Here is a 144179-nt window from a genome sequence, read left to right on the forward strand (position 1 = left end):
TACATTTCTTATTACTTACCTGTATTATTCTCAATTTCATTCCTCAAGAATGTATTTAAATAACATTAACACAGTCTATGTACCACATATTTATTTTATGTTAGCTCTACAACCCTCCTTGGGTAAAAAAGGAGGCGGTTAGGCAGTGAACTGTGAAACTAACTTGCACAAATAGGTGACCTATATTTGCCAGAAAATTTTCATTGCACTTCTTTCTCTACAGATAATTTTAACATGTTCTGTACTTTCCACCTATGTGACTTCCATGAGCACTGTGCAGGAAACAGTCCTACACAGTATCACAAGATATTATACTTGCTGTCTCAGATATGAGAAAAGATGTGTATCATATTACTTAATGGAATGTGCATAAATCAAAGGGTGCATGATTATACGTACTGACAACAGGATGTACTTTTCTTGATATCTTCTTATGTAAACATACGTCCTTCCGTATACTGATGCAAAGGATTTTCCAATGGAACCTTTTTCCCTGTCGCCAAAGGCAGCTCTGAGGAGGAGCTCTGTAAACCCCAAACTTCTGCACATGAACTCAGCATGGCTTGAGCTACCTGAAGTCATCTCAGCACAGCTGACAAGTGAGCACAGTGTCTGGCACACCTGATGAGTCTGCCCAGCAGCAGCCCCCAAGCAAGCCACGAGCTGGTGGTCAAGCAGTTTTGCAGCGAGATGGGAGGCACAGCGCACTTTATCTTCAGCCATGTCAAACCACTCTTTCTGCAGAATGTAGAACACAGAAGAACTTCACGTTGATATAGGTGAACATATAAATATGTAATTCTATAATTATGGAACTTCACCTTGAAGTTCTGTATCTCAGCTCTTCAGAGTTTCAACACACTTTGTAAAAGTCCCTAGGTACTTCCCAAAGTTCTCAGAATTCTTCCAAGCCTCCTAACTCCTGTGATTTATAGCTGTACGTTTGCCCATTCTTTCTCTAAGCATCTGAACTCCAAATGCATGACCAACAAATCTTTTTTTTTTTTAAACTGTGTGCTTTATTAGTTTGAATAAACAGTTAAACTGCATTAAGTAACACGTAATTTTTGAAGTCTCATAGTATTGCCAAATAGAAATGAATGTTCCCTTTAACGAGAAAATACATTCACTAAGACTATTTCACACCATGTTTTACTTTGCAATTTGGGCATCTTAACTGCATCTATACAGTCTGACATGCTCTTTAACTTTTAGTTTTCAAAAGCTGCAAGTTAGTTACAGTCAAAATCATTATATTTATGATTGTGTATCTATGTCCACTTGTTGGCCTTTCAGCCATTCATAAAGTCAGAACATTACTGATGTTACTGAATAGTGAAATTGAAACTTTCCATTTATTTATCATTCAGGCAAAATGTATGCACACATTAACTTAAGCCATTGCCTCTTTTTTGCAGTAGTATGTCAGAAATCAAGTTGAAGCCCTTATCCATTATTGTCTTCTATCTATCAGATGTACAATTATCAGAAGACACAAATTATGTGTGTCAGTGGGAAAGCACGTTATTTTCTGTAGAAATAGCTGTAAGTGGGTGGATGGCTTTAGCCATGGCTGAACAAACTAATTTGTAGTATGGTGCAGCAATGAGCAATCACAGAGCAAATTTGGGAAGCCTCCAATTGTTTGTGTTAAAACTGCGTGGGCTGCCTCAGACTGGGGAGAGCTACAGTCTTGAATTCATAAAAATTTGCTTTCTCTTTTCTCTATTTGCCTACTTCTTTCAGATTTCAGATGGACCTGGCGGTTACCAGGCCTAACATAAAACCATTTTAGAAATAGCATGTGCTGGAAAGGACTGGTGATAATCACAGTGGGAATAAGCCACGACCAGACAGAGGCTTCATTTCAGCCCTTCCAACCATCACGTTTTAAAAGTGTTATCCATACCATAACAGGCATTTGCAGGACGCTCGCACTTCATCGTGGTGCTTAGGTAAAGCATCTGAACTCCAATCACAAAAAAATCAGGAAAAAAAATCCCCATGAAAATCAATGACCGCTAAGTACAGTTGTATCAAAGTATTCTGAGAATCTCTGAATGCTCCTGAGGGACCCCCGCGGGCCGTGGGTGTACAGGAACAAGAACCAAGCAGAGCTGCGTGTTTTTCCACACAGACCAAGTGAAGAACCCGCCATCCTGAGAGTCATTCGGGAAGGATGAACGGCGACCTCGCACACTGCTTTGAGAAACACGGCAGCTTTTAGCACCGCTTGGCGAAGCAGGCGCCCGCCCGGGAGGCGGCTGACACCGAGGGCCGGGCCGCGCCCGCCCGCCCGCCGCCCTCCAACGGCCCCGCGGACTCACGGCGCATGCGCGACGGGCGCCACGCAGCCGCCGGCCGGCGGGCAGGGCCGCGGCGGGAAGATGGAGGTCGCTCCCGCCTCGTCCCGGCGGGTCTGCGGCCCTGGGTAGGGCTGGCTCCGCGGCCGGGCAAGGGGTGGCTGCGTTTCTGGCTGGCTGTTGTGCTGGGAGAGCGCGGAGGTCGGCAGCGGGCCGACGGGCCCGCCCTGCTCCCCTCCCCTCGGGGAGGTGGACGCCCCTCTGTGAACCCTTTCTTGGAGAGGGCTGCGTTGGAAAAGGACACAGGGAGCAAACGCCACTGAGAACCTGACGCTTACAAGAAAAGGCTTATTTAAAATGGTATAGGAATTGCATTTTCTGCAGTGAAACCATGAACACAAGTGGGATTTTATGATACCGTGCTTGCCCTGTGTAATCAAGCCTCACAAAGGTCAGTGCGGCATCTCCAGAGAGGCCCTTCGGAAGGTCGTTCTTCATTTTACTGCAGGTGATGTGAAATGACCTCTCCCTAGCGTGTGGGCTGGCAATGTTTGTTAGGGACATAACTCCCGCGTAGAAGCTTTTCCATCATCCCGAGTCAGCCCGTAAGGAAGATATGCAGGAGAGAGAACTAAGGTTTTGCTGTGGTGCTAGAAAATTTAAAGTTGTATTTTAAGTCTGGCTGAGAACTATAATATTCACAAGCATCTTATGAATATAAGCATCTTGAAGATAAGGACTGAAACCCTAACATGTGGCTTCATAAAGGAAGGCAGCATCGGGAATAGAGAAAAATTACTTTTGCTCAGTAGTCACTGCTATGGATGCGTGTTTTAGATTAGGCTGTTTCCTAAATTCAGGTACAATGCAATGCTGCAGTCCTGTGGGGACATGATAAGATTGTTTTCTAGATGAAGTCAGTTCTGTAACCCTGGATGCAATAATTTCTTCTACAGAGAATATACAATGTTGTTCATGTGTGACATGCGCAAAGAGCTCACTCTGGCTAAAAACTTACTCCATTTGCTTCCTTTTGTCCTCCTGATGGCAGTTGTACAGCTGTTCGTTGTTACGGTAGGTGGACCCAAGGGTTACCTCCATATCTGTCTACTTGTTCACATAAAGATGATATAAAAGTAGACACTGAACAGAACTGGAGCAAAGATTGATCTTTCTGGGACTCTCCCAGGTAGTCTTTACTGTGAAATGCCAACTGTATTCTGCTCCTGTCTCCAAAGTCTTAGCGGACTACATATTAATACATAACCCATCTAAAATGGGCATAAAATTTCCTAAAATAATTCCTTCTATTGTCAGTCAAGGAAAGAAATAATTCATTCACCATGGCCCAACAATGTTCACTGAGACAGAGCAAAGAGAGCCCCAGGTTACTGAAGTGACCTAGTTTCATCCTATATATTCACCACAGAGCAGCATTAAAAACTGACAAGTCAAAGAAAGACTGAAATTTGAAAGTGGTAAACAGGAAGTTTTACAGGAGGAAGAGGCAGGCCAATAACATGGTTACTTTTAAAAAATATTGTAATATTACTTTGAAAAAAACTGAGTAGTTTTTATCACTGCAAGTGTTTGCAGTGGCCAGTTCATTCTTAAACAACAGTTCCTTCACATCCGTAAATGAATGAATTCTTGCTTGTATGGGAATCAGGAATGCGAGGCTGGCATGGTGCCTCAACCAACGTTATCAGAGAGATCCCAGCTCCTTTGTGTCCATTTTTCTATTGTGAATATCCTCTGACAAAACCATACCAAGAAAATGGAAAAAGTTTATGTCAAGCTGTAACCATTTTTGTAGTGTATCAATACAGTATTTAATATGTTAGGATATCATTTGGGGCAACCTGAAAAATATTTTTTGCTTTGGATTTTGTCTGTAATGGTAACACCAGTATCCTCCCAGCCTTGTGAGCAGCTGAGACATGTTCTTAGTGTAACCCTGAGCGTAGCTGACTTGCTTCATGGCTGTACACAGGTGAAGTTGTAGAGAGGAGCCCTCTTTTAGTTTTGTCCTGCACTTTTCTGTTGCCAAGACAGAGCGGAGCAGGTGCCTCTACCAGTACCTCTGCTGTGAAGGACTGTTTAAGACATTAGTTTCATGATGAGAAAGGTTGTATTTGGAAACCTTAAAGGCTTGGTTTAATCTTGTAGATTCTGCGCTGTCTAGCAAATATTATAAAGGGCTATGAAGCAAGATCTCTACAGAAAGTGGTATCTTTCATCTTATATAATGATTTTATATGAAAGCATTTCTGCTGTCCTGGACAGGCTTCACTTTGGTATCATCCTCCACATCTGGAAGGGAAGCAGTTCTTTTTGTTATATAAAATTCTTTTGTGTTATACATACAGAAAGAAATCTGTCTGAGAAAGAACTCTTCACATCATCTTTCCACCTCCCACACAGACGGACTTAAAGGAAAAAAGCTTTCCATAAAACTTAATTTAATTGAAAAAAATCCATCTTTACGTATTTGCTCTCCTCCTTTTCTTGTTCCTCAAACCCTGGCAATAGAATTACCTCAATTCTTAAATTAAGAGAAGCAAAGGCACAGAAAAGTATCAATATCCATAAATAGCTGTGTTTTGTTAAATTATTATTTTAAGAATATCATCTGTTGTTTCGGATATTGTCCTTTGCTAGGAAAAGGGAATGTTTATCACTTAGGAGCATGAGTCAGGTAGTACGAGATGCGTTAAAGGTGGCAGGATAAATACTATCTATACTGCTGGTTCACCTAATAGCCACTTGCCAAAAGTGAGGTTCAGCTGGTCCTAACAAAAGCAAGGAACCAGAGGGAGGAACACATCAGGTTACCCTTTAATAAAACCAAAATAAAAGCCATAAATTATGCAAGCAAGTGCCTGTTGCTAATGCTTTCTTTTGAAGCTAGGCGGAATGGATTTGCAAATGCGTTGTTGGAGTGTGTTCCGCCTGGAGAAGAGAAGGCTTAGGGTGGATCTAAGAGCAACGTGCCAATACCTACAAGGGTGTTATCAAGAAGATGGAGCCTCATAGTGATGCATGGCAGAAGGATTTACGACAGTGGCCTAAACTGAAACAAGAGAGGTTCAAACTGGATATAAGGAAAAACTTCTTCCATGAGGGCAGTCAGGCAGCATAGCGGCAGGCTGCCTGGAGAAGTTGTGCTGCCTCCATCATTGGAAGTTTTCTAGCCCTGACCAGGCAAAGCCTGGCCTCACAGCTGAGCCTGTTTGGGGCAGCAGGTTGGACTAGAAACCCCCTGAGGCCCCTCCTAACCTGAATTCTTCTAGGAATGCTTAGAATTACAAACCTGTCTGGGTATGATTACTTTGTGTCATAACTAAGCAGAAACATACATGAAGTCAATTTTCTTTTGGTTTAATAAAGGGATCTTTAGCTGACGTGATCTATTGACTTCATGTCTAGCGTTAAGATTCCACAAGAGCTATTCCACATACTAAGAGCTATTCCACATACTAAGAGCTATTAGAAAGTGGAATTGTCATCAGCCAAAAAGGGGTTTGCTCTGACACCTGGCCTTCCGTGTGAAACCCTGGCTTTTCCTTGCAAGTGGCATGGGAAAATAAAATCCATGAAATGAGTTTTGAATATAATAATGCATGAAATTGCTTTCATTCTTAGACACGTTTATTGCCTTAAAAAAGAACTACGGAAGAGTAAGTTATACTAAAAAGGATTAACTTAGACAGATATCAGTTATTTCTGAGTGATGTGTAATCCTGCTTTTTAGCAGTCATTTTACCAGAAAATATTACAAGTATAATTTCTAAAGTGATTTGGAATATAACTTTGGGTGAACTTCTTCACAGCTGGTCCATGAATTTTAAGTTTAAATTTTTAGTATTTGTGTGAAATATGTTAGTTTTCAAGTGGAGACAGTGGCGCTACAGTAGAAATGTTGCAGAGTAGAAAAATAACTACAAAGAAAATAATAAAGAAAGCAATATTTTAGAAGAAAATGGTGGAAGACTCGTTCATTACCACTGTGAATTTTTTTTTAATATACGTGTGCAAGACTGAAAAGGGACGAGTGACATTCTGCAGTACAGAGGCACTGCTGTGCAGAGGTGCAGAAGCACCACTCATACCTGAAGCGTTTGGGAAGTACAGAAAATAGAGAGAATGAAAGGATCCAAGAAAAGAGAGAAATCTTTGCTTCATTATATAATAGTGAGGTAGCAATACTTGGTGAACAAGTAATGTAAAGTTATTATAGGGATTTCTCACTTGTTAAGATGTCAAATCTTGCTTAAATTAGTATTATGTAATTAGTCTCCTAGATCTGTTCTTCTTCTGTACACTTGTCTTGGGATCATAACACGAAACTAATATCAGAAAGAACTTCTAACAGCATTGTAAAAATAGTTTTCTCTAGGTGATACAGATTGAACAGAAGATCTGAAACTGCCTTTGAAAGAGAAGGATGTTCAGTCTCACTAGCTACTCTGGTATCCTGCCAAACAAAAAATAACCATCTTGCCCATACTTTAAATTAGCTCTACACTATTAGAACTGCTGATTCTTTGAAGTGCTAGCTGTCGGCTAAAGAGGTTTGTCAGTGGTATTCTGTATCAGCTCAGTATCAAAAACAATGCTGATAGTTAATTTGTTCCTCCTCTAGGAAGAAATGATGTTTGGCTGAGTTTGGATCCTCTAGTCCAGGACTAGTATCTGGTGAAGCCAGCTTCACCATTGTGCTCACTGAGGAGGAATAAAATGCAGAAGCTGCAGGAATTCAAACAGAGGTTAATACTCTTCTCTTCAGCCATGTCAAACCCATTCCATTTTTCATACTTAGTTTCTCAAATATGGAAATAATTGGAGCTGCAGAAATAATCATCTCTCCTGAGTAAACATGCATCTTTTTTGCATACGGCTTTCTCCTCTCTCTTTCATTTTTATAAAAATGGTGTGACAGAAGAACATGTTTTCAACAGCACATTACATAAAATATTTAAAGTAGTTTTTTATAAATGGATTTTAAAATTACTTGGTGTTTGGTATAACGTTCGTTTCTTTAGCATGGATCTCCTACCTGATACTGAGAAAGACAGCAATGTGCTACATAGCACATGGTAGAAATAGAAGTGAATTTGTATTTATACATATGTACAAATGTATAATCAGCTGTAAACCTTATTATTAAAAAAGAAATAAATTTAATTCAGCTCATAATTGAAGGTATTGGTAGCCCATTGATGGCATAATACTTTTTTTAAAAAAGATTTTTTTCCAGCCGACATACTTTAGTAAGAGAAATAGTTGAAAATAATCATCTTAATACTCTTTTTAGTATAAGATCATTATTTTTTTTCCTAAATACTTGATCTGACAAGGCTAAGCAAGTTCTCTCAGCTGCAATTTGGAATCAGATTTTTCTTTCTCCAAGGGGAAGTTTAGCGTGGAACTAAATACCATGATTATTCCCATTGAAATGGATTTTTCTTTTTCCACCACCGAGCGGATGTACCTGCACGCTAATCTGGACTCTCTTAGCTGTTGCGTAACTCTTTGAATGACACCAAAATATTTACAACCAACCAACAAGAAATATCCAATTTAACTAAATATTTATGGACTAACTAAAATAATTGAGGACTAGGATCAAAAGTAGGCAGTAGTATAGTTTGCTTCATTCTTCATAGTTGAAAATAAATGGAAGGTAATTTACAAAGCAAACACAATGAGAAGCACATGATAATCCTGTAAAGCTGACTGATAATTCTGAAAGAGCTGTTTTGTGATGAAAATTGAGTTTGAGTAGTGGGCACTATTTCCAAATCAGACACCTTTATCCCTGAGTGATGTTAGATGAGAGTTGAGCAGCTGAATTATGTATTATTATCAAATAAATATTAATTTCTTGCATGAAGAATTAAAATACTCTTTTAATTAAAAAACAGCTGTGTATAGATCTTCCAGTAGTTTTCATACTTTGCGTATCTACCAGATAACAAACTATATTCTTTCCCTAAATATAAAGTACATCTTTTACTACACTTAAATGTTCCAGATTTCTCAAAAATAGAGTAAGGATTGTGCCACAGTCTTTTTACTATAAGAATTTTATTTCAGAGTACGAGTATCGTATTCCTGTGCATGTTAAGTAGGTTATAATGTAAACTGGAAATCTGCATTTACCTGTGTATTTACATAGTGTAGTTACGAGCAATAATATAATGTTTTATTGAAGTGGCCTTCCACCTAGGCAAGCACAAATTAGTATTCTTCCCCCATACATATATGGGTTACACGTGGCCCTGAAGGTCTTCTGTAACACTAGGATATTACAGAGATTTACCTTTTAGAATCAAGGCTTTTTCCACTATTTCTACAGGAGATGATCTGAGCCTATTTTTATTACAATTCCTGCTCTGGCAAATTTGACGTCTCTCCAGAGTACACACTGTATGACAGCTACATGGAGTAGAATCAGTCCCTTACTTCTCAATATCTACTTGGCCTTGCTCTCTGTGCTGGGCGGATGCCAAATTGAGAGCTACTTGCTTCTATGATGGACCCATTTATGCTGCAGCAGCAGCTCTGGCTCAGAAAAAAGGCTTCTGAAAGGCAAATGGTTTTGCCCTGAATTAAATCAAGTGTTAGAGCTTTATGATGTCTTTATGAGGGTTGATATGATTTATAATATAAATGTGTGAAGCTGCCATACAACCTTTTTCCCCAGGTAATTTCCCAAGATCCTCTCTAGGTAGTCATAAGGTAAGGAAGTGCAGTCTGGCATCAAAAAGCTTCTGTGGCAAATAGCGCAGAAGCCAGCTGCACGGCGTATGGGCAGATAGAGCTTTCCATAGACATGGAGTTTATTCATTATAGGAGATCTTTAAAACACTGATCTGGTTTTAGTGAATTAAAGGTTATTCTCAGTTACTATTCCATATGCACTATACTTACAGATTTAAAATCTTATAAGCAGAAACCTGGCACTTGAAATTACACAGATATACTTCCGAAAGTACTTTAAAAGAAGTGAGGGCATTTTAAAGACAAACTGCACTGTCATAAACATTAGAATTACTGGATTTTTGTCAAAGTTGAGTTTGAATGTTAAGTTTCAAAAGCCAAAAGATTTTATATTCCACAAGATTAAGGTGTAATTATTCCTAGTAACTGGTTCTCATAAGCTTGGCAAGAAAAAAAAAAACCACAAACCAAACACCTTTAAACTAAGATCAAGCCCTGTGAATGTCATACCTGAATGTTAGAGAGCGCCACGGATACCTTAACTGTGGAGAAGTAATACCCCTAATTAAAACAAAATCAAAAACCTTTTATCCTTCTGTAAAAGGCTGATAAATGGGATCTCCTCTGTTTAACTAGATCATCTGGGAAGAGGGCTTCTTGTTACTACAAGAATGAATTCTTTTTTATTTCTCTGATGGATTTCCATTCTAAAATTCTCTGAAAGTTATAGTAGGCTTGAAAAAAATAGATAGCAAAAAATAGCTAGTAGAAGTATATTTCTGCATTTGGCTGGTAGAGTGTGTGGCAAGCTTTTATCAGGTGAAAGCTGATCTCAAAGAGATTACTTGAATACTCAAAGCTAACTATACACCTGCTGGACTGAGGCTCTGATCACCACGCTTACTCTAACTGGATGAAGACTTGGAGTGAATTCTTTTTCTTGCCCTTCGGGTTTCCTACTTCAGAAACGCCACGTCACTTCATCACAATCTTTGACTTTAAGAAACTCTTCGTGGAGTAAATCTTGACATTCGAATGCTGGGTTTTATTAGTTTCCTTGCTAAGTGTTGTAAATGTTTTATTTAGTATTATCTAGTTCTAATCTTACAGATCAGGAAACTCTTAATGTTCAAAACATGGATTTACATGAAAGTTGAAAACTGTTTTGAGTAACTAGCTCAGCATACAAAGAGCAGTAATAATGATTTCAAAATTATTCTCTTAATATCTAACACAATATGCTTACAAGCAAGTGAACTAAATTTTATTATAGTAATTAGGGGCACTTGTAACTAAGAAGTAAAGTAAAAATGAACAATGATGTAAAAAATTACTCTCAGTGATATGTAATCTCTACAATTTTGCCCTAGTGTTCATAAATTTCAAAAGATGCTCAAGAGCGTTTTATATGCTATGTGTGGAAAAACATAGCTCTTATTCACTATGTCTGAAGTGCCTGTTCTTAAACTTCATCAGAAATAATTTGTAAATTTAAGGACTATTCTGGTCATAGAAATCATCTGTATCTTTTCTGTCACTCTCAAGACCATTTTTCAATAAATTATTTACAACCTTTTTCCATAATAATTAAAAATACTCACATTTCTGTGCTTATAAACTAGCTTGATTATGCACGAAACACAATACTACACCCTTTTTGAAATTTATATGCCTGATATGCTGATTTGGGGAAGAATGTATTTTAGCTTTCAAAAGTAGTCCATTCTCAAAGCAAATCTCTTACCTTGGTCCAGAACCAGGCCTGTGCAACACTAATCCTGATCCCTTCCAAATTTTTAAATATTGTTGAAGGAGCTGGGTTCCTGTCAAGAACTGGGAACCCAACGTTCTGCTGAATGCAAGCTGCGTTGCGTTGATTTGAGTTGGAGCACAGTGGGACATTTCAGTGACTGATACACTTTAATCCAGATAGTTGATGATCCTGTAGTCCTCGCTATTCAAGTCAAATCGGATCTCTGGCAAGCAGGTCTCAAAACATCACCTCTGTGAATTGTAACAGTACAGTCACCAGATAATAAGCACAGTCACCAGAACTTACAGTTACAGCAGGTTATCTTATTCAGGGCAGATGAACTTTGCTCTTTTCCCCCTACCCCTTATGGTTTTAGTTACTGTATGTGTTTCAATAGACTACACTACAATCACGAGGTGTGCCTCTTGATTTTGACAGGTTAATTGAAGATCAGTAATAAACTCAAAGTGCTCTTCTTTATCCCCCCCTTAACCACAATTTTTATGGAACACATTTATAAAATGGAACTTTCAGTCAGCAACCTGCATATGCAAATTCATCTTAAAATATGGCAGTTTTCAACACATTTAATTTCAGAAGAAGCCTTCAACTATTTGAAGGTAATAAAAACCATACAAAAGCCATTTTTATTTGAATATTGACACTTGTGAAAGCTTTTGGGGCTTCGACACAATTTTAGCAAAACCATAAATCCACCACTGTTAATTTTCTGGAAAGATGCCAGTCTTATCTTTCTGCCTTCTTGAAGCATAACCAAAATCCTCTCTAGTCTTCAAATCCCCCAAAATACATACTGGCAAGATGCAGCGATTTGAATTTGTATGTGTCAGGGAATTACCGGCGATAACTATGTGGACCAGAAAATCCTGAACCAATGCTGGAGATTAATTAGCCACATTCAAAGTAAAACCCTTCAAGCAACCAATCTCTCCATTTCCAATACCGTCATAGTGAGAAATACAGATCACAAATGTTGCCTGTGTTGCTCTGCAGAATGACCCTGAGGGCAGGATCAGAGCTGCACCAGCCATCGGTTTGCACTTTCCTACTGGAGCATTTCTGTGGCTGCTTCCAAGTGATCCCGTTGGTACTGAGGGAGAAGGCAAACCTGAGCGGTCCTGGTGCTTTTGGTGCCTTTACCTGCACTGTAGATAAGACGTGCCACTCAGTGCAGCTTTCAGCTGTCCCATCCAACCTTCCACTGATGACCTCAAGAAGAAAATAAATCTGCATTTCATCCATTATGCCTGTTGCAAGACTGCATGAATTTTATAGGCATCTTGAAGTCTGAATGAGTACATACGGGGGACAATATGAACGCCAGCACAGAAAGCAGTGAACTAAATCCTCGCCCAGCTTAACTCTGTACCAGTGCTCCTATAATGAACAGGTATGCGATGTTAGATCAAGCTGCTGAGAGCGGTGACACTTAACGTGGGGGCTGTCACTATAGCTGCTTTTTCCTACTGATGTTTTTTTTCCCTGTAGATGAATAATATTTTTATCTGTCAGAATTATTTTTATATTTTAGCCTATAAATCTGCTTTTGCTCCAAAAAGAAAACAAGTGCATTACATTTCTGTACAAGTCCAGCATATTTAAATAATGTCAGGATTGAACTAAGCAAGTCATACGAATATACCAAAATAGTCTTTACTGGTTGCTACTGAAAGGCCATGGCCGATCTCCTTGTATTTGTCTCCTTTTTGAGTTCAGTGTAACATTTGCGTTAAAACAACCCAGCCCCGCTCACAGCACTCCCTTGCATTTCATTCTGTCCTTAGAGGAACATTGCAGAAGTTAGCAAGGTTACTTAACGCATCCCTGGAAGAAGCTCTGATAATATACCAAAGGTCACTGCTCCTTTCAATAGGAATGCTTTCATCCTAATGAAGATAAATATGAATGTATTAATTGAATTAACTGAAATGTATTCATTTTTTACTCTGAACAGTCTCCTTAATGAGTTATTGTCAGAGGAGCATAAGAATGTAAAAGATCAACAGCCTATGATAAAGACCCTCAAATTCATCTGCTACTTAATACATCAGTTTTCGTCCTATCTGCTGTTTTGTCCATAAGCAAAACCAAAACCACTTTCTAACATACTTGGACAGAAGTGTCCTAGGCAGCTGATTAAATTTACATTCCAGTGTAGAAAGCAAGACCGGATCCCTCCTCTGCAGTAGAGAAGTCAGCATAATAAGCATTATGCTACATTTAGCATATATTGATAAAATTGTGTTTTCATGTGCAGAAATGTGCCTACAACTTGAGTTTGAACAGAAAAATTAAATGAAGCTTTCTTTGCATCCCTAAATTTATTTGTAGCAAAAATCTAGAAAGATTGATTTGAAACATTGAGATCAGGATTTGATCTGCCGTATTCCAGGGAGTGGAAAACAAGGTTGACTTAGACAGTTGTGCAGGAAGGGATGGCAGTTCTTTTAATGTCTGCCAAATTCCCCATTAGGGTCCTGCTTAGCAGACCTGGTTGGAAAAGCAAGTTCCTTGGCCTCCTATTCCTTGCCATAAAGGCCAGCCCTGCCCCAGAGGGCCCCAGCTCACACGACGAGACCTCGTTGTTCCCTTCCTCCTGTCCATTCACCATTCCTCTCAAGTACTTGCTCCCAGCAGAGCTGCCAACTTCCCTGGTTTAGATTTAATTCTTTCTACCTGAAAAAACATGCACAATTTAAAAAAGGCGAACAACATAAAATGAGAAAAGTTGTTAAGAAGAAGCTTGAAGTGGTAGCTAATACGTTAAACCGTTGCGGGTGACGTGAAAGGCTATAGGGACTATTATATCCTGTTTCAGGAATTTATTGGCAACTTAGAGCAAATGCATACCATTTATAATAAAAAAAATCCTTGAGAAAAGGCAAAATGAAACATTATTTAAAGTAAGAAGGCTTACTTCAGAAAATATATTTTGTCGGCCAAAATGCCTCTGGAAATGAAGTGACTGATTACTAAAAGCCTGTATCTGAGGGATTCCATAGGGTTACATGCTACACCTTGATGCAGATGGCTGGCCCAAAATATACTGTAAGGCTACTATTAACACTTACATGAATGTTCAGCATGAGCTCTGGCTTTGGAATGACCAGTTGTCTTTATGAATTTCTGTCCAGTGGCTAGCACTGATAGGTTTAGTTCTCTGTTTTGACAGGAAAAGCACAAGAGTTGTTTTTTCATGTGTCTAGGTACTTTCTTGATGTTAGTAAATGCCTTCCTGTCCCGGTAAATTAACAAGGGACTAGACTGTAATAGGACTTTATGAAGAAAAAGTTATGAATTAGAAACACTAAGATTCATACTTAACTGAGGATTCATCCAGTTTTCCCCATCTGTGCCGCTAAAGAGAACAGATAATCTTTTCTAAAACAAGAGAAAAAAATATTTTATACTAGGTAGACTCTTAAAGCATCTTTTACCCAGCGGTATTTCAGCAACTTCCAGAAAAGCAGTAAGTGATATGACTAACACGTACTTTGTGTGACTCCTATCCCTAAAGGACAGTCATGTGTAAGCAGTGGGATGTTTTGCCAAGGCATTAGTTTTCCTTTGTTCCCACTTCTCCTGCTGCTTTTTTTCTTTGTCTGTAAAACAGATCTGTGTTTTCCCTGTAATTCGTGTTTATTTTCTTTAAAATATAGCTTCTCTGCATAAAAAAAAAAAGTGGATCAAGCTTAAAAACCAAAGTTAAATTATAAGACAACAGAAGTAATAAAAATGAGAGCTGTGTCAGAAGAAAGATGGAGCCTTACACTTTTCATATTGGTCTTTTTCCTTTACACTGGATTTTTCCATCCGTAACTACTCTTTTGTGCTTGAAATTAAAGTAATACAAAAATCTTTATTGAATGAAAACAATTGACATAAAAGAGTAGGCTATTGTTAATTTTTCTAATAAAAAGCCACATGCCCCCAACCGTATATTTCCATGTAAGGATAAAAATGCCATGCAAGAGAATATACAAGTGGATTTAAAGAAAGATATGAGAGAGAGAGAGAGAGAGAGAGAGAGAGAGGAAGAGGGAGGGAGAGAGAGATTATCTGGAGATAATTGCTCATTGGAATTTTTCTGTGTGCCTGTGCACATCTCTACAGAATCTGGAAAATTCATTTCCAAAGAATCATCAAAAAACCCCAACCATTCAAATATGCTTGTTCACAAGTTGCAGCCAAAACACTCTCTCTCCCATCATATTGTGACAGTAATTCCAGTTTGGACACATGCATGAGGTGGCATTCCTTTTAGGTATTGGTGACCTAAATTATTTTCCACACACTAACAGTTTACTAGATGGGCAACTAGACATAATAAAGGGCACGACAGCTTCATCTGTATCAGATGTGTGATCACCATTCCCTGCTTACTTACTTGAAATACTCAACTTATGCCAAGTTTCTTGTACACATTAGTTCAAGACTTGCAGGGGTTGAGTCTTTCAATCTTTGAAGGCCAAGGCAGTGTACAGCCGCAAAATTATAAAACCCAAAAGATGTACAGACCAAAGATCTACCAGACACAGTCCTAAACCTGTATTTGTCACCCTATACCGCTGACTCATCATTGACCGAAAGCTTACTTGCATACATAGAGGCAAGAGGATAATTGATTGAATTACTCAGATGAGTATCCTGAACTGTTGACCCGATTGTCTACCTTACATAAATCACAGTCTTGCTAACCCACAAATTAAAAGGTCGTGAGATTATTTCAAAGTTATTAGGACATTTAGTTTTTATTTTTGTTTGGTTCTTCACCTCCCCCCTGTATATCCTTCATGCTTATCTATGCAACAATAGCAAGGCAATTTTGGCTACTCTTTTGTCCTTTATAGACCTGAAAACGTACCCCTCTTGATATCATTATCTACAGCTAGCAGGAGAAGCCCTTGTTACTTGTACACTTTCAAAACAAAATTGTTTTATATGATTTCTTACACAGAAATCTCAGCATCATAGATTAACCTCAGTCTCAGCAATGAGGTCTTTATGTTAAAGTAGGACATCATGGGCTTATTCAGTTATTAAATTCCATCAGGTTTGTTTGGACCAGAAAATTAAAGCAGGAATGACAGATATATTTAAGCTGTGTTGTTGAGTATTTTATAGTATTGTTTTAAATGATTAATTATTACTTTATGAAAATAATTAAACCTGTATATAAACTTAAGGTATGTACATAATAAATGGTTAGTTTACCATTTCAATAGAAATAAATAGCCTTTTTCTTAAGTCTCCATATTTTAAGTATTTAGTTACTAAGTACTTGCATAATTCAACCATTCAATGAAAATGAAAATGAGAATTGTGATATAAACACCTTTGTTTATAGATATTCGCAAAATTTTGAAAACTCACTGTTCAGAGTCGTAGCTGCAAGCTTACAAATTAAACAGCAGAAACCTGCAAATACCAGTAGGTCAAATTTCTTGTTAACTGTCCTTTCAGTGAAAGTTGCCTACTTTCTGACATCTTCAGAGTTGTCAAAAGGCATTATCACAAAGCAAGCTTGGCCCTTGTAATACTTTCTGTCCATAAAGAATCAGAGAGGGAGTTCTGTGCCTATGGCTTGACAAGAAGGCATACAGTGATTGCACACATTTATCTTAGTCAAAGCTGTGATGAGCTAAATAAAGGAGGTTTTGTACACATGGAAATCTGTAATCCATAATATTTCCAGCAGACTGAATGTAAATGAAATTCTTTCCTGATTTTGCAAACCTAAGTAATGATATTTCTTAATTTTAGAAAAGATACACACATACCAGAACATGTGAACATCAAATATGCAGATCGATAGATAGGCAGAACACAAAAAAGCATGGGTAGATTTCCACGTGGGCAGTGTTGTTGACTTTACATCTGAAAAAGCAAAACTATAAAGTCATTGTATGTCTTGCATATATGCTGCTATATATGCATAGCAGATACATAAAAATGCAATCTTGAAGCATATATTCACTAACGATATTTTCAAATCCATAAAAAAATCTTCCATATACATATACCAAGAGCACTCCTACACAGTGCCTATACTCACATGGAGACACCGGACAGGTATAAATTGTATGTCACTCATGTAAGCCCGTGTTAATAGAGACGCTAAAGGTTTCACTGTATGACTTTCACAACAACGATATGCATCAACAGCCCTGCCTCCTTCCATTGCCTTTTGCACCCTTCAGCAAACCCACAGCACTGCCTCGTCATTTGCCTCTGGGTGGCCTCAGCCCAAGCCCTGGGAGACCTTTGCACCTACAGATCCTGCTACGCTGACAAGACATGAAATCCCACCAAGGAAAAAAAGCACGACGGCCCTGACTCTTCTGCTGCATAAAGCCTCTCTTCAGCAGCAACCTTGAAGAAAACAGGCTCTATGCTACACACGCAGACCTGAATGGAAAAGAGGTTCTTGGCAGTCACCACCTGAGCTCTAAAAGCATAAAATGTGCAAAGAGAAGCTTGAGAACAATTTAAATATGAAAACTACTACTAAAAGGCACATGAAATATTGACAAGGAATATTTAATCACTTTTTCGATTTAAAAGCACCTAGACAAAACTTGGTATTTAGCAACTCAGTACAAGGAGGAGACAAAAATTAAACATATTTGACTGTTTTGTCCCAGCAGATATAAGTCACTTCAAAATGCTTCAAAACAATGATTTGGGGCCAATATGAACCACAACAAATATGCATACTCCTCAGAAGAAACTGAAAAAATAAAACAGCGAGGCTTTTTGTCTCAGAAAAAAAGCTGATAAATCCAAACCGCTCTAATTTATTTGAAAAATAAGTCTATCCAAAATATTTAAAATGTGTAGATTAAAACGAAAATACTACTTTCTGTAACTTTTGACATTTCTAGGAGCAATAATAAATTGAGCCAGCCACTCCTTAATATCAGAGGCATTACTAGGTACGCTAAAGGAAGTGCCCTTTTGCACAAGAATTAAGAAGCTTGCTTAAGGTCACACAATCAGCCAGACACAACCATTAACTGTAACCAAGTCTTCACAATCAGTCTACTGCTTTAATTAGTAGCTTGACCTTCCTAGACATGAAAATTCACAGTCTCCTCTGCCACTGAATTATTTTTTAATTTGATCAAACCGAATTAAGTTTGTGCTATTCATGGACGTCATCTATGGACACAGATTTGATACAGATGCTCCCAATATTCTTTCTTCCCCTTGTATTTCATCTGTATGACTCACTGCCTGGGTAGGCACCATCTGTCCTTTGTTCTCTGTTGCCAGAATGGACCACTTCAGAAGGGGGGGGAGCGGCTGAGGTGGGGGGGGGGAAATGAGCATCAGAATTTCCTGAGCAATGCAAATTCTGAGCTTAAGGCAACACAGCTACTTAAAGACTGGGATTAAATCACCGTTTAGACTCCTTGCTATTCAAAACAATTTGGGTTTATTACTTCTTTCAATATAAGACTCTCTTTCCAGAACCTCAGTAGTTCTTCTGGCCCATTTCTGAACACCTTGCAAGCGTGCCGACACACGGAAATTACAGACCCCAGACCTTGATGCAAGTGTTTCTGTTGTACTCTCACAAACACTCGGTGCAAAAGTAGCAACATCTAATTGTACCTTCTGGTTAATGTCCCATCTATACATCAAAGAATTCCATTTGCCCCACGACCTCGGGCTTGCACTGGCAGCTCATGTTGAGTTGGCTGTTTACTGTACTATATGAGCATGAATCTCTACAAGCAAGACACACTGCTCTGTAAGATGGATCTCCTCCTATAATTTACTATTCCATCTATTTCTATAATTTGCAAATTCTAAGTAATACTTTTCTCCATGCCCTTGCTGAGAACAAGAGATTTAGCCGTGTATTTTTGTAGTTTACCTCTTTGATATTTCTGCCTACAAAGAATGCAAGAAAAGATTTTTTTAGAGCAGAAAAAAAAAAAAGGCAGTAAAAAGAGAAACTACTCAACAGAGAGTACCAAGGACTCTGTAAAAGATGAGTGCAGAGGCTGTTAATCAGGAAATCAAATGTGTCCAACCACATTAATACATATATGTTCTCACAAGGCCAGAGCCTAGCAAAGAGACATGAAGTTGTTAAAGAGGGTGGCTATTCTCAGGAGCTGCACAGGGTGGAAGCAGGAGCAGAGCGCAAGCTGAGGGACGCACTAAGTGCAGCTGCGAACTCCTCCTGGCAGGGACCTCGGCCCCGGCTCAGCCCACGGGCCCGCAGCCGCGGCTGCAGAGCCGGTGCCTGCAGCACCGGGCGAGCCCGGCCAGCCCAAGCGACCGCCTCCCCCCTCACCGGCCGGGTCACCCCGCCGTCTGTGGGCGCCCTGTTGCTTCTTCCCCCAAAACCCGAACTAACTGTGCCGTCAAGTGCTTATCTGATTTACTGCCTACTTCAATTTTAAGATGCTACTTGCCCCTGCCACCCAGCGCCGTGAGAAAACGGCCCTTACTCCGCCGCAGCCCGGTGCGCACCCAGGGGCCAGCGCCACCTCGCCCGCGCTCCTCGCGGCACGGCACGGCACGGCACCGCACGGCACGGCCCCCCCGCGGCCTGGAGCAGCCCTGGCGCCCTTCCCCGGGGGGCTCTGCCCTAGCCCCCGCCCCCGCCCCGGCACCCACTGCATTTTCAGGGCCCGCCGTGAGGAGAAGGTTCAGGCGGTTGCCGTAGGTGCCCCACAGAGGGGCGACCCTGCCCAAAACCTGTGCCCCGTGCCCCCCTCCCTCCCTGCCCAAGCCGGCGGCGGCCGCGGCGCCCGCGCTGGGGAAGGGGCTCTCTCCGCCCCCGCCGGCAGGAGCGGCCCGCAGCCCGCTAACGCCTCCCGGCGCCGCCGCCAACGTAAGGGGGGAGGCGAGGCCCCGCGGGCCGGCGCGGCCGCGCTGCTCGGGAGGCGGGGAGGCTGCGGGCGGGCGCGCGGGAGGGCGGGGCTGGCGAGTGACGCGGGGCTGCGCGGCGTAAACAGCCCAGCGGCAGCCCGGCAACCGGGCACGGCCGCCACGCCGCCACCGCCGCTCCCCCCGGCCTCCGGCCGCCCGAGGGCCGGACCGACCGGAGCGGGGAGCGGAGAGGCTGGCGCCGCTTCGGGCAGCGGCCCTGAGGGGCTGACGCCGCAGCCCGGCGCGGCTGGTGCGGACGGCGGCAGTAGGAAGCGCCCGAGGCCGGTCCCGGGGCGGGAGGAGCCGCCTCGGGCAGCGCTTCGCGGCCGAGGCGCCCTCGGCGCGGCTCCCCGGTAAGGCCGGTGCCGGCGGAGCCCGAGCGGCGGCGGCGGGGGCCGGGGCCGGGCGGTGAAGATGGCGACCCCGGGGATGGGCTGGCAGCAGCCGCAGCACAGCTACGGCGGCGGCTCCGCGCCCGGCGCGGGAAAACTCGGCTCCGGCTCAGGCCAGGGAGGGCCGGGCGCCGAGCACAGCCCGGACCTGCACTTCAAAATGAGCAAGAAGATTGCCCAGCTCACGAAGGTGAGGGAGCGACCTCCCCGCCGGGCAGCGGGAGGCGCGCCGGGTCCTCCGCCGCCTTTCACTTCTCCCGCTTTTGTTTCGTTCCCTTCGCTTCCCGCCGTCACCTCGGCAGAGACGGGGCCGGAGAGAGGCCGGCTCTCGGGGGGGATGTTAAATCCGGGTGAGATGCGGCCGGGGCCGGAGGCCGGGGCCGGGGCCGGAGCGGCCGCCTTGCCCCGGGAGCAGCCTCGGTCCCGGGGGGCCGGGGGCGCTGCGGGGAGCGCCGCGGCGGGCCGCGAGCCTGGGGCCGGCAGCAGCGGGCCCGGGAGCCGAACCCTCCGGGCAGGGCGCCGCGGTACCGCTCCCCGGTCAGGTGTGCCCGCGTCCCGCTGAGCGCAGGCGGGTGTGGGGCTGCGTGGGAGGTGAGCCCTGGCTGCTAGGCTGGCATTTGCTGTGTAGTCTGGGCAAATTGTCGCTTCTCTTCTAGCTCTTTTGTAAGCCGTTCTCTGCGCCTTTTGAAATAGAGACGTTAAAGCGATGCTTGCTCTCCTTTTGCTGAAGAGAACTACTGTTATTTAAGGTGTCTGGTAATATCTTAAATGCCTGAGACGGTGAGGGCGAAGTGTGAGAATATCTCTGGTCTTGTATTGCTGATTGAACAGTTTTCATTCTATCATCGCCCCTATAGAAAATACACGCTATCTTTGTTAAAGGCTGCGGTCAAACTACAAGGTGTTTTAAAAGCATATCATTAAGGCTGGTAGGCCCCGTGTTTCAGATGTGATTGTAGCTGTGATTTACCTAGAATAACTTAAAAAAATGCTTTGGTGCTGTAATCTCTCCTGTATGACGCTCAAGCCATAGGTGAATAGCAACGTTTAGGAAATGAAAGGCAGATTATCTTTGTTAAAGTGAAAGCAGAATAAATAATTTCTGTCAAGAATTACATAGCTAAAACATTTAAAGGTAATTCAAAAGCACTGTGGGAACTGCTAGTATTCTTCAAATATATGCTAAAATGGACGAAGGTGACATTTCATTGGAACTAAGAATGAAGAGAATGAAGACTGCTGGCAGTGTCACAGTGGAGGCAGTTCATATTTATGCACAGCTGATGCACCGTCCACAAGTTAAAAATCATATTTATTGTGGCACACGTACACCTTAATGTATTGGAAAACTAATGACTGAAGGGTATTTTGTCTTGTCTTTGAATTCAGACTCCAGTTTCTTTATATGTTAACATTGGTGGAACTAAAATTGTAATTTCATAAGGAGAAAAGTAGAATTAAAGTAAGCTGAAGAATCACTTTAGTTTTACTCCATGTGCATGCAAGTTATGGATTCATACTCAGTGACTTTTTTGCCTCAGTCTTCACTGGCAAGTGCTCAAGCCGCACTGCCCAAGTTGCAGAAGGCAAAGGCAGGGACTGGGAGAATGAAGAACCGCCCAGTGTAGGAGAAGATCAGGTTCAAGACCACCTAAGGAACCTGAAGGTGCACAAGTCCATGGGACCTGATGAGATGGCATCCGCAGGTCCTGAGGGAACTGGTGGATGAAGTTGCTAAGCTACTATCCATCTCATTTGAGAAGTCATGGCAGTCCAGTGAAGTTCCCGCTGACTGGAAAAGGGGAAACAACCCCCATTTTTAAAAGGGGAAAAAAGGAAGACCCAGGGAACTACAAGCCAGTCAGTCTCACCTCTGTGCCCGGCAAGATCATGGAGCAGATTCTCTTGGAAGCTATTCTAAGGCATATGGAAAATAAGGATGTGATTGGTGACAGCCAACATGGCTTCACTAAGGGCAAATCTTGCCTGGCAAATTTGGTGGCCCTCTACAATGGGGTTACAGCATTGGTGGATAAGGGAAGAGCAACTGACGTTGTCTGCCTGGACTTGTGCAAAGCATTTGACGCTGTCCCGCGCGGCATCTTTGTCTCTAAATTGGAGAGACATGGATTTGACGGATGGACCACTGGTAGATAAGGAATTGGCTGGATGGTCGCACTCATAGAATCATAGAATCGTTGAGGTTGGAAAAGACCCTTAAGATCATCGAGTCCAACCATTAACCTATCACTGCCAATTCCACCACTAAACCATGTCCTTGAGCACCACTCAAAGAGTTGTGGTCAATGACTCGATGTCCAAGTGGAGATCAGTGACAAGTAGCATTCCTCAGGGGTTGGTGTTGGGACCAATGCTGTTTAACATCTTTGTTGGTGGACAGTGGGATTGAGTGCACCCTCAACAAGTTTGCTGATGACACCAAGCTGTGTGGTGCGGTGGACACGCTGGAGGGAAAGCATGCCATCCAGAGGGACCTTGACAGGCTGGAGAAGTTCAACAACGCCAAGTGCAAGGTCCTGCACATGAGTCGGGGCAGTCCCAGGCACAAATACAGGCTGGGCAGAGAATGGATTGAGAGCAGCCCTGAGGAGAAGGATTTGAGGGTGTTGGTTGATGAGAAGCTCAACACAACCCAACAATATGCGCTTGCAGCCCAGAAAGCCGACCGTGTCCTGGGCTGCATAAAAAGAAGTGTGGCCAACAGGTTGAGGGAGGTGATTCTGCCCCTCTACTTTGCTCTGGTGAGACCCCACCTGGAGTACTGAGTTCAGCTCTGGAGTCCCCAACATAAGAAGGATGTGGACTTGTTGGAGCAGGTCCAGAGGAGGGCCACAAAGATGATCAGAGGGGTGGAGCACCTCTCTTATGAAGACAGGCTGAGAGAGTTGGAGTTGTTCAGCCTGGAGAAGAGAAGGCTGTGGGGAGACCTTATAGCAGCCTTCCAGTACCTGAAGGGGGCCTACAAGAAAGCTGGAGAGGGACTTTCCACAAGGGTCCATAGTGGTAGGACAAGGGGTAATGGCTCCAAACTGAAAGAGGGTAGATTTACATTAGATATAAGGAAGCAGTTCTTTACTATGAGGGTGGTGAGGCAGTGGAACAGGTCGCCCAGAGAAGCTGTGGATGCCCCATCCCTGGAAGTGTTCAAGGCCAGGCTGGGTGGGGCTTTGGGCAACGTGGTCAAGGGGAAGGTGTCCCTGCCCATGGCAGGGGGGTTGGAACCAGATGATCTTTAAGGTTCCTTCCAACCCAAACCATCCTATGATTCAATGATTATAAAGATATTGGTACAGACTTGTGTTCCCTGAAAGGTGCAAAAAGCACCTGGAGACCATAAATGTACTTTGGAATTACCTTAAGGCACAGTGCCTATGCAAAGTAATGCTTTCAAAGAATAATTTTTATTTGTATGTGTGTGTGTACTTTGATATATTTCCTTTTCTTTCTCTAGGAATTTGCCTAGCAGTTTATAGTTGATTTCAGAAACAGTGTTCCACTTGTTGTGAAGTCATTTGTGTATACCCACGAGTTCCACATCACTGGGCATGTGCCCTGTGCTCTCTGAGTTATTACGTGTTGGATGTCTTGAGGTGGATGTGAGTTAAATATGGATTTAAATGTGTGGTGCTGGAATATTTTGAACTTCTGTATTGGAGAACAGAGAGAGTGAAAGTAAATACTGTGGTTTTTCATAAGTTTTTTTTAAGATCCATGGGAGAGTTCTTCTAAAATTCTAGAAGTTGTGGGCATGTCTGTCCTGCCAAAGGCTTCAGAGTAGTGCAAATAAAAGCCATGAGTTGTCTTCTGCTTGTGTATTTAAAAAATCCTGTAAACTATGTGCTCCTACAAGAAATTTACATGTGAATTGGACTGTTGGAGGACTGGATTCTTGTATTTGTTTCTCAGTGACTTGCAGATTCTGGTGATAGTTTAGTTTGTGTGTTTGTGTTCTGTTTTCAAGTTTTAGGGATAAAACTTGGAAAATCAGTTGATTTTTGTACTGACAGAAGGTTTGGAGTGAAGAACAGCATTTTTAGGTGTAAAACAGGATGAGTAATAAAAATACTTCTATTGCAGCTATTGCAACAATAAAGAAAGTATTCTATAGCATTAATTTCACTGAGGTAGAGATGCAAATTTTGGCAGTTTTCTAATTAGAGAGCTTGGGTCCTACACTTCTGTTTGTTACTTGACCTTTCAGAAAGGGAGGCTTAAAAGAACTGTAGAAACTTCTGGGTAAAGGATAATCTAAACTGTCTAACCTGCTCTAGAATCTGAAGCCTGATTTGATCGATGGCTGAAGAAATTAATCCTTGAGAAAGTACTCCAGCTATAGCGTAAAAATATAAACACGATACTTAATATCTGTAAGCAAGAGTTGACTGTCAGAGAAGAATTAACTTCACTTTGCAGAAGATTTCTGGAAATAAGCTGATGTGAAAGATATTGGGATATTTCTATTCAGGTATTTGGACCAAATTCCGCTGTTCTGGCTTTGTCAAATGCTTACTGACTTGTGTGTGTAGAATTCCTCCTCAGTAATCTAGGAGCTTCTTATTAAGAATACCACTTCTTAATTGTGCTTCTCAAATTGTTTAATGTCTTTATATATAAAGACACTTCTCACACACCTTCCAACTGTTTTCCCCATTTATTTGTCTTCCAACTCTTCTCTGAGACTGCCTTGAAGATACATTAAGTCTCTCAGTGGATTTAGAGCTGAAGTCAGGTGCTTTACCAGGTCGAAACAAACCCACCAATATGGTGTAGTAAAAGGAAATCTAAATATGCATGGGGCACTGCCAAAGGGATACACATAGTTAAGTTATCCAGTTATTTTGTTATTTAAGTTATTTTGTCTTCTGACAAAAGGAATGTGACTCAATACTTTATTTTTGCCTATCCTTGTACAGTTTGTATTATAAGCTGTGAGTAGCAGCAGAAGAAAATGCTTCCTCCACAGAAGATGCAGGTCACTCATGAAGTAAATGTAAAATTCCAAAATTAGGATTCCTCTGTTATGTTTTCACATTACGTAGAGACAATCTGATGTTTCAGTCAAAACAGTACAGGAACACAAAGAAAAAGGTGAAATTTTTTTAATAACCAGATTTAATCAGTAGTTCAGAGTGAGGCAAAATAAGATATAAATCCATTTCACTAAGCACAAGACTTCTGAAGTGCTTAACTATATTTTTACTTTTTTTTGGGGGGGGGGAGACTTACTTGATTTAACTTTAATATGCTTAATTCACAGGGGAAGGTAAAACAAGCAGTTAGAAATGCAGCTTTAAAAAAATAAGATGATACTCCATGTCATGTTTAAAGACTGCAGTAAATTGTAACTGAAGCAATTTTAGGTCTTCCTCTTCAGTATAAGCGCCTTATTTTTAGGCGTTTTGAAAGATCTGTGTACCAGTTTGGGGATATAGTAGCATCTGACACAAAGATTAAAGCCAGCAAGAAATAAACTGTGATTACGAGATTGCATATATGTGTTTGTGCTACTGCATGCTGGAGTGCTAATGTAGTGTTGAATTATGCCTCCTGCAGATGAAAATATGCATATATATTTTATCAGTTTGCATAACACAACTGCAACAGAAAACAAAAAGCAAGTTGCTGCTATGCTTACATCAGTAGGGGAGAATGGGATTAGTTTTTCCAGTTGTCAGAAGAGTACAAGTTCAAGGGTTTTTTTTTTTTTGTGTGTGTGTGTGCATGTGCTGTAGTTTGCAGCTTGAGCATTTGTGATTGAGAAATCCGTATCCTAAATGTGTCTACAAAGTCTGTTCTGCAAGCTTTGTGACAGCAACATAAATCTTTGACTTTTATGGAATAACCGCATGATCTGCGCTGGGATTGTGCAATGAGTCTTCAGCGTTGATTTGGTTGCGTGATATTGGGTGCAGAAATTTTATATTAACTGGAAGAAGAGTCTGTAAGTGCCATGCAGATGATACATACCCTACAATGATCGTTTCTATCTATTTAATAAAAAGAAAAAAACTGTACAAAACTCTGACGTTTTCCCTTGGTACATGCTGAGAGCTCGATAGTTCAGTTCTGGAAAGGTTCCAAAAAACTCAGCTAGTTCAAAGACCAAGGCAACAAAGTTATCCAAGGCACAGCTCCTTCAGTAAACAAGAAACTAGAATCTGGGACTCCGGAGTCCTGAGTTCTGTTCTCAACTCTGCCATCAGCTGCTTGTATAAATTTGGGAAACTGCTTTTTAAAAAAAAAGAAAAAAATAAATTTCTCCTTTGTTTTCCTTTCTGTCTTCCTGCATTAAGAGAGCAGAGTACTTAGAGAATAGATGCTAATATAGTGAGTTGCTTGGGGATGTAGACAGTAAATTTATTTCAAAGAATAAAGAACAAATTTGATGATCTTTAATTCAGATGCTTATGCTTCTTATTGTGTGGACTTTCTTGCTGGAATGGTTAAAAGTTTCCCTCAGCTATTGCAGAACGCAGTGCTATGGAAGTAAGAGCTATAGGGTTTAAGTTATATTAATGATTCTTAACAAAAGGTTTCCAGTGAAATTTTGTCAGTTTTTATTTGGTAGTATTCTGCCTCAGGAAACAAAACAACTGAACCTCTAGCAGAAGGTTCATGGTGCATAGGATTATAAGAAAACTTAAAAGAAGAGCCCTTAAAAATAAGGAAGAAATGAGAATCTAAAAAACCCTGTAGAACTGTTTTGATGTTAGCTGTCATCATGTGGTAGTTGATGCCCTTAACAGTTTTGTAAAAACTTGGGTTTTAGTTTTTTAAGCAACCTTATGTCGTCTCTCCAATGTGTGTTAACATTGGCAGCAGGCCAGTATTTGCTAACAGTTCTAGGATTGCATGAAAAGAACTGAAATTTTGAGGCGGGTGTGATTTGAATACATATTTGAATGTCAAAATTTCTGCATGTGCTTCTGACTGGTAATGTGGGAATAAATGTTATGTTTTGTTATTGCATAAAAACAGTTTTCAAGGACTAGAAGATATGAAAATGTAATATTAGCTATCCAATTATTTTACATTTCTCTGGAGATACGTAATTTTCGTTTGTGTTAATTATTCCAAAGATAGCTGAGGTAAGTCCTCTAAGAAGGGAGAGACTGAAGATAGGAACTGCGAAAGTTAGAGAGCTAATATTTCTTAAGCAGGTATCTTGAGAGTTTTCTTTTTTTATTCATGCTAGCGTAATCTGTCCATCTTCCCTTTCTGACTCTGTCCATGCGGTGTTCTTACTGTGTCCTTGTTCTGCAGTAGTTATGGTCTTAGTGAGGGATATTCACAGCAGAGGAATTTTCTGTACCCATGATGGTATAAAGACAAAGATGGGACTGGGTAAAAATGGCATGTCTTTAATACCATCTGGTACGGTTCAGAAGATCTAAGTAGGGCTTTCAAGCTCTCAAAATCTTCTTCAGACCTTAAATAAAATCAGCAGTTATTGTCTTTATCTGAATACTTGCTAATTGAAGCACTTTAGAATTGCTTTAAAGTAGCTGTGGCTTCTAATTCAGACCTGAAGAGGTCTTTCTTACCTTCCATGTTTTGTAGGACAAAAATTATGGAATTTGGTGGTTTAGTTAAGATGTTCTTTGTCTTGGAAAGAAGACATCAGGGATCTTGGGGGGGCGGAAGTTGACAGTCCTGATACGAAGTCTGTGAACTCTTACTTAATGCTGTTTTTTCCCAAGCAGGACCAGGTGAAAAAGTTAATTATTCTGATACTTTGAAGACCTCTGGACCGTGTACCACTACCTCAAATGCTTCTTCCATTCATTATCATTGCACACCTATAAGGTGTGACTGCAGGAGTGCTATATAGACCTGATAAGGGTATATTTTAGAGCTCAGGGTTGTGGTATGTGCAAATTAGGTCAATGATTTTACAGTCTTTTGTCATAAGACATCAAGAAGAAAGGAGTAAGACAAGAATGAAATATTTTTAATATTAAAAAAGAAATTACTCAAATGAAATTCCTTTCCTCTCCACCCGCATAGTCTTAATAATTGACTACTAACTTGGAGTTCTTCTGAGACCACTGGCAGCTTAATGTTCTAAAGATATTTTCTGTAATGCGTGTAATTGAAAGTGTGATGTTGAAAAACTGATCACACGTTCACATAAGCTACTAGTGTAAAATGCCTCTTTAATATGCTCGTGTGTTTTGGGGTTTTGGTTGTGCCCCCCCCCCATTTTACAAACATCCAAAAGAATAATCAAAATGAAGAGACAAATAAATTGAGGGAGAGGATGAATAATATGACATGGTTTAGTGGTGGATTTGGCAGTGTTAGGTTTACGGTTGGACTTGATGATCTTAAGGGTCTTTTCCAACCTAAATGATTCTATGGTTCTATCTGTATCCTCTTGCTCTATGCTTATTCTTATTTATTGCTATAATTAAATAATATGGAATTACAAGGAGCTGGAAAACTGTTAGGTGTTATCACTCTGATGTGTCCGTCAGCTGTTAAATCTGATACATCAGCACATTAAGGATATTTAAAGAAAACCTGAAAGATGAGGATTTTAGTACAAATTTCAATATTATCAACATGTCAAAATTTAAAAAGAAGAAAGAACATGCAGGCCATAAATGAATCCTGTTACAACAACATCCATAAAGTTTAAAATCTGTCAACCGTTAGCTGCTTTTTACATATGATGATATAAATCCTATGAAAAAATTAAGTAATATTTGAAATTTAATTTGATTTTGGGTTTTTTTACTGCTGTTTTTACAGTTTTCAGGTAAGTACTGCATTATGAGAGAAGGCTTTTGCTCTTATCTTGATTTAAATCAAGAAAAATCAAGAAAGTGCCAGTTCAGAGTTAAGAACATAATACTGAAATGCTTTGCTCTGGATGCTGAAGTTGTAAACAGGAGAGTTTTTTATGTGTATTTGAAAAAGAAAATCAATGATTGAACTCTATGTAATTGTACAACGTATTTATAGATTAATTTCTTTGTACACTTGTAAACTAGCATGGACACAGCACTTTGAAGTACTCAATCCTGCAAGGATTTTTGGTTTGTCAAGTCTTACAAAAATGTATCAGCAGAAGACAGTTTTGTTTTGTTTTGTTTTGGTTTTTTTTTGTATGTGGAATACCATGAAAATGCAAAGAAGCTGTTTCAAAATGATGAGTCTTACCACTTTAGAAGAAGTCAGACTGCAATTTAATCTTAGTCATAGTGTTTCTGTACTTTCTTCAAACACTGTAAAACTGTATTTAGTAACAGCATTGTTTGTATTTGGACATTTCTGTATTGTCATGCAACCTGTTGGTCACACATACTTTTATTTTTTTAGTGTCTAGAAGTACAATTAGATGCATACTGCATCTAATATATGTGTAGAAATATTATTTGTGAGAAGTTGTTGTATTGGTGCAGTAACTTCCAGCCTTAAGTTGCTTCTAACCACTGAAAATCTTTCAGTATGTCATTCTCTAAACTCGGGCTTTGGCTTTAATAAAAATAGTAATTTTGTCAGTGACACTATTGTTTCCCCAGCCCACTCTCCAAGTTTCCACAGAAAACTTCACTCTTCTGTTAACTGTGTGGAGGAGGGGGGGCATTGCCTTAAATAGTCACTAACTTTTTCTTACTGTTTGCAGGCTTACTGCTAAATAAACCCAGCAAATCTCAACATAACATTATGAAATCAGATGTGTATGTCTCTTGGCTGATAGAAGTTTGGCAGTAGTAAGCTAGGCTTCTATGTATTCTTTTAATGACTGATGTCATACCACTAACCAAAGGCATTGCATTTCAAAAATAACCAGAAGAAATAAAAACAGTCTAAAGCTATTCACCATCTTGTCCCACTTAATGCATATTACCTGGTTCTGTTCCCTTGGTCAGGCTTTTTTAACTGATTCTAGAAGGCTATGAGGAAGAACAACCTTTTGCTGAGATTGTCACTTGGTTAGGCTCAAAATGACAGCCTTTAAAAATAGCTACTGTTAAAAAGTTCGTGAAGTCCTTCTTGTTTAAGATGCGCCTGTTAAATGAAAGACAACCTTTTAGCTAAAAGAAGAATTATGAAGTGATTATAAGAAATACTTGCCTCGTATTTTTATTTTAATGAGATTAAAGTAATCTTTCGAGCCAGTTTCCTAAAATTTCATTTCTAGAAACCTGAATTGTAATGTGTTTCGAAGACAGGTGTGATATAATCCAGAGATTTTTAATTGAACAATGTTTTTGCTCACAATGTGACTGAAAGCTATAACTTTTAGTAAAGGGTGTCTGGCACTGCCTTCTCGGATCTTGTGTTTTGCAGTATGGATGCTGATGTGTTTGGATAGGTTGTACTAAAATGTATTTCACTAATCTACTATGACTATCTTTGTCCTTTTAAAATTTGACAAATGAAAATAGTGGTAAATTATTTCTGTAATAAAGATTAGGGAAAAGGACTTGAATTTTTTAATTATTTATATGCCTTGGGTAATTGCATGTCTAGGTTTCACACTTTAAAAAATAGAGTTTATTTGTAGCTGGTAGTAACAAGTTATCAAGGATATGTTTACAGGCTAAAAAAAAAATTTTGAAACACCTTGAAAAACTATGTATGTCTGTCTGTCTAACATTAACCTGTATTGCCAGCATAAGTAATGTATACTACTTATATTACTTATTTAAAAAAACAAACAAACAAACAAACAAACAAAAACCCCTTTGTGTTGTGCCACTGAGTGGTAAAACTTCATTTGAAATTTTTTTTTCCATTATTTTGATTGGGTTGTTCACTAGCTTTCCATATTATATCTGACATTATAGCATTAACTTATGGTTCCATTAAGTTCCTATGTCATTAAAATCAGTCAGTCTTTTTTGGTTTTTCCTTTTTTTTTTTTTTGTTTTTTTTTTTGGTCTTAAAAGCATATGGCCGTTTGCTTTATGCTGAGATAGAATTTGCAAAAATGTGTCTTAAAGCAGAGACTGGACTTAGACATGAAGAGCAGTTTGTGTTCTCTGAGCTGGTCTGGGAACATTCTGTGGCCGTTCTCTCTCCTCCAGTGATTCTTGTCTTGCCTTTCTTTATTTCCATGCTCTGCTTCATGCTTTGCCGTGTGTACCTTTTCAATCTACAGTGTATACCATTCACAGTTTGGTGTATTGGGTATATTTTGCCTTACCTCCAAATACCTAATGCATGAGATTGTAGTTCTTGTCATTTATGTTTGGGCAGACGCTGCTATATTAAGTATCCTTGCACCTTCTGTACAAGTGAAAAGCCTGAAGCAAGTTTAGCTTCTGTTGGTTTGTGTTATTTTCCATAGCTATGAGTTGATACCCTAGAATAAACTGTATTCCAAATTCCAGATTTTTTGGGGGACATAGCTATTTGTGTAATGGACCTTTTCCTCTAATGGAGGGTTTTGTTTTTTTTTTTCCTTATGGGCCTATGCTCCCTGTTCCTGAGGGAAACTAAATATCTTGCTTTCAGAAAACTGTTAGTTTGGCAAAGTTGGAGACAGAAGTAACATGTCCTCTCACTATAAAATATATGTGCTTCTTTGTGTGCTTATATGAAATTCTGGTAAATGTGGCCCCTGAAAGAAAATCTTACTGAAGTCGTGACTGACGTGCCCTATTTGACTCTAGATTTGCTACTAATTTTTGAGCCTCTTCTGCTGTCATGTATAGAAAAGGGATTCTTACAGGGTCTTATAGAAGAGGGAAGAATTTGTTTAAGTGTACAGAAAGAAATAAAATTCTGAGAAGTATAAAAAACCAGTAACTTGTCAAAGAATTGAAAGTAGCCTCAAGTTTATCTACAAGAACTGATTTTATCAAAGAACATGATGCATATCTTAGTGAAGTCTGGGGCTGTACGTGCTTTTCTTGGCAGGCTTGTGAAGCGGAGCCTTGCCTGACGCTGTGCCTGTCGGTTGTGTTGGAAGGGTGTTGCGGTTCCCTCTTGCCCCGGTGTTGCTCGGGGGTGGGGGGGGCGGCCGCTCTCCGTGGTGCTGAACGCATGGCGCGGCGGGCGCCCGTCGCTCTCCGTGGTGCTGAACGCGGGGCCCCCTCGACGTCTTAGCGTCATTGATGCCAAAAGCAAGTAAGTTTAACTTCCTGTTAGGCAAACCAGTACATTTCCCTACCAGCAAGATCTCTTTAGGGGCCCGCCTTATATGACTACAATTGCCCAATCCTTTTATGTAGTCAATGTGGCAAGCTATAGCATTGATTACGCTGAACACTATGAAGGTAAGTGCAGTGTAGTATTTATCTGAAAAAGTGCGCCATGCTCTTTCGTAGTGGCTTCCCGACAGCCTGACAAAAAGACAAGGAAGTGAAAATAAAAACAAGTACTAGTATTTTCCAGGGAGTTTTGTCAGTTAACAAATTAAGAAATGTTTGAGAATATTTAAATGAGCAGCAGCATTTTATTCATATTGTCAAGACTCTAAAAGAGGGGTTCAAGTTTAATTTCCTAAAGCTGGCTTAGGGAATATACAAGGCAAAACTTGATTATTTCCTTCAGGATTTATATGTGGTTTAATTTGGTTCTGAAATAATTGCATTCTTACCTTTGAAGGATTCTTAAAAGTTGGAAATGCAGTTGTCTTGTCATAAAATTCATTAAAGATATGCATTCTATTTCTGGATGTTGCCCAAAGTATCTTAGATTCAACAGCCCTTGTAGTTCTCAAAAGAAGAAGAAATTGCATGGTGAAATTATATACTGCTTAAAAACATTTATTTTGATGATTAATCAAAAACAGTAATACAGCTCTGTAAGATGACTACCTTTTTCACCCTTTTTCTCCACTATAGGTGTTGCTACTTTTTGTCTTGGGAAGCTTTGAACTTGATATCATTCTGCTGAGAGAAAATTCATTTGTTTGTGTATGGAACAATTCTTGTAGAGTGAAGATCTTTGCTATGTTGTTTGTTTGTTTTGCCACGAGCAAACTACTGTTATCTCCTCAATGCAAAGTCAGTTGCTCAGCTCTGAGAACTTTCCAGTGCATTGTTTCACAGAGTCTGAATACCCACAAACAGATGCAATGCAATACAAACATACTGCTTTAAATTCCTTTAGGGATCTCTATATCTGAAAGGCTCAAATCAAATTGCAAATATTCAAGAAATAGGTCTGTAAGGAAATGCAGCTGGGAGACTAAAACACAACTTGGGGTAGCCCTTTGGCCTGTCCTCTTTTCCTTGCAGCAATTTAAGGTCTAATCATATAGCAGATGTGTCAACTGTATTCTAGATAGATGGTTAGGGGGTAAATGGGATTCTTTCTCGCCAGAAGGCAGATTGGGGAATTCGTACATCTGTCGCCAAATTTTTTTTTCCTTCTTCTTTGTCGTTCCCCCCCCCCCCCCCGTATGCTTCTCAAGATTTAACTGTCTTAGGAAACTGCATAAAGCTAATTGAGCTACAGATTTGTCGTGGTTGTTTCTGACATAACCTGGCTGGTAGAGGTTAACATCCCAGAACTGAAATGGGGTTTTGATTGGGTGTTAGTACTGCCACACCTCTCCCAGAACAAGGGCATTGAGTTGCAGTTGCAAGAATATGCTAAACCAGCCTGTAACAGGAGGAAATAGTTGATTCAAGCTGTATGCAGAATGAACACCTCAGCTAATCCTGTTCATTAGAGCGCTGTGAAAGACTATTTTTGCAAGTCTGTCTTTTATAACAGTGGAATTTTCAATCTCTGTGAAAATAAGCAAACTTGAAGTAATTTGGTTAATTTGTCTTTCTAATTCAGGTCACTGATTTATTGCATGACAACTCGGGGGGTATAATGCATAGCTCGTCTTTTCTCATACACTTGTGTTTGCCTTTATAAATGGTGTGTTACCTGCTATCTGAGGGTCCCAGTAGGCTGTATCAGATGTTGAAACAGGTGCATTTCCTGGTGGTTACACCTTCGCCTCAGTTTATTACCTTCCTTATGCTTGTTTTCTAAAGAGAACTACATTGCTTTAAAACAGAAACTGTGCAGTACAGTAGATGGCATAGCTTATTTTTAGGTAGTTTTGTCTGTTCTCAGGCAACTGGGACAGGGTGGAAGCTGAACCTACAATGCAAATGTCACTTCTTGACATTTGCCGTCCCATATAGGATATGGGGGGGGGTGGCTTAGAGAGCTTCAGCACTAACAGCTCATTTAATATCTTGCTTTCTGAAGTATAGTATTACCAGACATGAATCTTCTGTGTAATGTAGCTTAAGAGCCTTGTAAGACAACTTGTATTGCTTTCCTTGCAGATGTTCACAAAGCATTGAAAACTAAAGTTTTTTACGTGACCTGAGAAACTCAGGTGATCAGGTTTCTTTAGCTTGTGTCGATTCTTGGGGTTTTTTTGTGATGGAGTAGAAAGTAAGTCTAATTCCTGGTAAGTGCAAGGGGATTTATGTTTACTTAATACTTCGGTAATCAGTCCAGTACTGCTTTTTGCTTCTTTTTGGAATATTTATGTTCGGGGCTGGGGGAATATGTTCCTTCTTTGTCGTGATACACTGGTATCACTAATGTTCCATTTTAATGGCACTTCAATTAATTCATTGGAAGCTCTGCATTGAGTTCTAGTGCATTTTATGTCCTGGTTCTGTGATTGAAGACTGCCCAAAATATAGGAGGGATATTAGGAACTTAATGAAAACCCTGTGGCAAACTAACAAGTGCAAGCATTTATTTAAGTTTTTATCTGTAAAAGGAGACATTTCTGAAATGTACGTAGCTCTGTTGGTATGCGCTGAACTTGTTCATTAAGTATAGAGTAGAATTAGGGAGAGGGTCTGCTAAAAGCAGAGCAGAAAGCTACGTATCAATATCTGTCCTCTTTAGAACCTTTTGCTAACTGTGTTATGGAAACTGGAGTGCATTAATTGCTGGAGATACTTGTGCTTACTGGTTTTTGAGTGCTATTATTTAAAAACAAACAAACAAACAAACAAAAAAAAACAAATAAACCAAAGCATAAATGCTATTTGCTAGCTAAATTGAAATTGAACTTTGAAAAAATATTTGAAAACTTGAGCAAATTGGTTGTCCACTGCTAAATGTTTTAGTCTCCAAAGCAAACTGTTCTGTACTGTCTCTTAACAAGTTAAGACATCATTTATAATTTTATGGAATTAAAACTGGTGTATTGGAAGCTGTGTTGTACATAGAATGGTCTTAAAATGTGCCTCAGAATAATTTCTCAATATTCTATGAATGTGTTCTTTGTATATGGCTTACTCAGATAATTCTTAAATTTTCTCTTAGCTAATGGTGTATTTTGCAATACGCCACCAACTTAGCTCATTTTTTAAATTGCATTTTTCATATAAAAAAGGAGATTTTTACAGTAGTAGTCAGAACAAGGCATGCTTGTTTGAGAGACTGAAAAAAAATATATATAAACTGACGTGCATGATACAGATCTGTACCTGCCTCAGGTAGGCTGGAGGCCTTGAGCTAGTTATTTAATGTGAAGTTGCACACAAGTGCTCAGTAACTTTTTTTTTTTTAATTCTACTTATATGTGATTTATGTGTGTTTCTTGAGACAAGATTTCCACTATTTTCTCAACTGCTGTATTTTCAAAATTTTTTTTTTTTTTTACATATGTTGAAGAAAGAAGACTTCTTGGTTTTTCCTTTAATCCTCTTTCTTGATCATATTAAGTATCACAGATTTTTTTTCTTAGGACAGCTCTGCATGCCCAAAACTTGAGGTCTTGACAAAGATCCTTGTTTGGCTGACCCATCAGGTATGGGGAGTTTTTGTTGGAGGTGAAAAAATCTGAACAGATGGTACCTGTGTGCTTCTGTATGATGAATTGCTGAAACAGTAGGAGTTAACGTTTCCCAGTTGATGTGGAATAAAGTAAGTATTGTAAAAGAGGCAAATCTAGCAAATAGTTACAATTTAAGTACTCTTAAAATAAACACATTGTATTCCAGTTGCCAAACAGAAGCGATAGTAGAAGCCTTTATTACAATTACATAGGAAGGCTTTTTAAGAACAGTCACTAGTGTAGCTCTCCGGAAGATTAGATCCAACTGGATAACAATAATAAGAAAATACAGGTGTTGAACTGGTAACTGAGTGTTAAGGTTGAGGAGGCACAGGATTCTCCTTACTGTATTTAATGGGAAGAATGGAGAAGAAATGCTTTAGGACAAAGCAATATAATTGTATGCTTTTACCAGGACATCAGTTTTCTTGTGGGTCTCTAATGGAGATACTACAGTTTTCCTATTTGAGTATACACAATCTTTTTTTTTTTTTTTTTTTCTTTTTAATTGAATGGTTCAGAACATCTGTGGTAGAAGGAACTGCACAAGCTTCAAGTATCTTGATAGATAGACTAGAGACTGGGGAAAAAAGTGTATTCGGTCTTTTTTTGTGGGACTGTTTATAGGAAATTTAAAATTAGATATATCGTCACTGCTGTTTATCGTGTGTCTGTGTGTTTTCTCCACGTGTATCCTAGAGAAGTAGATGTTAAGGTAGACTGAAAACTGGCTGAACTGCTGGGCTTAAAGTGGTGTGGTCAGCAGCATGAAGCCCAGTTGGAGGCCACTCACTAATGGTGTACCCTAGAGGCTGATACTGTTTAACATCTTTGTTAGTGACCTGGATGATGAGACAGAATGCACACTGGGCAAGTTTGTCGACAATACAAAACTGGGACAAGTGGTTGATAAAATAGATGGGTGTGCTGCTATTCAGAGCTGGACAGGCTGCAGAAAAGCACCGACAGGAACCTCATGCAAAGGCCTGCATCTGGGACAGAATAACAAGTATGTGGTTGGGATCGACTGGCTGGAAAGCAGCTTTGCAGAAAAGGCCCTGGGGTCCTGACAGACAACAAGTTGAACATGAGCCAGCAATGTGCCTTTGTGGCAAAGACGGCCAATGGCATGCTGGACTGCATTAGAAAGAGCATCACCAGCAACTCGAGGGAGGTGATCCTTCCCCTCTACTCGGCACTGGTGAGACTCACCTGGGATGCTGGGTCCAGTTCTGGGCTCCCCAGTATGAGAGAGACATGGACATTCTGGAGCAAGTCCAGCAAAAGGCCACTAAGATGATTAAAAGACTGGACCATCTGTCATACTAAGAGAGAGCTGGAACTGTTTAGCCTAGAGAAGGCTCAGGGGCTTCTTGTGAATGTGCGTGTATACCAGATGGTAGGGAGTAAAGACGACTGAGCAGGCATATTCTTAGTGGTGCCTCATGAAAAGACGAGGCAATAGGAACAAACTAAAACATAAGAAATTCCATTTAAACATAAGAAAACACTTCTTTTGCTGTGAAGATGGTCAAATATTGGAACAGGTTGCCCAGAGAGGTTGAGGGTTATAAATCCTTGGAGATATTCAAAACCCACTTGAGCAAGGCCCAGCATAGTCTGTTCTAGATGACCCTGCTTTGAGCAGGGAAGTTGGACTAGATGACCTCCGGAGGGGCCTTTCAACCTCAGCCCTTCTGTGATTCCATATACATGTAGTTTCTGTAATAATTAATGTGTCGAACCTTTAAGTTGTTGGTGTGAAATGACAAAACTAATAGCCAGTATTGTGTAAATACTGAGAGGTAGCTAGGAATTATAAATGTTTTTCATTATATGATAGATACCTATAGGTTACTGGAAAGTATCCCAGTGGGCCACTGCAAGCTTGTCCTAGATTCTTCTCAGGCTGAGCTTTGAGAATAAACTCAGACTGGCAAGTGGTGTGATTTGAGCAAAAGTGACTGTGCCACCTTCTTTGCTTACTTTACGGTTTTGTTTCTATAACCTAAAAAAAAAAAAAAAAAAAAAAAAAAAAAAGAGTGGAAGCTTAGTGATCAATCCTTAGTTTGAACATGAATTTTATTTTTTTGGTTAAAATCTGGATCATTTTTTCCAGAGAAAGGGAGGAGAAATTACTTCAAGGTAGTATGATATTTCTGGAGAAGTGGCTTAAATTCTTCTACAGTTATTAAAAATTCCATGAATAGACAAGTTTCTGGTAGGAATTTCCTTTTTTCATTCTGGAAAATTAGCATTTACCATTAAACTTCCAGAGGTGATTTGTAGTTAAGGCCTTCCATAAAGTGAAAAATGCTGTAGATAAAAATACCAAGTTGGGAGTCTTGCAGTGTATGCTTTTCACTAATATTTCTTTCCTGCGTGCCTGCATACTTGTTTGGAAGGCTCCATGCCTTTCCTTCTCTTAAACAAGCCTGGAAAGTAGAGAGACAATTATGAGCAAGAAATGGACTTGTATTCCAGTGTGCCATTCAAACCACTGGTGAGGAATTCTTCTTTGCTCTATAGAGGCTGCATGGTATATTCTTGCCTGACTGGTCTCTTCTGCTGTGAGGGGCCACTAGATACTGGATTTGCATAGGATCTGCAGAAGTTCTTGAGGAAATAGGAATCAAAATAGATCAAGCGTTGACAGGAAAAGACCTGCAGGCAGAGAGAGTGTGAAAATTAACTTTGTTTTGAGAGGGAAGAGAAACTGGGAAGACCTTTTCTCTGGCTTGTCATACAGTACTGCTGCTTCTTTGGGGAGAAAGAAACCTTTTGCTAATGTTCTCATCAGCTCAACGCTTGAGGAACCATCAGTAAGAATGAATAATAGCGTGTATAAGTGATAATAATGCTGACTATGCCTTGATTTCAGGTTTATAAGTAAGAGGAAAAGAGATCAACTTTCTTTAATGTCGACTTCATTTACCATTTATTCCAAAAATATTTGTGATGTTTTCAGGTGATGACACTCAAAAATACTGCTTTGGATATCCTCTAGAGCAGATTTAGAAATGGGGATGCTTCATTTTACTTTACATTTCCACAGTTGTTGTTCTGTCTCTACCACCCTTGCTTTCCCCCCTCCCCACTTGCCAAATTAAAAAAAAAAAAAAAAAACAAATCCCTTTCATTCTAAATAGTTAAAGTTTTCAATTCTAGCTTCAGTTTCCAATATTAGTGAGTACTTCCACAAAAATTATTTTTCTTAAAAAGCAAGACAACTTGTCTTACATACTCAGTTACTTAAAAAAATATGTGTTTCTAGCTAGGCCATGTATGGAGAAATCAAAAAATGGGCCAGACATCATTTCATCGTAAACATCTAGTGAAAACTAAATGTTTAAAAACACGACACTTCAGAATGTAAGAGTTAAATGGGGGGTTAGGTTTGAAGGTGGATTAGATTAAGATTTAAGAATAAGTTTCTGGTCTTGAATTATATTGAAAGTCAGCTTGAATGATAAAGCAAGGAAATAGATTTTGAAGGAAACAGGACAGTAATTTTTTAGACTTTGGATTATTTTGAGTCTTATGACTTTTCTGTCTAGAACAAATAACTACGACTTAAATATTTCTTTCTGATAAAAATAAATTTCATGAAAGTACAGATATGGTTGTATCAAGAATAATTTAGCCAAGTCTAGCAAAAAAAAAAAAAGGAGACTTAAAATGGCAATTATATTGACATAAATGATACTGTTAGACGTTTTTATAGTGACCCTTTCAAAAAAAAGGATTGATTTTAGAACAAAATAGAGGAACATAAGCTTTGCTTTCAGACAATAAATGGAATCAGCTGACTAATCTTACTCCTTTTATATGAATGTTTTTTCACTCTAAATTAAGAATCTGTATGTGTAGTGGATTTGTTGTTGAAATATTTTTGCAGAAAACTTCAACTCCTATTCATCTTTTCAGGCTCTCATCACTTCAATATCAGTGAATGTCATCCCTGTAGCAATTTGATCTCACTGAAGAAAACTCACTATTTAAGTGCCATCTCTCATATATTTTGCACCAAAAGACTGTTTTTCTTTTCTTATGTGGATGCTCTTTCAAGGAGAAATATGAATTGCTTTTTTATTAAGAAAAGGAAAAAAAGTATGAAGTGGTGAATTAGAAAGTATGTTTTCCTTTAGAAAAATATATAAATGCAGAGAGAGGGGGTGGGAGGGAAATTTCTGAATGAGATTAAGTCTGGAAAAAAATTTCCAGCTTCATTAACTGTGGCTTGAATGACCATTAACATGTAATTCGATGATATAAAATACAGAAACTGAAAAAGGAAAGGAGCAACTTACTGTGGCTAGCAGGTGATTAAAACAGATGGAAATTCTGCATCTCTATTTTTTTTCTGTAATGTAGTTCTGAAACAGTGCTGATGATACAGGATGAATCAAATAATTTTTAAGTAATACCGTTGAAGTAGTCTGAGAAGCTTTGTAAAGAACTGCTGTATTTTGATAACATTTGTATAGCAGAGCTTTCCTTATCAATTAAGCAAGTAAGTGGTTTAGGGCTACTTAGCTTGATTTACAGGTATTGGCCAAGTTGAAAAATAAATACTGATTTCCAAGGAGGCATTATAAAACACTTAAACCATTTTCTGCTGGTATTTGTTCCCATTCTGACTAATGAAGCTCTTTTTTAAACACTTTTTTTCTAAACACTTTTTTCCTCTTTCGTAACAGTCTTTCTGCAATGTGTTCGTGGGTTCGTGTCATCTTAAACAAGTATTTTGGTGTCATAATCAGATTTGAACTTAAATTAAACTCTATTCCGACTTACTGCACAAGTTGGTTTTACACTTTGGCACAGAACGCAAACTTATATGCAGTTAACAAAACCAAATATCTCTTAATCACGCAGGTAATATACTGCTTAGAAATAGCTGTAGTTGAGAACAGTGTAACATGAATGTATGGAATTGGATTGCTGAACACTGTAAACGTACATAACTCCATTAGAGCCCGTAATGCAAGTGTAGCACAGCTCATAGAATCATAAAATGGTTTGGGTTGGAAGGGACCTTAAAGATCATCTGGTTCCAACCCCCCTGCCATGGGCAGGGACACCTTCCACTAGACCAAGTTGCTCAAAGCCCCACCCAGCCTGGCCTTGAACACTTCCAGGGATGGGGCATCCACAGCTTCTCTGGGCGACCTGTTCCAGTACCTCACCACCCTCATAGTAAAGAACTGCTTCCTTATATCTAATGTAAATCTACCCTCTTTCAGTTTGGAGCCATTACCCCTTGTCCTACCACTATGGACCCTTGTGGAAAGTCCCTCTCCAGCTTTCTTGTAGGCCCCCTTCAGGTACTGGAAGGCTGCTATAAGGTCTCCCCACAGCCTTCTCTTCTTCAGGCTGAACAACCCCAACTCTTTCAGCATGTCCTCGTAGGGGAGGTCCTCCAGCCCTCTGATCATCTTCATGTCCCTCTTCTGGACTTGTTCCAACAGGTCCGTGTCCTCTTTATGTTGGGGGCTCCAGAGCTGAACGCAGCTGAGCATTTCTTTCAGAAATAGATGTCATGTAGTAGCCAAGTGGAGGATTACGTGCCAAGTCATACAAAGCAGTAGTGGTGATGTCTTCCCTGTAACTGGGGAAATAGTCCTGTATAATAAGTCCTGTGCTTTACCTGTACCCAGCTGCTTCTCATCTTTCTGTCAAAGTCTTCAAGTCTGCTTTTTCCCCCGGTAAAAACTGTTTGGGTTCAAGATTGTGCAGATAGTTCTGGGATGTTTTACTCCTGAAAATTAGTTAAATTGAATCTGGCCAGTAGACCGTCCATCTGCAGCATTCTTTAATAGGCATCTTACACATTACTACCAGTATTTAGTAGTATTTCAGTAGATTCTTAATAATTAATTACATTACTGTTTTGTATACAAAGTGTTAAGGCCTCTGGCTGGCAATCTTGGTATTCAGCTGATAAGAGCTGCAGTGTGTATGATGCATTTAGAGTGGTGCTGGAAAAAATATGAATTACTCAAATGAGCAGTTTATCCTTCTTAGTAATATGCAGTTGTACTGAAAAAGCTACTAGTATTTTTAAAAGCATTAACAAGCATGCTTAGGAAATGGCTCATCCTCTGATTTGAAAATAGAGTGTGCAAAACTTGTTTTATCTGCCCACCTCCAACTTTTGCAACCTTACTGCCTTTCAATTTTCAGAAACTTAAGTGAGCAAGAACTATTTATTTTAGCTAGAATTTTAAATGTACTAATTTGTTCCAATGTATTTCAGTTTCTGCTTTCGTTTCATTGAAATGCTGTTAGGTTGCTTTTGCTTCAGTTAGTACAGACTTTTTTTACAAAGTTTCTATGCTAATACAGTGCATCAAATTCTGAAAGATAAAATCTGATATAGCTATTCCATTGCTTTAAAAATACTGAGATTTATAATAGAGTAATTTGACAGAGTTGGAATTCAGGCTACTGAAGAACATATGTTACGATACAACATTCAGTTGCATGCATTTTATCTTATTTTTGTTTTCCATAAGACACCCGTGTCGTTCATTTAGGGAATGAATGATGCTTATTGAATTCATAGATGTTCAGTGCTTTTTGTATGGAGTAAGTGGATGATGAGGATTTAAAGATACTTGCTGAATTCAGCATTGGCATATAGGCTTATTTTTCACTTGGAATTTTCGGTGAGGGTCCCATTGCCAAATCATAATACCCTTGAAAATACTGTATGATTTATACTTTCTGCAGATTATAATGCTGCGGAACCTGAGACTGGAACACTGCCTGAAGTGAAGAACAATGTTATGGCACTTCTATGGACAGAGACAGGAGTGAAGGGCTATTTTGAGCATGGGATTTGACCTAGTGTTCTGCAAATACTTATTATAATAACCTGATCATAAGTGTGATATTTATTAAAAATACTTTAACTACATTGTCTAGCTTCATCTAACCAAAACTAAGGCCTCTTCATGCAAAATACTGCATGTACGTTTTTAAAAAAATAAAATAAAACCCTCAGTTTTCAAAGTATTTCTGATATGAACATAGGAGTTGAGCACTGGACGCCATTTGAACGACAGGGAAGCTCACCTTTGAGATCCACTAGCTGAGACTGTATGTTGGTGGCAGGAGGGAGGTGAGAGCTTTGGTCAGAAGTTACTGTTGGTATTGCCAAAGACAATGAGAATAGAAACGGTTGAAACCTTGAGTGAAGGGCATTGCAGTGGTAGTTGTGATTCTGCTAATGGAATTGCATGTGGGTTTGTTGTCGTTTCTTGCAATGTATTGGAGGAGTTTTTTTAGTCTCTGAACCATGAGGCTCTTTTGCAGTGGAAAACTTATTTTTTCCAGGGAGGAAGTAAGACAAAAGTCTACCTGCTGCCTGCAGAGGTACTAGCAGCATTAAGAGCAGTTTCCAAAACCATGGAAGAGCTATTCTTTTCCCCTCTTTCTTTAAATAATGTGTACATATGTTAGAATAATTGAATTAGAATAATGTAAGTTAAACTGTTTTTTGTGATATTTTATTTTTAGTTATTTCCTTTGCTATATAAAGATGAGTGAGGCCATTTAGTTTTTTCTTTCCATCTGATACTGTTTCAGAACTTCTTTCTTTTCTTTTCTTTTTTTTTTTTTTTTTTTTTTCTTTTAATCTGAAGCCTGCTCTTCTAGGTTTTTTGGCACAGGTAACGGAATGGTGTGTGTTTTTTATTTCAGACAATAAAATTTAGAACACAGTGTCTGGACTCTTGTTTAAGGCAAACAAACAAACAACAACGACAGAAAACAGAGCTTGTTATATTACATGGCCAAAATCTCGAATCTGCTTTTTCACTTATGAGGACTCTTTTGAGCTTTGTGTCTTGTCTGAACACTTGATGTAGACACTTTCTCCAGTCCAGAACACAGAGGCTCTGTGCTTGGTGCCAGAAGAGTGATTCTGGGCCTTCTTCAAGCATCCTGGCCCTGAGGGCAAGTCAGCGCAATCTTCTTCTGTTGCCTGGTTGAATGCTAACGGAGGACTGGTCCAGGTTCTGCCCTCACAAAAAAAAAAATCCCCAAAGGGCAGCTTTTTTCTAAATTCTCCGCTTCTTCTTTGTTGTCCATTTTTGTTGCTTCTTGTTTACTTTTAAGATATACAAAATATACTAATCAGAAGACTTTTCTTCCCCCCCCCCCTCTGTTCAGGTGTGTTTTATAGCTCTGCTGCCTGTAATATATCTGGGAAGTGTGTGGATTTGCTGGAGTTCTTGGAGCACAAAATACTGTATTAAACCCACTTATTGCGTGAATAGTTTATTCACGGATCTATACATATCCACATTCATACACACATACTTACCTGTATCTCTGTATCGGTGAGAGCACTTCCTAGTTAAAAAACAAACTACAACCTACCATGTTGTGGTGCAATTGAACCATCCCACAGGATATATCTGGTTACTTTAAAATTTTCACTGAATGGTAGGCAGCTTTGCTGGTTACACAGCCTTCTTGAGCTGCTTAGCTCCCTGGGCTCCCCAAACTGTTGGCTGCTCTGCCAGCTACTTTTCTGTTCAGCTGACTTATTAGCTGGAAAGTTGGTGAGCTTGTGTAGTGAGGGACCTCAGACCTTAGGAGATCCACATACAGAAGATGCCTACTAGATAAGCTGTCAAAAATGAAATTGTATCTGGGCAGCCATCAGGCCTACAAACCAGAACAACCAGTTTTGGCATTTTAGATGTTTCTAAAATGAAATGTTTAAGAATAGTTAGCATTTAGAAAGGAGGAATTTGAGATTTGGATTTTGTTCCAGTTTAATTTCATGTTGTAATGTATACTCTGTCCGTGTTATTCTCCAACAGAAAACCTCTGTTCAAAATTCTTTTTAGGCTATGCTTTTAATTCTTTTAAATAAATGTTTTGTTTTTCAGTGCGTTGAATGTGCTTTTTTCCCAGTGGTATTTACAGTAACAACATGCATATAAAGGCAAAACTTTTGTCAGGAAAATTATAGGTTAAAAAATATAGAAAAACCATTCTACAGGATGTATAAGATTGTCAGGACTAATGCAGCATTTATGCACTCACATTCATAATAATATTTGGTGTCTTATTTGCATCATGAAAACAGGCCAGATTGTCAAAGTAACTTTCAGAGTGCCTAGGTGTTTTTTCTTATGATTTAACAGATAACCAGAATGCCTCTTCTCTAATATAATATTGCTTCATGTTTGTAGGTAATATATGCTTTGAACACTAAAAATGATGAACATGAAGCTGCTATCCAAGCCCTTAAGGATGCTCACGAAGAAGAAATTCAACAAATTCTTGCAGAGACCAGAGAGAAGATCTTGCAGTATAAAAGTAAAGTTGCAGAAGAAATGGATCTCAAGAGAAAGATCCAGGTTTTAGAAGAGTCACTGGAAGATCATAAAAAGATGAAACATCAGGCCTTGACAGAATTTGAAGCCTATAAGGATAGAGTTGAGGATATGCAGCTTTGTGCAGAAGCTCAGCATGTCCAACGTGTAGTGACCATGTCAAGAGAAGTAGAAGAGATCAGAAAGAAATTTGAGGAGAGGCTACGAAGTTTCATACAGTTGCAAGTGCAGTATGAAAAGGATAAGCGTACGGCTCTGGAAGACTTAAGAGCTGCCCACAGGCTTGAGATTCAAGAACTTCTAAAGAATCAACAGAGTCAGAATGCTACTTTAAGTAAGGGGCAAGAAAAGCTAGAGGAATTGCATAGACTGGAGCTGGAAGACTTGAACAGTAAAGTTGAAGAGTTAAGGCTGGAAAGAAAAAAACTCATTGAGGACTATGAAGGCAAACTCAGCAAAGCACAGTCCTTCTATGAACATGAACTTGATTCTTTGAAAAGATCTCAGCTTTTTACAGCAGAAAGTCTACATGCTTGCAAAGAAAAAGAAGCGGAGCTAAGAAAAGAATTTCAAACCCAAGAAAGTATGTTACGGAAGAACCTGGGAAAGCTTAAAACTGAATTGCAAATGGTCCAGGATGAAGCTGCCAGTCTACGGGAGAAATGCCAGAAACTTCAGGTGGCTCTTGGTACAGCAGAAAACAATGTTCAGGTGAGACCAATGATACGTTGTTCCCAAGACTGTGAATTTTCTTTTCCTATTTATGCCGTCTTTTCATGAGGCTGTTAGGTTGAGGTGATTGGAACATGTAAACTTAATTTTCTGTCACTCATACTTGATTATCATCTACTTCCAAATTTTTTTATTTATTTGTATTTTAAATTTACCTTATGTGTTTAATTTTCCCAGACTGAATTAATATTACTTTATATTCCAGTAGAATCTAGAAGCCCCTACCCAGGGGAAAGTTTTGGTCTCCTTCCTTTCAGCTGTTCATGAACAGAACTTGGTTGTTCTGGTCATACTACCCAGAGTGTAGTATACTCAATAGAATACTCAAAACTGTTGCCACTGAAAGAACAGACAAAAAGTCCCCAACCAAACCCTGTTCCCCTTCCCCCAAAGAAAGAAAGAAAGAAAGGAGAGAAAAGAAAAGAAAAGAAAAAAAAAAAAAAGGCAAAAAGCTAAGCAATATCTTTGCGTCAGGTCTCCACATGAATTGATCCCTCCCTCCTCCCCAAAAAAAAAGGATTCACAGGGGGAAGGAGGATGTTGGTGACCGGTACCATTTCAGATGTTATGCTGACAAACTGAAATGCCTGCTAGAAAAGCTGAGAAACCACTTATCTAGACTGTAGAGTTTCTTGCAGAAATGTATTTGACAGGAATGTTTTACAACTGATACTAGAATGAAATTAATGTTCTGTGCTCAGTGCAGTCTTGCTTGTAGAGATCATTAGTGACTACCTTGCCTAAACACGTTGGATGTTAAGAAGAGTGGGTTTGTGGGAAGTAAGGAAAAAAAGACGACTTTCTGAATTGTTTTATTTTTTTTCTATTATAACATCTTCAATGACCTTTCACAAGCAGTAACTGAAATACTGCACGCATTTCCAGTATGTACTGGTTTTGGCTGGAATAGAGTTAATTTTCTTCATAGTAGTTACTATGGGGCTATGTTTTGGATTTGTGATGAAAACAGTGTTCATAATACAGAGATGTTTTCGTTATTGCTGAGCAGTGCTTACATGGAGTCAAGGTCTTTTCTGCTTCTCACCTCACCCCACCAGTGAGCAGGCTGGGGGTGCACAAGAAGTTGGGAGGGGGCACAGCCAGGACAGCTGACCCCAACTGACCAAAGGGCTATTCCATACCATGTGATGTCATGCTCAGCATATAAGGCTGGGGGAAGAAAGAGGAAGGGGGGATGTTTGGAGTTATGGCGTTTGTCTTCCCAAGTAACCATTACGCATGATGGAGCCCTGCTTTCCTGGAGATGGCTGAACACCTGCCTGCCGATGGGAAGGAGTGAATGAATTCCTTGTTTTGCTTTGCTTGCATGCGTGGCTTTTTCTTTACCTGTTAAACTGTCTTTATCTCAGCCCACAAATTCTCTCATTTTTACCCTTCTGATTCTCTCCCCAATCCTGTTGGTAGTGAGCGAGCAGGCTGTGTGGTGCTTAGCTGCTTACCAGGTTAAACCACCACACAGTGTTATTTAGATACTAAAGTTTCTTGTCCTTAAAGAAGGACAAGACACCCTAGAAATACAAAGACTGAGTTTTTTTGGTCAGCAAAAAATAGGACTGGTATGCTGGACTTGAAGGAAAAGATTCTGTGGAATTCTGCTTGGGTTTTGTTAGCTATGCTGAAGTCTGGATAACGGTAATCTCTCTGGGTAAGCTTAAGTATCTTGTTATTTGCATTTGTAGTTGCTCTTAAGTTTCAAAGCCAGAAGTACCTTAAATGTGATGGTCATAGTAATTTTGGAACCGTCATTGTGTACAGCTGAGATGGACCATGAGCTTTTCCCATTTACAATCTAATTCCAGCCCATCTTTTGGACTATCCTTGCTTCTTGTGTAAAGGCTACAGGGTGTAGTGAAAGAAGACTGCCACCTATATCAGATGTTAAATTCAGAATACCTTTTTCCAGTTTCCCAAGGGGCCTTCAAAAGTTCATTTCCAACTCTGTTCAGTTAATGGAGCAAAACTCTTGCCTTTCAATTGACTACGCTAAGGAGGTGGGTTTCTGGCAAGCTGCAGCGAAGAGGAAACCCACTGTATGTTGATCATTCCTGCAATAAAGGAGTTCGTCTTGGTTCCAAAGAGGAGGAAGAGTCTAATACAGTATTTGCAGCAGATGTTTAAGTAAGGTCCTGCTCTGATCGTCATGGATGAGGTGATCAAAGACACAATCTCACCACTTCTGGTGTCCATGTTCCATTACAGGTCCTGTCCAGTGTTTTCCCCAAGTCTATTTCCTGCTTTAGTTTCTGGAAGGACCCTTTACTATTCCAGTGACTTGGATGATGAGGAATCTAGCCTTCCTTTTAAAACAGAACAAGATTTCCTTCTTTTTCTTGCGTGGCTGAGAACACGTTGTCACGCTGCCCACGATATGCTATTGTGAATCAGTACATCAGACTTAAAACATACTAAAAGTTTGATTTCACTAATTGCCTCACTCTCATTTTGTGTATATCCATATGCAGCTTAATTTCTGTCAGTACTGAATGCTCACAGTTGCAATAAAGGACACTGTAAACTGCTGTGAACATATAATATATTCTTCAATGTGAAGAACTCTCAGATACCAGAAACCACATGTCTCAAGTTGGCCCCCAAACTCTGTGGACCATTTTACCATTTTTATTTTCCATATACCTTTTTGAATACTGTCACCTTTATCTTATGCATCCTTGCCATGCCATATATCCAGTATCTTGTAGTGCTTCAACAATATTTTTGGAAAAACACACGATACAAAATGAATATGATGGAAATATTACAAGATTTCAGATTTTGTATGAAGAAAACTCGTTTGCTGAAGGGTCTTTTCTGTACATTTTAACCTACTGCTTATTTAAATTGAAACATGATTGCATAAAATGATAACAGGCATTATACTGTTCTTTCTCTAGGTTCTTCAAAAACAGCTAGATGATGTGAAGGAGGAGGAGATGTCATTGTTAAGCAAACACAAAGAAGTGGAAAGTGAGCTAGCAGCTGCTAGAGAGCGCTTACAGCAGCAGGCCACTGATCTTGTTCTCAAAGCCAGTATGTATGTCAGTAACTCAATCTGGAAATGAACTTCTATCTATTTATTCTAGCCTTTCCTTTTTCGGTTAACTTGTGCAGGTTTAGAGTGCCTAAAGACTGTTCAATGCTGTCCATAGTTGCTTCTGACAAGTTTGGGTTTTTTTTTTTTTTTAACTGTTTTCATATCACATGCATTGTACTTACAGTTTTCTTTTTTTGTGTACTTATTTGTCCAAATGTTCTACTTTGTATGGCCTGTATGCATCTTCCAGGCCTTGGAATTTCTTGCCTTAACTGCACTTGTACAGAATGCTTCTGCTGTGTCTCTGTTCTCCCTGTAATCACTGAGACATGCTTCTTGTTTCTCCGTCCTTTTTCAGTTGCCTTGTCTTTTCACCGAGACTGCGGTACTTTACGCCTACTGCGAGAAGACTTGCAGCTTGTTGGCTAATAAATCTGTTGGGGTTTTCTTTATAGCTGTTTTCTTGACTTCTCTGTGCTCGTTGGCATATGGAAAGGCATAGAAAATGGGTTAAGGTTTTTCTGTACACATGTGGGTTTTAACTTATTGGCATTGTGTCTCTAGTAAACTGCTTAGTGGTAGGGCATGGGCATGGGCCCAAGTACTTGAACTTCGTTAACTGTACTATAGGTAGGATTGTAGGCTAAAAATAAGACCCAGGCTTATCTTTGGCCTGGTTCAACTAGACCAATCGTAGAAATATCTCATTATTTTCCATACAAGTTAGCAGAAGCCCAGGGGCCCTTCGCAAAAGTTGATTTGGATAAGATCACCTTGTTTTGAAGGCTGGGATGTTGCCAGACTGTGCCAGCTGGCTTGAGGGACAGAAAATACTTCACAGGGTTAACTTGCTAATACTCTAATAGTTTACTATTTATATTACATACTATATATAATACTATATTTACTATTACTGTAATAGCTTACTATTAGCTGGCTACATGTGACCTAGCCCTCAGACTGTGTGTGTGACTGGCCTGTGTCAAGGCTTTATTTCTGTCCTTTAAATAATGAAGCAGTTCCTGCAGGTGGACTGAGTGTGTCTGCTGCTTAGGAGAGCTTCATGCCTAGGATGAGTGTCATAGATGAGCTAGCTAAGGCAAGGGCTAGGAATAGCCTGGGCTATATGTTTGGACAATACAGAGGCCAGCTGGGACCCAAGGCTGCAAGGACCTACTGGATGTAAATAGCTAGAAGGAATGGGTTTCCTGCTAAGAGGATCTCAAATCATGGATCTTAAATGGGAATCTGACCCTCTGAAAAGTGATGTGTGAGGCACTCGTAGAAAAATTCATGACCTGAGACTGTTGGAGGAAAAAAAAAAACCTGTTCTCATACTCTTTCGCCATTCCTGTTTCTTTCCTTAGGCAGAAGCATGGGAGAGGTTCAGCAGCCAGCTCCAGATTTACTGGAAACAAATATCCAGGCTATTTTTCCTTATTACTGATGGTAATGAGTCATTTAGACTGTGAGTCCAGCACTGGTCTCCTCTGGCACTGAGGTTTTTAGCTTTACCAGAAACTGCAGTGTGTCCAGGCTGTTGCTGAGCTCAGTGGCACTGTCAGTAGTACATCTTTGCTTTACAGCACCTTGCTGTGCAACAGGAACCGGGAGCCCCGTTTACAGTCGTGCCACCAAGCCATTACTGTGTGATATAATTGATTACCAGCCTGTTTGGAAATGGTTTCTGACGCTGGCACACTGTCATCTCCTTTGATTTTCAGCTCACGCTTGGAAGTCAAAAACCCTGCCCCAAAAAACCTAAATTCTCATACTTAATTACTATTCAAAATATTTACTCATTGTATTGCAATTTGAGAACGCTGTATTAAGTCTATTATGGGAAATTAATATATTCTTCTTCCATTTATCCTGAGAGTCTAAACTTGACAGGAAACTGCTGCATTTCATACCTTCTGTGTGGAGCATGAGGAATGGGAAACATCTATTGTGTGTCAGTATTGCTGGGACAAAAGCTCTAGATCAGTGTGTGTGTGTGCTTACAGTAAAATATGTGCGCGCAGAATACTTCCTGACAAATTTGAAATTCTTATACGATTATTCTCCTTGTTACATTCTAAAATCTGGGTTTGCAAATACATTTCTTAAATGGCTGAACTGCTGAAACAAGGTAGTTTTTGAAATGTTACAGAAGTTAAACATACTTGCTTTGTTAAGTTTTTTTCTCTTCAGTTTTTAGCTTTATCAAACAAAAATGCCAAAATTATTCCTAGAATTCTTCAGGGCTTAGTACAATTAGAGGTGTGCATTGTTTATAAAAATACTACTAATTTTTAAGTGTTTTTCCTGGCCAAATTCTATTACATATCCTACTGTCCTTCCCTTCACATAAGTGTCCACAGACAACAAAGACTAAAACAGTTCCCTTTCTGGCACATGTCTTGTTTTAGCTGCAGATGGAAATTACTTGGGAGGCTCACTGGTTTTGTCTTGTGAGAAGAAGCAGTGACACACAGTCCACTTAGCTATTTCTTAGTAACTTAAATTTAAAAGCAATGCTCTGTTATTAAAACTCAACTAATCTGTCATTTTTGAAAGTTATAATAAAATGGGGGGGGGGGGGGGGGGAAGGTCTCTCCTAGAAGTTGTGGTTACAAAAATAATAAAAAATTTATTCTGAGTAAATAATGTATTTTATTATCTGGATGCTTTCTTTATGTGAAATTGTTAAGGATCTCTGTATAATCCTTGAAAGTCTGTTTAGTTACCACTTCATTTTATCATATGCTAATTTTTTTTAAAAGGCATATTTCAAACGTGTCCAGGTCATGCAATTTATGAAAGGGATAATAAGGTGTTTCTATCAAAAGAATCCATTCCACCATGGAATGTCAGCTTAGGTATGACTTCATGATGCTTCTACAAAGATGTTAAAATAATGGAAGAATATCCCTTCTCTTGTCTTTCAATTGAACAAACCTAGGAGCATCCTCTTTTCCAAAATAGTCTTCTATCCCCTCCTAAACCTTTCCCAGAATAACAGGAGTTTCACTGCTTTAATCAGTTACCTAGTAGTAGTATTTTCAATAGTACAGATATAAATTAAGAAGAACAAGGACAAAAACTTCTAAAGCCATAAACCTTTTCCCACTGGTGATGTGAAGGACAGTTGATTATACTGTCTAGCTTTGTAGATTTTATTTTTTTTTAATATATATAAATAAATTAAATGCAAGCCTCTAACCTGCAAGGATTTAGATCATACTTTACTATGGAGATAATGAGTTCTGTTACATCTTTTAGTCATATCCCTATAGCAAAATAAAGTGTAATTCCATAACCTTTACATAGCTTTAGCTGCTATACCTAGCATGCTGGTTAAATTTGAGTTTGATAAAACAATAACATCTTTACCATTAGACTTCAAGGTTCTGCTTTCTTTTTTGTAGCTTGTCATGGGCTAAAAATGTACGGTTTTAGGTGGGGTAAGTTCTTCAAGATAGACTGTCCATGTTCATACTATTGCCTACCTCTGCTTTCTCTTGGAGTCAATTGGCAACTTTGAACCAGGAAAACTGAAACTAAAGGAGCCCCAGCACCAAGCGCTCTACTGTTGTTGGACATTTTACAATAAAACTAAAAAAGGGAGAAGTGGAGGGGAAGGTAAGTATTGCAGTGAAGATAATGGAGATCCATATGAAAGCTTCCACTAGAGTTGTACTTCTAGAAATCACTGAAGTATGCATGTGTACTTCAATGACATGAAACCAATGCTGTGAGGTTTTAAAGAGCTGTTTTGTTTTTAGGTCACATAGGAATGCTTCAAGCTACTCAAATGACTCAAGAAGTTACAATCAGAGATTTGGAATCAGAAAAGTCTAGATTAAAAGAAAAACTATCCCAACTGGAAGAGGAAAGAAACTTACTACAAAGCAAAACACAGAGTCTGGATGAGCGACAAAGGCAGCAAATTCTGGCCTTGGAAAAGGTTAAACAGCTTATTGGCTTTAGTTGAATAAAAACAAAAGACCTAGAATTATAAGCAAAAATGATTATGTTTTAACTTTTGTTTGATGTGACCTGGACTAGGACCAGTAGTAGTATGTTCCAAGTGTATCTCATGTAGCAACATAGAATGACTAATGTAGAAGTGTAAAGAGAGAGTAGAGAGAAGTCAGATTAGATGTTGTTCAGACTGCTTTGGATGTCTTTTAACAATTTTGTTTAATTTATGACCTCGTGTGTAGATGTGTAGTAGCTAAAGTGTCTCAGTAAGGAGAGATGTGACATGGTTAAAGAACAATTTAAAAAGCTATTCTCTGAAAACCTGCTGGACTTGTTTGAAAATACTGAACTGGAATTTTCTATAGGCTTGATAGCTGATTGCTGTTTCCCCAGATTAAATAGAGAAAAAAAAAAATGTATTTTAGTATAGATATATTGCTTTGCATGGAAATATTGAAATAACTGCCTTTTTGGTTATTGAATTATTTAGTCAGTACTTAGTGTTTGTTAAATCTGTTTTATATGGAAGTTAATTTCTGTAGGTTTATTTCATCAGTAATGTTGTTGTATTTTTTCCTCGTACTCTTCAGATTTTTTTTTACCACTTAATAGAAACAGTTGTATTTGTCTTTTATAGAAAGTAAATGAAGCAAGGGAGACACAACGTGAATATTATGAGAAGGAGCTGGTAAAATTGCAAGCAAGATTGGAAGGAGAGGCTGCACAGTTAAAGGAAGCTCATTCTAAGACCTTAGAAGAATTGGCATGGAAACATCATACTGCAATTGAGGCTGCACACAGTAATGCTAATAAAGATAAGAAAAAACTGCAGATGGTAGGTTTGTGTTTTCTTAATAATCAAACATATTACAAAAAGCAAATGTTAGAGTTTAAACCTTGCACTGCATGGTTTTGTTGTATGGCCAGTTTCATTTGGAGTTATCTGGAGATCTGCTGTGCATCTCTGAAGAAACTGCTCAACCTTTATTAAAATAACATATCTTGCAAAAAAAAAAAAAAAGAGCATTTGTACTGTCATGTTGTCTGCATACAGAAGAGAAATTCTCAACTCCAATACAACTTTCTTTTCAAGTATAGTACGCGTGTGTTTTTCTGGGTTTTGCGACCCATATTCAGAAAGGTTGGTGTATCACTCAAGATCAGTTCTTCTGAAGGAGATGAATGATTATGTTACTCTAATATTTATTTTAAATTTTCATAAACAGTCCAGAAGTACAAAAAGATATTATATTAGTACTTGACTCTATGTATACTCAGAAGATGACGACAGCTGTCCCTAACTTACACCATAAAATTATGCTAACTGTATATTGACTCTTCATTTACCTTCGACTGGAATCCTGAAACTGAAAGGCTTTTTTGTTTCACAAAATTGGTCTTTTCTTTCTTGGGATAAATGAGAGGACCAATTTTGAATCATTATTTCCTAATCTGATTGTATGTACATTATACACAAATTTTTCCTTATACACTAAATACAGGATAAATATTAATTGTTTAATTTAAGGCTTTGTTATGCTCCTCTGGTGTGTTCACAGGAAATATACCAAGAAATATACCAAGAAACACAGTTGTAGTTAGTGATGTGCATCTTAGACTGATTTGTTTTTTGTTGGGTTTTTTTGGGGGGTAAATTATTTTACTGGTGTGTTGCTTCTTAGTTTTATTTTGAATAAATCTCAAAGATTTTTTTTTTCATGTCTCCCAGTAACAGAAGTAGTTCTCTGAGACATACGTGCATCTGATCTTTCAAGTTTACTTTGTAACTTTAAATGTGCCTTTTATTAAAGCAATGGGTTTCTTAAGGGTTTCTTTTTCTTTTACTTCAGTAAGATGTGGGGTTGGTTTTGGCTTGTTTTCTTTTGTTTGTTATTAAAATGATGAGAATAAAACAAAGGATATCATAAAATGTTTTTTCTTAAATCATTAAATTAGTTAAAATAGGGAACAGCTCTGTAAATGTGAGAAATGTGAAACTCTATTTTAGCAAGGGGAAATTAACTATGAAAAGATGTCAGGGTCAAGATCTCAGTAAATCTTAATTAATATACTGTCTCCTCTGTCAAACCTGTCTCGCTAAGCACATGTTGTGTTGTTTGAGTAATTCAAGGAAGAAACAGTCAGTCTCAAAGGCGGAGAAGCGTTGACTTTAGAATGAGCATGGTACAAGGAGCCTTGGGATAGAGAACATGAGGATTTATTGGGACTGGAAAACTGGGAAAGGCATCTGGGGTTTGGAAATCTTTGAAAAAAATGGAACAGAAGAGAATTCTAAAGAATGAGAATAGGACTCAAGAAATGGCTTAAATATCTCTCTCTGCTTCAATTCTTCCATCTATAAAAACAGCTGTAAAAATGGCATCAGTTCATAGTAGGATTATGAAAATAGAGCTGCTAATAATTTTGCAGTACTGCACAGCTGTACCGACAAGTATCATAAAAGAACTAATTACGCAGTTATCAGAACAGGGTCTGAATAGCACTAGTGAAATTTTGCAGACAGCAGATTTCACAGTGCGAAGAAGAAAAATGGAGCAAGTCTTATTTAGCAAGCATCGTTTGTCCCACGTGGTGATTGATCTGGGCCTGGTGAAGAAAACATGCACTGGTCGAGTTACGTTGTATAGCAATGTATTATTGAAAGTATAACCCTCTGTTTCGTCACTCTGTCCAACTTCTACCATGAACAAAGAGATTGTGCAAGCAGTGTATGCACAAATCATTTATTGCCTATTGCACGCCCTAATGGAGTGCTAGAACTAAACAAGCTACTAAGCTTAATGCGCTTGCCACCTCCAGCAAAACACCTGAGGAGTCTCTGGTTTTGGATGAGGAAGGGGTGGCCTCCGTCGCTTCTGGGAGCGAGCTGGATGACACTAAGTTGCTGTCTTCTAGCTCCCTGGTTTTCCGTAGAGTTTTGTGCCTTTTCATGATAGTCTTTTTCTTCTTGAATTCTTGAGTGCTTAACTCTCCTCGTCTCCGCAGTCTTACCAATGCCTGCAGTCGTACTTTTTGTTTCGTGCGTGGCTCTGGTCTGTGTATTTTCATAGTTGTTTCTGAGATATTATTGATTTCTCAGAAATCTGAGCCCAGGGCTACACAGAGGCACTGAATCGATGCTAAGCCTTGCATTACAGCTGAACCCCTAGGAGGGAGTTAATAAAGGAACCTCTGTAGCTGCATAGGAAACCTTGAAGTCTTGTATTACCTGGCTCTGGAGCACCTTACTTGGCAACCTTAATTTTCTTTAAGATGACTTTGTGGTATAATAAATTATATAGTATATTCACTGAAATGTATAATAAAGCTCTTAATTTTAACATGTTTCATGTTAAGTATTTCATGACAAAAATTGTTCTTCTGAAAATGTATTCTGAATATTAATAAAGCTGAAGCATAAATTTATAGTTTTCCTTAAAAAAAGAAAAAAGTTTCTAACAAATACATATACAACATAGGCTCATGTAAGAGAAATACAATTCATTCCAGAAAGTTGTTTTCAGAATTTGGCTATTACTCCACAGAGATTGAATGAAAACAGAGGTGTTATTTGATTCTTTCCATATAGTTGAACTTGAAGACTAATTGTTGATTTCTTTTGGTTCTACATAAATTTTATAGATATGGTGTTGGGCTTTTTTTCATTTATTGTAACAGCCTGAAAAGCTTCCCAAAAGTCAGTCTGGATTTTAAGCTTTACTATTTTCTGTGGGGATTATGTGTAGGAGATAGGTGGGTAAAGGCTAAAGGCTAAGCATATTATCAGTGTAATTTTATAAAAAGTGAAAACTTCTGCATTCTGTCAACTCAGATTGAAAAACCGTGAAAGTAGATACAGTTCTAATGACTTTAATAATTAAGTGCAAAGTGAAACTAGTAATTGAGAAGAAATTCCTGTCTGTCTTTATTTTGTGATTAATCAACCATGTTAGATTAGAAAATTAACTGAAAAAATAAGGCATCCATTGTAAAAGGAAATAAATGCTCATGTTTTAACACTTCAAGGAATGGACAGTTCTTGGTTGAGATCAGGAATATTTATGCCAGGAGGAATAATTTTGATGTGGTGCACCTGTACGTTGCGATGACCTTATGGCAAGTATTTAATGTTTCTTCCATCCTCCTTATTTCTGAAGGAGTTGGAGCAGCAGTTTGAGAAGGAGAAACTGCATTTGGAGGATGATAAGAATCAGCTCCGCCAGCAGCTGGAAAACCTGAAGGAAGAGCTGACAACGAAACTGACTTCTGCCAATCAGGAGGCAAGGGTTAACTTAATCGTATCAGCTAACGGCCCTGTGCGCTAGACCACATTTCATCAGTAGTGATCTTGTGCTTACAGTCCAGTACAGAGCTAGGACTACGCTGTTCAGCCTGGTTTGTGCCTTATTTCTGTTTAAAGTGGAGTATTCTTCAAACGTGATAAGTTACTTGACCGCTTCTGAGCACTGATTTTATTGGCCTTTACAAAATTAACAAAGCAGACGAGATTGAGGTACAAAACAGTTGACGTAAACACCTTGTTCTAACTCTGCTTATTTCTCATTAGGTACAGACACCTCTACACAAAATACGTCAGGAGGCAGAGGGAGAATTAACTGTATTTAAACCCATACTTGTTTACAATTAACATAGTGTAAATTCTGGTCAGCTTCCTGACTTGCAGGTGATCTTCATGTATTTCCATCAAAAGATGACATGCAATACTTATTTATAGTAAGACCCAAATCATTTGCAATGTTTTGATACATGCAATCAATGTTAAATGTATCATACCTCAGTACAGTTTTAATTTTTTGAGTTTGAAATCACCACCTTTTCATAATATAATATTTTTAAACTAGAAAGATATTCTTACTGATATCAAAAACATCAATCCATTCTTGTCTGAAACTTTTGCCTTGTTTCAAGAAAATAATCCATCAGCTTCATTGTTCAACAGGCCATGCATATGATTTCAATGTGTGCTTTAGGACAGACTTAAGCATGAATTTAAGTACTTTTTTGCAGTGATACTTTTCGTTACTATTTTCTATACCGTACAAGTTCTGGAGGTGGCAGGTGTTTGTCTAATTCCGGTGGCTTGCAATTTGCACAAATGTTAAACCTGCTTTAGAACAAAACTGCTTGTTTTTAATAAATGGAAAAGATTGCCTTTCTGGAAGTATATATTAAATTATTATGATGATGATATTAAAGTATGTATTCTTATATGTTAAAACATTACATATTGATATATTATTAATTAATGTATCAGTACATTGCTATATTAATACACATGTTAGTGTATTAAATTATTATATATTAAAGTATATATTCTGGAAGTATATTTATTTTATTTTTATATATACTTATATATACTAATATACACTTTCAGAGTAGTACCTACCAAGTGTGTGTGTGTATGTACCCCAGATAATACATGGTAGCATCTTTAGAGCTCAGCAGCGCTGCTGCTCAGTCAGTCGTGAGTACCTATTAAACAGGAGACTGTACTTCTTTCTGATAGTTGTGAGTGCCTTTGCCGGTACGTAAGACCTTGGAAAAGGTGTAAATTGAAGCTGGAACTGCTCTTGCTCTCCTAACAGTATGCTTACCTACATTCAAAATAACAAAAATGTGATGTATCTGTTATAGATGTTAACAAAATCATACATGGGTTTATTTTGCCTTTCAAAATTATAGAAAGTTTTGTTATTTCTTTTTAGTTTTAAGTTCCTCTGCTGTATGTTAATTTTCCTTGTTGCTGGATTAGATCTGAGGAGAGCACTATTGTCGTTCTATTGTCATTCAACACTGCAGGTTTTAATTTAGTTACTCTTCATCAGTTTCTCTTCAGTTCGTGAGTAATAAACTTGCTCCTCCTCCTTTAAGGAAATCACTTCAAATGTTTTAAGAATGAGTTTTCATTATCTAACTGCTGTTGAGTTCAGGCTTGGAAAATTCCTCAGCACACTGAATAAAGAAGACAGAGGCATAGCTAAGGAACAGATTAACTCTAACATCAACTAAAGTAAGGAATTAGGGCCAGCTGCTATTTAGTAACTGAGTTTATATGCATTCTTATGCCAGGATAAATGTAACATGGTGTATTTTGCATATTGAGAGAATGAGAGGAAGTGTACAGGCAATAAATTCGGGGTGGTCTGTAAATCCACTCCGTGTAGTACAAAGGCGATACGTTTTGTTTTATTACTATGTTTACCTTAAGCACATGAGACAAGTGCTTCACTTGCAACCACAGCTTACTCATAGATCTCTATTGACAACTGACAAGAGTTTCTCAATGTCTTCACTGACCTGGAAGAAACTTCCCTGTGAAATGTCTGGCACAGCTTTAGCTTAGCTCTTACATTTCTACTGCTGCTTCCTTGTTTGTTTGTTACAGATATCGTTTAACAGTAGGCATATATTTATTACTTTCTGCGGATGTTAGCTTAGTTCTAGCTTCCCTGCTGAGAAAGCTGGTTTTGAACCTACGCCATCCTCTTTTCTTTTTGACAGACTTTTTGATAGCAATTATCTTAGCTGCAGGCTGAGGAAGATTCAAGGCTCATTAGGCTTGCTCCTAGTACCAAGCTTTTTAAGAAGGGTGTAATCTTAAATACTTGCCAGAGATTTTTTTTGAGAGCTTACGTTAAGTCAAGATACTGACTTTCTCCCATGTATCTCGGGGTGAGGCTGGCTGTTTACTCTGTAGATTTGCTTCCTTTCACTGTAGACCAGCCAAGACCTTTTAGGAAGACTCTTTGTTTGTGTCACTTGACAGAGTAGTCAAAGGACTGGCCATCTCCATGCAAAGGATTTCCGATGATATTACTAAGGATCATTTTAAACAGCCTCCAGCATTGCTCTGTCATCAGTCGAATAGACCTAAGCCCCATGAGTGGCATTCCTGCATAATGTTTCCATATCCTTTAGATCTACAGGACTGCTGTTCACGGTTCGTGCAATGTTTCATGGTGTGCTACTACCAGATACATAGACAGTGGTGCACCTTGAGGACATCAAAACAGTTTTAGGGGCAGTTTTTCATGTAGGGATTCTCCTTCAGGTAGTAGCGCTTTGTAGGGAATTACTGGTTGTTTGTATATAATGCAAAGGAGCACATAGACAAGCGCTCAAGATTACATTAGTTTTTCTCTGAGATCTGTCACGCCAAAGAAATTTGAGATTCCTTGCTGAGAGGGAAGGAGTCGTCCCTCTTTTTAAATAGTTCATGGGTTGCATACAGAGGGAGAGAGAGTTCTGGGAGGGGTGTGCGTGTGTGTGTGTGTGTGCGTGCCCGTGTATGTTATAAACAGTATTTGCATATAATTATGCTAACAAACAGAAAGAGTAGTTATAACTGTTAACTGTTCGTATCTACAAACCAAAGGTTAGTCTGTCCTTGGGACACTTATCCCATTGTCAATGAATTTATCTCAACATACAAAGGCAATGGCAGAGACTACTACTTCTGAAAAACTGCGGTTCCCATTAGCTGCTCTTCTTTGGTCCCCCCTGCCTCCCATTATTCTCTTATTCCAGCTTACATATTTTAAAAGTTTTTCCTTTTGCATAGCTGATGAACAATGTTCAATCTCTAATATTTTTACTTGAAGCAAAGAAGTATAGTATCATAATTCTGCAGATGGGGAGCTGAAGCACAAACAGGCAGAAAAAAGTGTATTGTTACACAGCAATTAAGGAAATTATCACATTTTACTTTACAGATATTAGATTGAGCTTTCAACAGGCTAATTTATGGACAGGTAGCAATCTGAAAACAGAAAAGCATATACCCTAGCACAAGTTAATTTATCCATCAGATAAGAGTTTATGTATTTTGAAATACCAGTTCTCATTATTTCAATTTGCATAAAATGCATAAACTTTCTCAGAGTAAAGTTACACGTAATTTCAGAACTTTTACGTAACCTTTTTCATTGCAAAATGCTTCAAACATAGGTTGGATTTTTTTTACTTGTAAAAATTCTTTAATTGAATCTTTGTTTGATTTTATAATATTACAGGAATTTGTTTTTTAATACAGAAACATTAAGTGATATTAGAGGAGAACAGGCTGTGCAAATAAAAAATTGTCTAGGTTGGAATTAGAAAACACTGGAAGAAAATGAAACCAGAATGACTTGGCTGCCATTAGTAATAATTATGGAAATTACATCTTTTTTTTTTATGTCATAGGTGTGTCGTCTGCAAGACCTAGTACGAAAAAGTGAACAAGGCCTTGGTACTGCAGAAGGACATATCTCCAGTCTTCAGGAAGCTCAGGAAATACTCCAGAAAGAACTGGAATTAACTAGAGCAAGACTGCGAGAGACAACAGATACATTGTATAGTGTTGAGGTAACCATAATGTTGGAGAACAAAATTGTGCAAAGTGCAGTCACGGTGATTTTGGTCTTGTTGTTAAAATGGCAAGAAGTATAGTGTATGCGCTATCGAAGGACCTTCATACAGCTTCAATAAAGGAGAGATTTCTCTTTTTATTTCAAGCAGAGAGGAAAAAAAATGGAAAACTAGGATGGGCTGGTTTGGGGTTGGGTTTTTTTTTGGTTGATTAGTTGTTTTGGGGTGGGTTTTTTGTTTGTTTGTTTTCAGAACACTTTTAGTATTTAACGGGTATTGCTGCAAGCACATCTTTCTGTGGTTCATGTAAACTGTAGCTGTCAAAGTATGTCCATACAAAATATATCCAGAGTTGGATTTTTCAGAGGCTTAAGAGAATTTTATGAGAATGTAAAAAGGATATGTGTTATACCAGTGCTATTTCAGACAGTTTCATGTCTTGGTGCAAAACAAGATCTAGAGCTTACTTGCTCTAGAATTCAGTGAAACCTTTTTAGGTTTTTTTATGCATGCATACCATGTTTTCCTCAAATAATGGGCGCAGTCTTCATTTCAAGCTCAAATTTAGAATTTCAGAAGATGCTTGAGAATACTTTAAAGATCTATGCTGTGATATCTCGAAAGATAGTAGACTATCATCCAGAAAATGTGACCACTTTATACAATTGAAGCAATTAATTTGTCTAAGCACGTAACATATATATTACCATTCTAGTTTGTTTAGATAGAACTGGAACTGTCAGTTCATCTGTCAATAGCTCATTGACTTTAATACTAAGTATAACCTTTCTTTTTTCTTTCCTCAGTAAACAATGTACATTTACAAGATCACAGCAACATTTGAAGTAGAGCAGCAAATATTAAAAAACAATTTCCCTGAATCCGTTTTCATACTGGTGTTATTTTCTTAAAAAAAACCAGCGTGTTTTTCTTAAAAAACAGCGTGAAACAGGATATTGGTGTATTTTATTTATTTATTTATTTATTTATTTATTTATTTATTTATTTCAGCTATGGTCATTACATGTGCACCCTATTACAGTTTATAACTTTATCTGTATTTTTTATAATTTCTCTAAGTGTCCATATGAGCTACTGCATTCTTCTCTCTTCACCTATTATAACATTTAAATATTCATATATAGCAGGTTACTGGCAATAACATTTAACTTAACAGATTTTAAAATATATAAATGAAAAAATCCTACAGAAAAATTCTCACTTTAAACAGTCTTAATTAAATTTAGATGGCCATGTTTGCTTCTCATGAATGAAGCAAGCACTGCTGAAAAACACTCATGTAAGTATGATTTCTAGGTAGTACCTAATACTATTCTAGTATGGTAAAATGTGAACAGAAATTGATAGGAATTTTAAAGTGTTTTTTCCTGTGTTCGGACTGTGAAACCCTGTTTCTAGAAGGTTTGTCCAGTCAAGAAACAGAAAGAGGATACATGAACTTTGTATAAAATCCAGACAGCTCAAGCTTTGAAATTCAAATACTGAATATTTGCTGCTTTTAAAAAAAAATCCAAAACATGCTTGACAAGAGCCTAAGTAACCTGCTCTAATTCTGAAGTTAGTCCTGCACTGAACAGGACTTGATGACCTTTTGAGGTTCTTTCCAACATAAATTATTCTGTGATTCAATGTAACAGTATTCGAAAAGATTACTTCCGGACTGACTTATTGGAAAATTGCTTTTTATAGGAATGCAGAATTCTGTTCCACAAGTAAGAAGTATCAGCAGATGTATAGGCATTAATTGTGTGCAGTTAGGAATTACACACTGAAAAAGTTACAGTTCAAGTTTTATGAACCAATTGTAACTGACATTTTTATTATAAATACACTCGCTTAAGGTTTGAAATACTTTTTTGCTGCTGATCAGTCTCTATTGTGAAGTTTGTGTTTGCAGGGAGAACTAGATCAGGAGAGACAACAGCATGAGGCAATGATTGCTGCCATGAGAGAAGAGGAAAAGTTCAAAGTTGACAGAATGGCTCGTGACTTGGAAATAAAATGGACAGAAAATCTTCGGCAAGTATTAATTTTTTTCTTTTATTCTTTAAGAAATGAAGTATTTATTACATGCAAATGTAATAGCAAATGAAATGTAAAGCAAAGTTTTTGTGTTCAGTTTTGGGCCCCTCACTACAAGAAGGACATCGAGGTACTAGAGTGTGTCCAGAGAAGGGCAATGAAGCTGGTGAAGGGTCTGGAGCACAAGTCTTATGAGGAGGGGCTGAGGGAGCTGGGGTTGTTTAGCCTGGAGAAGAGGAGGCTGAGGGGAGACCTTCTTGCTCTCTGCAACTACCTGAAAGGAGGTTGTAGCGAGGTGGGGGTCGGTCTCTTCTCCCAGGTAGCAAGCAACAGGATGAGAAGAAATGGGCTCAAGTTGTGCAGGGGGAGATTTAGATTAGATATTAGGAAAAATTTCTTCATGGAGAGAGTGGTTGGGCATTGGAACAGACTGCCCAGGGAAGTGGTGCAATCACAGTCCCTGGAAGTGTTCAAAAAAACGTGTGGATGTGGTGCTTAGGGACATGGTTTAGAGGTGGACCAGGCAGTTAGGTTAACGGTTGGACTCGATGATCTCAGAGGTCCTTTCCAACCTTAATGATTCTATGATTCCATGAAAGGTTTCCGTTATTATCTAAGCTTTTCCAATTATTAATGAGTTCTTAATTCTTTTTAACTTCTTGCACAAGATCCACTGCATTTTAGTTATTTGACCTTTGCTTTTAGACAGGAATGTAATAAGCTTCGTGAAGAGCTGAGGCTGCAGCATGAAGAGGATAAGAAGGCAGCCATGACTCAGCTGTTGCAGCTGAAAGAACGTGAAAAAAATGCAGCAAGGGATGGATGGCAAAAAAAAGTTGAAGATCTTTTAGACCAGGTAACTATTATCTCTTTGAGAATTGGAATGCCATTACAATTTCATTGCTGGTGGTTTGTTACCAATTAATTACATGAAATTGGTTGTGACATCTGTCTTTGAAATGGAATTTGTTAGCATAATGCTTTTTAAACCTAATCATTATTGAACGTTTTAAGTAATATATGAAGATGCATTAAAATTACATGAATGTCATCCTTTACACTAAATGTGAATAAAACTTTTCACAGGTTTTTGGGGGGAGTGGGAGGGTATTGACAGTCTCACCTCTTCACTATAAGATTTTTTTTTCATCCTCTCTCTGCTCACCTATTCTACTGTAAGTATTTACCAATGCTAATTGTGTGGACTTGGAGGTATCCCTCATCTTTACAATAATGACACTGTACAAGTCACTGAAAAGTCAAAATGCCCCTCAGTTTCTATGACACATTTATTACAGCTATGTCTTCTCTTTAAGTGATTTTGAACATTATTTTGGGATAATTTTTTGTAAATACTGTTGGGTTTTTTTAGTTGCAACTCGTATTTATAAACTCAGTTATGTTAGATGATTCACAGAAAATACTTGCTTTGTACTTTTTCCAAACCACAAATGCTATAGAACTGGTTTTATTGGCTGCAGTTTGAAAGAATAGCTGATAATGAACAAATACATTTTAAAGTAAGAGAAACAGATTTTGGAACTCATTAAATGACTGCAATTTCAGGGTGTTATTCTGGGATGGCTTTTAATTTGCTGCCTAATTTGAGAAGTCTAATAACTGAACATGCATTTGATTATACAGCATCTTATAGGAACACATAACAATTAATTTTGCTGACATGGGAATTTAAGCTTGTAAAATCTTGTGGCTTGGACTCGTAAAAGCTGGGGGTTTTCAAAGTTCTTGGTCTGTTACTTTTTACAACGTGAATGTAATAAGACTTGGACTCATTTGATTTTAAGTTTCACTTACTGCCTTTACCCAAGCTTCATTTACTCTCTTTACTTCCACCTATAAATAGCATTTTCTCTAGGAAAGTAGAATTTGAAGGGAGTTTGTTAAACTTTCTGTAGTTTTAACATACTTTTAAAATACTTTACTTAGCTCTACCTTTTAAAAATACCATAATAAATCTAACCTACAGTTTCAGAATGGAAAATTAGTATGTTGCAAATGAACAATTTTTTTTTTTTTTGCATATGGAAGAAATTTTGGAATCAGAAAGCTAACTGTAATAAGGACAATTTTACTAGAGAATTTGCAGACATAGGAAATGGTCTGCATATGCAAAATGGTTGGGTGTTTTTTCTTCATTCCTGCACCATTCCATAACAGCATATACGTTCAGAGGACTAGTAAGAAACTAAACCCTGGGAGTCTTCACCTTTTTTTTTTTTTTTTTTAATCCAGCTGTTGCTTTTCCATACCAGTGTTTGAGTTGGACAGGTATTTCATAAAGATCGAAACGTTATTGTTGGTGGTAAGGAATTAAGCTTTCCCTTTGTAAGAATCTACATTTTATCCATTACACCTGGAGGAGAGAGAATTCCAGACCATAGCGTACAAGATTGGTAACTTAACTCTTAGAGAAATGGGTTTGTAGTGAGTTCCTCCTGACTGCAGCAACAAAGGGTAGCCTCTGAGAGTTGCACTGACCTGAATCATAGAATCATAGACTTACTTAGGTTGGAAGAGACCTCAGGAGGTCATCCAGTGCAACCTCCTGCTCAAATCAGTCACCACTGAATTTGAACTAGGTTGCTCAGGGCTTTCTCCAGTCAGGTCTTGAATAACCTCCATGGATGAAGATTCCACAGCCTCTCTGAATAATCTCTTCTAGTGCTTAATTATCCTCATAGTGAGTGTTTTCTTTATAATTGGACAGAACCTCCTCTGTTTCAGCTTATGGTCGTTGTCTCTCATTGTCCTGTTGTGCACCACTGTAACGAGACTGGGTCCGCTTTCGCTGTAACCACCTCATAGGTACTGGAAAGCTATTAAGTCCCACAAAACCTTCTCTTCTTTAGACTGAACAAACCTAGTTCCCTCAGAAGGATATATGTTCCAGTCCCAGCCATCTTGGTGGTAGCTCTCTACTGAACATGTTCGAGTTTATCAACGTTTGTCGTGTACTGGGGCAAGCGAAGCTGAATGGAGGAGGAGACGGAATGTGCCCTCCAGGTGATGTGCAACAAGTGCCAAGCCAAAGGGACTGATCCCTTCCCTGATACTACCGGTCGTTGCTACAGCCCAGTATGCTGCTGGCATTCATTGCTGCCAGGCCACACTGCTGGTTCTTGTTTAGCCTGCCATTGAGTAGGTTATGCAAAGCAGATCTGTAACCCAGTATGAACCAGTGCAGGGGTTTAGTCTGTCCCATGTAAAGGACTTTGCATTTGTCCTTGTTGAATTTTGTGAGGTTCCTATGGGCCCATACCTATAACATATATAGGTCCCTCTGGATGGCAGCCCTGCCTTTCAATGTATTGTGTCCTCTCCACTGTGCTGTGCTCCACCTTCTACTCCTCCCATTTTGGTGTCATCCACAAACTCCATGAGGGTACTATCTGTCTCCTCCTCCAGATCATTGGTAAGGTCCTAAAATGAATAGGTCCTGGAACAGACACCTTAGGAACTCTACTTATAACAAGCTTTCAGAAAGAGTGAACCGTTAACTGCTACCCTTTCAGCCTGATAATCCGGACAGTTCTCATCTATCTGGTAGCCCACTCATCTGAATTGTGGTACAATCAGATACAAGGATGTTAAAAATCTTGCTGAAGTCGAGATCACAAACATCCACTGCTCTTCCCTCATCCGCAGATCTAGTCATTTTGTCATGGAAGAAAATCAAAGATAGTATTTTCATTATGGAAGAGAGTGGAAGATTTTTGGTATGTGTTTCATAATGCAAAGATTACTATACGCTTCGGTTGTGTTAATCTAGAATGATGCTGTTCTGAGTAGAAACTGCATTGAGCCTGCTTTGATACTACAGGAACTACTGCAATAAGCCTAGCTGTGCTTAGCAATCTGTAAATGTGCAATAAGACTCTTTACCCCCAGGGGTTCACAGTCTAGTTTAAACAGACTGGAGATGGCGACAAAAGTGAGATTCTTCTGTTGTTACGTGTGTGTGTGTGTATATGTTATATATAAAAGTTAACAGCATTGGGAGGAATTCAAATTTCAGTCCATCAAAAGGATTATCTGTTCATACCTGTCGTCTTTCAACTACACTGAACTAGAACAGCCTGAGATACTGCTGTAGGGGTATAAAATTGTGAATTTGTTATGCCCAGCCCCAGTCTTCATTAGTGGGAAGATGCATTTGAAACCCATTTGAAAGGCACGAAGTCTGTGTAAAAATTAGGAAGAGAGCAGATATCCAACTCCTCTTTCTGCAATTCAGATTTTTGCACCTGAAGCATTGGTCTGGTCTATACCAGCAGTACTATACAATGATTTATCAAAATAATACAAGACTAAATAATTTGTAAACTCCTGACTTGACAGAAAATGTGGTCTAAGTGTGCTCCTTATGTTGAAAAATGTCTAGAGCTTCACCATTTAGTTGTATAAATGCTGTTCACAGAGGTTGAACTCAGAAATGAAATGCTCATCAATACGGGTACCTAATTTTCTAATATGTATTGATGCATATCAGATTTGATTTAAAAACAAGCTACAAAGAAGGGTAGCACCTAACTTGAAGTACAGGAATGGTTATGTAAGCAAAGTCTAGGAAAAACAGGTTTAACTGAATGGAGAGAAGTGACACAGTATAGTTACTTAAACTGTAGAAGAATACAACATAGAGCATGCCCATCTTGGAATGCTGCTGACTGGTGCCAGAAAAACTGAATGAAGAGAGACAGCTATAAACGGCAACAATTTTTTAAAAAAGAAAATAAAATGTTCAATCAAAAAATTTATGCCCATAAAGTGTACTAAGCTGGTTTGGGTTTTTTAATTATGTTATACTAATCTACAAATTTCTGCCTTCTACTAGTTGTTGCACATTTGATAGGTGAGATCTAGCTCTTGCATAGAACAAGGTAATAGTTTTGCTTTTATGCCGGTAATGCTAAGTGGTCCCTCATAGAATGCATGTAGGATCATTGTTATTCTAACAGTATAGCTTTGTTAGGAGTAAAATAATTCTCTTGAGAGAAAATGCTGTTCAGCTGATTAAGTGCTTAAACACGTTCTTGCTGGTTGCAAAGCATCACTTACCATCTACAGTTAAATGTGGTTGGTAGGTTAACTAGATCAGTGTCTAGAGACCAAGTGGGTAGTTCTTATCTCTGATACGAGAAATGGTTCTAGAAGACATAAAAAGCAAGTGCTTTTCTCTTTTTCCTGTAAATTGTACTAAGTACTTCTACATCAGTCCATGTGAGATTTTCTTCATGAAATATGTAGTGAATTCGGATGTGCTAGCCCTTTCCATTTCTCATAGCTGTGTAATGGGCTTTTAACGCTTTTCTTAAAACCATTTTACTGCTGAGAAGGCTTCAGCCATGGACAAAATAGCAGGAATTTTTGTTTTTAAAGCATAAGTGTGTTCTCTCTTCTGCCTCCCTGTGTTGCACAGTCTTCAATTCTGGGCACTGAAATGTCCAGGTTAAGACCTGTATTCTTCTTATCTCTTCCTTCTTTTGATAAATGTTTCTTTCTGTAAACTAAATCAAGTGTTCTGATTGTGGATGGGCTTTTCTATGTTTGAGCAAATATTGGTTCTCCCATCTTCCTTACTTTTCAGTAAAATGTGTTCCAGTAAAATAAATGTTTTTGTCAGCTTTTTTTTCCATTCTTATATAGCTTCATACGATCATGTGACCAAGCATTAGTGTGACGTTCTTCTTTCTAACTTTGTCAACTTTTCGCACACGAAGATACCATCTTCTCTTAATGGAAATATTAGAAGTAGTACAGTGAGAATGGACAAAAATATACTACATACACTTTGGTAGCTGCTGTTTATTTTTCCTGCTGCAAAGATTCTCTTCTTTTATGAAAAAAATTGTATGTTTCCTATTCAGAGTTTGTTTCTATGATGGTGTTTTCCTTTTTAAACTGTCAAAGTAAATATGAGAAACTTTGATTTATATAAAAATGTAACTGTTTCCTTCTGATGTAGACATTATTCAAATTGTAGTTTTTAGAAAATTTCAAACTCAATCTTAAAACCCTGACCACTGAGTATACTCTTGTTCGTGGAGTGTTGTAGAAAAGTCATGGAGCTCCCGTGCATATCTGTAAAGGACTGTTGACCAGGCTTCTACCCGAGGGCAGTTATTGCTCCACCTGTATTTGCCTGTGTGGAGGCGCTTATCGCAGAGCTGACGTGCATCCGCATTAGCAGAATCAGGAAACGCTCCTTTCTTTCCCCAGCACAAGGATTACTGGCCTGTTCCACGGCCTGGGTAATCCTTGCTTTAGAAGATTTTCTGTTGAATGGATGCTGGAAATTTCTACAAGAAATAACCTGCACGTACCCCGTATCAGTTTCCTGAAAGAAAGGAGATTAACTTTCAGCACAGAATCACTTTGTTCTGCTTCCTGTCACTTGATATAATCCTGAACACACTGTGTAAAGGCTTGTCTGTCAGGCACAGAGGAGTAAATTTCGAGTAACTTCTCCATCCTAATTCTCTTTGGTCATTCTTGTATTCAGTAATACTAGTAAGGCTACCATGACATCTAGTGGATGGTAAAGGGTTTTGGGCAAGATTTAAAAAGCACTTAGAAATCTAAAATGCTGAAATCCAAAAGAATAAAAAGAAAAATCCATACCAAAAAGGGAGGAAAGAGCGGAAGGCACCTGGAATGCAGTTCAGGGTAAGGTTTTATGTCTCTTCTTTCATCTGCAGATATTTGTTGTTTTCCAAAGGGGCACCACCTTCTGCAGCTCTTAGAAACTATTCAGAAGTGACTACAGCTCTCAAAACTGTGGTCTTAATGGGACTGTGCTGCAACTCCTCTGGGCCTCACGGAGAATCAGGGGAGCTTTGGGAGTTTCTGCCTAGATCCAGTGTCTGTAACCATCCTGCCACTCACCACTGATTTAAGGAATCAGTACTCCTGTATTCTAAGTGGGAAACCTATGCTTTAAGCCAGTCAAAAACTATTGTACATGAGCATGTGAATAATCACGTAACCCAGAGTCACTGCAGCCCTCCGAGGGCCATCTATTGAGGGTGCTTCCCCCTGTTTCATGACTGTCTGTACTCCTCAATGAAGAATCCCTCTTGTCCCGGGCTCCCTGTTCTATGCAGAGATGTGATCCTGGAGATCGGTTGGCGCATTTGTTCTATCCACGTTGGTCATTGTGGTTTTGCCTGAAGCTTGAACATGAAAACAAATGCCTAACATTCAGCTGTACTATCTCTTTTTCTGAGCTTTTAGCTGTGGTGAGCCCATTCAGCCCATACTCTGCTCTCTTCATTATTTTACTCTTTGTTTAAGATTCTGAATGTAACAGAGGAAATTCATTAAAGACCATTTACAGTTAAGAGCTACTCAGCAATACAGACAAACAAAAGCAACAGAACAAATCAGAGTTTTCAAAGTATTTTCAGTAGGATACAGTAGGAATACTAACAAATGTTAGCTCTGTTGCTCTGTTTAAGAATAAATGTGTTACTGGACTTCTTTTTCATCTCTCTTTTGGTTTCTTCATTTAATTTTTTTCTGTCATAGTGTTGTGTTTAATTAAATTTAAAAATACATCTAGGCTGATGTTTGAAATTACGATATCTTCATATCCAAAGAAACTTGTCTCTCTGATCATAAACTTCTAATTGGAATTTAATATTACCAGGTTTTGTTTGGCAGTGTTTGAGTTAGTAAATCTGGAGGAGACCGAAAGACTTTTTAATTCTACCTGTCAATGGATGAAAAGAACATTAAATTCTTAGTACAGCGTGTAATTAATGATGCATGAGTCAGAAAAGAGTTTAACTTAGTATTTGGAGTTAAGTTTACACTTCCAAAACTGGTAAATAGAAATCTAAGACAAATCCAATGGTAATACCATTCCCCAAATAAAATTTTAATCCTATATCTGTATGTTTTTCCCTTAAATGTAAGATAAAGACTCTGGCAAGAATCTGGTTTTAAAACATTACCCTTAGCCTCTTTGCTCCGGAAGGTGGTTGCTGAAGTAGCTTTTGCATAGGTTCAAAACCAATGAAAACAGTGGACCCTGGGAGGAACGAGAGATAAATTATTAGATGGGGCAAAATTTGTTTGAGATTCAGCAGATGAATAAAATTTTAGATTAAGAGCACTTCTTGGCAGATACCTCTGTGCTCCAGGAGGGATTAGCCAAGATGCATATATAATCTTTAAAATCCTGACAGCATTATGACAAATAAGTAAAATGAAATGAAGCTCTAGTACTATTCCAAAAACTTTAAAAGCAACCTTTACAGCCCTGTATTGCTCGCTTTTCTTACCAGTCAGAGAGGGCAAACTTTGATGCAACTATTCCATTCCTAGCATCTCACAAGCCTCAAGCCAAGTACAAAACGTTGTCGTAGGAAACAGCTGCTTTCCAAATCTCTGCAGAGTCATCTGTCGCGTAAGCAGTGCGCAGCCAGAGACAGTACGTCTGCTGACAAATCAGGCTTTCTCTTCAAACCAGAGATGTATCTCGAGGGAGAGTTTTGGGGTAGTTGTTGTCATTATTAGCTGCATAAAATGGACTTATGCTGAAGGTCCCTTCAGCTTCTTCAGTAGGCATCTCGGAAACCGGTTTCTTTTACTGACGTCTGATGGATGCACATAGGTTTTCTTCCTCAGAAAGGTTAGCAGCATCTCTTGGAGGTCATTCTTAACATGAGGCAAAGACTGCGTAGCAACCTAGATCTGCTTTGATACAGCAGATAAAGTTGGACCTTCCCCACTTAGGGTCTCGGGTATTACACAAGAATTTCTGTTGCCAGCAGTATTTTGAAAATTCAGTAAACCGTACACCAAAGTCAGTTCTTGACACAATTTACATTGAAATATCAATGAGGAAAAGTGTTAACATCTTTGGGTGACATGAAGACTGATGCTGAAATTCAGTGTCAAGCCTCTGTGATCTGGTTGAAAGTAATTTTTAGCCAAGAGAAACAATGAAATGAGATAACTTCCATGCATCCAATAAGCTGACATCCTGCAAGAAACAATGCAACTGAATGAAAATGTCAGTGGTGCAGTAGATTTCCTTCTTGAGGGAAATGACACTGTTTGATCACCAAGTATGGCCCCTGTGGCAGTCGTCGTGATGGGAACACGAGCGACTCTTCATTACATTTAGCAAACCCAAAGCTTGAATAATTTCGAATCTCTAAATCTGTGCTTTCCTACAACACAAATTGACCCAACTAAATTGAAAACTCATCTCTTTTACGAGAGATGTTGAAACAGAGGTGGGAATACAGATCTTTCCCCATGTATTGCATGCAAGGTCTTTTGGCCCTGCTGAGTAGCCCGCAATGATCAGTGGGTTCTGAAGATGCAGTGGCCTCTTTGCTGTTCCTCTGGGTCACGAGGGAGATCTCTTGGTTACATCTGAGGCTTAGCTGTGCATATGCTGAGGGTGGAGAAGACAATACTTCTACTGAAAAATGAGACAGTAAAATCAAGTAAAAGTAGGATAGCTAATACATATATACTGAATAAAGACATGTTTTCAGAAGTTCCTGTACTTCCAAGAAACAAATTCCTTTGTACATCCTATATCTGCGAATCCTGATTTCAAAAAGAATTGAACATAGGTTTCTCGTACCACAATAATATCACAAACCAATAATCTTGAATTCCAACCTGTAGAAATAGAGTGATAGTTAAACCCACATTCTCCTTTTTTTTTTCTCATCACTTCTCCCCATCGTAGAAATACAGAGAGTAATAATTATGCCTGCATTCTTTTTGGTTCTCATCACTTTTTCCCCAGATCATGGACCTTGCTGTGATGGATTTTCTTAATAATACTTCAAGCAGACTTATTTTGGAGTTCTCCATTCTGAATGTGTCGTGCATACTTTTCAATGTGGAGCTGCATCTGAGTATATTGCTACACATTTTGCTGGAATCAGCTTCCATACCAATTGACTAGCCTATATAATTCTAATTTACTGTTTTCACACTTGAGGGTTTTCTTGATTGACTCCTAAATCATCTTTTCCAGTCTTTTTTTCCAGGACTAATGTTTAGCTAACTGTCCTATAATTAAATGCTTTTGAATAGTGATATGATACTTCCAGATTTATAAAGTACTTCTGCATTTAAAGTTTTGTTAAAAATCAATAAGCTGTAGTTACTGTATATTCAACATTGCTGTGTGTCCATAGAACACATAGGAATGTCAAATATGTAAGTTCACCTTTATTAAAGAATAACTTTTTTTTGGTCTGTGCATGGGCTTCTTTTTGCCAATAAGATCTCAGCATTTAATAGTTGATTTTTTTGCACAAGATAATTACTGTTGTCGTTTCACAGTCAGGAAATGTGGGTTGCAGAAGGAATGCTTTGAGTGAGGTAGCCTAAGAAACCTGTGACAAATGTAAATACTGAACTTAACTGGAGAGTTTTAGTGCAGAACCTTCACCAAAAGTTCTTTGTAATTCCATCAGTTTTCCAGATCTCTGGAAAACTTTTAAATTTGGTGAAATCACATGTATTAAAATGGTTAGCCCATCTTAGTACTTTTAGTTATAAGATCAGTTTGACAGCAAAGCAAGACCAGTTTCTTTCTTGGTGGAAGAAATCTGTTATTCTGCAAGCAGCAGGGGCAACTCTCACTTTCTTAAATGGCCTTTTTGATAGGGTAGACCTCAGAATACAGCTTCCCAAAAGTGTGTTTACTTTGAATTTCTTTTCAGTGTAGAACATTACTAACCTTTCTGCTTCAGGTGTGAAATCTAAATATTTCTTAGTTGTACTACAGGGGTGCCTAGATACATCCCATAAGTCCCAGATGTTCTAGAAACTGAACATTTATTTAGCAAGAGATCATTTCTGCTCTCAATAGCTTCCCCCCTAAATAAACCAGAGAGATGGGGAAAAAAGCACAGAGAAAATAAGTGGATTTGTTCAGATGGGAACTGTCGAAATCCGGTGTTGAAATTGGAGCTGTTAGATGCCAATTTGTTGTCTTGTCTGCTGGAGTATGATGCCTCCTAGTGTCACTCCCTTGCATAGAAAATTGTTGCTTGTAACTCTTAGAATTCTAATAAGATCATTTTGGATATTGCACAATAACGTATTTTTATGTTGTACCTTTCTGTAGATTCAGGAGAATGAGTAATAATAATAATAATAATAATGTCATCTTTTTGTATTTTGACAAAGTATTCTCTAAAAGTTCCCAGCTATAGGCTTACAAGCTGGTGCCAAAATACCTGCTGTCTCCTGGAGAAAGCCGTCTTCTTGACTGCACCGTGCCAAAAGGGGAAATTGGTCGTGCTGGATTTGAAATTGCGCTCACTTCATTTTCTGATGACTGTTGTGTGCATGTGTGTGTGTGCCTATCTACACCACTCATATATATATATATATATATATAAACACACGGGCATTTTAGTATATATATATATGAATGATGTGTATAATTTGTATGATCAATAATATTTTATATGGAACATTTACTTGGCAATATGTTTTTATTTTTTGCTTTTCATTAGCAATCAACACTAGTATGAGTGGTACACTAAGTAATTTTTTGCTGCAGACTTTCAGGAGGAGTCTTTTATGTACCCATCTCGTTCTGAATTTTGAGAAAAATAAGAGAAGTATTCTAATATATCTTCATTGCAAACTAAACTAGTTTTCTGCCCTTTAGCAGTGAAATGTGATCTTTAATATTAAGCGTTTAATATGCTTGTGATATTTCAGAGACACAGCTGATTGTTGATTGAGTCCTTACATAACATCTTTTCTAATAGTAATGCAAATGGGTGTACTTAATGATTTCTTCCCAAAATTGTTTGCCATAAAGAAGAGAAAACAGTTGGATAATTTCAAAAGTGTTCAGCTGCAGAATATATGAGTATATAGTAACATTACGTTGAAGAAATAATGCTATCCTGTATGTTCAATACATAACACAGGAAAATGCATCATTCTGGTCTGTGTTCAGTAGTTTATATACTAAGTCAAAGCAATGTATTCGTAATTTTTTCCAGCTAGTTTTCAACTTATTTTTCCCTGAACAAATCATAATTAATGTTCTATGTTTTACTCTCCCTTCTTTATCCCTTTTTCTTTTACTTAGTTGATTTCTGAATGTTTCCCTTTATTCCTGTGATCTTTTCTTCATAGCGGCACTGTCTCGGTGAAGCTTTGCATAAATCTATCAGCAATGTAAGTGATTTGCACTTACAGCTTGTGCAGAGGGCATGTTTGCGCTAATAAATCTGCATATCCTCTAGTACTGCTTTAGAGCTTTAGCCTATGAAATAGAAGACGTGGTACTATTTGAGAGGAGAACGTTTGCCGCTAGTTATCAAAAGCTCGTGTGCTGCATGCATTCGTCTGTGTAAATGTATGTATCATCACTGGACATCAAACACTACGTACATGGTCATAATATAAGCAGCATTTTTATGTCATTGTTAAAGCAAGCAAGCTTGTGGGCAGTGCAAATGTGTATCGCCGAGCTTTCTACAAAGCATGAGATTGATGCTGTATTATAATTTGCAGTTTTGCAGTGCAAGTCGTAATTGTAGCCAAAATATTCTTTCTTTCCATTTTTTTATTTTTAAAATTCTTACCAATGTTTTTGATGTGCTGAAAACCTCGGACAAAAGTATTGAAAGTTCAGAGAATAGTGTTTAGAGCTGTTTTCTTTTGAATCCTCAATACAGGAGTATATAGAAGGGATGCTCCAAAGACATGCAAAAGGAGGCACTAAGGTTTTCAAAAATGTGCTCTTAAGGATATCACTATACGTATTGACTAATCAAAATAATGTTTAAAATTATGTACTCTTCTAAAAATAACTGTTAGATGTTTAATATTTGAAGTACTTTCAACAAAAAAAAAAACCCTTATTATTAGAAGGGTAGACTAATCTGACTTGATTGTTAGAATCATTTAATCCTCATTGTGCTCTATTTTCTGTATAGCCTATTCATGCAAACAGGCATCTCCAGAGATTGACTCATTTCAGGCTGTGGTTTTGCAGTCACTTTAATCTGGTGGAAGTGTGAACTGCTCTTGAGAAGAGTATTCCTGCTCTCTTCTGAGATGGCTTCCTGGCCTGATGTCAGACTTCTCTTGGTCATCTCAGTTACAATGTTATCTGCATTTCCAAGAAAGAAATTAAAAGACAATTGTTTTGCCCTTGGCCCATGCTAAAAATGTTTATAAATGATATACTGAGAATTATCAGAATTTGGAGCAGGAACTTAAGTGCGAGACAGATTTAACTTCAAGCCAAAAATACATTTTTTCATGTCATCTTAATAAAAATTTTGCTAAGATACCATGGTCGGCTCCATTTGAACGTCATCATGAAAGGCTTTTTAGAGTACGATGATAAAATTACCTGAGGTTCTGCAGGACTGAGCAGGACTTCCCCTAGAATTGTACCTCCTGGTGGCCATGGTGAACGGGACAGGGCGATGGTGAGAAACCTGAGGGACAGAAACATGTTGGAAGGAACAAGTAAAACTGGACAGAACATCTGTCCAGTATCTCAGTGTTTCTGCCACAGGCACTCAGAGAAGGAGGGAGAGGATCTGCGTGAAAATTGTGGGATTTCCTTCATATGAGATTTTTAAGCAGTAATTTGTGTATAGAGTTCCCACCTAGTGCAAAGAATTGACTGCATGATCTCTTAAGACTATCCTAACTGCACATTCCTACGACACTAAAAATGGAGTTAGGAAGAAGAAAAAGAGCAAAGGAGGGGAGGAGGAGGGGGAGAAATACTGGAGTATGGGATGGATGGAAGACAAGGAGTAGAGGGGCTAGAGCCAAGTCGCAGTAGTGGTCTCAGGGAAACAAACAAAAAAACCCAACAAACCTGAGAGTTTATGGATGGTGGTTAAACAGGAGCAGAGGTAATCTAAAGAAGCCTAAGAGTTACCTAAAAGCACAGGGGGAAAACAGACCTCTAGACAGGGTCTGGTTTTGGCTAGGTGTAGTCTGGCAGAGAAACTGTAACTAAAGGCAAGGCTTACAGGTGAAAAGAGGGACCCAGGCAGGTATGAGGTTACAGAAAGGTGGGGAAGGAGAGAAGAGCCCAACAGTGAACGTGGGATGAATTAGAGCACATGGGGATGTGAGTAGGTAAAAGGGGAGTTTAGATAAGATAGATTTTTTTTTATTATTATTAATTTTTTTTTTTTCCCCTGGAGAAGGAAGATAATAGCACATTGCAATACCAGGTGGTGACACAGAGATGAAAATTCAGGGCTGGCCATGCTGGAGTTGCATGGTGCAAACCGCACCAGTGGAGTGAGTTTCTAGGGTTGAGGAGAAAGAATACAACATGTGGTTGCGTTATTGGTTTGTCTGACCAGCATGGCAGCCCTGGCCATGGTATGCTGAAAGAGATCAGCCGAGAAATTCGGGGGCTTCCGAGGAAACTAGAACTCTGTGATATGAGAGGGCAGGTTTTTTATAGATAAGTAACTCATTGAAAGATAGGTATTAAATACGGTGTTACCAGAGGGAATGTAGATTATCAGTGGAGTTGCATTGATGTTTAACAGATTTCCTTTTGCAGGGTGTTTATGAATAAGTAAGGTGGGAAGGTTTGCAGCTTATAAAAAGTTACTCAGGGTGGGAAGGACAAAGAGTGTCTGAAGAATTATAGAATAGCTGTAAAAAGCCAAGGGACTTGGCAATAAAATGGTGGATGAAATTCAGTGTAGATAAATGCAAAGTGATACACAAGAAACAAAACCAAATTCACCTTGACCTGTTACAACTAGAGAGTAGGTTTGGGGACTATGATACATAATTCCATGAAAACATCACCTCAGTGCTCAGCAGGAGTCACAAAAGCAAATAAAACATTAGGAATATAGGAGAGAAACAGAGAACATCACGTGTAAAACCATATAAACCACTATATAAAACGAGAGTTTACTCTCATTTTAAATGCCTTATGCTGTCTTGGTCTCCTAATCTTAAAAAGAAATAGTAGAAAATGGGCAAAAGTAGGAGAAATGTGGTGACAGATATGAAATAGCTTTCATTCAAGGAGTGACTCATTAAGCCAAAACTGTTTAGTATGGAAAAGGGTGTAAGGAGGGAAGTGATGGAGATCTACGGAAACATGAGTAGAACAGAGTAAATGAAAAGGGAACTTCTTTTGACTCCTTTCCATTACAAGTATTAGAGGTCATCATGTCAAATTGGCATATCTGTATGGGACTTACCACAGGATATTGTGGATACTAAAAGCTTTTATGGATTCAGATAGTGGTTGTATTTAATTAGTATTTCTTCTATGAATTTGCCCCAAAAGACCTCTTCTGGTTTAAGAAAGATTGCTGGATGCTGGTAGACTTTGGAATCAAGACCCCTACATTTATGCCTTGGCCTTGTTTTCTGTGGGTAACCCGGGTTGGCCGTTCTTGGGGCAGAACAGGAGATTAGACAAACCTTTGGTCTGACACTGTACAATTTGTATCTGATATTTATATTTAATGTACTTCGTAAAAGGTTTTAATATGTATAGTTCAGACTACAGAATGTAGTATAGGCCTTCACTATACTCCTTCAATTGTAGTTAATCTGTTTCAAAGGTATCTGAAGTAAAATACTGTTGATACAGCATTCTTAGAAGGTAGAGCATATATGCCCAGACACAAAAGACCTGGTGAATTTGAAATGCAGCGAGCCATGCTCATTTCATTCAAATTAATTTGCTTGTTCTGTTTTAGTGCTAATTTTCCTTTAAGTGTAGCTTTTTTTCAAATCTGCTTAAGCTGTGTCCTTCTGAAAAAAAAAAAAAAGCTCCACGTGTTCGACAATAATGTTCATGCTGCAAGTTGTCCTTGGTATGCTGCTATGAATTTTTTGTTAAGTGGTGGGTTTGAATGTTCTGTAAATCAATAAATTGATGTGCAATGTCGTTATTAATTTGTCGTAATTAATTTTAAGATATGCTGAATCAAATGACACTATCAGACTTTCATTTGTAGTTCAATTTTATGTAACACTGAGGCTTGAAAAGTATCCTTACTGGTTCAAATTCTTTGTCATGTGGCAATTTTATTTTTCCTTCCTTTGAGCCACTGTAGCAAAATTCTCTTTTGGTTAAATCTTGTTTCCAGAATTGGAGGGTATCTCTCTCATATTTAGCTCTAGAGGGAATACAGGTTTAGTATTTTCAGTCTGAAAAGATGGTATCTGATGCGAAGAACAAAGTATAACATTATTATAAAAAGAAAATGGGACTTTTTCAAGGAGTACAACGTAGTCTAACGTATTAAAATGCTTGTTGGGTGAAAAGCATAATTTGTAAAATCAAGTAGTTCTAAGAAAATGAATGTTTCTGACTCAGATTGCTTAGATCTTAGATCTTCAAAACCAGCAGAAAAATCACTCTCATAGCATTACTGAGCTAACAAAAAAAAGTGTGTGGGGGGGAATCCATCAAGTGTAACATTTTATTTGTGATGTAGAGTGTTATGCTACCATTTCTTTTTAAATGAGAAAACTGCCAGTAAGATAGGACCATATCATGTCAAAAGATACAAAAATCAATCAATCTAGATGTCACAGGCTATCCTCCCCTATCAACTGCGGGATTTTCCTTACAGAATTGATGTGATGTTCCCCTGAAGAATAGTTTATCTTAAAAATCAAGTGTTTGATTTCAGACCTTGGTAGTGTCATTTTTATTGATCTTTATACAAAACCCAGAAGTAAATTCTGATAATTCGACCATGAAAAATTGTGTTATAGGTAGTGCTGTAGTATGAACTGACAGATGTGATAACCCTTACAAAACTATTTAAATGTAGTTATTATCTCTCTGAGATATAATATTAACAACAAATTCAGTAGATGGATGACATTGCTTGTCTGTCTTTTAGTTAACGTTCTGGCTTTAAAATTTCAAGTGTTTTCTTCTTTTGAATGTTTTTTCAGAGTTGATGTTAGTATTAATGACTAATGGATATTTGCTGTTCTGTTGTGGGTTAGATCTCCTTACTGAAGCAGAATCTGGAGATGCAGCTTTCCCAGTCACAGAGCTCTTTGCAACAGCTACAAGCCCAGTTCAGTCAGGAGCGGCAGAGGCTGACTCAGGAGATCCAGGAGTTAGAAGAGGAGCACCAGCAAAGGCATAAGTCACTTCAGGAAGCCCATATCCTTGCCTTTCAAAACATGGAAGAGACAAAAGAGCAAGAACAAAAGGCATGTTCATATGGATATTCCGAATTACGTAGAGAATGTTGCCATTTTAGCAATTTATGTACACAGCTGGAATTAGTACCGAAAAGTATCTGCATAACTACTAGATTTCCTTTCCAGCTGATGTCTTATAGTAACATTTTTATCCAGTTAAATCTGATTAAGACATACTGAAAATCATCTCTAATACAGGCATTGTTTCATGTCTTGCTTTATACTCTACCAATATATGCATATATAGGTACCTATATTTGTAAAATCATTATCGACACACACATTTCTTTACAGTAGTTTGACATTGTTATCCATAACATTTTATATTCTAGTTTTGATTTTGAATAGGTTTCTCTGTATTTTCCATTATAGTTACCTAATTTCACATGTGTTTTCTGATATTTCTTGTCAATTGACTCCTTTCGTAGTGTATTTTATATTTTCATTATGTTAAAAATTGTATAAACTATGTTCTGCAACTTGCAAGATAATTTTCATGTCCAGAACAATGTCACACCCAAGATATTTTTTTAAAACCTTGACTAAACAAGCATGAAAATTGAAATTTTGGCAGTGCATGGTACTCAATAGGGTATGTGCCTTAAGTTTTTTTTAAGTTCAGATCTCGAGTGTCCCTTTGCAATCAATTTTCCCATTGTCCCCACTTCATGTACTTTGGTTCACATCATAGACTGGTCTTGGAGCGCACAAGGTGGATTCCTTTTGTTCGAAATGAAACTAGAAGATGTGCACCAGGAACGTTATGCTTCATACACTTCAATAGGGAATAAACATGGGTGTCAATGGGGAGCAAGAATCCCCAAACGTGTATCGCATGCACACTAGACCCATCTATGGATCTGTACCTTATCACATTGCTTGCTATTTTAAATATATCCATAGATTTTTTTCAAACTGTGAGCAGAACAGAGTTTTTGTGCACAGGTAATCTTGACAACCATCAGCCACTGAAAAGAAAAAATATAGCAGTAGGATAACTTAGTGAGAGAAGAAAACATGAACAATATTAGTGCATTTTTAATAATTTCTAGAGTATGCCAGTGCCTGCTTTTCGTTGCCAGTTGTTTATTGTTTAATATTTTATAAATTCCCAAGGCTGGTATAGAATAAGTTTTGTCAATTTTGATTTCATAGGAATTAGAAGAACGTTTACAACAGAAGCACTCAGAAGAACTTCAGGCGCTGAAAGAAACACATAAACAAGCCATGGAAGGTTTCAAACTGGAGATGGAACAGGAACTTCAGACTCTACGATTTGAGCTGGAGGATGAAGGAAAAGCTATGTTAGGTATACTATTTTAAAATCTGCAAGCGGGTCCAAGAACATTATTTCTACTCATAAAAATATACATGCACATATATGTATGTACGTGTGTGTGTATTATAACACTGTAGTGTATCTCAGAGTCACTCAATGTTGACCTAGATGTTCCTCTTAAAATTAGTATAAGCTTTAATAGGTAAGCCCAAACTGTTCCCTTTTGAAAAATCTTACCCTTAAGTTTTTTTGGAAGGAGTAAGCAACCAAATTTCATGCTGGAGACTGTTTCAGAAGGTAACAGGAATAGAATGACAGGACAGTTGCTTAGCTGATGTAAACAGTGTGTGTTAGGTCAGCAGCAATACTTGATGGAGCTGGACTGTTATTGTTCGTTACCGTAAACATTTGCAAAATCAACTTTTCTTTTTGTTCATGGTAACTAGCCTCCTTGCGCTCAGAGCTAAATCATCAACATGCAGCAGCCATTGACCAGCTAAGGCACAACCATCAACAAGAACTGGTAGCTGCCAAAATGGAGCTTGAAAGAAGCATAGAACTCGGCAGGCGACAGGTAGGAGGCATTGCTGGCTACTGACTGTAAAACTGCATAATCAGTATTCGTTTTCTCTTAGCTGGAGGCAAGAACTGTTGTGAACAAACAACAAACATGTAATCCTTCGAAGTCAGCCAGCAGCAGCAGATCATGCGTCCCTACCAGTTTACCTAAACTTCCTTGCTTAGCTTTTTCTTCCCAACAAACTTCCTTCAAAGTCTAGTAAAGGCTCCCGTATCAAGGCAGTTTCCTCTCAGAATTGTGCAGCTGTCTGGGAGCACGGTGGCTTGCTGTGGGAGGAAAGTGCCAATTCTCACAAAATTCTACTCGTCCTCAGCTGCCAGCAGGACTTAAAAAGGAAAAAGCTGTTTCTCTCTGAAGCATAAGTGATATGGCTAAGGAGTGACTGCTTAAAACCAAATGATTGCTTCAAACTTAAGAGGTAGCTTAGTATCTTTTTTATTCAGGAGCCAAATTGGAAAGGATAAGTTAGCATCTAAAGAAAGCAGAGAAGACAACGTAACAGCTTGCAAGTGTTTCTTAAAAAACCACACCCAAAACAAACAAACAAAACCAAAACAAACCCCCAAATCCCAAAACCAGTATGGACTACCTTTGCTTTCAGCAGCAAACTGATTCATTCACTTTTTCATTTTTCACTTTATACACAATCAGTTTTTCCAGTAGCAACTACAAATTTAAAGCTTGATCTCTACTGAAAGGAAGCCAGACCCCTGGAAATAAGAGGACCAGAAAATTACTTCTTTATTTGCCTATACAACAGGCTTTTCAGGATTGATTTACTGATAGTCCAGCACCAAGGAGGTGGAGCCGTTTTAGAAACTTATTAACAGAAGAAACAGGTTTAGTTGGACATAGCCTTTATACACAAAAAGAGAGACAGTCAAAGATGAGCCCTTCTTTTTCTCTTCCTTGCTGGTTTAAAAGCGTGAGCACTAGAGGCAAAAATGTGGTGCTGTCAGCAGTGAACGAAAACATGCAGGATTTAGGAGGATATAGTTTCAGTCGTGTGTTGTTTAAGCCTAGAGTGAGACACCTAAAGGAGATGTCAGGAAAACAAGTTTAAATTACAAGAGCAAGTGTATGATCCAACCAAATGCCCTGTACTCTTGGCCTCAGTGCAATGATCTGCTCAGCAAGAGCTTTAGTTGTACTGAGAGCAAAGGAATTAATTGTGTTTTCCTGTGATAGAATGCTCATCAGTTCACAGGATCAGAGCTGAACTAGATGCAGAGAGGTCTGAGCAGGACGATTATATTTGCTACTTTTTGAAATATTTAAATATGTAGATATAAATTTTCCATTGCTTTTTCTTATAACTTTAATATACTCTTTCTATAGGGAGGTAAGGAGTAATTTTTAAAAGTCTGTTCTTAAAGATGTCCTATACATTTGTATTTCCTGAATGCATGAAGGCACAAAACACAATTATACATAAAACTACTTTGAAATACCTGCTGATTTTCTATCTGTGCAAACTATATGGTCATTAATTATTGTGAAACTGTAAGAAGTGGAACAGATGGAAATGGAAAACTCTGAAAAAGGTTGATTTTATTACAGACTTTTTCTATACTGAGGAGAATCAGTATCAAAACCATTGAGGTGGGTTTCAGATGAGTTTCCCAGATGTTAACTTCATTGCAATTTCTTATGCAAAAAGAATGACTTCTATTGATTCATGGGACATAATATAAATATTTATATAAACTATTGACCACATATTCTGCTGTGAGATATTTATGACCCTTATATTTATATATACGTAAGATAGGAGACTTCTGAATCATAGTGTTCGTTGGTGCAGGGCATACATCTTGAGCTATTTTGTCCCATTGTATGGGGTTGTAAAGGGAAAAAGTTTCTCTATATTGTATGTTGGCGAGGTAGAAAATGCTAAATGCCGCCCCCCCCCCCCCCCCGGTTCTTAGCGGTACCTGTTTTTTTGTTGTATGTGCGGGCAAAAGGCAAATGCAATGAGCTGTGCAAACTTTAACAGGCAATGACAATCACAGGTTTTAAATTTTCTTGCAAATGGAAACTGTTACATAACTTTGCTTTTTTCTTTATTTGTACTTGTACACAACAAAAAACCTCTCAGTTTTAATTATAATTTGTGTCAGCATCAAAAACTGAAAAATATTGTCTATTGAGTAGAAAATTCTGCTCAGCTGTTAGCTTCCAAAAGCAAGTATTGTGCTTCTGAGAGACAAGTCTAAAACACTGTCTGTTGCTGCTGCTTATATCATAGGAGAAAGAATTTTTATGCCGAATATCAGATCTACAAGATGAACTGAGACACCGAGACCATCACATAGCTGAACTGGACAAAGAGATTCTGCATCTTCATGAAAATATAAGTGCATTGACCAAGGAATTAGAGTTTAAAGGGAAAGAGGTTCTTAGAATACGCAGTGAATCCAACCAACAGATCAGGTATGAATTTTTCCACTCTAAATTCAAATGTGTATTGTTTCGCATATTGTTTTACTTAAGAAATTTTACCATTTGTAGCTTTTAATTTATCCTCTTAATCAAGTGATGATATATGTCACTTAGTCTTCTTTAGGAAAAGCTATGCCCATTACTTGTAAAGTTAGTGAATATTACTGTACAGTTAAGCGGCATTTCAGTGATATATTTTGGCATATTTTAGTAACAGTCCGTTCAAGTGTTGGGTTTTGGTGTTTTTTTTTTTTTATTCATTATGCTTATTTTAAAAAGCATTAAAGGAGATGCATTTTCCATGAAATAAGCTAGAAGATTGGAGGACAGTAAGCAGTTGGTTTTGATGAATCAGTAATTCCTTCTGTGTTGTCTGATATTGTGTAAAAGCCATTAGAAGCATGGCAGAAAATCATGATGAACAAACGAGTCTGATTTTAGAATAACTCTTTTTTTAACAAAAACTAAATTGAACAGGGTGCATGAGCAAGATTTAAGCAAGAAACATGAGAAAGAGCTGGATGTCTTGACAGCAGATCACATCAGAGAGAAACAAAGCATGCTGGCAGATTTTAATAAGACCCAAGAGCTGCTCAAGGAAATTAATTCAGCTTTACAAATTTCGTAAGTTTTGTTGCGTTAAAAAATTTATATGTAGCTGCGTTTGAGTGAATAGTTTATTCTGGTGTCCATAAGTTGCTGAAGATATTGCAGAGATGCAGATGTGCAAAAACCTCAATCAAGTATGGGGCCTAATCTTGCATTCTTTAGGCAATACAATTCTATGAGCTTTAGGGGAATTTAGTGAGATAAATTGTTAGGGATTTGAGACCAAAAAATTTCAAGTAGGAAAGATATTAAATCTGTGCAGTTCGTAGAAAACTGGAGAAAACATTATTTCAAATGTTTTTTTCTCAAACTTCAATACATCTTTTTTGAGAAGACAAGAGTTTCTTCAACCGGTTTATAAACAGTACAATATTTGCTATTAAGAAGCATGATTATAGCACATGAATGATGCAAACATTTGCAGGTTTGCTAACATAAGGAAAATTAGTGTCTGAAATGGATTATATGAGCATAACAAGAACAGAATGCTTAGACTCTCTCTGAGTCAAAATGCCACCTGGGGTTAGACCACCTCTGGGCAGAAGTGGTGTAGTAGTGTGTCGTCTAGCCAGTGTTTTCCTGTCTTCCACATCCTTCGTTCTTTATCTCTGTCTGTGATGTAACCCATTTGGTCAGGGTTTCTGGCTGAGGTTTCATAGTGCATTGAAGGCTTCCTGACACAAAGTTGTCACTGAGGGATTTGTATTTGCAGCACAAAAGATTTATGGCAGAGAAAATACTTGGTTCTAAGTATATGATAGAAAACTTTGTTAAGTAAATATCAATTAAAAATGGACAGTAAAGCCCAAATGCATCTAATTCTTTCTTGATAATGAGCACTCAGAAATTGTCTTCAAATAGGATGGGTATAAAATTCTAGTTCTTACTCCCTTGTAATCGTCCATATTGCACACTCTTGTGCCCTGATAAATGTGGTAACTTGCCATTCAGTTAATGAGGTGTAAACTACCTCCTGTTTACTGCATTTATCTTGTATGAGAAGCATGCCTGTGTGCAGCCACCAGAACTAGGTTTTGGAACTGTTTACCCTAACTTTTTCTCCCATGAAGTTGTTTGTTTTTCAGTGTCCTGAAACTTTCTGAACTTAGTTGGTTCCCTACTTCTGGTTCTTCCTCAACTTAGAGCTGCGAGGAAGCAGCCACCGACCTAAAGAGAGCAAACATTATCCAAGGTGCCCTGACCTGGCTTTCAGTGTGTTATTTCTCTCTACTTACACTGAAGCAAGGAGCTGTCAAAAGAGGAAACTATGTAAAAAAAAAAAAAAGGCAGAAGATTTTTATGCAGCTGTTTCTTAAGTAACTGTTTCTGGGTTCGGCCTCACCTAAAGCATGGCCTTGTGAACGTTTATGAAATGGAGAATCTATTTTAGAGTAATCGAGAGTGGGTATCATTAATTAGGCTCTACAACTAGAGTCTTTAAATTACATATCTCTTTGAAACAGAAAAAAAACCAGTTCTCTGAAATATCTGAAAATAAAATGACAGCTGTGCGTGACTGTGTACTATACTCTGGGGATCTGTATACAATAGCTTAACCCAGCATAAAATGTGTACACAAAAACTAAGCTATCTGAGCATATTTCTGTTCTGCTGAGTCAAATGCCTTTTCTGCAAATAAAAAGTCATGTTGTTCACATTCATAATGTTTTATGTAAATACATTATATAATCTCCTCAGATTATGTACAGGTTATTTGAAGGTTATAAATATAATTTAATATGAACTGTTTTTTCAGATGCAACTCAAAGTAAGAATCACATAGCTGCTTCTGAAAGGAAAATATTTATCTAAAGTGAGAAATTATGTCTATTTCCAGGTGTCTTGTGGAATTAAGTTTGAGCTGACTTAGACGCCTTAAATTCATAGATTTTTCGCAGGGTTTGTTTGGGATTTTTTTTTTTAATTTCTTTTTTCATTAAGTTAGTTACATTTCCTGAATCTGTTCTGAAGCTTGGTTCACTAATCTACATAGGGGCTGAATATGTGAGACAAGTATTTTAGTAGTTTCCTTTGGAACATGAGCTTTATATTTATGTTCAGAGAGACACAGTCATTTGAAATTGTAGTGTCTTCAACACTTGTTCTTTAAGAAAAATCAAGGCGATTTATGCAGTTACTTGTACAATTCCTCTCTCAGTTGGCTTATTTCACTTCTCTCCTTTAATGCTTTCCCACCAAGCATTTCAAATTTCCTTCTGTTTTTTCAAATGTTTATCAGTTGTTACATTTCTCTTAATCCAGATATCCTAATATCAAAGTGTTATTGCTTTTCTTTTCCAGCTCATTCCTTTATTTTATCTCTAATGGTACTAAGTTGCTTTTGTGGAGAGGAATTAGTTACCTATTAGTCTTCACTGTTCTTGGATATCTTTGTCCCAGTATGTTCCACAAGAACTGAGGAAGACGGTGCCAGCCTTGTCTGTCTATCCAGTTTCTCCAGTATCACAAGCATGCATCTTTATTCAGAGTAGTTATCTATAAAAAGAACAATGATACTGTTTGTTTTCCTCATCAAGAAAGTGAATTGCCTGTTTTTAAAATTTACGTTAATATTAAGTATAATGCAATGTAATCCGTGTATTCTACATAAGAATCAATCTTAGCTATGTCTTCTCTAATTCTACTGTCCATATTATGGCTCGGAATGCCTTATTTTCAGTTTGACTTCCAAGGGGCCTTTTTTCAAACACCTAACTGCATGCACATGAACGATATTAAGTTTTTAGAATTTTGCCCAGATTATTAGTTACTGGAGCAAAGATTATGGTTATTGTTGATTTTTTTTTTAACTAGCTAAAGCCGAATGATAGCATAGAAATTAATTTACTTCAAGGTGATAAGAAAGTCATCTTCTGAACCCTCTTTTGCACTAATCAAAGATGTGACTGTTCACTCATCATTTAACACTGGATCAGGCTAAAGGGGGTATTCTTCTTTCCTATAAAGTTTAGAAGAAATGGAAGAAAAATATAAAAACAGAGAATCAAGACCAGAAGACTTGCAGCTCATCTCAGAACTGAAAGACCTAATTGCAGAGCGGGACCAACTCATAAAGAAATTGATTGTAAGACTTTTATGCTCTCTTGGTTTAATATCTTGACAGATATAAAAGTTAATCTAATTCAAAGTCTTTGAAATGTATTTAAAGAACCAATCCTGCTAGCATGTTATTCATATTCTTTAACACATTATTCCTGTGGTTCCAATGACTCATAATAGTAAAACTAATTAGATAGAGAGAGTTTTGCACAATCAGGCATAATACATTACTACAAAAAATATTTCAGTATGACCTTGATCAGGCATCTCCTATCTCCAATCCTGAATAAGCCAGCCATGTAAGCCATATCAGAAATAGTCTCTTCTATGAGGTTTCTAAGACCAATCTCCTGATCCACTGAGCTTCCCAAATTCAGAGCACAACACCCTGACTCAGATTAGTCTGATTAGATCCTGATTCAGAGGCAAGAAGGAATGAGGAAATTCAAATTAATTAGAGATCAGAAGTTAACTATACAGAGTCTTTCCCTGTGCACAATCCATTAGGCTATGCTCACTCCCAGGAGCATAGAACTGCAACAGAACTGCATAAAATAGAAACGAGTTAGTATTTACATACAGTAATATATAAAATATATTAAATATGAAATGCAATTTTTAGAATTACCAGTTTCTTCAGAAGCATAAATTTATTTGATATCATTTTATAGGCAGATTTGGCCACTAACTAATTGAAAATGCATAAAAAGAAGTTTCTATTTGTTCTTCTTTTTAGGAGGACAAAAAGTTCTATCAGCTGGAGCTAGTTAACAGGGAGACTAACTACAACAAAATGTTTAATGCAAGCCCTAATGTTGGTGTTATTAATCCATTGGTGAAGGTATGTTCCATGGACTTCATTGCTAAAGTGAAGAAAAAGAAATCTACACTTAGGATAGAGTAAAAAGAAGAAATACATGTGTATGTGTGTGTGCCTGCGTGTATACGTATATCACTCTTAAAAGACATGTTCAAAACAAGGAACATAGTTTCCCATTTGTCTCTACTTACTTTTGTGTAGGTTTGTTTCTTTTATGTTGTTGAGAGATCCACTGATACTGTTGCCCTAGTTTGCTAGACGCGTATGACATAAAACACAGTTCCTTCTCACAAAACTGCAAAATCAAAATAGAGAAGTGACAGAAAGGCAACAGAGGGCAGGACTGTAGCATATAATAGAGAACAGTGACACCCATAACCAGTTTTAGTGTCATAATTTTTCTTGGTTATTTTAGAAGGTGCAAGGGCAATTTCATTTTTCAGGTGGTGCTCAGGATGGAAGAGAATTAGAAAGACAGAAGGAGAGGGTACACTAAAGGAAGGGAATAAGGGTAAAAAGGGGAAGGAGAAGAGTATGAGAAGGGCATGGAAAGAGTCTGAATGGAGAAAGACAGAGTAATACTGGAGAACTGGAGTGCCAAACCAGGTATGGACTATGGGGCAGCAGGAGATAGAAGTCAGTCTCTAGCCTTCTCAGTTACTGTCACCTCCTATGCCAGTGAAAACACTTCAGTAGCAACCTTTTCCAGTTCTCTCCACCCTGCTGAATAGCAGCCAGTGAAGGCTACTGTACAAGCAGGCCTGGTAGCCTCCCTGTCACTTCAAAAGCCAGAAGCATTCCTTCACGAGGAACATGAACAGACTGTGGTAGGGCACCTTAATTCTATTTCATTTCACCACTTCAGGAGTAAGAATGAGTCCTCTGACATTTCCTTCTTCCTTGTGATAACCCAGAGGTTATTTCACCTGCGTGGAAAGAGAAGAGATTTGTCCCAGCTGTAGAGGTGGAAGAAGTCGGGAAGGTTCTGAAACAGAGGGTAACCCAAGGGGCACAACATGAGCAGCTCAGATGCCCGAGGGCTTCAGTGATCAAGGTTCAGGCTCCGTGATTTGAAATCAGGCTGCGTTATTTAGCTAAGCCTTACTGTAGTTTCGCATCAGATCAGCGTATTTCCCACTTCTGCGCAAACTCTGCTGCAAATTGTCAATATTCTCCTATGTTTTGCAGGAGCCCAGCAGTTCTCACAAGCTTATCTGTGGATGCCTAGCCTTTATGCATAACTGCATAAAAGAACTTAGTTTGGGCCCAGTAGAGACAATACCAGGACTGCCAGATACAATTTGAATGCTTTGTTTTTATGTGATAAAGGCTGTTGGAAAATTTTGGAAGTTTGTCTGAACCACTCATTTATAAAGATGTGAAATGTAACCATCAAGTATATAATCTTGTGTTTTGTGTGAAATCTGAAGTGTTTGGGAAAAGTACTTCAACATCAGATTTCCATAGTGATAATTCATATATTTTTATAATATGCTGCTATCACTTAAAACTGTTTAGACTTTAAAACTGTCTTGTATGCCAGAACATTTTGATCTCTCATTTCATGAGTTGTGGACTATGTTGCTTTATTTTGTCAAAGCATGTACTGTGTTATTGGAGAATGAATTACAAAGAAACTGAAAATCTCATTCTCTTTTCTTTTTTGTAATAAAAAGACAGAATTTATGAGTTACTAAAGGCTTTGCATATTAATGCAAAATTACAGCCATTGCAGTATGTATTACAGCTTCTCTAATTTATGCAATGGATCTGTATTACATTGTTACATCTGAAGTTTCTTAATACTTTGCATGAATTTCATGGAAACAATACACACAATTTTGTCTCTCCAGATTTGACTGCTTCAGAAGCATAGATTGTTTTATAGAGAATAAGATATAAACTGTAGTATTTTTCTAAGCACTTATGTGGATAATATACATTTCCTAGAAATGAGCCACCTATGAAGCACACAGATTTAACTACAGTGTGTTTAACAGACAGTTTTCATTACAGTGTATATTACCTTACAGATGTATTTTCCATATAATTGGTTACTTTTACCAAACTACTTTTTCCACCATAATGTTATTTCTTGCTTCTTCAGCTGCTACAAAAGAAGTAAAGTGCATGGGATGATCTCAGTTTAATCCTTTTCAGCTAATGATTTTTCACTGCGATGCTTAAAAAAGACTTTTTTTTGTTATAGCTTTCTGTTAAATTGTTGGGGTTTTTTAATTGTATTTTGGCAAACACATCCACCAGTGTGGCTACAATTAGTAGCATTTGCATCTGCCAGCCCTGGAGAGGTCAGGCACCGAAACCAAAGCTAGCAGAGGGCTAAACAGAAGAAAGTACAAACAAACAATAGGACTCTGTCTGTCTCATGCCCACCCTTGAACAGAGCAGCTCTTCTGTTTCAAGTGGAATTCTCCTGGAAAATATTATATAGAAACAACATGATATTCCACTTGTCTTTCACTTTATTTAGTTCAAATTTGTGCGGTTCATAAGTCCTTAAGGGGTTTTTCTCCTAGCTGCTTTGTTAGGGTTGCATATATGTAATTGAATGGAAGCATTTATTATATATTCAAACAATACATAATTCATGAGAATAAATGAATCCATTCATTCAAAAAAACTATTTTTTGCAATAAGGCTTTTTTAATATTAATATTTTATTGTGGGCATGGAATATTTGATAGAAGTCAGAAAATACACATGGCGTCCTGCCACACAGCTATTTTTAAAAAGCTATAGAATTATTTGAAGCATCCTTCTACATTAAAATATCATAAAAGTAGAGAGGATAAATATCAATTCTTCTGTATGATATGTTATGGAGAGTAACATAGTGATATAAAAATAACATTCTTCAGTATTTTGAGTCCCTTCAAATACTATCAGTAGGGGTATAGAGAGTATTAGGAAAAGAAAAATGTTCAGTTGTGCCATCTGGTGTCTAGAAGTGGCAGCTGTAGTAGCATTAGAAGCCTGGCCTTTTCCTTGTGCAAGAAACCGAACTCCTATACAGTAACCTTTTATCTTTAGAAGTCTTGCTATAATGCTTGCTAACTAGGAGGGCATAATTGCTTTAAAAGAAATGTAGCTGTTTTTCTAGGTTCCATGTTCCAGTTACCAAAAGGTGCCTCAGTGATGGGGTGAAACCTGTTGGAGAGATGAACTTTTTTGTCATTGAAATTTGCTGTAATTACATTTGACAGCAGAGCTGTTTCACTGATATCAAGAAAAGATTTAAGTAAACATGAAAGGTTTAACCACTAAATGACAATTTTGTGGAAAACTTCCTATCTCCAATGTCTTAAACACAGCAAAATGTTATATTGGAAGATTGCATATAATATATTCAGTGATTATTACACTAAGTCTTAATAACTTAATCATCTTTATCAGAAATTTGATTTTTCTGTGAAAATTTGTGGTGTTCAGTTCTGGTCAAAGCACATAGTAAAACTACAATTGGAAAAAAAGCCCAATCTGTCCCAATTGCTCTCCTTCAAAAAAAAACCCAAACCAGCCATCAATACAGCTTTTAAATTTGCAAATTTCCTCATCTGTCCTGGTGCAAGAAGCCTTCCTTACATTTGTTATTTTTAATGCAGCAAAAGAAGAAGAACGATAAATCAACAAACAGGTTTGTGAGTGTCCCCAATCTAAGTGCTCTGGAATCTAGCGGAGTGGTGGGCAATGGACATCCTAACCGCCTGGACCCCATTCCTAACTCACCCATCCACGATATTGAGTTCAACAGCAGCAAACCACTACCACAGCCAATGCCACCCAAAGAGCCCAAGACGTTTTTGAGGTGAGCACTGCCTCACCAATCTATTTTTTCCTTTTTTTTTTTTTTACTTAGGAAAATTTTGTATTCCTATTGAGCTGAATCCCACTTGCTTTATGAACCTTTCAGAGGTACAAGTATTCTTATGGCATTTTTAATTTTTACATTATATTTGTAACCTCTTTATAGTATTCCTTTTTATTGTAGACCTTGTTGAAATGTGAAGTAGTCTCTCACTTTTTCCTAAGTCTTGAACTTTGAAAACCTCTTTAGATACTTTAACAGAACTCATGTGCTTCCAATTGTTTACATATATGAACAATTGTTTTAAACGTTTGTGTTATTTACTGATTGTCATTTAGGAACCGATACTAGCACACAATTTCTTTTCTTTGGTATTATGTGATAATGGTTTTTATGTAAGAAAACTATTTTCTGTGCTACATGAATGTTTTGTGTTTGCCCTTTCCTCACCTGTATCAAAGTGTTTCATAGGAGTAACCTTACTACAGCAGCAGGAAATATGCATGCTTGGATGCTTAATGCTGAACTTCCAGTAATCAAAGCCAGCATTAAAGTCTCAAGTAATTCTCTCACAAAATAATACGGTGAATTGAATAACTTAAAAATGGCATTTTAGAGGCAGGATTTTAATCTTTTGGCTTTATGTGCCTACATATTAAATGCACTGAAGTGCTGTATTCTGTAAGTTGGCAACTTAAAGCAATGTGTAATTACCAGTTCCACAGTTGGTTGTTTACTCTCTCTTTTGGTTTAATGCAAAAGACCACATACCTAGCAACTACTAATTAGAAAAGGAAACAAACAATAGAATCTAAAATAGATAAGGGAAAACAGTCTATTTCAAGAAAACAATCTTTTTTAAAAAAATACTGTTGCTTATTTTTTCCTGTGCATGTGATGTGCATGAGTGTGCTCAGATATCTAACGCATGCATGTGCATGAACTTATGGACTGTGATGCTGGAGTTTCCATTCCAAATTGTTTTATGCTCTGTATTACCCAGTAATACAGGAGGGACTATTTTATTATTGATTTTTATTGATAAAGGAACTTAATTGTGTAATTAAATTTAAATTAAAGTATTCTCTCTTGCTCATTTTCTGAGAATTTTAAGTGTTCAAGGGGGAAACAAACCTTGTTCGCAGTGCAGCAGTTTCTTTTTTCCTAGTATATTAGCATATTTTAAATGTGTGCATGAACAACAATGCAGGTGATATTTGTGATCGGTGTCAAGTATTAAAATAGTGCGTATTTTTGTTCAGTTGCCAACCAGTCTTTGTGAGCACATGTCTACAAATATGATGCTCGCATCATATTTTTGAAAATTAACTTTACCACAGGAAAAGGATGCTAAAAGAGGACCTTCTACAGTCACGCTTTTCCAAGAAAACCCTTTTTATTCTTCCTGAAAACCTACAGCTGTTTGAGATTTTAAATTACGTTTTCCAAAATATTATTTGCCCACCCTGTAACGTGGCTTCTGAACTGACTTGTCCGTGCTGCTGATGCTCTCCAATGGAGTGGATGATCACAGATTCTATAGGGAGGCACACCGATAATTAACCCATGGAAAAACAGACTGTGTTCTTTACTGAATGCTCTCTGTGATTTTTTTTTTTTCTCCTAACATTTGCACTTTTTGTGTAGTTGTGGGATAATTGGTTTTTTTTTCTCTTTCTGTGAATTTAGCCCTCCTCAGACTGACGCTTCACCAGTGGCTTCACCAGATGCACAACGCCAGGAGTGGTTTGCCCGATACTTCACGTTCTGAGAGATGATTTGTTTTTGTGGCACAGCGTGACGTGGACTGTTTATAAGAGCATGACCTTAAGTAAACCCTCATGTGAACAAGCTTTCCTGTAATTTGTCAAACACTGTGAATGAAAAAGTATTTGTCTTTCTGATTTGAAACTGCACTGTATTTCATGTTATATTTGTTGGAATCACTTGACATGGTACTATATGTGTGTAATTATAACTATTATTTTTATTTAAAATGGAAGAATCTTTAAACTTTGTAATTACTACATAATAAATTTTGGTAGAACAAACATAATGCTTTCCCCCTTTTTCCTACAAATGTTTTTTCTTTGATTTCAGGTAAGGCTTTTCCCCCCAAAATAATGTAATTGCATGGTTACTATAAATACAATTTAAATTGTAAAGGGAAAAAGTATATATATCTCGCTCTCTCTCCAGTTTGGGCAGGATATGTTTAATGTGTCCCAATTCTATTCTGTTACTTTTTGTAGCAGTTTTAAAACGGCCCCTTTCTAACATTTAAAAGGAAGAATGTGAAATAAATCAAAACTAGTGTAGCTGCTAGCCTTCAGAGCAGAGTAATTTTGACAAGAGGATGAAAAAAGCCACAAACCAGGAGCTGTTCGTTGGGGGGTGCTGGCTCCTTACCTGCTGCTCATGAGATTTTGCCATCTAGTTGTAATAAAACATTTTATCGTTGAATTTAAGTAGAAACTGTTCTTACAAGTTATGTATTTCTTTTATGAACATTAACAAAAACATGCTTGAAACATTGGAATACTCTACTAAGTATCTCTTCATAAATCAAGAATCTACATTTTGAGCCTATAGTCCTGCTTTGGATAAAATTCATGTCTGGGAAAAAAAAACCAAAAACAAAACAACACAACTAAAAAAGCAGCCACCCAACTTTTTCCCATTTATACATACTACAGATACAGATCTTTCATTAAAGCTTAATTACCTTCCCTTGTCTATATTAAAGTTTTTGCTTCTTCTTAAACTGATATATGAAAATGTTTTTTCAGCTAGTGAGCATGATTCTTCAGTCTACACCTTTTATGATGCCAGTGTTGCTCAAGAAATTTGCTGCAGCATATAGAAAACTAGAGCTTATTGTCTTTTTAATATTTTTTCATTCAAAGATTACCACAACGTAACTCACACTGGTAGTCTCAGGGAAAAAACTGTCTCTTTGTTTTATGAATGTATTTTTAAGCTGAATCTCTTATCTTTTAAAAGCAGGAAAAATGTTTGAGTTATTTGAATAAGGTTTTAGTTAGCATATACAAAGGTCTTGAACTTTAATATTTCATCTGAAGCCCTGACTACATCCTTTTTTTGCTATATGCACAAAGGTAAATACCCAGATGAAGATACTTGCTAATTACAATGAGTTTTATATGTAGTATATGTATAAATGAAAAATTTGTATGTTTTCATATCAACAATATAAAATCTTCTAAACGAACATTTTAAAACTTCTATCTTATAATTCAGCTTGAAAACTCCACTGAAAGCTGTATTCTGGTGATGCTGCCATGGATTAAAGATGTATACAGCAGATTTTCTGTAGCTGGTGGACTCAACTGTAGGTATATGCAACTTTTTAATTTTAGAAGAAAGCCATATTGGGCAAAATGTCAGATTTCTTGGCTGTTACCCAAAATAAAATACACTAGCTCATTTTGTTATAATGTTCTGAAGTGAGTGTTGCGTATTTTTTCTTCCATGCTTTGCAAGGGCTCAGCCTTTTTCTCCCATCCTCCACTTCATTTGTACATTTTTACATATGGAACTAATACCTGAACACTAATCCAAAGATGATATCATCTGCATTTACTGTACCTATTCAGTAAAAGGTGTGCCCATTGGTTTTTTGCTAGTAGACATTTGTCTTTTGCAAGGGAGAAGAAAGTTAAGAAGCACTCAGTTACCACGTCTGCCACAGTCAGCAGCTGTTCCACTACCGAATCAGTCTCTTAAAAACAAAAAAACAACAAACAAAAAAAGCCCAAAACCAACCAGAAGAAACTAGGAAAAAATTGATTTTCTACCAAATGGCATTGAGAACTCTCTAAATGCATTCCTAAAAAAAAGTTAGTATCTGGCATTTGGGATTAACACAGGAACTTGCATTATCACAGTGCCATTGTGTTCCTGATCTTTGTATTATCTGGTATTCTGGAAAAAGCTAAAAGTGCACATATTCATGAGTCCAGTTGTGCAGAGAGTTCAAAGTCTCTGCTCACGCATGCATGCCGTCTTTCCTAGCTCAACAGACAAATGCAAGTACGTAGGTACAGAGTTAGCATGAAGCTGCATACTGGTATTTACAATGGTGGGAAAATCTTTTGGCTCTCAGGAGCTCTCTCTCCACACTCCGATGATACATAAAATCTCATTATCAGCACTTAGTGTAACTAATTCCCCAGACCCTTTAGTTCTATTCAGAAAGAACAATAAAAGGTCAAAGAGCAAACAATAAAGAATGTAATATTCTAATACTTACTGTGTTTTCCTATGGAAGAAGGAAGTAACAGGCTATACTTAATACAGGGGCAAAATGGAGAAGAATCCTACATTTCATCAGAACATCATCGTAATCATCAGTCTTAAGGCCCGGTTTGGCCCTTCAGTCTGGATTGCTCCATTTACTTCTGTGACAGGAGTCCGAATGCCAGACAACTGCTCTAGCTGACCCATCTGACACGATCTCATAGCACAGGGAAGAATTATGTCCCGAGAATTGCATGGCTTTTTTTCTGCAGCAGAAATTGTACCCAGAAGGTACACTTGGAAAAAAAAAAAGAGCCCAAAGATGATTGAAAACCAAGCTGCAATCAGTGCCAACATAGAAATTGCTTTATCAGATTGAATCCTTCCTTTTGCATTTTTTCAGTTACCTCAGCATATGTGTACTATATTTACCTGAGACTTCAAGGAAAATATCAGTCCTATGAGAAGTACTGGCAATAAATTACATGGGTCAATATTATAGAATTTTTAACATTCTAATTTAGTCTAAATAAATTTTCACATCTGTTTTTCTCATGATCTAATGCTTTGGAAGAAAAAAATTGTATTATTTCCTAACTGGTTTAAGTAATTCTACATTTAATGTGTACAGGTTTAAATTAAAATTAAATGTCTTAGATTTGTAATCTTTGATCACTTTAAAGAGTAAGAATATCTATGTATTATAAAACTGGAGAATATATAATATTTAGTTGGTTTTTTTTTTTTTCTTTTTTTTTTAGGATATACCTGTCATCTTTTCTTCCTAAATGTTTTCTATAATGCTGTGAGAATCTTTGTTTTCATTCTTAAAGCAGAATATAATTTTTTCACTCTTGACTTAGTCTCTGGAACTAAACTTTCCAGCTTTTTGAGACTAGAAAACTCTTTCCACAAAGGACCTCCTTTGATGACTTGCACTTCAAAACTGAAAGCAGGACTCTCTTTGGGGAAAAATGCTTCCGTTCCTGTAACTGAACACGGAGGGATTCTGAACTATAGCCCATGTTGCAGCACTTGCCCTTCTGGTGTGGCAGCTGAAAAAATCGGGGTCCTTTCTTTAAATTGTTAACAAATACATTATCCCAGTAACCACAGCTAGAAAATCCCAATATTAACTTTTGACTAGTAGTCATTCACTTTTTTTTCCAGTTTTAGTCTTACTCTGAAACTCTATTTAAAAACTGTGGACATGAGGAAATCCTAATGAATATCAGGAGACTTCTTCACTTATAATATTAGAAATCAGACCTGTTCACGATGTCAGAGCAATCTCTTGCTTGCTTAAGGTTTATTCTAAGTTATATGTTAATTTTGTTACACGATCCTTGTGCTATCCACAGGTAAATTTCACTAATTCTGCATTGAGAAAATCAGACCCCAAGTTTTCCTCTTTTGCTGTAATTTACTTGCCTTAGGAGGAAAATGACTGAGTCACATCACTTAAGACATAGTGATCTTCAACCTCCCCTGCAGTCAACAGGCATCTTCAAGGGTGAATCAGCCCACTTCTCTCTCTTGATTGCATAAAGACTGTAGAGCAACAACAAATGTAAGTGCCTCCGTTGCCTAAATTTAGGCATGAGGAACCCTGGCCTGTCAATTTTTTAATTTTTTTTTTAACCAACATTTGCAAAAATACATCAGCTTTGAAAGATGCAAACTGACTTTCCTTACAGGAGCTGTGTTGCTTTTCTCCTGGTTCAATGTTCAATGTAGCCCAATACAGTACTGTTACTGTTCTTCCTAGGCAAATGCTTAAACCTTTTTTTTTTTTACTATAATGAAGGTGGAACTCCAACTCGTAGTATTGTTTTTTAGCTACTTTTGTGTGCTGGGCACTGTATCAGTTTTATTTGTGTATACATTCCCTGGGAAAATCGTTAAATGGAAATATGACTCATTTCCATGTACAATTATATACAGAAATCAGCTTGCAGTTCTAAAGCTAATTTACTTTGCAGTGTATTTATTTTGGTCGTATAAATAAACATCCATTTCTTTAGATACGCTACAGTAATTGGAAGTACCTGTGGATAGTACTGGGATCATGTAACAAAACCAGGCTGCCAAGCTGAAACAGAACTTTTCCTCTTTGGCATGACCGACTGCTGAACTCCATTTCTCTTAACAACAGAACTTGTTATTTGCTGGGCTCAACACTGGGCTCTTTTGCTGCACAACTGAGTTAACATTTCTCATTTTCAAGCACATACACAATTAGACAACTCAAGCTTTGTTGACTGTACAAATTGCACTGCAAGTTTAGGTTAACGATAGGACCTATGAGGTGAACTGCTGATCCACTCTGGAGTCCTGCACAATCTTAAGGATGAGTTTATAAATTGCCTGTCACTAAGGCAACTCAGTTATTTTCAGAGTTAAGCACGGTTTAGAGGCCTGTTCACAATAAACAGCTGGCTGAACACAATGAGAAGCAGCTGCTGCCAGCAGCACTGATAGCAATGTTGCTAGGGAACAAGAAGAGCCAAGCTTAAGAAAATAAAAGCATAATTCAATAATGACTACCAAAATCTGGCTTCATTATGACAGTGAGTACTCTTGGAAATGAGCAGGCCTTCCATGTTCAACCTGACAGACAAACAAAAAAGTTTAGAGAGCAGCTGAGTCTATAGCTGGAACTACAGCTGTTTAACTTCAGTTATAGATCATCAGCCTGATGAGCGGGCACCGAGTCAGCACACTTCAGGCTGTAAACACCACAGGCAGCCTCAATCACGGCTGGCAATAGACATGCCGTAGGGCAGAGACCGAAGCCCAAGTTTCACGGTCACATGAACGTTCAACCACATTACACTGCTTAGTCTAAATCTTTACCGAACCTGTGGGATCCACGAGCCCTTCTCGGCACTCGTGCGGCCTTGCCGGCAGTGTCCCAGCTGGACGCCGGAGCGGGACATGTACCAGCCGCCCTGACCACGGCATTAGCGGGCAGTCCTTGTACTCTCCGGGGACATTGCCAGATTGAGGGCACACACTATCTTCTGTAAAACTGAGAAACAGAGAAGTTTTTAGTCTTCGTCCTTTTCTTCATAACCACACAAGACTATCAGAAGTGACCTGAAAGCAAGAATAGCAATACTGGCTTCTATAAGCGAGGCATTCAAATTGGAAAGCCAAGACAAACCAGGAAAGCGTTCTGAGCCCAGCACAAGAGAGCTTTTCAGGCTGCTAACTGCCAGCACTGTCTCCATCCACTCATTTGAGATAATTACTTTTTCTTGTTCTATTTTGCACCATGATTTCAAAAGGGGCTACCTCATAGATTTTCAAATGCACGTGATGTATTTTTTTGATGACTTCTTCATCGAGTAAACATTTCTTCATTACTCAGCTAAGCACATAACTGTTACTAGTTACTACTAGATAATAATAAAATGATAAATACTTTAGTTTCTTTCTTGTAGGAACTGCTACCTAATTGCAGCCTTTACACACCAATATGAGTTACTTGCTCTGTAGTTGTAATCAGCTGCTCCAGTTGCAGGCTGCTGCATTCTTTTTCATCCCGTTGCTCTCTAGCTGTTGAGGCTACGAAACGCAGAGTCTGAGGAGCTTCAGAGGTGAAGTAACCGCTGTAGCTTCCTTATTCGTTAAGATCACATATTTAAATATGATTGGGAGAAAAAACATGTTAGACATTCAAGTTATCTTAGTTTAATTAAGGCAAGTAAGGTAGTTACTTTACATATTGAAGCCATACATCATAACTTGAGAATAAAGGAGCCAAAGGATATTTTTTGTTTGAAAAGCATTGATTTTTCCTTCCACCAACTCTAAAAATTTGTATTAAAATACAAATTTTGTACATTTCCTCTGATTTCTTTTTATTCTAGAACTATTGGCATAGTTCTGATACCTTGGTGATAGTATGGTACACTTTTTGGTTAAGATCTTATATGGGCAGTGATTTTTGTTTTGATTGCATATCAATAAGTCATCATTAATACAAGCCAGCAATGGGAGGTACTGGGAGTGAGGAGTTCAGTAAAGAAGTTTTAAGATCCTTCAAACACTTTAAAGTTAAGGGGACATTAAGATATTCTCTCTGGTATCACAAAACTTTACAATTTCACTCCTTATGCCTGGGACTCAATTTTGAGACAGAATTAACTATTTTAAAGATAAAATATTTCAAACAATAGTTAAAGCATGTCACTGGGTTGTAATACACACTCAGAGAAAAGAACATACAGATACGAAAGTATTCAGAACACCACAGTGTAAATTCTGGGCAAAAGCAAAAGCTTTAGAGCCTCCAGCAAACCGTATTTTCTGGCTATATTAAAAATAAAATCACCAAACTTCTCAGACTTTGCTACGATGTGCCCTCATGAAGAAGGGGGAATTGACTGGCTTGCTAGGCAGCTCGCTTTAAAGAAACCAAAATTTAGACTTCATGGGATTTGTGAGCCAGGGGGCGGGGTGCTTGCAGGAAGCAGCAGGGAATACGAGCTTCAGCTGCCTCGGGGCTACCCCTGCTGCACAGCTCCCCTCTTTGCCCCCCACCTGCAATCGTCCCGAGTTGTACGCAGGAGCAGCGTCCCTTTGTAACGTGGGAACTCTAACAGAGACATTTAGGCAAACAACACCGTGCAGCACCGCTGAAACGAGAACCCGTTGGTCTCCCGTTCACCAGAGGCAGCGCAGCCGAGATACCCCCCGTACCGACGGAGCGCCCTCCGCTCCCCGCAGGCCGCCCGGGCGCCGCGCTGCTCGGCGGGGAGCTGGGCCCGCCGCCCCTCCCCTGCGCCCGGCGGGCCCGGCCCTCCCGCAGCCGCGGCGGCCCTGCGGAAGCGCCGCGTCCCCGCACGGCGGCCGCCCGGGCACCCCCTACCCCGCCCGGCTCCGGCGCCGCGGGCTGCGGCTCCGCGGCCGCTCTCCGCCCCACCGCCCCGCTCGGGTGCCGCCGGGCCCGGGCGTGGAGCGGCGCGGAGGGGGCGGGGACGGAGTCGCTTCTCCTGCCGGGTGAGGGAGCTGCGGCGGCGGCGGGAGCTCGGCCGGAGGGGCGGCGGCAGCGGCGGCCGGCGCTGCAGGTACGGGAGCGGCCGCGCACACACGCTCCGGCGGGGCCCGCGGTGCGCCCCCGCCGCCCGGAGGCGAGGCGGGACCGGACGCGCCTGGGGCAGCGCTCCGCAGGCGGGCGGCCGAGGCGGCGCGCTGCGGCCGGGCCCACCCCCGCCTCCCCGCGCAGCGCCCGCCCGGCCGCGCCGCGTTCAAAACTTGCCGCGCTGGCGGCGGCTGGGGCGGGAGCGGGAGGCCTGGCCCCGCGCTGCGGAGAGCCCCGCGGCCGGGGCGGGGCGGGACAAGCGGCCGCCGCCTCCCCTCATCCCCCGCCACGCGAGCGAAGGAGCGGGTCGCCGGGCGGTTTCACTTTCTGGCATTAACGGGGGCCACCCTGCGGCCCCGAGCGCAGAGCGCGCCGCCCGCCGCGGGGATGACTGACTGACCGACCGACTGCTGGGGGGCGGGGCGGGGGTGACTGACAGACGTGGGGCGGGGCTGATTGGCTGGCTGGGGCGGGGCGGGGCGGTTGGTTGGCGGGAGCCGTCTGTGAGAGGCGGCGGGCGGCGCGTGGCGGCGCGAGCTCGGCGGCGGGTCGGGGCGCGTTGTAACGGGGGGCCGTTGCCCAGACTCCTGAGCCGCGCAGGCGCCAGCCGCGCCCTGCTTTCGCCTGGCTCCGTGGTGAGCTTTTCCCCGGGAAAAGTAAGTTTTCCGATTGGCGCCTGACCCTGCGGGAACGCCTGGATCTGTAACGGCTTTATGCCCGCCTGTAGGCGCAGCATGGTGCTGAGCGCGGATCAGGTGAACCTCATCGGGCAGGTGTTCGAGTCCTACGTGCTGGAGCACCACAGGGACGACATCCTGGGCATCCTGAGGGAGGCCGACGACGAGGCTCACTATCCCGTCGTCGTCGACGCCTTGACGCTCTTTGAGACCAACATGGAGATCGGGGAGTATTTCAACGCCTTCCCCAGCGAGGTCCTCCCCATTTTCGACAGCGCGCTGCGCCGGGCTGCCCTGGCAGTGCTGCAGGCCGCCGCGGCCCCGCCGCACCTCAGCGTGAAGCAGAACCTCCACGCCAGGGTCTCAGGTGAGTGGCGGGGTGGGGGCGGCAGCGAAGTGTCCCGGGGGCATCTCCTGGTCAGCATTGCTGAATTCCCTCTTTCTATAACAAACTATGGGGGGGTCGAGGGAAGGAGCAAGTTTAATTCCTGCCATTTCAGTGCTTAAACCAATAGCAAATGGCTGCTGTGTATTAAACAGAAAAGAACACATGCAAACACATGGAGTTATGTGGACCAACCCAGAAACAAGCTGTGGCCATCCCTGGTGGCGTGCGTGCAACAGTTGGCGTTTGTTGCTGTGGCAAAAAGACGCCTCAAATGAGCGGCTGGTCTTGCATTATTTCTCTTGTTAGCCAGAAGGTCTAAAGACAAAAAAAAAAAAAAAATTAAGGGAAGATACGTAGTTTTTAGATTTTCTTGCAGGTTGACTTCCTTACCATGTCACTTGGTTCATGGTCTTTATTGGCTCCAGCCATCTCCCAGAAGAGGCGAAGTCTAAATTTTGAGTTGTCTTGCTTGTAATAATCTGAAAGCGTCAAATTTTATGCTTAACTAATTGTTATAAAATTACTTGTTATAAAATTGGAATGAACTGTTGGAAGGCATGATCATTAATAGAGGATTTTGTCCTTTTTTTTCACTACAAGTTGATATGCCATTATTCCTCATTACTAGGAAATTTTTAGTAGCTTTGAGGTGCGGTAAGTGTGGAGTGCAGGTTCTGGGGTTAAAATGGCTGTTTTGCCTGTTGTAGTGAACTGGGTCAGTGGTGGCACAGTCCCTTCTGGTCATTACTGATTGTAACTATTTGGAGCTGTCTACCTGCAAAGCGAAGAGCTGGTGATGTGTGTTTCCCTCCCCTGCCTGTGTTGGAGTGGTTTATGATCACTCAGTCTTTTGGCAGCTTGAACTTAGATGAATCACAATTGTTAAATAGACCTATGTTTTGTCCTAGTAAGTGTCATTTAAAATATTGTCATAAAAATACATACATCAGGAATACAATTAGCCTGTGGCTCTCATAATGCTATTTTCTCAAGGTTTTTTGGGGGGGGGGGGAAAGGCTTGCTACCTATTTAGGTGTTACAGAGCTGAGCATGCGGTGTAAAAGGGTGGCCTCTGTGTTGTACTAAAATTTGAAATGTCAGGCATTTCCCTGTACCCATAAAAGTTGGGAGTGAATTAAAACTTTCCCCCTAGTGTTCTAGGATGCATTTGCATCATTCAGGGCTTCAGCATGAAAGCAGAGTTATTTTTACTCCAAGAATGATTATTTTATAAGCTACCAGGAAGTATTAGAAGGAGTGAAGCAAGAGGCAGATGATCGCTGCATGAGTAGCGGTGTCTTTAAGACATTCTTGCTCCTGTTATCGGCCTGTTGCTGGAGCTGACCATTCCTCCCACAGTGATGTTTTGTCTGAATATTCCCTAATCAGCCTCAGGCAAAATTAGCCACGTTTTATCAAATAGTTTTAATAACTGATAAAAGCAAGTCTGACTGATCATTGATGGAAAGAGTTAGTTGTCAAGACTCATAAATTACTCCATCACTAAACAGGAGGGAAACTGATGAAGAGCAGGGGGTGGTTATCCCCATGTGGTCCAGCTGGATCAAAAGAACATCTGTCCATGTAGTTTGGTTTATGTTCTGTACCACCGAAAGGCTGGCTGCTGAAGAAACAAAAGCAATAAGCTAAATGATCTGTGGACTTTTTTCCACCCAAATTTTCCCATGATACTGTTACTTTTTAAGTGGATGCTGGGTTCTGATTACCTTCAGGATTCTCCTCTTGGAGTGCTGCTTCCCGTTCCCACATCAGACGGGAATGAGGAGAAGGTGGTGCACTCTTCTAGGTGGGAGCAGCAGGCCACTACCTGGAACGGGGCTGAGGGGATCTACGTGTCAGGCTTGGACTGAAGTGAGGAAAAGTGTTTTTGCTTATGCTAGGTACAAAAATGCAATCTTTTCACGCTCATGCCGATACGGATAGGGCATCTAGGAGTTCAAACAAGGACTCGGGGAGTGTGAATATGCAGTGATTAATAATGGATGATTACCCCAGGTTCACTGAAGAAAGTAAAAGATGAGGTTCTTTATCTGAATTTTAGCACTGTAGGAATTTGATTGTATAACTTCTCCTTTTGCTACAAATCCATTAAAAGATTTTTTTTCCTTGCTTACTGAGCGCCTCTGTGTCTGTTACTGATGGCCCAGCTGCTTCTAACAGTTCAGTTTTACATGTTATTAATAATATAGTAAAGCTAATTCAAAAAGGCACATACTCAAATAAGGAGTTTGTCAAGCAGTCTAATATGATCAGAATGAAGGCTCTTTTTTTCCCCATCCAGACTCTTGTCTCTTCAATATTCACAGAGATGATCATATCGTATATCCTGACAACAGTGCTGCAGCTCTCTCTAGTGTAAGATGGGTTGTCTTTTGCAAAGGTTGTTGAGCTGCACCAATATTGAGGTGGAAAAAAAGATGCCAGACCAGTGGGAAAAATAATGGCTTTTATCTTTTTTTTTTGCCTGAACTGAATAGGATTGCAAACCTGTGGGAGAAAAAGAAATGTCAACAAGTTTGGTAGAATATGTAATAGCTTTCTTACAGGCAACCAGAAAAATTTGTTTGCAGTTCTACATAATACTTTATTTCTTTTCCAGATTGTTCAATTCCTTTCTACTTTACTTTTTTTTTTTTACTTTATTCTTTTACCTTTTAAAATTAGCTTAATATTTAAAAGTATTTTCTTTAAACAAAAGCAAAAGGTCAAACACTTTGCTTAAAAGCATCAGAACAGAATGTTTCAGCAAGTGTTTGGTTTTGAAAACACTGAAATAAATATATGATGTCTCTTTTTTAGCAGCCAAAGCTACTAAGACGATTTGACCTAAATGCACAAATAGTTTTGGTCCCCTTAGAATCATCATTTTCCAGCAGATTTATTATTTTATGTCTCTGTTTCCTAGCTCTATTTTAAGAGCAGGTAATTTCTTTGTAAGTTGATAATTATTAATATCTTGTAGTTCATATACTGACTTCTGAAGAGGCAATATTTTTATGCTGTCCTCAGGTGTGCATTTCAGAGGCCATTTATTTTTATAAAGATCTTGTAGGCTGTTGAGGTAGATGGGTCTTTCTGAGGATTTCAGCCACTGCGGTGCTAAGTGATGGCCATAGAGGTGAACACTGGAGCGGGATCAGTATGCCACAGAACTGGCTGTTGGGGTAGAATTAAAGGAGAGCAAGTGCCACAAAAATGTTCTGTCACTATTCATTTGAACGTGCAAGTGAATTTGCACTGGTTATGTTCATAACCCCTTTATATTCTTTTTATGCCATCTTTCTTGTACTTGGGGTTTACTGGTATGCAATGTGGATTTAAGGTCAAATGCTCACAGACTATGAATTTTAAATTTGCTTAGACTTGAGAATTCACACAAGATTAGGAGTTACACTTGTTTAAATGTAGGAATAACATTGAACCACAATTAAGTAGCATAACTAAAATTTTGTAATTCAGATAAGCCAGTTGTAGAATAAATGGCATTTGCCAAAAGACCATTTCAATTAATAAATAGATCTGAGAACATCAGGATCTATTTCCATGAATGGAAACTGCTCATAAATATTCAGCCCTTGGCAAGAGCAGGAGAGTAAAATGGCAACATTTTCTGTTAGTGCTCAGCGTCTGATGTTTTTCACTATCTGAGACCAGTGAATCAGATTTATGGTACAACAGATGAATTGTTGAATCACATTTATGAAACAGTAATAACAATGGCTACTGTTAACATGTCTGGCATTTTTTCTAGTCTTTCTGTTTAACTGCATTGTAAGTTCATATTTTATATGCATAGTCTTATGCTGCACATATTTTTTGTTTGACAGGTTTGCCTGTTTGCCCAGAGCTGACTCGAGAGCACATTCCTAAAACCAGGGATGTGGGTCACTTTTTGTCTGTCACTGGGACTGTCATACGTACCAGTTTGGTGAAAGTTTTGGAGTTTGAACGGAGTTATATCTGCAATAAGTGCAAACATGTGTTTGTCGTCAAGGCTGACTTTGAACAGTACTACGCGTTCTGTCGTCCATCAGCCTGTCTTAATGAAGAAGGCTGCAAATCAACCAAGTTCACGTGTCTGTCTGGAACAGCCTCTTCTACCTGCTGCAGAGACTATCAAGAAATCAAAATTCAGGAACAGGTAAAAAAAATAAGATGGAGAAAAAGGGGAGGGTATAGATGTCTCAAGTACAAAAAAAATCAACTTCCTAAAGAAGGCATTTGAAGGCTTAATTTCCTGCTGTAATAAGGTAACTCTGGTAATTTTAGTGAAACTGTTCATGCTTACATCAGAATTAAGTTGTTGATTAGACTTCCATTATTAGGTAACTCCATTCCAGATCGTACAAAACACCCAGGATCAGTGCATAGGTTAAATTTCCATGCTGAATCCTTCTAACACCAAGTTTGTGTTGTTTCTCTAAGGACTAAAGCTAGCCCAGTGATGGCCAAGGCCAGCTGTAGCGGTGCAGTGTGGTCAATACATGGTGTCTGCAAATGTCTGTTCCCTTCAGCCAGTATTGAATTCAACAATTATTGAATATGTGCTCCTCACAGAATTTACATTCGTTTTTCTGAAGGTAGTCCTGTGTGGAAGTACAGCTAAGCTGGAGGAGTGAGAAAATATCAGGCCTTTTTTTTACGGTAGCGCATAACTAAGACAAAACTGGCACAAGAAAATCTACACTGTATGAAAACTGAGAGTAAGTAGGGTAGGTTGCAGGCAATGTTTCTGTGTTTATCTATATGTTCAGTGTTTTTTCATAAATCTTTTCTAAGATCTCTTCAGTTGTTTCAGGGTTTTGATGTTATAAATTAAGAGTGTAGTGGTGCCAATCTACACACAAGATGTATGAAAACAGAAATGAAGCTCTTTAAAGTTCAGAATAGCAAAAAAGTAAGGGAATAAAACTATTTCTAGGAAATAAGTCCTATGTTGCATGTTTATGTTATGATTGTTTCTGACATATGGTTTCTATAACATTTTTTTTGTTTTACTGTGTGACACACAGATCTCTGTGATGGGAAGGATTTTCAGCATCATGGGCTTATTAAACATGGTAAAGTTAAACAGGGAATGAATTTCACTCGTGTTTCCTACTGAGTTCTGCAAGTAACTGTGTATGTGCCACCAGTACTGACAGTGATGTGAACTGCCTGTGGCCATTCAGATGATATACAAGGATGAATTAACCTTCCTAGGCACTAGAGAGTGAATAAATCTAGAATTCTAGCATGTATGACCTGTGCTGCAGAATGAAAAGGTACTTCTGATTGTTGTTATTGTGCAGTGGATATTCTAAAAACTATTGCAAGCTTTAAGTATAAATGGAAAGGTTGCTGGCTGGAAATAGACCGTGACAGGATTGCATACACTTTGCCCCGGAGAAAAGAAAAAGAATTACAGGAGTTACTGGCACATTTGTCAATATACATTTGTCTGGTTGTGTGCAATTTGTTTTTTCCTGTTGTTGATGTAATCCTTGACACATAGGCAGCAGTGGCATGTTTACTATGTAAGTTTTGCGTGAAAAAGCAAGGACTGACCTCAGTTCCAGGAAAGGAATGTCGGTCCTCAAGCCAGAGCAGTTGTAAATGGCTTTTGAAAGGTGCTGTTCTTAAGAAGTGCTTTTCCTTCCTGTCTCCTAGGTTCAAAGACTGTCTGTTGGAAGCATCCCTCGTTGCATGGTGGTTGTTCTGGAAGATGACTTGGTGGACAGTTGCAAATCTGGTGAGGATACAGCGTATATCACATATGTTTGTATCACAAGCGTTTTTAGTTTTCCGTTTGAGATTAATCTTTGCTGAGTAGGCTATCAATGTTGAGGGCTTGTTAAATGAGATACCTTCATCTGTCGTGTTGCTGTTTCAGCTTGGGCGTTAGCATGGCAGTTGAATACTATTCTAGAAAATGTTGTACATCCCCGTGTTACACCTTGACTGTTTGACAGATCAGTTTCAATAACTAATGTGTTGTGACATACAGAAAGTATATTAAATCTTGTTAGCATGGGAACACCAAACCTCTTGAGGAAACTGGTCCACACCGTCACACAGCGTGTGGTGCCCCTCCGTAGGCTGGGAGAGCTAGGTAACCCAGCCTCCTGTCTAAGGAATGCTGCAGGTAGAAAAAGCTCCTTGGCATTCAAAAAGGAAGCTAATTGGCAGGAGGATGTATGAAGAATGGACTAAAAATTCTCAGATAGGCACATCCCCATAAGAAATTAATTTCTGGTTGTACCTTCTCAGAAGAACACTGTGGCCAGAATGTTAAGGAGTGATTCTGGAATTCATCACAAAAGTTACCAGAAGTCAAATAAGTTTTGACTAAATTTTTTGTATAGTAAATCTGATTGAAAGAAGAGCTTCTACAGTTTACCGTGAATTCCTCTTTTCTAAAACAGGAAACAAGCAGAGATATACCTTTAAGAATTCACCTACCTTAAACAGAAGTAGAAAGACGTAGCAACTTCCTACCACAGACATAAGCAATCTACCTAATGTTTCTTTTAGACTTCCAGTCAGTGCAGGAGGTTTGCTTTTTGTTGTTGGGTTTTTTTAACCTTATTAACTGTAACCCAGGGTTTCAATTGCATTATTATGCATTACAGCTGACACATCTACATATCTCAAGTCAGATGTTATTTTACTGATTTTTGTTGTTACCACCAGGAGATGACATCACAGTGTATGGAGTGGTAATGCAGAGGTGGAAACCTTTCCGCGAGGATGCACGCTGTGACTTGGAGCTTGTTCTGAAAGCCAACTACGTTAAAGTAAACAATGAGCAGCTAGCAGGGGTTGTAATTGATGAAGAAGTCCGCAAGGAATTTGAAGACTTCTGGGAAAAGCATAGGAATGATCCCTTAGCAGGTTAGTAGTTGAAAGCTTTTAACTAGGACACATGTTGGGATATAGATGAAATCAGGAGTGAAAGTACAGTGGCTGAACACATTGTTCCCCCATTATCCTATCCCACCAGATGTTCCTCCAAAAATATACTTTTTCCAGTACAGGAATATGAAATTCTTCCTTTAGTATTACTGGGAAAGAGTACCAAACGTACTGCATTGACCTTCCTTCTTTTGAACTTTGTAGTCAAGTGTTTTGTGGAACATTTATTAACAAGAGATGAGAGATAATATAAGTACCAGGGGAAAAAAGAAAAGCATTTTATGATCAAGAAAGAAAAAGCATACCTCTCAGAAGAAATAACGCGGGCCAGATCTGCTTTTAGTCAGCATAGCTGTTGACTCTGGGGTGAGAGATCTGACTCATTGTCTTTGCATCTCAAATTAAGCTGTGAATCTTCACCACAGAGCTTAGCACATCTCATCTTTCACCTAACTCTTAGATGCCTAGACCCTTGATTTAGGTGCTGTGGAACCTCCTATCAAATGCGGAGAGAGTCTCCCAATCCACAGTGGCTTCCAGAACAGCCAGAGTGTTTAGTGCGCTGGCTCCTAAACTTACCATGGTCTGCAGTCAACCACCTAGGAATTAGCAGGAGTTGTGTCTGGAACTCGGTCCCTCTCCATAGTCTGAGTGCTTCCTCCTGAACTCCAGGGAAGCTCAGTGGACTCTTTAGGATCTCTGTCACTGAACTGTCTCAGGCTAACACTCTGTCCTTTAAAACCCTGCAAAGGGCTTAGTGTTTTTCTTCTTAAGAGACAAACAGGAGGAAAAGCAGGTGGGAATGTTGCCCATGTCAGCTTAAAAATTAGAGCGCTCGCATCAGAAATTGGAGATCTTGTCAATGGCAAAGATTCTTCAGAACTGCATTTCCGGGAAAGCAATGTAATTGCTAGCCTCCTGCTGTTTGGAACGAGAACATTTCTTCCTCCTGCTGTTTGGAATGAGAACGTTTCTTATCACCCTGGTTAGAACTGTTCAGGAAGTAATTCAGGATTCTCTTTGAAAGTCCCATTTAGTCTTTCATTCTCAGGACAGTTTTTGGAAGCCTGCAGGGAGCAATGTGGTTTTATGCAATATTACCCACTCAGAATAAATGAATTAATATGAAATGGCTACAAAAAAAATTGAGGTGGAAATTAGAAGGACCCTGACTGCCCAAGATGTTTGTTTCAGGCCATTTGGCTGAATTTGAGTCCCCTCAGGTGAGGGCAGAGATCAAATTTGACTGAGGAGTCTAAGGTATAGGCCATTTCACAAGAGGATGTATGTACATTTACTGTTTTTCAAGATATAATGGTAGTTACTACTGCATTTTATGTCAGTCAATTCCTGATGCTGCGTCTTTGGTGTCCTGAAAAAGTCTACCATGGCAGGTGTCTGAGAGGACTTATGCAGGTGACTTTATTACTCTGAATACTCTCTAGAAAGAAGCATAACTGCTGAGCTGCTTAGCACTGACAAGACAAATGAATCTGAAGTCAAACAGAGGCAACTGTGGAGTTAAATCTTGAGTTATGCTACGGCTGACCAAAGTTTTTAAAATTTCATTTTTGGACAAAAATGTGTTAATTCCCTCAGAAGACCTCCACAAGGAACACATATGCCTCAAGTCATCTATTAGGTGCCTACATATTTTACCAGTACCATGTAGCTGCATCTAAACTTAAAACATAAGAACTCAAAATTGGTCACTCTGTTTTATTCCCTAGCAGTGGGAGTAATGTATGGCATTAAGCCTGTGATCCCTTATGTGCTGTTAGTATCAGAGTCTCAAAGGACAGAATTAATTCTGTTACACACCTTCCAAGTCAACAATATTATCATAGCAGATTGAAATACTCTGTTGCTGGAAAGGGAGGAGGAGAGGGTCAAAGGAGACCCTTGACGGAGAAGGGTCAAAGGAGAAGGAGATTCAAGACAACCATGAGAAAATGAGCCATGCTATGGGTGCACAGGTTTAGGGCAGAATACTTCAAGTGTTAGATGTTTTCTTAGTTTTCTTAAATGTACAGCACACCCGTTTTCAAGAGGATATTTGATGTCTGGAAACTTCTAAGTTTTATTCTTCAGAGCCCCTATACTTTAATATGCGAAACAAAAGAATTTGCATCATGGCATTTCGTTAGTGCCTTTTGTCATGATATCCAGACCATACATTCCTTAAATTGTGGTAGGATCGGCTTTGCTGCTTGTGACCATGGAAGACTTAACTTCTTTATAATGAAGGAAGTTTGGATCAAACAACTGCTTTGGGTCCCATTTAAAAAATAAAATAATAATTAAAAAAAATCTCCTCCCTGCCCTGTTCTTCTTGTTCAGGAAGCAGACCCAAATTATTCGTGAGTGTACATAGGACTGTGGACATAGGACCATTATTTGTCAGGACACAGGAGTCCATGGGAAAACCAAGTTTTACTCTTAGGCCTGAGTGTCATTTTTTGTTCCTGTTCTAGGGAGGAATGAAATTTTGGCTAGCTTATGTCCTCAAGTTTTTGGATTGTACCTGGTGAAGTTGGCTGTAGCCATGGTGCTTGCTGGTGGTGTACAGAGGACTGATGCTACCGGAACTCGAATCAGAGGTTAGTATTGTTTCTTACAGTATCACGTCCTTTCTAACAGTTGTTCCCATCCCTGTCTTCACCCACATCCTTCCCCCCTCCAAAATCAAACCAGTAAGGTTTCAGAAGCACAATGATCCCATTTTCTTGAGTGAGAGCAATTTTTGATTAATGCTGAGTATTCTTCCAGAATCTCAGACAAATAAAGTGGGTGTCTAGACTTCGTCTTTTTATTTTAATTTTGCCCAAATAAAACACAGTAAAAGCAGGCATTCAGGATTCCATTAGGTAGAATATTAAAGGCAGTTGTTTTAGATAAAACATAAACTCACTTTTTATTGTATAAGTGACGTTTTGAAATGATTTCTAGTAGGATATTCCCAGCAGTATTTGGCATCAAAGGATGGAATATTAATGTTTCCTTAATGTGGATCACTATGGTACATTGAAAGGAAAAATTAGAGGATTCATTTTACTTCCTAATGCCAGACTTTTGCATCTGTGATTGTCAGCACATCTCACTTAGTTCTGTTATTGTAAGTTATCTGCCTGCTGATTCTCCTTCTGTTGTTATTAGATGGCAAATATGCCATGTGCCAGGTGGTACACAGGTCATAATCTGTGTAGGTCATAATAATTCTAAAATAATATGTGTGTATCTACAAATACAGGATTTTCTTAATGCTCGAGTGACTAAATAAGGTTATAGACTTTATATTTGAAGTTGTATTAATGTTTTGTAGCAGACAATGAAATAATTTTAGAGCACTTCAGTGAGATTGTAGCAGCCAAATTATTTACTTCTGTTATTGCATTGTTTTGATATTACTAAATTGTGTAACTGTTGGCAATGTAACAGAATTAGTTAAGAAAAACAACTTGCTGATTTTATTAGTCCTTTTCACAATAATTTAAGTAACTGAATAGTGGAATGATAACTAAATCCTGGTATCCTTCTGCTTCATGTTCAAGAGTGAGCTGAGTCTGAGGAATGATTATTCTAAAATGTAAGAACTCACATTACAGGAAGTATGTCAAATACCTGCTAATGCTTTTAAAATATTTCATTGTAAATTATTTGGTTTGGGTACAGTGATATGACTGGATGCTTTTATTAAACAATGTATTTATCACACCCAATAAATAGTGCAGTCTTAAACAGAATTGTAATGTACGTGTAGTACTAAACGTTAGGTGAATAATGAGAAGTATTATTTAATTCAGAGCATTTTGTATATATCTTTCTCTGTGTATGAACCGTCTACTCCTACATCAACATTTTCCCCCAAGGTGAATCGCATCTTTTGTTGGTTGGAGACCCAGGTACGGGGAAATCTCAGTTTCTCAAGTATGCGGTAAAGATTATACCACGGTCTGTGCTCACTGCAGGCATTGGATCTACAAGTGCAGGTATGTGCTTCTTCAGCTGGAACGCTTTACTTTTTTTTGCTGGAGTATGTTTATATAGAGGCCTTCTATATATATGAGCATATGTGCTCCGGTTGTATGAGCACAGTTGAAGCAAAGAACTGCTGTGGAGGCATATGAGGCTTGACATGACTCTCTGCACAAGGGCAGTCCTGCCCCTTCTTCTGTATCAGTGTGGCAGTGTGACCAGCTTCTAACAGGGAACCTTACAAGCCTCATCCAGAGGGACCTGTCACTGCTTTGCTAGCAGAGGATGATCTGGACCTGTATTTTTAGTGTTCTTCCCAGCCATGACAAATCTGACATCTTTCCAGAGCTCACACTGTGTGATGGGCTAGCATCATTTGGTTTCTCCTGAACAGATACTCTCCTCTCGTCTGTTCTTTTATATGTTCTGGCTGGGTCCCAGTTTGATTTCTGCTTACTTTCTGGAAACTCACCCCTGTGCTGAGGAATTATTTCTGACTCGTAAAGATTGTTTCAAGATGGTTTCAGAGAGCAAGCTTTTTTTGTTTGTTTGTTTTTTGGTTTTTTGTTAAATTTAGGCATGTCCCAGCTGGCACTGAATGCCAGGTATCTTTACAAACTCTTCTGGGGACAATGTACAGGGTCAGATTACCTCTGCAAATGGATTTATTTGAACAAATGAGTATATTACTAGTACATTGAAAATTGCAAAATAATTAGGGACAAACCCCAGTGCCTCAGCTAGCATGTGTAACTTGAATGTTTCTCTGATAGTGCTGCTTTTCGTTTTATGTCTGGGAAACAGCATTATTTATACATGGGAAAACCAGAGAATAAATCTTTCCCAGTTCTGTAGCTATGTGTACATGTGTATACTGGGTCTTCTGTAGCTGTGGAAGTGGAACGTGATGTTGAACATACACACTCTTGTGTGCAGGGAACTTGTTACAACACACATACGCCTCTGGTTTTCCATTCAAACTGTTGACAAATAGGTCTGGAGAGAAGCCAGAGAGAACATTTTGGCTCAGCATAACCTTTTCTCCACCTTTTGTTCCGTGTTAAGAACTGAGAACAGGCTGGATAATTTAAATTTTGCTAGGGGACTGACAGTGACCTGGAGTGAAATTTTGCCATGCATTTCAATGTGACCTTGCCCACTTTTGTCCGTAGTCATCTCTCTGTGTCAGCTGCTCTTGGCCTCTGATGTTGCTGTTGCCTTCTTCACCACATCTCCCTCCTGTGCTTCATTTTCCGTATGATCTGGTTTCCAGCTCAGCCATGATAGCTAGGTTCAAAGACATTTCCCTGAAAACCAGTATTGCAGTTTACAAGCTTACTGTGGTATGTGTGCCACAGAATCAGCTGTAATGATGTGTGGAGATGGAGTTTCATCTTATGAAAGGATTGTCTTGGGTCTTTAGATCATCTACATTTCACTTAAATGTTCCTTATATTTTAAAAAGCTTCTCCCTCTCCCTGCCTCCCCCCTTCCTGAAATCTGACAGCAGGTGCATCAAATTTCCACCTTAAAATTCTTTAGGACCCTTATCACAAGTGAAACTTCAGTCCCTAGCAAGAAATCTTATTAACTCTAGTTTAATCCCAGGGAATATTTCCATGGCTAGAACTGCTGGACTTAAGCATTCAGTTCTAGCCCAGGTGTTTGGATGTAGTTTGAATTATTTTCTTTGCCTTCCCTGTGCAAGGAGTGTCTTACTTATGAAAACGTTTATAACTGTACCTAACATTGATTTTGTCAACTTGCTCTTCGTGCAGAAGCTCCAAATGAAGAGTTTAGAGAACTATTAAATTGTTTTACTTTCCTTGTCTTAATTGCATACTTCAAATACCAGTTTCTGCTTTCTCATGAGAGTCCTAATACACATTTTTTTCCCTCCAGTGTACAAAGACTAAATCCATAAGTTCTACTTTCAAGTAGTTCCTTGCTTTATATAAAAAGCAGTCTGGATTGCAGTTTAATTGCTGGCTCTGGGATTACAGTCCACACAGGCCGAAAGACACACCTGAGATTTGGCAAACCCTGGAGAAGTGCTAAAAGCTGTCTTACATTTGGATTCCTCTTTTAGAGAAAACTGCCGATATCTAACCAACCTCTGGTAAGATCTTGTGCATCAACACGTCTTGTACCCTTTACCCATCTGGTACATTTTTAGGACATGAGCTGTTTATCAACTGCAGAATTAGAATTCTGCTTCCAAAACTGTCTATCCTATCAGTTTTCCCTGGTTTTCTGTACAAGCATTTATTGGTAGCAGGACAGCGTATTAGATCATTAACATTCTCCTTGTGCCAAAATTCCCTTTCTTTCCTGCTCTGCCTTAGGTATTGTGTGCTTCGAGATCCAGTATGATCCTTTGGGGCCCTGCGGTGTCGTGTGCCTGCTGTAGCCCGTTACACATCCAGACCTAACTGGAATTGCCTCACAGAATTTCAAAAAACAGCAACCTAACTCTGCAGCTTGATTGGCTGTTGGGCCTCTTTCAAACAAGTTACTGCCTCCCCCAGTGCTTTTTAAACAAAGTCTGTGCTTCATCAGATGCTTTTTGCCTGATTCAGAAAGTTTGGCCAGGCTAACACCCTGCTTTCTTGTTCTAGTGAATTGGTATGGAACATCTTCATCTTTCTTACCAACAGGCTCAAGTCGACCACTTGCTGCAAACAGCCCATACAAATGTCCAGTAATTTATTCTTGCACTCTCTAGATAGTGTTTCTGAGTTTACTTGTTTTATTAGGTTGCCTTTCTTGCAAACACTTAGTAGAGATTTTCTGTTGAGAGTTCTCTGCAAGTTTATGACTTTTATGAGGAACAGGGGCTTTTTCCTCCCATACCTTTTTAATGAAAGTTGGCAGCCAGAAGGCCAGCCCACGTTCAACAACTCAATGGCAAAAATTTCTTTGACCGCTATAGGACTTTTGATTTGTAAATAAAAGATGGGGGAACCATCTGTCCTACTGTCTGGTTCTGTCTACACAGTGTTTAGTTTTTTGTAAAGGCCTGGTTCATTCTCCGCCCCCCCCCCCCCCCCCCCCCCGCAGCCTCTCATCTGAGAATGACAGGGAGTCATTCAGGTATCTTTAATTTTTATAAACTGATACATAGTTTTCCAGAAAAAAAGAGACTTAATGAGGTTTAACAAATTCTCTCTGTTGGTTCCCACCCTGCCACTGAGTTTAACCAACTGTTTTGCAGTCCCCAGAGCTGTAGTGCTGCTTGTGCATAATTGGATGAGATAATCACTAGTAAGAAAATATTTCACTTTCCCCTGGAGCTTGAGATCTGCAGTGATTGACTGAGTGGTGTGTTTGACTCCATAGGAACAGGAACCAGCACATGCCTGCTGCTGCTGGGTCTGGAGCTCGTGGACACCTGGGCCAGAGGCATTCTGCTGCTTCCTGGTGCATATCTGGCTGTTCAGATTTCTGTAAAGTTTTGTTTGGTATTGTGTCCCTCCACAGATGGACTGCTTAAAGAATTTTGTGAACTGTATTTAGAACAGCTTGTCTAAAAATCTGGGAGACCATCAGCTGTTTCTCCAGCTCTCCAGTTCTGTACAATATGCCTTCCTGAGCTGTGAAATGCAGCCTTCTGGCCTCTCCTCTTGCAGCCTCTACAGAGCCTTGAGTACTGCCTTTTTGCTGACATTTTGCAACATGTAACATTGTCCATATCATGCCAACAGCTGTTTGCTAGTATGCTTTTTTTCTTTTGATTGAAGGCAACCAACTCAAGGGGAAACAACCATTTTTCTTTTTCATAGTAAGCCTCTTTCTGCTAGGCAGGCTTCATGTGCCAACAGTTGTCTCTCTTCTGAGCTGTTGGGAACCAATTCAAAGTGGCTGACATGAGCCACCCAGCTATGGTTATCAATGGAGTGTGTCGTGTCAGTATCCTGAGGTACGCAAGACACTGAAACCGGAGACATTTTTCCCTGTTTGTAGATTCCCAAACTGTGCCTGGGCATTCCCTAGTTGGTGCAGGCCAAGGCGCTGCCAGGGAACATGCTAACAGTTTACTACGGTGGATCCATACCCTGGCCCTGATCAGGTTATTAACAGAGATACAGCCTTTAGGCCACTCGTTTCGGATCTTCACTTCTACCACAGGATTCTTCATTGTTTTCCTGAATATTCATAACTGTACATGAACTTGAAATATTTTCTATCAGCATGTACCTTGAAAATATTTTCCTGAGAGCATGACTTCATTGGCTGTTCCTTAAACAGCTGGGCCTCACGTTGAAGAGGCCTTAACTCTGTAGGAAGTCTGCTAGACTTCTTGAAGGAATGAATTTTGAAGTTCTGATCAAACCTCATCAGAGATATGCCATATCTGTAACAATGTCTCATCTCTTGCAGATCCTTAAATTCCCTTAATTTCCTCTCAATAATGTTGCTCCAAGATGGCTTTGTCCTAAGACAGTGTTTACCTTGACTACCTGCACGCAAAAGATTATTTAGCCAAGTGTGTCTTCAGAAAGTTTGGCCTGTACATACATCCGTATCTGAAGACCTGTAGTTGGGATGGACAGGAAGTACTGCAGGAGCAACATCTTCGTCATGTTGGTTGGAGGTTTCAGGTCTTACGCACTTCTGGCATAATACGTCCAGGCAAGCCTTCATCAGACTTTTTCGTCCTGCTGTTGAAATGGCAGGCATTTCAAGCAGTTGATTTTTGGATAGATATCCTATGTCTTCAGGATTCCCTTTACCATACCATAAAGCCCCTGCTTCTTCCTAGTTTGTATCAGTGTAGGTCTGCAACACTTTTCTAGTGAGATAGGACGACCGGGAGGACCTCCTTGTGTTGAAAGGTAGGCCTCCTTATCTCATGGTCCAGGGGTGTTTTGGAGGGAGACCCAAAAACTCCTTAAAAGTTCCTGATATTTCAGCCAGTTCTTAACGCTGCTGTTAACACGTAGCTGTTGTCTCTTACACCTGGTATAGCGCTTTTGCAGCACACACGTCTCCTTCCTCCGATTTTCTCTGTCTGCAGGGAGGCCAGTCACATCCCTCGTGCCATGGTCAGCGAGTGCCCAGCCATGCCTCCAAGCCAGCATTACCGAAAGTTGGAAATGTTGAAGTGTATCCTCCCTCCATCCCCTCCTGAAAGGGTCTTTGCTTTCTAGATTCCAGATGCAAACCTGGGGTTTGCCTTTAACAAAGCCGCCCTAGTGACTCCAGCTGGCTTTTCTTCCTTAAACATTCTTCTTTGCCTAGACAAAGTATCAAGCAAAAATCCTTCCACCTGTCTTCTGCAGCCCAGCTCTCATATCACACACTACAAGACCAGATCTTAAGAAGCAGAGCTTTAACTGGAAACATAAATACAAATAGGAAGGCCTAGCACGAGTAGTCTCCCACACACTGCCAGCCCTTGTAGGCAGTTGTCAGTTTTGTTGCATCTTCCCAGTTGGCACTGTGCAGAGCCCTCCAGCTAGCAACAACAGGAACAATTAACCCATCATTTCTGGACCAAACTTCTGTGGCTCTCAAAAAAATGAGAGAATCTGCAAGCTTGCAGACCACTGTGCTATGGATAAGGAGTAGGGTAGTTAAGTAAGTATGTGAAGGATCTCTTGCAGCTGCCCAGACAGAAGCCACAAGATTTAGTTAACTTTGCTCTTTTTCTGTCTCTGGTAAATGAGGATTTGCCAGGAGCATACATGGTGTACATAAGGTGTTTTGGTTTTTTCCCTCTTTATTCCCTACCACCATTTTCAGTGGGCAATCTTTGTACAGCTGCAAGTGGCTAGCCTTCCAGAAAATCAGCAGTTGAGGCCCTACAAAGGAAAATAATGGACTGTCAGATCATCAGATTTGTCTTTGTGACTTTGTCACTCACATCTCAAGAATACAGATTCTCTGGTGATCTCTAAGCTACTGTGGTTACTGTAGCAAAGTTCTGAGTTTCTGCAGTCTTGAAGATTGGTAGCAAGGGTTGGCTTTTTCAGTGGAGCTTTGTAGAACCACTGGAGAGGTTAAATTTCACCAGCCTCCATTAAGATGGAGCTGGAGCCTTTTTGCCCGCGTCAAACTCAGAGTGTCATAGTAATCTAGACTGAAGGTGATGCATGAATAAATCACGACGACTGTAAGATGAAGGGACAAGGTTTTTTTCAAGCTAGACATAAAAAACCCCACCCACGTTTTTCATCCCTAATGTCACCTTGCCTGATCCGTTTACTTCTTTGTACGTGAATAACCTCTGATAAATGTTGACAATCTTCTAATGGAATTGAGTCTATCTAGCTGAGGTAAAAATACAGTGAGATGCATCACCAGTCCCGTCAATAGGAGCTGTAGCATGCCCTTGCATCTTGGTGGTCTCTGCAAGTGGAGGTTCGTGGGAAGGTGAACTCATCTTTGACCTTGAAATTGTAATGCTGTGCTGTCTGCACTAGCTGTCTGTATGTCGTGCGTACAGCCCTGCCGTTTCAAAACCTTCAGAGATCAGGGACAAGTCTTTACAGAGATGCCTTATATGCACTGTATCTTTTAATACCACTAGGTTTGTGCTGTGATGTTGCCCGATGATCAAACCTGAAGCCTCTAGAGTACTGGAATTTGGTTTCTCAAATTCCATATCTCTGGAATGTGATTTTGCCAGGAAATGTGATATTCAGAAGACAGTGTGTATGCACTGCTCAGGTCTGGACAAAGTTGTAGAAAACCTGAGAGGCATCCAGTCTCCCAAAAAGCATAGAAAGACTTTCTCTTGCAAAGCTCATGAGGTGTTCTCATGAGGTCTGGTTGCTCTTCTCCAGTTTTCACAAAGCACAGTAGGGTTATTCTTTTTCCTGTAATTGGTGGGTCAGCTGCATGTAGGGTGTGTTAGTGTATCAGGTAAGGTGGTGCCAAATTCTACTGCAGCATCATGCCATCCCATCTAGCTTGAAGTTTATTGCACCCGAGTTCACGTGCGCCGTTGACTTTTTTTCTTCTAAACAGAACAACAGATTTTCACTTTCTGATTTCTCGAAATTAATTGGTTTGCTGGGCAACATAGTTTTGCGGACTGTATTTTGTAGTTGATTCTGGAATAGCAGTAATACAGTTTGCTTCCATCACTTTGTGGCATATGCTTCTAAGAAGCATTCATGCTACTGATGGATGGATTCTGGTTACAGCTTGTACTTGATCGTGTTTTCAGTTGAATCTTCAATAGGTGCAAGGGTTTGAAATAGGACTACAGTAGTCTTAGCTGAAGGCAGACTTCATTAGCCTGCCAATCTTTCAGCAGATGACTAAGTTATTTACAAGCTTACATTTAAGAGATATCTTAAATAGATTTATAAACAGAACAATAAAATGCATGAAAACTCTCAAAATGTCACTCTAGACCTTAAAGTTGCAATATAATTGAAAATCAAAAGATCTTTCTTAAAAGTTCACATAACTTCAGCCCTCAAGTGAAGCAACTGCTGGTTTGGGGGACCAGTTCTTTGCGTTAAGTCATACAGATATTAGAGCGTTAATATTTTTAAATTTCCAATCATCATTTTAAACAATTACAGAGAGATTTTCAAGAGCACACATTGGAATTAGGGCTCCAAATATTAATGGATTTCATTAATTAATTCAGCTACCATATGTACTGCTGAGTTTCCATACAAGAAAGAAACACACACATGTACATTCTTTTCTGATTTAAAAAAATATACATGTTAGAAGTTAAGACAATTTCACTAATGATGTGGAAAGACAGAAGTACTAACTGCCTGGGACATCTTCATCCCTATCAGAGAATGCAGGAAGAGAAGAGAAAGTATTCTATTTTTATTCAGAGCTATACTGTCAGTCATCATGTAATTTACCTTTTTTTAAGGGCCTGGAACCTACAAGGGTTTGCAGTTTGGGTGGTTACTAGTAATGAGCAGAACTATATTCATGTAATCTGACATGACAGATTAAAATTTTAAATGTACATATAGTCACAGCAAACATAAGGCTGATGAGGATTGGAAGGAATAACTCAATTGTTAGTGTCATAACAACGTCTTAAGTCTTTACACTTTACTGCCTAGGTCTTTTTATCTTCAAGGATGCCTCAGGTAATAGGGATGTCTCAGTGCAAGAGCTTCAGGGCAGGCAATGTATTCTTGAGTGTGTCATGCCTGCCACAACAGGGTTTGAATCTTGATTTATACCACTGCGTAAAGATTGCCTTAAAGAGTAGAAAGAAAACAGAAAAGTTTTAAATTCCAGTTGTTTCAAAAAACTGAAAGAAAGCATCTTAACGCCTTACTGCTAGTTAAAAAGACTACAAGAATAAAGCATACCTGAAAATAAATGTACCAGCCCAGCAGTTGAACATAATAATCTTGCAGAAGAGCATTTTTTGGATACTCATGCTATTCCTTTTGAAGCTTAAATTTTCTAGTAATTGCTTGAATCCTTCCAGCCAATTGTGTGTGCTATTAGGGTGACTGAAAAAGGGTTCTTTGTTGAGATACCCACCCAAATTCACATGAAACGTTGTCCTTAGCAAAGCACAGTTTGGCTAAACAGCAGCAGCAGGAGATTTTTTAAAAAAAAAAAAAAAAAAAAAATCCTAAAATCCAAGATAGCAGATGGTAAATCTCAAATTGCATGCTTTAAGTAACAAGTATGTGCCTTGAAAGGAAAAGAAGCTTGCACCTAAAATTATACCGTGCTGCCTGCTTTCACAGCAAGAGGACATTTTTGGACTTTTTTTTTTTTTTTTGAGATGCTTTTTTCTTTGCACTTCATCTAATGACAGTTTTGTTCTTAAGCTGCTATTAAAGGGCACTTTATATTTGGCAATCTGGATATCAGAGATGAGGACATGGCATTATTCCTTCATTTTGCCTGCATGTTTTAACTTCCAGTTTTTTAGTTTTTCATAGTGCTTACAAAGTAAAAGGGGTGGGGGGAGAATATGTATGCTTTAATCAGGTTTGGTTTAGACCACATAGAATAACACATTAGAGAAAAAAAAGGCAATTACTTAAAAATAGTTGTATTTATATTCCACAATTTGCTCAAATACTGGTTTTGTTTGGTTGTTTTTTTTTTTTTTTTATAAACTTTCTACAGGATGTTTTAAAACAAGTTCTTCACATTGCTTGTCAACTATGTACTTATGGAATTTGAGGGAAATAGTTCTGGTTGTTTTTACAGTTTAACACATGTACAGTACCAAAATGATGGTGGTTAGTCACATGCAGTCCATATGAGATTCTAACATAACATTTAATGAATTTTCTGATGTTGACCACCCCTTTGATGCTGAAGGTAATGCATCTGTAGAAAGCAGTGACTGTAGATTTGGGTTACTGCTCTCTGCATCTTCCAGCTTTTCAGTGTTGTCCTCCCAATTAATGTGGAATCTTGTGACTCTGGGATTAGATGCCAAAATATTCCTTTGAAGCTACGAGAGAAGAAAAATATATGGATTATGTAATGTGTACATCTCAAACTGGACTTCACATGTATACAGATTTTTTTTCCTTTTATTCCCCATAGCCTTGTACGTGTAAAACAATTTGTTTAAAAAGGTAACTCATATAAATGTGAACCTATAGCTACTGTCTATGGATCAGAAACATGCTTACAGAAACACAACACTTGTTCATTTACTCTAATATCCTACTCAGCAAAATAACTGCTTTCTTGAGAGGATGGTTTTAACTGTTCCATGAGTTCAAGGCTGTACGAGAACTCTGCAAGTGAAGTGCAAGCGTTTATTATTTTAGCCAGCTTTTGGCAAAGCAAATGACTACCCCCACAAAGATTTTGCAAATCACCATACTTCATAAAATTTTGCATCAACTTTATGGTGTTTGCAATAATTGTATCAATTCCATCAGCTATCTGTCTTCACTTAAGAGTACAACCTTTCCTTAAATTAAATTACCATGCTTTAGATTAAAATTCAGTTACTGAAATCAATTTATCTACTAAAGTTTTAAAATAAAAACATTACTTAGATTTGGAAGATACTAATATTGTGGCAGTGGACATGCGTAGACATTAGCCATACATTTTATTCTCATGGCTGGCCTTCACTTTCCTTTGAAAACATGTTGTACTTGTTTACATATGCAGCAAAAAAAAAAATGCCCACTTTCCTTAATCTTTAACTATATATTATCCTGAAAATGTTGAACTCTGGCGGATGGCAACTTACCACCACTGGCCACTCATTATGAGAGTTAAAACTGATCACAGGAAAAGTTTTCTTTGATAGCAATGCTGATTTTATTCTCCAAGGAAGTGCACTCTTATTAAGTATTTCCCAACCCCTTATGCAAACTAACAGGACCATTTCTTTTTTTTTGAACCTAGTAGGGTCTATTACCCATCAATTGCAATTCAATGTGTTTAATAACCTTCTATTCTACTTGTATGTTTAAATTCTATCATGAAGTCACATTAAGGACTTCTTATACAAATACATGATAGCTTTCGCTGTTCTTTTTCATAGAAGCAGAGCTATCTTTTTACATAAGTAAATCAAGAGAATTCAGACAAGTAGTTCTAGGCATTTCTAAATTCAAGTGCTTAAAGGAAGTCAACATTCTGGCATTTGCATCCAAAATAACAAATAAGTATATGATATAAATGAAAGAAAAAAAGAAAGGAACAGATTATAAGTTTAAGAATCCTCAAAATTAACAGTAATTTCAAATTTTGAGAACATACTGAGCATCTGATCCCTGAAAATTAAGCACAGAAAATCATTAGCGACTTTTAAAAACCAATTCACATACCAATTCAGTTTAGTTACATTTGAGGATCAGTTTCAGGGACTATGGGGATTATCTCTGCACTAGTCATTACAGTACATGCATTATCCCATTCATTTCTTCATATATCCAGTCATATAATTCATGCAAACTTGAGAAATAACAAAATTTTCACCATCACACAACTTTGGAACATAAGCGTGTACACGTGTACATCGGCTTTCATAAAGAGATAACCCAACTGCACAAAATCTTCCATGAAAACAAGCCTGGATGCTGTATAGAACCTTGTTGGTTTGTACAGAGTCTGCCTGGGTAGAGTATTTCACAGGATTTTGACTAGTTTTTAATGTTTAATTGATCCTTCTCCTCAATGTATTAGGTTCCAAATAATTCTATTTCACAGCATCTTTTAATTCTAGTCCTGGTTTAATTTTTACTATGAAGGATATATCTATTTTTTTAAACTTAATCTGTACACTTCCTTCATCAAGTTGTCCATTGATCAGATAATCATCCAACTGGCTCTTACCAGGTTACCCATCTTCTCTCCTTTTATACGTAACTTGTTATTCCATTTGTTTGTTACTGTTTTGCAGAAACTGCAGCTCTAACACTAGAACAGCTGGATAATGACTATGTTAAATTAATACTTAAAACTTAGTTCCAGGTTGACTGTCCTACAAAAAACATTATTCTGGTTTTTTTTTCTGGAGAACAGAGCCACTTTGTCAACAGTGGCGCAGGTAGAGGGAACCCAATGCTTTATTTCAACAGTCAGTGTAAATAATAATGATGTCCAACTCAGGCTTCAAGCTGGTGGAAACTGTTGCAGGTTTCTCAGTGTTCTCCAAATTTATGGCAACTACATGGCACTTCTCCCCCCAGGTCTTTTCCATTATTTGATGCCTCGTTCTGTGCACTTTATGGAATCACTTAGGGTTTGGGTTTGTTTCTTAAAAACCTCTTTCTATAAGCATACCTTTGATATATGACTAGAACAAAATATGCCTTACCTTAGAAAAATCTGGCTTTACTGGTGGATTCTCTCTCAGTTCTGTTTCGGTATATTCATTGTTTACATAGTAGCCGACTCTAATAAATTCTTGACCTCGATAGGTGCATGTAATTAGCACAACTGTTACACCTACTGCATCTGCATCTGGAATAAGCCCTGGGTTAGGTGCATCAGCCTAAATGTGAAAGGGAAAGATGGATTAAAATAAAATGATACCACATGCTTATCTAGCAGGGGAATCTTAAGTAGTATGTCTTAGCAGCTAAGTAGTGACTGTACTTAAAATTGTTCTTCAGGTTAACCAGAATATACACCTGCTTTCACAGCAACATCAACCCTGAATTTAGGACATTATCCTCTAGAGACAGAATTACCTAGAATACAGTAATATTGTGTGCTGACATTTCTCATGGGTGATTAGACAGCTTTAATCCAAAACTGCTTTTAAATACATGATCAGCTGAACTGTTGTTCGAGCAAGTGTATAACATCCCTGCAATTCTACAGTGCCATTCTTCTCCAGCCCATCTTGGTAATTCAGTAAAGATTTTTTTTTTTTTTTAATCTCAGTGGTTGAATTGGTCCGTAGGTGTGTTTTTAACAAGACTAAACCCTTAAAAATACAGACTGCAATTTATACTTCAGCAAGAAGAGCAGGGACAGGCTACAGTGAGCTTTCAGCTGTTCCACAGATTTCTAGGAAAGGAATAAACTACTCTCTTGCCTCCTTCCACATGCCTACGTTTGTTGAAATGTACGCAGTTAAATGCATGCTGGGGTTGGACTAGATGATCTTTGAAGGTCCCTTCCAACCCAAACCATTCTATGTTTCTATGTTTCCATCATCAATCTAAGACATCTGACATATTTTCAGCCAGGATGCAATCCTAAATAGGCAACTCTTATAATCTTCCTCAATGTCCTTACTTACCATAGCTCTGCAGTTATTAATAATCAATAAAATTTGCCTTGCAAAATGTGGCTCACATCAGTCCCTTAAAATGCTTCCTAACTACACATTTATTGATGAAATGTGATGCCTCATTCTGGATTTAAAGGATTTAAAGTAACAGCAATCTAAGCATAAATGAAACGGCTTCATTTGTACAATTTTACATGAAGATCTGAAGCCAAGAATGAGCACCTGTGTTGCAAGTACAAGTTGGTATTAACAAGGTCTGTTAGAATGGTTCAGGTGTAACAAATCTTGCCTTAAGACAGAGGACAAAGGGCATTAATTCCTGCTGTCCCTCTGATCCCTGCTTTTCTGTGGTATTTATATGCTCCAGCCCTGTGAAATTTGGGAGCTAGTGGTCATGTGTCATTGGCTTCTGCTCTTTGCTACTTCAATTCTAAGCCTTCAAACCAGTCTAGCTTTTTATAAGAAGCTGTAGGCACTTTGCCGAAGAATTAGACGAGTCAGACCTCTCAGGTACAAATACACCTAGGAATCAGGTAGAACACAATTTCCTCCAGTCCTGAAGGGAGCAGAATATGACCAAATGGCTTTACAGCTTGCACAGGGGAATGGAAAAGATGACCAAGGAATAGGACAAGTGTAGAAGCTTGAAGAAATCATAAGAACTGTCAATACAGATGAAATCACTAATTCAGTAGTCTTGTTCTAACAGTGCCCAGGACCATGTGATTACTTTAAATTCCACAGTGGGCAGTTATAGAATAGTACGTTGCAAAAGGACAGCGTTCCATTTAACCCTCCATGAAACTCAACTCACACCTTGATGTGGTATTTTAGTTCGTCCAGGCTCCCATTGTCATTTTGTGTCCTGTAATATCCTATGATACAGTTGTGAAGCCAAGGAAATACTCTCTTTTACTCCTATTTAACTCTCAAGCATTGTTTTGCTGAGTGGAAAAGACAGTGAACACTGTTTAAAAAAACCTGTTTTCTCAAATTTTTAACTTCCTGCCTTGGATGTCAAACCTCTTAATTGACCAGGAAACATGATCATACACAGGTGGCATTAAAAAAGAAAAGCTTGGTATGACCAACTGATAAGTGAGCAGTTGCAAATAGATATTTTGGTAGGCAAAAAGAGGCAGTAGGATTAACTTGTGCTTGAAAATCACTGTCTTAGCATGCAATTCTTATGCTAGAAATTACTTAAGAGTTCTATGAAATCACTCAATGTATATGTTGTCTTGAATTATCTTGCTTTTCCACAATACATTTATTCACATAGCTATTACTGCAGAGGAGCTAAGTTAGTGTAAGGTCATATTCCCACTTAAAGATAGTAAATTATTTATGTACTTATATTGTCAGAAAGAAGTTTCTGTGAATTTATTACAAGTCCCCAAGTGCATAGAGAAAAAGAATCAGGTTTCACTACTTATATCTTGGTATTTAGAACCAAATAGGCCAAGCTCTGGGCCTTTAGTATTAAAATATTTTAAAATTTTTTTGTTTGTTTCTTTGTTTTTGGTTTTTTGTTTTGTGTTGTTTTTTGTTTTTTTTTTTTTTTTAAAAAAAAAGGGCTGATAGGCTGATTGTGTAAGTCTGAAGAGCACAATAGTTTTCCATCTTTCTGTATATAAGGCTGACTTCCCAACCTGATACACAGCTTCCTTTCAACAAAGGCAGTTTTACCATCCTTGGTATTTTACCTGTGTGGTACTCCGTTGTACTTGCCGTTTCAGCCATTTTCCTATTTGGAAAAGTCTACAGCATCTTATTAGCTGAAAATTTTATACACCTCCACAAAGGTCCTTTCCTTATGCTGTCCCTAGTGAAGACAATCTCTTTTCTTTATATTATATGCCTCCTGCAGTTCTGCGCTTCGCCCCATTCTGGCCTTCCCTTGCTCGTTCTCTCCATCTCCCAGGCTGCTTCAGTTTGGTGAACAAAGCAGCTTCAGTCATCAGCAAAGGCTTATTGCAGCACTTTCATTTTTGGTGGTCTCCTGTGTACACATTAGCTGAGTCCTACCCTCACCCAAAATCCAGTGCTAATATACTAAGACCAACAGTACTTCCATAAGAAATAAAAGGGATCCTTTATTATAACACAGAAGGAGTACTTACTCTCTTACAGGACCTATTCCATTCTAAGCAAAATGTCTACGCATCTACTCCTAATTTAGCTGGAGTATCATTTATAACTGGGATACAATCAATGAGTCCATCCTACAGAAACTGCAAGGCCAGTAAATTTAATTTTCAAGGCTCTCCTAATCATACAGCCAAAACGTGCCTCTTTAGGCACCTGCCTCCTACTCCTTCCCATCATCATCAACAATGAATCTTCGTAACTTAATTGGGAACAGTGCATCTTCTAAATAAGACATGTAAATGCCAGCTGATTTCTCTGGATATAGTGCTACCAAGGTAGCCCCTTTGAGGGCAACAGAGGATCACCTATTTCTGACCAATTAATGCCATAAGCTATAATAGCTTGATAATGGAAGAACTGTTAATAAATGATGCATTTGTTACACATCTGCTTTATTTGTAGTGGGGGAAAAATTAGGCCCAGCTCCAAAACCAAACAGAAATGTTTCAAGACTGATTTGCATGTATGTGGTTGATAAATGTAACCCCCAGCCTAACCCTATTCCTTTAGCCTGTCCTGTAAGAAAAAAGAGTTTCCTGGAACTTACAGGATTAATCAAGATGCCTCACAAATGTTGATACTATTTTTAAAAAGTTACAGTAACTGTGAGAAATAAGAAAGTGTATTCATTAGCACTTTTTTTTTTTTTTAATGCTCATACTCCAGCATGCATTTGCCATTAAATCGTTAAGTGAATTTATAGTATTTGGGAAAAGTAGCATGGTTCTTATACAATAAGCTGTATTCAGTTTCAATCTGATTTTTCTGCTGATGGATTTTCCTCTCAGTTTACAAGAGCAATACTAGTATTTGATAAATATAGAACAAAAGTGACCTAAATCATAGTTTTGATTAAAAAAAAAAAAAAACTTCCATAAGAATTTATGCAAGTCTGCTTTTGTTTTTTCCCTTCTCGCTGACTTAAAATGGAAATGAGAACAGGCTAGTCTTAGTGCTGCTCTTTCCCCATCTTCCTTCCCTTCATTAGTCCTTCTTAGTAACTTTTGGCTTTAACAGCCGTATTTTATAGGACTGTCACATGCTCCAGAGTTTGCTGGACAGTCTTGATCCACACACTTGTGTCCCAAACGCCTGCTATCTACCATTGGAATTCTGTCTTATTTTACAAATTGCTATATTTTGTTGTGATTTAGCATGCTTAGCCAAACATCATGGTTGAACATTTATCCTACCCAACAGAAGTGAACTCTGGCTGAGTTTTACAATGCATCTTTTGGCCTGATCTTCTGAAGATGTTGTCTACATTAACCTAGTGCTCCTGATCGTCTGAAACTGCCACCAACTGCAGTAGAGTTAAGCCTGATGGTACTAGTGTAAACTAGGTAACTGGCACTCTTGATTACTGCGTGATCTAGAATATATTTATAAACCAGACTGGTCAAAATTACCAGTAGCTACAGGAACAGTGCTTATATCACTGTCTCTAATTATTGATACCACAAGTGAAAATACTACCATGGAAATAGCAGCTCATGAACAAACTTTAAAGGAAGGTGTATCATACCTGAAGAGCTGACTGAAATATTTTTCTAGCTTACCGTTATTTTTCAAGTGTCTCTTAGTTTGACACAGTCATCTTTAAACAAATTAACACAACCCTTTTAAGACACAGTTAAATCAAACTTACCTGAAAGACAAACATGTGTCTGCCGGCAGGAACAGGTCCTACTAAAACAGAGTCCAACACCTGATCATACTCTTCACTTTCAGCTGAACCCACATAAATTATTTTCCATTCCAAATCTACAGCAAAACAAAAATAAAAAAAACCAAACATTATTTATCATTACAGTTAAGGTACTTCCACTCTTGCCTATCTAGAGTTTTGCATAGCCTAAAATGGCTTCTTTTGCAACAGGCCTAAAGGAATAAGGACTTGTCTTCATTGGGGAAATTTATCAATGCCTGCCCCAGTCCTCATGAACCAGACCATCCCGCCATCTCTCTCCAGTCAGTCGGTACCACCGGAATCCCTCTATTTTCATAGTCAGGTTAATTTTCAGATTTTATACAGAGGACAGGGCCCACGTGCTTGTTGAGAGCTGTGTTCAGCGTTTTCTCGAAGTCTGTCAGAATGGCAGCAGCACAGGGATGATGCCTATATACACCTATAACATATTGCATGCCTTGAATACTGACTCATCTCCCCAAAAGAAATTCCCACCTTCCATATATACACCTCACAGCTTAAATTATACAGATCGTGGAAGGTAGTTAATTGAATAATAAAACCCATTCCATAAGCACCAGGCATACTAACTGTATGCCCCCATTCCTTCAGATTTAACTTGTGTAACCTGAGAAGTATGTAAACTTGTGATAGCATGATTAGATCATATTCTCATCGAAGATATTGGTGCTTGGATTTTATCCACATCCTGAAATGAAATTACAGGCAAACAAAATTTAACTGTAGCATTTTGCTTCTTAAAATAATGCACCAAACACTTCTTACAATTCAGATTTTTCTAACTCACCCTCTCCACCACAGGTGTTTGAGAGTTGAAACTGCAAATTAGCACACATTAGCTCTTCCTGGGCCAGCTTTTCACTTTTGCTTTTTGATTCAAAAACACATGCATAAATACACATATGGAACTCATCTTAAAAGACAGATTTTTGGTTTTTTAAACAGGATCACCATTACAGAAAACTATGACTAACACTTTTTTTTTTTTAATGAAACTGTTTCTTCAAAACTGTACCTTGAAAACTTACATGGTGTATTTTCTATTTTTTTCCTTATGAACAATGCCCTGATTGTCTATGCAAAAGCACAAACCTGTACCCTATTACATTACTATGCTCTGCAAAATCCACTTTAACAGAACTTGGCTGCTTTAGGATTGCAACTCTCTTTCCTCATTAATGAGTTCTTCTTGCTTATCATGTTTAACATCAATGCAGGTTTTGGGGGTCTAAGTAACATAATTAACAGGGCTTGGGAAGGGATTTTACTCCTCTGTACAACACAGCACAATTGGCCAGGTACTGTATCAGAGGTTTTATTTACCTTTTCAGCACGTAGTGCTAGATACTGCCAGTACTGCAGGCTACTCATCCAGGACAATTAAGGACTTCTTTTGTCAGCATCTGTGCTATTTACCACGTACACAAAGTGAGGACTTTTAGGCTAAACTACTTAAGATTATCACACCATCCTGTGCCTTTATTCTAGGAGAACAGTATAAAGTTCATTCTAAACCAGTAGTATTTAGTACTAAAAAATGGGACTTTTTAACCGTAACTTTTAAATTATACATTAAATAGGTTGATCCAAATGCTGTTTAGGTATCTTGATACAGAGTAGCAACCCTTAAAAAAAAAAAAAAAAAAGAGGGCTGGAGTTAATGAACTTAATTTTAAGATCAGTGGTGCACAGGACTGGCTGAAAACAGCACAGTAAATAGATATATTAGCATGTGAAAGTTAAGGCAATAACAGCAAATTTTTCATCAAGTATAGAAAGGCTATGTTTAATCTTATTTTTAAATGTGAAAGATAGCAGTGCTCATCCTGAATTTATCGGGTAGTCTTAACTTCCATTTACATGGGGGAAGGGAACCGAGAATTCTGCATTAGACCATCTATAATTCTTCTCATCCTGATTGTCTGGGATTAACTCTAATGTAAATCCAGAGAGTGAGGAGCACGTCGAGGGGCCTGATGCTGTATCTCAGATGAGGCCAGAGTGCCTAGAGAGATCCCGTCAGCAGCCTGGAGAGGGGCAGGGAGCACACCCTGCTGCGGGCAGCCCCAGCTAAGGCGTCGCTCAGTTGGAAGAGGGCAGGAGAGCAGGGGCAGAGGCCTAGAGGAACCCCCAGGCGCAGACCAGACTTCCTCTGAAGTTCCCGCCAGCGCGGCCGTCCCTCCCAGCGGCGCCGGAGCGGAGCACGCCGAGCCGGCCCCGCCGCGCACGCTGTCACCAGGCGCAAGTGAAAGCTGCTACAGAAGCAGGCAGGGTGAGGCAAGTTTAACCGCAGCGACAGAGAGAGCCCGCCAGGCGTTATCACCCGCCAACTCCCGTTTTCCTTTTGCCTTCCCTCGCCCCGCAGGCCGCCGGGGCTCCCGGGCGAGCAAGACGGCGCTGGTCTCCGCCGGGGCACGGACCCCGCCGGGGGCCAGGCGGCCCCGGCCGAGCGGGCTCCCCACTCGCACGGCTGCCGGCGGGCAGGAGCGCCCCGCTTCCCCTCCCGGCCCGCCGCCGCCTTGCGAGCCGCGGCGTTCAAAACTCCCGCCCGAGGGGCGACGCGCGGCCTCTCGGGGCGACTCCCGCAGAGAGCCGCGGCGCAGCCTGCCGGCGGCCCGACGGGCGGCGCTGCGGAGCGCCGCCGAGGCGAAGGCGGTTCGCGGCCCGCCCGGCTGAGGGGAAGGCGGGAGCCCGCCGGCGGCGCGGCGCGCCCCTCGGCGGGGAGCGCGGCCGGCGCCCCGGCCTCAGGCGGGGGGTCCCCGCGGGGCGGCTGCAGGCCGGCGCCGCCCCCCGCTCTGGCGGCAGCCGGTAACTTTCGAGTGACTTCCAAAAATAGTGGCTGGCGGCCGGCCCCCTCCCCCACCGGCAGGGCTCCCGCAGCCAACGCGCCGCGCCGTGCCCTGCCGCCGGCCCCGCGCGCCCACCGCGCCGCGGCAGCCAGCTGCCGGCCCCGGGGGCGAGCCCGGCCGCCCCGGCCTCCCACGGCGATTTTTTTTTTTTATTTTTTTTTTTTTTTTTTTTGAAGTATTAAAATGGAGCACGAGGCCAACGAAACGCCGGCCGCGGAGCGTCTTCCGCGCTCCGAGTAACGCCCGGGGGGGCAGGGGCGCCGGCCGCGCAACGGCCCCCCCCGGCCGCGGGGATGCGCGGCAGCCGAGCCCGGTTAACCCTCTCCTCTCGCGCTCCCCCCCACGCACACACAAAGCTGGCAACATGGCTACCACCACTCAAACAAGTTCCTCGCAACTTGAAGCTCGCCTCGCCTCGCCGATGGCGCGGCGCGGCGGGGAGAGGCGGCCCCGGCTCGGCGGCCAGGGCGGGCAGGCGAACGCCGCCAACTTTCCCCGCCGGGCCCGGGGAGAGCGGTTTTCCGCCGGGGGCTCGGGCGCCGGCGAGCACATCTCCCTTCGCCTCGGCACGGCGATGCGGCGAAGGAGAAACTGTTAAATTGTAGGAGGAGGCCTATGCAAAGTTTAAGCCTTAAAACCCCTGAAACTAAGAGCCCGGGGTTACAAAACGCGCATCGGGAAAACATCTACTCACCTTCCGACAGGTCCTCTATGCACTCAAATGTGATTTCGAATTGGAAAGGATTGTAGAAAGGAGAAGGATTATCCAACACCACTACATTGTTCACCTGAACCTTTGCCATATTTTGAAAAAAACACAAACAATAGGAAGAGCGTGTTAACGCAGCACAATAAAGTCCAGTGTGTTGGTTTGCTGCGACGCACAAGCCCCCGTGCCAGTGTCTGAGCGAGGCTGCAGAGCTGCGACTTGCAGAAACTTTTTCTTCCCCCTTTTATTTACACCAGGAACACTCCACACTGTTTGCAGCTTTCCTATTTCACTAAACTACAGCCCATTCTGCCCTGCTCGCCGCCAGCGCCCGCCCGGATTGGCCGCACGCCGGCCTAGGGCCCTCCTCCCCGAGCGCGGCCGCCGAGCGGCAGCAAGATGGGCTCCGCCGCTCCCGCTCGGCCCTCGGCGGCTCGCCGCGGCGCCCCCGCCCGGCCCGCGGCGGAAACGGCCCTGCCAACGGCCGCGCCGCGCCGAGCGGGGCGGGGCGGGGCCGAGCCCGGCCGGGCGGAGCCGGGGAGGGCGGCGGAGCCGGGGAGGGCGGCGGCCCAGCGGAGGCGCCCGCCCTGGCCGGCTTCGCCCCTCCGCGCCCCTGGGGTCCGCCATGTGCCGTGGGGGTTTCTTTAGGCTCCCCCCGCCCCCCGCCCCTTTTCTCTGCCCAGAGGTGGCCGGGGCGATGCAGTGAGGTGGCCTGGCTGGGGCTGGGTGCCGATGGGGTCCCGGGTGTCAGGGCCACCCCGGCTCGGGGCCGCGGAGCTGCACGGGGGCCATCAGCTTGCAAGAGGCCAACCTCGCCGGGGAGCCGCGCCGGCCTGGTCAGCCCCGCAGCGCCCAGCTCTTGGCCAAAGGCGGTGTGCCGGGAGGCGGCGTGCCAGGGAGCCCAGCGGGCACCTGGCTCACTGGGGTGCTCCCGGAATAAAGGGGGGTTGCTGGCGGGGTGCTGGGCGCCCCGGGTGCGGACGGGCTGTCTGCACAGGGCTGAGTTTTGCCACGAATTCACCACGCTACTGCTAGAGAGGTCCACCTTCAGAGGGGCTGTGGAGGGATCGGAGCATGTCTTTTACGCAGCCATGCTGTCAAGAAGCCATCCCATTCCTATATTTGTAACAAAGGGCTTAGGTAACTTAATAAACTGTGAAACAACACGTTTCCCTGTGCAGCAGCAGGAGGCCCAGAGAGGAGGCCATCTTGCGTGGCAGCAGGAGGCCCGTAGAGGAAGCCATCTTGTGGCTGCCACACGCAAGGGACAGGGAGGAGTGAGATGCCGCCGTACCACCAGTTTCCATGCCTCCTGCCTCTGTGGGGGCCGGGGTGTGGGCTGGGGAGAGCAGAAAGTGCTCAGGGCTTGGCGGGGGGGGGGGCAGTGAGTTGTGTACCCTCACCACGAGCGGAGATTCTGTGTGGAAATAAATACACAGCCAGGCTCTAGTAACGTCTGTAGGGAGCCCTTCAATGCGGTGGAATATGCACAGCAGGAAGGCAAGTAGGAGCCATCTTCCCACCTGCGTGGAAAGGCCGAGCCCTGCTGGCCGGAGCAGAGTGCTGCCAGATCTGCAGCGGGTGAGAGCGCAGCGCTGAGGCACGGAGGCCCTTGGCCTTCAGCAAATCTCTAAACCTGTGCAAGGTCTGGGAAGTAGATGACAGTTTCAGTTTGTATTTACAAAGAAATGTCATCGTCTGATACTTGCTCGCTCTGCTTTTTAATAGCATTCTCCATAATGTCTGGCACAAGGCTAGAGGTGATTTTGCTTTTTTATAATTCTGCTATATGCTTGACTGCCCAAGTTGTTCGTGCAGAGTCAAGGAAACCAGGAAAGATTGGACACAATGGAGGAGATTCCTCACAACAGGCTGAAGTACACATTATGTTATCAGGAAACATATACTTCAAATAAATAACTTTTTGCTGACTGGGAATAAATGGCTATTGTGGTGGGCTGCGCAGCAATGAGAAGGCCTCAGCAGCCTCTCCTTCCTGAACCAAGGGAAGTTGCAGGGGGTGGATTCTTGGGCAGGTTTTGCCATAGCATTCCAGGAGATTTTAGGCTGGTCGCAGCTTGTCAACTACTAGGATATTTTGAGCTGAGCACTGGAGTGAAAAAGGAGGGCTAAAGATAGAGAAGAAACTGGGAAACAGGGAATAGAAGGTTTGAAAGGAGCTGCCCATACTTGATACTGAGTGGCCATTTTCACAGTTGTGCAGTTTCTGACCTGCCATGCTCCCAGTGGTGTATCGTGTAGATTTACTGATCCTTGCTGGGTACTTTTTTCCCATTTCATCCTTGGGCATCTTTGAATTTTCATTTTTGCTTAATGCTTAGAGGAACCCAAAATCTCATGAAGGAATTTAATTGCCTTAGTTTAAATTTGTCTCCACTTCCTGAGGCCAGGAGTTAAAACACACTTGAAATAATATTTTTTCCAAACTTTGTTTTGCAGCTCCAAAATATTTGTTTGCTTTAGTAGTTGCTGGGAGGAGGAGCTGACTGGGTCCATTCCATAATTTTGCAATCGTTGCATTTGCCCTAATTTTCAATTTGATCTGGCAGATTTAGTCTTCTTACCCTAATCTCTTTTGTTCAATTAATAAAGTCCTAAACCAAGTCATTATCAAACATAGGAAGCTTAACAGAATGCTCCACAGATCCAGGCCAACCCGCTGAATGCTAGTGGGATTTCTTACCAGTAGGTGTAAAGTGAGTTACATGGTAGAGGTATGTGGTGGAGCTAACCTGCTGTTTTGCCTTCTGTCCGTGGCACAAGCCAGTGTGCCAGGTCCTGTTCTTTCACTCAAGTGCACTCCTGCATTTTAAGGAAAAGACTGACCGAAGTAATTGATTCTTCAGGTTTGACAGTGACTGCTGTGAAGGACTTTGGGGAGTGGAACTTGGAAGCTGGAGCACTGGTGCTTGCAGATGGAGGCCTTTGTTGCATTGATGAGTTCAATAGTATCAAAGAACATGACAGAACTAGTATCCATGAAGCAATGGAGCAACAAACCATCAGTGTTGCAAAGGCAGGGTAAGTGGCATGTTAACATATGGGATAAACCAACATAAGATGTTTCTCTTGTACTTGCAGGTCGGAGGGAGGTTTGTCATGCTGATTGAATATATCTGTTTTCTTTGTTGTACTTAATAGTTTTGTTCTTAGCTATATTCTTAAACTAGATGAGTCAGCATTTCAAAGGACAGTGCACTGGACCAGAGGTTGCAAGTGATCAGAATAAATACATACCTTCTTTACTGCTGGGTTTTCAATCTACCACTGTAGACCAGGGCACTTTCCTAAGAAGGCTTGGTGTTCTTTTTCTTGTCCTTTGCTGTGAGTGGTCATAATAATCATATGTGAAATGAGGAACTTTGTGAAATTTTTATTGGGGGGAACCTCATTTCTCCAAAAGCCAGTAATACTGCATGGTAACGAAAGAAAACCAAGAGATTTCCAGGCTGCTGAATTTTATATGTTGGGCATGGCATAAATATAAACTCCTGCTTACTTTCAGTTCCTTGCTTTCTTTATCCAAGTAGCATGTGTTCAAATCGGCTACTTCCCCCTCTGCTACTTTGATCTTTGAGCTTAAATCTCATTCTGTCAGTCATACGCAGCTCTTGTTCAGGCCCAAAGCATTTCCTGGCTGGTACTGCTGAAATCTCTGCTGTTCAGAAGGCGTCACCCTTTCCACATTCCTCCTTGTCACCTTCAACTCAGCTCTTGCTCCAATCACATCTTCTTGGCTCCTCTAACTGATCATGTCCATCCTTTATTCTGAGCATCTCCACTGAAGCTCTCTTTAGCCTTTTTGGGTTTATGCCATTTTGAACTCCTTTAGGTGCTTAATAACTCAGCTCCTTTCTGCCTCTTCTTTGGGATTTTGCTGAACATTTTGCTGTTGCCTGTAAGACAGATCTAATGCATCTTATTTTCCCTATGTCATGTCAAGGATTTTAGCCATACTATGCTGTATGTTGAAAACGACCATGAATTTGCCTGAATTTACCCATTCATCACAAAAATACCTTCTAAAGTGGTACCTTTTCTCCCAACTCAATTCTGATGCATCCCCTGTAAATACGCTAGGCAGACAGCAGACAAGTAATGCCACTGTCACCAGGGAGATGACTGGCCTTTGCCAGTAATCCAACTGGGGACAAATATTTGGAGTCAATATGTGGTCCTATCTATGTAGTAAGATAGCGACATATTTTAGCCGGGTTCCTTTGTTGCAGTTGGCTGCGTTTTGTAAACCCCAAAACACAGTTAGTTTGCTAACTTGCACATATAGCCTCAGTTGCTCACTTTTAAGGACTATGTCTAATGAGGATTTTTTGAGTAGTAACTTAGCACAGATAGGTTAAGCACTTTGTTAATTTAAGGTCTTATTTTGGTGCATGGGAGATAAGGGTTTTTTCTCCACTGGGTATAAGCTAATAGAAGATCTGTGGTCCTTCCTCTCAGTTACAGAACTTTGGACGTGAGGCAGCAGTTAACTCAGGGGCTGACTAGAAATAGCTCAGTGACAAACCAAAGTTAGAATACTTCTGCTGCTGCCTTAACTGAAAGGATTACATTTGGACTACTAGAATAAAAATAATCTCTCCCCACATTTAAAAACATATGCCAGGATAGCATGGTTAAGAGATGAAAACGGCTATTTCCCTGGAGAATCAGTTGATATGGCAGCTGTCATTGTTTGGTTGGGGTCATATTCATAACATGTTTACACACAGGAATAAAACATACGTTTATATTACATTTTATTGTGCTTTCTTAAGGTGTGAATTAAGCTAAAATGTTACTTTCTGTCATAAAAAAGTGTTTCTCTACTGTGTAAATCAGCAAAAATTTTCTGAAAAATGGTTTTTACCAGTTAAGGACCCAGCTGTATCTAGAGATTAGTCATAGCAATATTGCTTAGTTACTTTTGGTATCCTGATCGCTGTCTTTCTGTCTAGTTGCTATTCTCTGACTGAGAAATGCTGTATATATAGTATATATTAATTAATACAATAACTGTGTATATTGTTTTGCTGTTATGGTCTTTCACGGTAAGATATGCTCTTTATAACATAAGAATGTGATAATTTTTAACACTTTGGAGTCATTTCCCCTACCCAATTTAATTCAACCGTAACGTTCACCATACTTTTCTCTAGCTTGGTGTGCAAGCTTAATACAAGGACAACTATCCTGGCAGCAACAAACCCAAAAGGCCATTATGACCCTAATGAGTCTGTCTCTGTCAACATAGCTCTTGGCAGTCCCCTGTTGAGCAGATTTGACTTGGTCTTAGTATTGTTAGATACAAAAAATGAGGAATGGGACCGCATCATTTCATCCTTCATCTTGCAAAATAAAGGTAAGAGTAATCTTTTTAAATTATAAGGTGGGTTTGGTTTGTTGTTGTTGTTTTTTTAATTTCCCCACCTTTCAGTCTGGTTTGTTATTCTTGAGTCTTTCATATTAATCAGTGTTTACATTTTTGTTACAGTAGTTTCCTGCGGTATGGTTGTTTTTCAAGTAGGAATAAGAGATCGCTAATTAATTAATAGGGGTGAGATGAGAACACTATACTTTTACTCTGTGATCATTTACAAGAGATTACAGCCCAGACTGCTCAGTAAGTAAGTGGATAGTTCCCATCTTGTGCCTTTACCCTGCTTGATGTGCAGATCCTACACACCGTGCAATTGTACATGCCGTTAATGGGAAACTTAATTCAGACAGAACAAATCTGAGCTGCATGTGCTGCAGGGCTCAAAGGGTGAACAGTAGTGTTCCCTACGAGGTGTTCTGTGATCCGGAATTAGGGGAGGCAGTGTGATTTGATTTTAACCAGCCCCTTCTCCATCCACTTCAGGAACATGGCTTTGATCCCCATTAGGGAAGAACTGGTTGGAGGAAACTTCTTCAGCTAGCTTCCTTCCCTTCCGAAAATGTTTCCCGCAAAAAATGTTCAGAATATGGCAGGTAGCTTTTGGCTCCTACAAAGGAGGTAAAAGGGCCAGAGGCGGTACCTACATTCATGTAGCATTTTACATTTTAAGGAATACTAGAGCACTTAGTACTGACTGTACCATCTGGTGGGCAGTGAGTCTGACAGCAGTTCTGTTGAAATCACTGGAGGCTTTGCTGTGGATTTTGATAGGGGAGGGATTGGATGGTGTATAAGATTCCACACTGGAATTTGACCAAGTCTTCAAGGACAGACAACCCAGTATGCCCCAAAAATACAGTAATGTGTCTTGGATAGTCACTTGTCTATTTAACAGGAGTTCTTAGGAAAAAGCTTCATGTCTGTGGTTGTAAAATTACTGACTAGGCAGTTGTTATGCAGGTTGCCCAAGCAAATCAGAAAAGCTCTGGAGCATGGAAAAGATGAAAACCTACTTCTGCCTTATAAAAAGTATACAGCCAAAATTGTCTGAGGAGAGCAACCTGATCCTTGTACGCTACTATCAAATGCAGCGTCAGAGTGACTGCAGAAATGCTGCTCGAACTACCATTCGCTTGTTAGAGAGTTTGATACGCCTTGCAGAAGGTAAGGCCGTGGCAATTTTATTTTTAGGCTAACAATTAACCTTTATAAAATGGATAGATCAGGAGTGTAATTATAGCCAGTAAGCAGAGTAGCAGCTTTTCCATAGAGGCAGGGACAGGTGATTCTTGTATTGTTTTATCTCTCTAATCTGAAGAGGCTTGGGGTTGGAGATTTTGAATATGGGAAAGGGTGTTATATTTAGATTATCAAAATCAGTTTTAATTTTGCCATTCTCACACCCATAATAAAAACTGAAACAACTGGAAGAAATCACATTTGAGAGAAAAATCTCAGAAGTTATGTGTCTTTATGAAAAGCAATCTCAGGATTTATTTTACTTCACTTGAGTCCTGGGTTGGCATCCTACTCAGCCTGAGGAAAGGTGTCAAATATTTGCTTCTATCCTAAAATTAATGTAACACCAAAAATAACACATTTTTGTTTCCTGAAATATCAATAATCAAGTCTGCATTTTGCAATAGGACTTCAACATTTCCAACTCTGAGTTGAAACCATATTTCATTTCTAAGAACAAAACCAAAGGAAGCAGTAGGTCTTTGTCTTAACATGATTTTGTTTTATTAAGTGGCATATCAAATACTTTCATGATGAATTTGAAAGAATGTACTGTATTTTTGTATAACAATCATAAATGGTCTTTATGCTTTTATACGTCAGTCAGCAATGTAGTGCTTCCTGCATCAGATGTTTATATTTTGTTCTCCATTTTGGGGGAAAAATTATTTAAAGGAAAGACATTCCTAACTTTTAGGGATTCACATGTTGTTTTCACATTCAGCGTTTTTTCCATTCTTACGCATTCACATGATTGGGGCTTTTAGTAGCATTTTGTTCTTTCAAAGTATTATATAGATGGTATTAATTAACCTGTCTTTCTCTTGCTGAATAAGAACTGTGTGTGTTTCCACAGCCAATTAGGAGGAGAGCTTCATGTGGTAAATTATTTGCATTATATCCATTTACAAAAATCAGTTTTGTTTTGCTGACTTAAGAAAGGGAAGGAAGAAAAAATGAAGCTCTTGTGGAGAAAAGCATATTAAATAATAATAAAATAGTGACACAGACCAGTTAGAGGAAATCAAATCTTTTCTGACCTGTGATGAAAATTAGACTTAATTTTTTACTTTATGGTGATGACATGTACCTGTATAGATAGGGATGTTTCATATCACACTCTTTGTTGTGATATCCAGCACTTTACATTTTTTAACTCTAGCATTTTGAGCATCTTTATTCAAACTGTCACTCTAACTGTAATCTGGAAGTCATATTACATTCTTTACTAGTAAAACTAAGCCTTCCAATTCCTGTTGAAATTGACACTAAAATCAAAAGGGTTATATTGATGTTTAAGTTAGGCGCATACACAAGTGTTTGAAGAGCTGAAGAAATTTGAAGAAATATCCTGTCCCTTCTAGTACAAAAAAATTGCTTTTTGACTTTGGTAATGCTTGTTTTATGCCCATTTATTTTTGATAGCTCATGCCCGGTTGATGTTTAGGGATACTGTGACTTTGGAAGATGCTGTGACTGTGGTATCAGTGATGGAATCCTCTATGCAGGTAAGGTTTCTTGCAGACATTGTCATTGCTGCAACACCACATTTGAGGGATTCAGTTTATCATGTAGATATATGCCAGCTCCCTTCATCTCTTTGGAGAGGGTTTCATGGACTCATGGAAAGTAGGTCATCGGAGACCTTGACAAGTCATTTTTAGTCCATCTTGATTATTAAAATCCTTAAACAGCAGTTATACTGAAAAATCTGGATTGTTGATAAAGGCCTGGTACCTTTTTTTAATAGACTTTTCAGTCTAAGTGAATTTTTGGCATGCTATTGACTTTTGGTGATCTACATTTTAAAGACCTTTTGAGCCAGAAATTGTGTCTATATCGCTGTGTTTAATAGCCTCTGATGAGTTTTTCTTCCATGATGTTATCTTGTCACTCATTAACTAGGTATGAGAGAACCAAATAATTTTTTTTGAACAAGTTTTGAACAGTTGCCAAGACCTACACTTTTTTGCCATTAGGTCATTTTAAAATATGTTGGTGGTGATACTAAAACTCAGAACTTTTGTTGCTGTACACTGAAAATTGTGCATTCCAATTATCATGTGGATTTGTGTAGTGTTTCTATGTAAAAAGGCATTGAAAAAATATGGAAGGCTAGATTTTAGTTTACTGTAAAGAAAAAGCAACACATTTAGAATTAATAAAAAGAATGTGAATCTGATAGAGACTTTTTTAATAAAAATGTGGAAAATAATATAGCCACTATTACTTCAAATAGAATATTTTTAAGGGAAATAAATCTTCATGCTTTGGAGTAGAAAAAAAAATTACCATAAGCAGATTATCCAAAGTTTTATGCATGGCGTTTTTTAGCATATCTGAAATATTTGGTTTTGGCTCTGTCAGAGATGGTGTTCTCCACTGCACAGATGACTGGTCTGATTCAAAATGGCATTTCCTATGTTTCTGTATAGGTTGATATGAATATATTCAAATTAAAACAATTTTATATAGCACCCATTAGCTCAATGGACCTTAAAGACCTTTGCAGGAGTAGATATGCTCCTTTTTCAGAGATAAAGTTCTTCAGGATAGATTCACAGTCACATATGGCAGGTAGGCACTTGTGATCTCCCTTGTTCTTTCAATGAGGGTTGAGAGATTAATTGCAGTTTGTGCCACGGATAGTCTACTGCACAGTGCTGCAAATAGAATTTGTCTCAAAAATACTACAGGGCCTGACCTTATTAAGTAGCAAAAGATTATTTCGCTGTGTGCTGCAGTTCATCTTGCACTGTTTTGAAGAGCTCAGCTTTTCAATGACAGCACTGCATCTAAGTTAAAATAAGAAGCTGTACTAACATATCCAGTTGAAACAGCAGAAGATAACACATAAGTGCTCATTAACTGTAATTAAACCTGTAATTAACTACATGGGAATTTGATGGGACATCATTTTCAAAGCAA

The 144179-nt window shown here is 39.3% G+C and overlaps 3 protein-coding genes across 5 annotated transcripts in view; 2 read left to right on the forward strand and 1 right to left on the reverse strand.

Annotated features, from left to right (window-relative positions):
• Window positions 1–20106: 20106 nt before the first annotated feature.
• On the forward strand, window positions 20107–94988 carry FAM184A (family with sequence similarity 184 member A; the record flags this gene model as incomplete). 3 transcript variants are annotated; one of them, XM_082305654.1, is made up of 18 exons in its annotated part: window positions 20107–20274; window positions 45087–45941; window positions 48875–49010; window positions 52782–52963; window positions 53618–53815; window positions 57138–57260; window positions 61186–61347; window positions 63269–63394; window positions 64103–64249; window positions 80398–80610; window positions 81757–81910; window positions 82327–82454; window positions 84709–84893; window positions 85380–85526; window positions 88479–88596; window positions 89308–89412; window positions 93015–93217; window positions 94907–94988. In XM_082305654.1, 18 exons carry the CDS (start codon window positions 20107–20109, stop codon window positions 94986–94988), a joined length of 3432 nt encoding a protein of 1143 aa, XP_082161780.1. The 3 variants fall into 3 exon arrangements, with proteins under 3 accessions (XP_082161780.1, XP_082161781.1, XP_082161782.1); XM_082305655.1 differs by lacking the exons at window positions 20107–20274; window positions 85380–85526 and having other exon boundaries at window positions 45288–45941; XM_082305656.1 differs by lacking the exons at window positions 20107–20274; window positions 85380–85526; window positions 89308–89412 and having other exon boundaries at window positions 45288–45941.
• Window positions 94989–103300: 8312 nt separating this feature from the next.
• The window catches only part of MCM9 (minichromosome maintenance 9 homologous recombination repair factor), a gene marked incomplete at both ends in the record, with an annotated part of 47988 nt that continues 7109 nt past the window's right edge, over window positions 103301–144179 (forward strand). Inside the window, 10 exon segments of the mRNA XM_082305901.1 lie at window positions 103301–103610; window positions 107480–107793; window positions 109302–109383; window positions 110325–110527; window positions 113026–113146; window positions 114416–114535; window positions 137482–137656; window positions 139792–139994; window positions 140973–141176; window positions 142677–142759. Of these exon segments, the coding sequence (XP_082162027.1) occupies window positions 103301–103610; window positions 107480–107793; window positions 109302–109383; window positions 110325–110527; window positions 113026–113146; window positions 114416–114535; window positions 137482–137656; window positions 139792–139994; window positions 140973–141176; window positions 142677–142759 (1815 nt within the window).
• On the reverse strand, window positions 123104–135013 carry ASF1A (anti-silencing function 1A histone chaperone). Its single transcript, XM_082307302.1, has 4 exons — window positions 134600–135013; window positions 130994–131109; window positions 126271–126447; window positions 123104–123936 (listed from the first exon to the last, which is right to left on the reverse strand). Exons 1-4 carry the CDS (start codon window positions 134706–134708, stop codon window positions 123724–123726), a joined length of 615 nt encoding a protein of 204 aa, XP_082163428.1. The 5' UTR covers window positions 134709–135013; the 3' UTR covers window positions 123104–123723.

Source organism: Platalea leucorodia, assembly GCF_965183815.1.
Source record: "Platalea leucorodia genome assembly, chromosome: 3".
Taxonomy (NCBI): domain Eukaryota; kingdom Metazoa; phylum Chordata; class Aves; order Pelecaniformes; family Threskiornithidae; genus Platalea; species Platalea leucorodia.

What these genes read in the sequence shown, in the direction of transcription:
- ASF1A (XM_082307302.1), bottom strand. Translation starts at nt 134,708, where the DNA reads ATGGCAAAGGTTCAGGTGAACAATGTAGTGGTGTTGGATAATCCTTCT. An exon ending in GACACATGTTTGTCTTTCAG is followed by an intron (nt 126,448 to 130,993) that starts GTAAGTTTGATT and finishes TTTCACATTTAG; the next exon opens with GCTGATGCACCTAACCCAGG. An exon ending in TAAAGCCAGATTTTTCTAAG is followed by an intron (nt 123,937 to 126,270) that starts GTAAGGCATATT and finishes CTTCTCTCGTAG; the next exon opens with CTTCAAAGGAATATTTTGGC.